Source organism: Carassius carassius, chromosome 38 (genome assembly GCF_963082965.1).
Source record: "Carassius carassius chromosome 38, fCarCar2.1, whole genome shotgun sequence".
Classification (NCBI taxonomy): Eukaryota; Metazoa; Chordata; class Actinopteri; order Cypriniformes; family Cyprinidae; genus Carassius; species Carassius carassius.
In genome coordinates this window covers 5,263,984-5,408,162 of record NC_081792.1, presented here as the reverse complement: position 1 = coordinate 5,408,162, position 144,179 = coordinate 5,263,984, and the positions used below count along the sequence as shown (strand labels likewise).

Sequence of the window (144,179 nt, the reverse complement as noted above, 5' to 3'; positions counted from 1 at the left end):
CTTTATTTGTGTAGCGCTTTATACAATACTGATTGTGTCAAAGCAGCTTTACAGAGTCATACAGGAAAAAAGTTCGTCAATAACCCAGAAAAACAATAACAGAGTCACTTTTCCAGATAAAGTCAGTTCATTGATGATTCAGTGATGTCATCATCCAGTTCAGCTCTCTTCCAATAGTGTCTGTGCAATCAGTCTTGTGTCACCATCTAAGCAAGCCAAAGGCGACAGTGACAAAACTCCATCGGTGACAGAAATTGAGATAAAACCTTGGGAGAAACCAGGCTCAGTCGGGGAGGCAGTTCTCCTTGGGCTAGACAAAACCAGCATTGCGTGGACATAAAAGCACTGATCACCCACTGATTTGCCCCCGATCACAGCCGGACCTGTCGAAACTCGTTGATTTATAAATCAGGCTTAAAATCCTGTAGTGTGAACTTGGCTAATGTTTCATGAACTGCGTAAATCCTAACTAATTCTGTTACATTATGTACATCTGTACATTATTCTTAAGTAAAGCACTAAAGCAAAAATCATGCACTGTGTCTTGAATCAGTGAAACCCTTGTGGGTGTATGAAGCTTAAAGGGTTAGTTCACCCAATAATCTAAATGATGTCATTAATAACTCACCCTCATGTTGTTCCAAACCAGTAAGACCTCTGTTCATCTTCAGAACACAGTTTAAGATATTTTAGATTTAGTCCGAGAGCTCTCAGTCCCTCCATTGAAGCTGTGTGTATGGTATACTGTCCATGTCCAGAAAGGTAAGAAACACATCATCAAAGTAGTCCATGTGACATCAGAGGGTCAGTTAGAATAATTTGAAGCATCGAAAATACATTTTGGTCCAAAAATAGCAAAAACTATGACTTTATTCAGCATTGTCTCCTCTTCTGTGTCTGTTGTGAGAGAGTTCAAAACAAAGCAGTTTGTGATATCCGGTTCACAAACAAAAGACTCGTTCTCGAGTCCAGAAGCGGTTTCATCTGTCATCATCAGATCACCAGTAGTTCTTTCGGACAGTTCGATTTAATAAACCGGTTGAAGAAAACGGTTCACCGGTTCTTTTGTGCTTGGCGTCATTGGCGATGATTGCCCTTGATTCAAGCCTTCGGTTTACCCGCGCTCATAACACTAGCACAGAATCAGTTCAGAATCAATCACTAAAAGATTCAGTTCAGTTCAGACGCTCTGTGTGTCGGTCTGCTTCACGCTGAATCACACATGCGCAGTATCATCAGCTCCTCGGTTCTTCTTATCTGGCTCGGCTCGGTGTTCATCTTCAGTTCTCTCTTCACAGCAGTTCAGTCAGTGTACTGTTTGAGTAAATTAATTACTCCGGGATATTGGTTTGTTTGAACTCAGAGGGAGTGTCAGCCACATTAAAAAAGTTAACAGCTTAAGTCATTTGTGGATTAATGCGTATTGGAGACGCGAACCATTTAAAACGATTCAGTTCGATTTGGTGAACTGGTTCAAAAGATCTGGTTACATCGAATGATTCGTTCACGAACCGGATATCACTAAACTGCTTTGTTTTGAACTCTCTCACAACAGACACGAAAGAGAAGACAATGATGAATAAAGTCGTAGTTTTTGCTATTTTTGGACCAAAATGTATTTTCAATGCTTCAAAATATTCTAACTCACCCTCTGATGTCACATGGACTACTTTGATGATGTTTTTCTTACCTTTCTGGACATGGACAGTATATCGTACACACAGCTTCAATGGAGGGACAGAGAGCGGAGGTCTTACTGGTTTGGAACGACATGAGGGTGAGTTATTAATTACCGTATTTTATAAGTCTTTTTTTCATAGTTTGGCTGGTCCTGCGACTTATAGTCAGGTGCGACTTATTTATCAAAATAAATTTGACTTGAACCAAGAGAAAACATTACCGTCTACAGCCGCGAGAGGGCACTCTATGCTGCTCAGTGCTCCTCTAGTCTACACTGAAAACATAGAGCGCCTCTCGCGGCTGTAGACGGTAATGTTTTGAGCAAGGTTTTGATTCTGTGTAGACGATCATTGAATTTGCCACTCTGTGCATTTAGGAGTGAAGCCGTTTGCTTGTTCAGTGTGTGACATGCGGTTTTTCCAACGCTACCACTTGGAGAGGCACAGCCTCACTCATACGGGTACGTGTCGTTACATTGGACAATCCTTCAGTATTTACTTTTTACACATTAGCACTCTTTAAAAATGTTAAAGCAAAGTTTTATGAAACCAGCATCATCTTTATTTACATGAACTATAATAGATATCAAAGTGTTGCACAATTTTTTCTTTTTTTTAGAGGTTGTTTTCGATATACATGACCCTGTCTGTGAAATCCAGACTAAAGTTTCAAAATCTATTTATGCGATAACAAGCATCAACGTTTGATTTCAAACAATAATTTCATTATGATTTCAATCTTGTGTTACAGATATAAAGTTTTATTTTTTATTTCTTTTTCACAGAAAGTTCTACATCTTTATGAAGGATGATTTTATGTAGAAGAAAAATGACTTTAGCTGGGTTTTAACAGGCAGGGTCACATATGGTAAAAAATAGTGTGCTCTCATTAGTCTTTTTAATTCTACAAACCCCAAAAATGGATACTCATAAACAGAGTTACAGATCATAGTGCGTCTACACAGAACAGAAACCTTTATTTTATTTGTTTTTTAAGGTCCCTTCACACCAATAAGAATGACACGAGTCTAAAATACCTGCTCTTTTGCACTAAAGAGCTATTCACTCCATGTTTTAAATGTCTCTCTCTTTTTTTTAAGCATTTGAGCAATTAGAAAGTTGACCCAGCCTCCAAAAAAAAAAAAAAAAATTGAAATCATGCTAAGAATACAGTACTTCTTCTAGGCTTTTAGACTCGTTTGAAATGTCAGAATAACTTTTAGATCAATATTAATATCCATTTAAACAGATGTATGCTAGCAGTACTAGTTAGTAGAAGTACTAGTTGGCACAATTGCTGTACTTTTGAGTAAGCTGTCATATGATGTGCAGAACTACAATTTGAAGAGTTTATTGATATTTTGTTCTGCATTTAGGGGTCAAACCATATGCTTGCACCATGTGTGACATGAGATTTTTCCAAAGATACCACCTTCAGCGACACAGCCTCATTCATACGGGTACAAGTCATCTCTACCCACTGCGCTGCTGCAACTTTCTGCATTGCTTTTGTTCGTTTGACTGACATTTTCGAACCATGCGGTGTTATGCTCACTCTGTAGCTTCTTTCTGCTTTTGCTGAGCATTCCTGCACGTTGTTATGCATATGAACCTTGTTGGCTTTTTAGCATGCTAGATGTATTCCTGGACCACAAAACCAGTCTTAAGTCTCTGGGGGGTATATTTGTAGCAATAGCCAAAAATCTTCCATGAAGATATTTTGTACAATATTAAAAAATTTTTGCACCCTCAGATTCCAGATTTTCAAATAGTTGTATCTCATGTATCTATCCTAATAAACCATACATCAATGGAACCTTATTTATTCATCTTTCAGGTTTTGTATGAATCAGTTTCGAACAATTGACTCTTATGACTGGTGTTGTGGTCCATGGTCATAGATATCGTCTGCATGACGTTTACTTTGTCTGTGAGGCAATCACAAGTCCCTGTTGAAGCTTCATATTTAATATTCAGAAAAAATGCTTTTCTCTTTCACCTCTATCTTTGAAAGGAGCCCTGCTTATCTTTGTTCTAACAGGAAATTTTATTGAAAAAAATATGTCATTGTGGTTGGCTTTTGAGGAGTACTGCAGATAATCTTAAATTCTGAAGGTGCCCGCAAAGTATGGCTCCCTTCATCATCTTAATGAAGAATGACAACTTCCTTAGTTTTCCTCCCAAAATTCCACTGATTATTTTACCATGCATTCAAAATCTCAGTCTCTAACCTGACAATCATGGTTCATGCAAAAATCCCATAAGCTCGTTTACAGATTTCATACCTTTACATTTTAAATGGTGCAAACAGTTTATCCTCTAGTTGTTAGTAAGTAATATTTTCTGGACCCCACTTTATTGACTAGCCAAATTAGGCCTTGCCAATATATTTATCCTTGTGACAACATTAAATGTAAACCCCAACAGATAGATGTATTTATTATTAATATTTTTTTTTGTGTGTGTATTCTAGAGCTGCATGATTAATCGTTACAAGATCGCAATCTCAGTTCAAACTCCCAGGCGATCTAATTTCACAATGACACAGAAAATTCACTATGTCTAAAATTCACTTTTCACAAAATCAAATCTGCATTCGAGCTGCTGCTGACAAAGAGAGAGCAGTTATCATGTTTAGGTATGAAACAGCTTCACAAACAATCTTGTATTATTTCTGGCTAACAGTCATCCATATTATCACTGAAGTAATGAAATAAAAGTATATAGTTAGGAGGATATAAATAGTGATGTCTATGGCATAGCGATCAAAACAGAGCAAATCACCTTTTGAAAGTAATTGGTGCTTGGTATTTGTATATGTATTTGTCATTGAGTCATTAATTCAAGAGATTCCTTCAAAACTGCTGATTCATCAGTAATGAAACAAGTTAAGTAAGTGTGAGTCATTGAATCTTTCATTATTATTATTATTATTATTATTTAAATAATTCAACATTTTAAATGTACTACAGATATTAATATTTTGTCACAGCCTCTAGTAAATTACACATTATTTAGTTTATTTCAGAATTATGGTAAAATCGTTATCTCTATTTGACAAAAAATAGTTATCCTGATTCCCAGATAATAATGTAGCTCTAGTGTATACTATGGTCTTCAAATATTTGTGGACGCGGTCCTACACCAGAGACACAGAAACAAGGAGGAAGAAGATAAACACAGAGATCCAGGAGGACTAAGGCTGAGTGCTATGACAAGAAGTGTTAGTCAATAGAGATTTTGCTGTATTGTTTATATTACGATAGGTAAAATTACCTGTGCAGTGCATATAGGACTTCTTAAAGTTGTTGACAAAGCATGTGTGCACACTCATCTCTCAGACAGCGTGCGAGTACTGAATTGAGTTAGCTTTCACAGCTTAGGTCAAATTCACACAAAATTGTCAATCAAAATGCCCATTTTGGCAAGTATAACTGAAAACGGGTGGAAAATTTAAAGAAGTAGTTCATGCTAAATTATCACTTTAAAGCACAGTTTGTGTCATTTGTATCTTCGATTTAGTGTATTAGACATATTGTTTGCAATGTTTAAAAGAATCTTTTACTTGTTGAATATCCTATTTCCCTTGGAAATATGTCAGATTTTGGAAGACGTTTCATGCTAACCTTTGGAATCGGTGTTAGTAGCTGCTAGCCATTATTAGCACAGTGCCCTATTAAGCTGTGCAGCCACCTTTCACATGCTTTTTATGTGCTTGCAAACATCTCTTGCACTCTGTTCTCGTGAAGCATGCCATTTTAGCAATATCTATCAACAATATGCTCATATACATGGTTTAAATCTTATGCATAATTTGCTTTGGTCATCTAGGGGTGAAGCCGTATGCTTGCTCCATGTGTGACAGGCGTTTTTTCCAACGTTACCACCTGCAGAGACACAGCCTCACACATACGGGTGAGCCGTCTCTCCTTACCCTTTACATTGCTCTACTTGACTACACCAATGCACAGATTAGCACTGTTGCCAACCTGTCAGTGTCTGTCACTATATTGTGTTCATTTATTTATTTATTTATTTTGGACCGTTACCTTGGCAATGAAGATGGGTTTTTAAAACCTACTTGAAACTTGGTTTCTACACTCACAAGATTATAAACGGGGAATTGCGAACATAGAGAAACCTTTAAATATTCCCTCAAATGTTTCTGGCTCAGTATTATTAAACAGTTGGCAGCAATGCTTTAATACCTAGTACACATAGCTTTTTGTAGTTCATGCCAACAAAGACAAGCAAGGAAAACCGTTTTCAAACATATGCTTGACTGCAACAAACTCGAGTTTGGGCATAGTTGCAGATAATGTAATGGGGTGTTAGACATACTGAAAGTTTTTATTCATCAAAATTAACATTTTAGTACTCTGTGTTTAGGAGTGAAGCCGTATGCTTGTTCCATGTGTGACATGAGGTTTTTTCAGCGTTACCACCTGCAGAGACACAGCCTCACCCATACGGGTATGAGTCCAAGGGGGCAATGCACATTTAAGCATATCAAACACTTAAGTTTGCAGCATTTATTATATGGCAGTCACACCTTCCATGAGTCGCCATGTGCATTTTGGCTTTTTTGTGTGACCAAAGGGGTAAACACAAATTATTCTTTCTCCTCTGAGTTGCACCCATTTTATTTAATTTTGTCAACAGTGTCATCTCCAATGACACAGTCTCAGCCACACGGGTGTGTGTGTCATGACTGGCCCATTCTCAGGGAACTGTGCCATATCCCAGCACAGAAATTCTCTTTTGGTTGTTTGTTTGTTTGTTCAAAGAGGTTACTGTTGAAAGTAACTGCATCCTAGAAATGATATTTTCCCACCTTAGCCCATAAGTGTAGGGCATTGAGGGACACCTTGGTAGGTACATCCCCACAATATTCAGTTTACTAGTCAACCAATGTGTGTTTTTTATTATTAGTTCTTAACTATGTGCTTACATTAATGTGGTAAGGTTAGGTTTAAAGGTGCATTAAGTGATTTCTGAGGTACTCTGTCGATATTTAAAGTCAACACCCAAACAAACACACCGCTAGCAAAAAGAAACACATCCCTGTCTTCATTGCTCCAACCCCAAATTCATGAAGATGCTTTGCTACACAAACAAACATAATTATTATTTTTCCCCAGAACGCACAGAGAAAAGACAACTAGCAAATATTTTAATTTTCAACATGGTTTCTCAGAAATCACTTACTGTACTTTTTTAAGTTTGGATAAAGGGGTATGGGTAGTGTCAGCAGCAGTGTTTTTTTTTTTTTTTTTTTTTTTGCAGTGATGGAAAAATCTATTGCAACATGTAACTTTAATTCCCACCCATGTCCAATTGGTGATGAGTGCACTATTATATAGTATTGTCAGTTCTCCAGCAGTTCAATTCCAGGCTGCAGTCAGATTGTGCAGAGGACGCATCCGTTTCCCTAGGTCTTGTCCCGGTGGCCATCTAGGAGACAAAGTCTTTACTGTGGATCTGTCCTGGGTCTCATCTAGTTGTCTTTCAGGGCTGTAGAGGTCCTTTCTAGGTGCTGATCCACCATCTGATCCGGATACAGATTGGATCTGGTGGCTATGGTGACCTCGGAATAAGAGAGAAACAGACTAATATTAGCGTAGATGCCATTCTTCTAACGATGTAGGAAGTACATCGGGTGTTATGTGAAGTGTTCCCGCTTCTGGTTGTCCTAATTAATGCAGCCTAAAAACCCTTTAACGGATTTGAGCCAGGTGAGACCCTTGGGCATGGCAATGAACCCCCAGCTACTTCTCAGCCACAGCAAAAATGGCTGGCAACTGCTCCAAGTGTGTGTTCACTACTCACTACTGTGTGTGTGTGTGTGTGTGTGTGCACTTGGATGGGTGAAATGCATAGCAGAAACTCCTAGTATGGGACACCATACTTGGCCTTACGTCATCACTTCATCAAGATGACTGTCAATAAGATCATCCAATGCAACCACTGATCAGCGGTGTAAGTACATAGTACTTTTTTTCAGTGGCTGATGCTTGAGCCATAACCAGAACCCCAATATTAAAAACACTGATCAGCCACAACATAAAAGCCGCCTGCCTACTCTCGTGTAGGTCCCCCTCATGCTGCTAAACAGCTCTGGTGCATCAAGACATTGACTTCATAAGACCTCTGAATGTATCCTGTGCTCTCTGGCACCCTAGACATTAGCAACAGATCCTTTAAGTCCTGCGAGTTTCAAGGATGGATTGGATTGATCCTCCAAGTCCTCCATGGATTGGATTTGTTCGTCCAGCACATCCCATAGATGCTTAATACGATTGAGATATGTGGAATTTGGAGGTCAAAGCAACACCTTGAACTCTTTATCATGTTCTTTAAATTATTCATGAACAATTTTGTGCAGTGTGCATTATTCTGTTGAAAGAGGACACTGCCATCAGCAAACAGCACAGCCATTACAGGCTCTTTGTAGTCTGCAGTAATCTTTAGGTAGGTGGTATGTGTCAAAGTAACATCCACATGAATTCCAGGACTGAAGCTTTCTGACAGAAAACTTCTTCCGTCATCGTGCCTTCTTCCCATAGTGCTGCTTCTCCTGCTGCCATCTCTTCCCCAGGTAATCAAAGCATAGACACTCTATGATCCAGTTCTGTTGCTCATCTGTCGTTTTAGGTGCTTTCTGCAGTTGAAAGCGTGGCCCGTTGACTGATCTGCAGCTATACTGTTCTGAGACCTTTGTATCATAAGCAGCATTACATTTTTCAGCAATTTGAGAGAGAGTAGCTCTGTGTAGTCGGACCAGACAGGCTAGCATTCACTTCCCGCACACATTAGTGAGCCTTGGGTGCCCATGACCCTAACTCCGGTTCACTGGTTGTTCATCCTTGCACCATTTTTGGTAGGTCCTGACCACTGCAAACCAGGCATTTCTTTTAGATTCTCTGAGCCAGTCTTCTCATCATCAGTCATGTCAGAGTTACTCAGATCATTTTGCTTGCCCATTTCTCCAGCTTGCAGCACATAAAATTCAAGAACTGTTCATTTGCTTCCTAATATACCCCACCCCTTGACACGAACCTTTGAAACAGTATATTATATCAATCAACCCTCTGTGGACACTAGGAGTATGCAGCAAAGCCAGTATTTGTATCTGTATCTGTAACAATCACAGAAGTATTCATATCTGTATTCGGATAAAAGCTGAAGTAGGCAGAGCTTGAACCAGAACTTTGTACAGTTATAGTTGCTAGTCCGTTATGGTTTTAGAGCCTTTGTTTTATTTTTCATAGTTATCACTTAACAAATATGTGGTGTTTAACCCTTTAACTGTCACCCCGTCCCGAATACAAGACGCCTACATTTACTTCACTATATTACAATCAAATCTAATCTAATCTTGACAGACTATATATCGTTGGAAAGGTCTAAGACTCCCAAACATATATTTTACCAATGTTTTTTGTTACAAATTATGTAGGAAAAATAAAAGATTAATTTGACAAGAGTGCACCCTCAAAAATCTACTTTATAACAGGAGTTTTGACCTTTGTTTAAGAGCCTTTTTCTCTGTCACATTTTATAAATCATCAGAAATTATATATCAACTTTAAAGGGTTAGTTCATCGAAAAATCTAAATTGTCATTAATAACTTACCCTCATGTTGTTCCAAACCCATCAGAGGGTCACAACGAGTCAGTCTATTGTTCGTTATCTGGCTCGGCTCGGTGTTAATCTTCAGTTCTCTCTTCACAGCAGTTCAGTCAGTGTACTGTTTGAGTAAATGAATTACTCCGGGATATTGGTTTGTTTGAACTCAGGTTCTGAACTGGTTCAAAAAGATCCGGTTACATCGAATGATTCGTTCGTGAACCGGATATCACAAACTGCTTTGTTTTGAACTCTCTCACAACAGACCCGGAAGAGAAGACATTGATGAATAACGTCGTAGTTTTTGCTATTTTTGGACCAAAATGTATTTTCGATGCTTCAAAAAATTCTAACTGACCCTCTGAGGTCACATGGACTACTTTGATGATGTTTTTCATACCTTTCTGGACATGGACAGTAGACCGTACACACAGCTTCAATGGAGGGACTGAGAGCTCTCTGACTAAATCTAAAATATCTTAAACTGTGTTCTGAAGATAAACGGAGGTCTTACGGGTTTGGAACGACATGAAGGGGATTTATAAATGACATAATTTTGATTTTTTTTTGATGAACTAACCCTTTAAAACCCATTTTAAAATCAGATATTGCATTACCATGTAAATGGTACATCAATATCATGTTACAAAATGTTTTCAGTCATGAATTATAAAAACGTAGGTTTGTATCATGCACATTCAAGTCGCATCTTCAAAAACGTGAGTGACAGTTAAAGGAGCATTTCACCCGTGGGAACATTGATCTTCATTGAAAGTGGGTCATATATGTAGTCGAGATCTATTAAAAATTTCGAATTTGGTGCCTTTTTGACCGAGTTATTACAGAAAGTAACTTTAGGGCTCATTTGTATGGAAAACCACAACTCCCACAATGCAACACATTTGCACAGCTCCACAAGCCACTCCCACTTCCAAAGTAACTTATTAACCGGGAATCATTTCGTGATAATAATGCTTGAAGAAATTGTGTACATTTCACGAAATGAATAATAAATAATATTGAAACACTTACTTTACAGTTAGACGTCCATTTGTCCCTGCAGGCTTCGGCTGGCGTTTCCAGTTTACCTTCGGAATTCTGAAATATGTCTCCAGGACGCCTCTGTCCATATGCGGGGCGAAACTAGGATGGTTCACAACGCAAACATCCGTGTCCTTGTCTGCCTCAGACATTTCTTCGAGTAGAAATTGGCATCTTTGAAATTCTTGGCAGCAGACGGACTCTAGCTCTGTGTCCGTAGGCGCACAACGAGAGCACAGGCACCACCAGTCCGCACCAGCTCGAGCACGCCCGGGCTCCTCGGACGCAACAGGCAGGTCTCCGGCCTCGGCTGCAGCCGCCGCCTCCTGTTCCTCCATCAGCCTCAGCTGCTCTGCGCTATATTGTGGCTCGTATAGATAGCCACGAACATCTGTTTCGAGCAACAGACTTTGAAAATCCTCTTCTTCCATATCATGAGTTGTTCCTCCAGCCATTCTCGTAAATCTGACTCCATAAGCGCTTGTTAGCTTAGCTACATAGCTTCCAAACAAGATGGCGGATTTTCATTTTCGTTTCTGTAAGTTTAGGCCCACCCACTGATCTGTAATAGGCCTGTAGGGTGAGTGGGTCCCACCGCCTGGAATAATAAGCTAGTGTCTGTAGTCTCTACACTTTTCAATGAATTTTGACTTCCTGCTTATTATGACGCAAAATTACGATTTTTACGTCATAATAAGCAGGAAGTAAAACACTTAAATCCTTATTTCTCCCATCTCAGGGAAAAATAAAGGAAAAATCCATGACCATTATAATATATGACTGGGTTTCTAACAATACAAAGCTAAATGCAAATGGGTGAAGTGTTCCTTTAAGGGGTTAACTAAATATTTACTTTACACAGTTGCTACTGCATTTTAATATTAGAGGTTTATGTAAATCAACCTGATTTCCTTTGGCTCACTGGTTCCTGCACAGTTGAAAAAAGTAGCTGTTTTCCTTAAGTAATTTTCAGGTCTAGAAAAGTATGGAAAAAAAATTAGAACAGAGTATGGAAAAACATTTGTGCTTCGACTATTTGCCCTATTCAGTGTTCTAAAGTATTAAATTGATTTCTAAAAATAAATTGATCATACAAATAGAGAGCTTTCATGACAAATGCTTAGTAATCATCTGAAAACTACTGAATTAATTCAAGGCACACTTTTTCATTACGAATCATTCATTCATTTAAAATCTTTATGCAGTCTTAAGTCTTTTTTGAACTTCACTAAACAAATGTGCTTGTGCCATGCAAACAAGCAAAAGATAAAGAAGCAAACATGTATGCCTAGTAGAAAATATATCTGTATCTATGCTGATTATTAGGCAACCCAGCTGTTTGATTGATGATCGCGCAGTGCTTATTCAATTCATTCATGTATCATTTCCTAGCCTATAAGGTTTAAATCATTGCCTTTTTAAATATACACAAATAGTACAACATGTATGATGTCTTATTTTAGTTGATATTACTCTTGCCAAGCTCTGATTTCTGAGAGATGCACAGAGAGGCAACATCAATGCTGTGTTTGATATGTGCTTTTTTCATTCGTTTATATTGATTCACTTCACACACTTATTATAGCGTGACTTTAGGAGGTTTGTGTAAAATATTGTGCTGATCCTCTGGCTCACCTATTACCTAGCAAACACCAGACTGTGCTGCAGCCTCAGCTGAATATTTGGGCAGAATTATTTGTTATCCGTTATTCGTTTTTGAATCCATTATCCGTGCCTTACCGAATAAGGTATTATTCCCCCTAATGGACACCTTGGCAATTAAAATGCCATTGGCTAGTAAATTTTAGAGTTCACTTGATATATATATATATATATATATATATATATATATATATATATATATATATACACTCTCACCTAAAGGATTATTAGAAACACCATACTAATACTGTGTTTGACCCCCTTTCACCTTCAGAACTGCCTTAATTCTACGTGGCATTGATTCAACAAGATGCTGAAAGTATTCTTTAGAGATGTTGGCCCATATTGATAGGATAGCATCTTGCAGTTGATGGAGATTTGTGGGATGCACATCCAGGGCACGAAGCTCCCGTTCCACCACATCCCAAAGATGCTCTATTGGGTTGAGATCTGGTGACTGTGGGGGCCATTTTAGTACAGTGAACTCATTGTCATGTTCAAGAAACCAGTTTGAAATGATTCGAGCTTTGTGACATCGTGCATTATCCTGCTGGAAGTAGCCATCAGAGGATGGGTACATGGTGGTCATAAAGGGATGGACATGGTCAGAAACAATGCTCAGGTAGGCCATGGCATTTAAACGATGCCCAATTTGGCACGAAGGGGCCTACAGTGTGCCAAGAAAACATCCCCCACACCATTACACCACCAGCCTGCACAGAGGTAACAAGGCATGATGGATCCATGTAGTCCTTCTGTTTACACCAAATTCTGACTCTACCTTCTGAATGTCTCAACAGAAATCGAGACTCATCAGACCAGGCAACATTTTTCCAGTCTTGCAACTGTCCAATTTTGGTGAGCTCGTGCAAATTGTAGCCTCTTTTTCCTATTTGTAGTAGAGATGAGTGGTACCCGGTGGGGTCTTTTGCTGTTGTAGCCCATCCACCTCAAGGTTGTGCGTGTTGTGGCTTCACAAATGCTTTGCTGCATACTAGGGTTGTGCCGATAGACGATAGTATCGTGTATCGACGATCGTCAGAGATATCGACATAAGCAGAATTCTCTGTCGATAATCAAGACGATATTAGGCTCATTTTCCTATTAATGTATTATATTATAATAATAATAACTATTTTTATTTTTATTAGGCTGCTTATTATAATTCGGCTTTTAAACTGCCCAGCTATTTCACTTAATTTCACTGCCCGCATTTCACACACACACCTCGCACGCGCAGGAGGATTAAAGCATGTAGTCAGTGAAGTTGTAACGCTTTGACTCAGATAATTTTAGTTTAGTTTAGTTTTATTGTCATTGCATATCTCTACACAACGAATTTAAGATGACATCAATCACTCAGTTAGCAGCTAAAAGGATAAAAAGTGACACTATCAACAACAGTCAATAAATAAGTATATATAAACATTTAAAAATACACAGTATAATTCAAGTCCAAATTTAATTAGTCTTCCATGCTTTCAACCTTTCAGCAGCTCATTTATGGCCTTTGGAAAAAAAAACTGTTCGTTAATTCGTTAAATCCATGAAATGAAAGAGATCGAAAACGACGAGTTGGTGTCCCGCACATTTAATGGCTGGTAAACGGCAACGCGCTCTTCTCATACATGACAGATTAACTCTTTCTTGGTGTCACAAATAAAGACAAAATAATTAACAAGGCGGCAGAGCGAATTGATCATCCATAGTGCATGGTTCTCACGTCGTCTTTTTCTTAAAGACTGATCACTTCTAAACAGCCTATATACTGTATGTGCAATATATTAAACGAGCCCTCACTGAGTTTAATGGCACAGTTATGTTAGATGCATCTCATTCCTGTTTCTGTGGCGGTGCATCGAGCTCGTCATGAGGCGCGGTCCGGAGCGCTGTATGACTGATTCATCAGTTCAATTCAACTTTACTACAAATATATCAACTTACCTGTTTTAAATACTTTATATTTAAATGTTCGTTTATGCCCAATATTAGTGTTTAATTGTTGGACTTTAAATGAAATCTGCTATTGATTTCCACCGTTGACTGATTTTGCAGAACATTTAGACTGATAACTTCCCTGCGCAGATGCGGACGTGCGATATGACAATTGCGTCCGACTATGTATGAACTAGCTGTTTTAAATAGTATTTTTATATTCAACGTTAGTTAAATCAGTCAGTATGTTTGAAAGTAATTTTTTTATTATTATTGGTGACTCCATAGGCTCTCTCACACGCACCTGAGCGGTTTAAAACACCAAATAGTTATGCTATGACAAGAACAAAGAGTCTCTCTCTTGCTCCACCCATGCTCGATAATATTGTGTATCGTCGATCTCACGGGCTGACGATATGACGATTTGAAAAATGACCATATCGCCCAACACTACTGCATACCTCGGTTGTAACGAGTGGTTATTTCAGTCAAAGTTGCTCTTCTATCAGCATAAATCAGTTAGCCCATTCTCCTCTGACCTCTAGCATCAACAAGGCATTTTTCGCCCACAGTACTGCCGCATACTGGATGTTTTTCCCTTTTCACACCAGTCTGGCACCAACAACAAAGTTAAAGTTTGACAGAATTTGTCAAGGTTAGCATAAATTAATCAAATCAAATCTCCATATGGACCAGTATCTGTAAATGTTAAGCCGCAAAAGTTGGTTGAAATATGAATCCTGCATGTTCTGCACGTCTCTGTGTGAATGAATGAATGGCAGAGACGTGCGGGTTTGTTTACTACATAGAATGAAGCGTGTGACGGTTGCAGTAATTTCAGTGTCTGCCATCTCAATGAGGATATAAATACATAAGTATAAAGAATGGCATTGGTTTTATTTTTAGTGAATTATTTTTTTATTTTATTTTTTAGCATATTTTTGTGTTTTGCTTTGGTACCGAAATTGGTACCGAGAACCGTGGATTTTCACTGGTATCTTGGTAAATTTTGGTACTGTGACAACACCAGTCGAGGGTTGTAATTGATGGTTGAGCAGTATTGATTGCCTCAGTATTCTGGGAAGTTTTGTGTGCATTGGGAATCATTTCTTTTTCAAATAAAGCCAAGGTAACACTCATTTTACACAGTAAAAATGACATGAATATCACAGTGGGCGAAAACATAAAGTGCAGCATAATTTGAAATCACGTTTAAAGTTTAAAGCATTCAATTGACACGGGTCGAGCGCCACACAGAGAACACATGATCGTGTTGGATAAAAATGATCACAAGATCTCACAGCTGGATTCGACTAAGTTTGCAAGGTTTGTGAAATTAAATATTCATTAGTCATTCAAAGATGTGTAATCACCATGGACTAATGGTAGTTTAAGGGCTTTTACCAGATGCAAATGTTCAGTAAAGCTGAAACAAAATTTGTTCTGACATGACTTTGTTCAAAATTACATCATACCAGTTTGTCTTCGATTGAACTTAAAGTATATCAGGGCATTTAGGGTTATCTATAACAAATGTCCTCCAAAATATTGGTCCATGCAGATGGTGTGTGTGCAACACACAGAGTCTACTAGTTGCTACTGCCCATGTGTTAAAGTTGTCCATCCATGCTCACCTGCGGTTGAATATAGTTTGAAAGCTGCAGGAACACAGTTGTGTGCAATATGGAGCGTAACGCAGAAAAAGAAAAAGCTGCGGCAGAAATCGGTCACGTGTCACACAAACAACCACACTGTGCCTCCATTCCAGAGACGAGATCATTGCACAAAGCCCATTATGTGTGTAAGTCAACACAGCCTACAGTACATGTCTGACCCATTAGAAATCTACACAGAATGCTTAATTTTAAAGCAGTTTCAAACATTGTAAATGATTAGATGGCCCCGGCATTATAAACAGCACTAACAAGAAGCAATAACACTGGTGCCATGCAGCAGCCTTAAAACTATACATCATCAGCGTTTACTTTTTATCATTGTTTTGCGTGGTAACAATTTCATATTAAATCTAAAAGGGGAGTCTGTTAAACTATTGTTTATTAGTTTTTGCAATATCTGTGTTTTTCCAACAATTTTTGTATTTCATTCATGGGGCACAAATGGCACCATTTCCTGAGAATGAGCCTATTGTGAACACGGTTTTCATTTTTGGTTATTATAATTATATTATTTTTAGGTTATTCATCTAAAATTATTTATTTATTTATTGTTTGTTGTAGGGCTGGGTAATATATCTACCGATATGATCATGCGCATCTAGTCAGTAAATCTGGTTCCGTGATTACGCAAGATCGCCCAGACCTAGCTTGTTGTTGTTGTTTTTGTGGCTATATTGAAGCTGATATCCGCAAGTCCATTCTAATACTAGTACTCTGCATTTAGGGGTGAAGCCATTTGCTTGCTCAATGTGTGACATGCGGTTTTTCCAACGCTACCATCTCCAGAGACACAGCATCACCCATACGGGTATGTGTCGTCTCTTTGTACCCCTCTCACACTGCTGGTTTACTTCAGCATGTAAAATAAATGAACATAATGTTCATAATTATGAGCTTTTACCATTAAATGTTTATCTTGTTCAGATTTGTTAAAAAGGTTTTCGGAAGAGGACCAGTGAAGTTTCCCTGAAGTACACTCACAGAGTGTCAGTCATAGTTATTCACTTTATGAAGGAATGACTAATATCCAGATCATAATTTACTGCAGTGGTTCATGTTTGACTCATAGTAGTTGATTCATTGATAGTTGGTTCATGAGCAGGATATATCATCTTTATTATTATTATTATTATTATTATTATTGTTGTTGTTATTTGGAAGACTTTGTGGAGAACAAAAATGTTTATTATAGGCAATATAATCACAGTACAATTACAGTCAGTTAATGAAGATAGAGATTTCTGTATTGGGCAATAATTATGACAATATGCTTTTCCAAAAACTCTTTGTCGGATTGTATATTTTGACTGTGAAGCTCGTGTTAGGAACTAACCATGATCTAGTCATACTAACATGACAGCTTAGGCTATTATCTTTTGATTCCCAATTAAAATCTGTTAGGTTGTATTATTAAGATGATGCGTATGGTTAATATTTTGCTTTGGTCATTTAGGGGTGAAGCCGTATGCTTGTTCCATGTGTGACATGCGTTTTTTCCACCGTTACCATCTTCAGAGACACAGCCTCACTCATACGGGTATGTGTCTTTCTGTCTTACCCCCCTTAGATCATATCTGAGCTCTGTCTTGATGATTTAACAGGAAACTGGAAGTATGCAATTTCAGTGTTAATTAGTTTAGTTCATTACTTTTAGACAGGAAAAATGGAGTGTGCCTACTTATATAAATATAAATTAAATGAATGTGCTCATGGGTTAAAGTGTATACTGTCAGCTATCCTTAATACTACAGATTTATACATATTATTTTTATAAGGAAATTACAATTTTGTCCACTTTCATAAACCATTTTACAGTCAATGCATAAATTCATACCAAAATGATCTTAATAATCTTCGGTCTTAATCAAAAAAAATGAAATAATAATTATTATTCTATAGTACTAGTGCCTAAAGTATCAAGAAAAAAAGAGAAATCACTACCCAAAAGGTAGAAATGCCTAAATCTATAAGCTCATAGTTACATTTTAACCCAAAGTTTTTCGCCAAAACTATTAGCATATTTCTAATGTGGCAGCATTGCATAGTATTTCATGTCTAGTAAATGCTCAGTTTGTGAACTGCTCTTAGCATTTTAGGCATAACTCCCCTTTCTTGACTAATGAGACTGTACTGAAAACTTCCTCCTTTTTTTTACGTTGTTCTGTGAGTTGAGCAGGATCCGTGAGTTCTTGGTTTAAGTTGACAGGTGGCAGTAAGGCTAATACAATACTACTTTGTGCATTTAGGGGTGAAGCCTTATGCTTGCACCATGTGCGACATGCGTTTTTTCCAGCGTTACCATCTACAGAGACACAGCCTCACCCATATGGGTAGGTGAAATCTCTGTATATTTATACATTATTATGAATTGCCTCTCAAAGCAGGGCTCGCAAAATCACTAGCCAGAGGCTATTTTATCTTCAAGTCGAGCTTCCAAAATGCATCACCTCCCTGCCCGACTGGCTGTCTTGAATAGCAATATGAAATTACTTCCTTGATTCACATTGTTCACTTGCTTGTAATGGTGAAACGGATCATAGATCATTCTGGCATATGAAGAGGCAAAAGAGAAATTTTCTTTTTTTACTCGCACACGGAGAGCAGCGTTTCAGACAGCACGCAAGCACAGAATTGATTCCTCTTTTGCGTATCCTTGAGCTTGAATGGGCACATACACACAAAATTATCTCAAAATAACACTCTCGGCAAGTATTCCCGTCAACACAGTAGGTTATGTCTCTCTAACAGTAGAGAAGAAATTGCACATGTATCATTATATTGGATACCTGCATTCATTCTTAAAGGGACAGCAGGCTATAAATAGCTGCTGCTGTCTGTGTCATTAATGTTATAGGGATAGTTCACCCAAAAATGTTGTCATTATTTACTCGCCCTCATGTCTTTCCATGTGTTTCTTTCTTATGTTGAACAAAAAAGATATTTTGAAGAATGCTGGTAATCAGTTGATGATCCCCATTGACTTCCATAGTATTTATTTCACTACTATTGAAGTCTTTAAAATTCTTAAAAATATCTTCTTTTGTGATCAACATTTCATATATATATAATTTTTTTGCTAATCCTAAAAATGATTAAATCTATGACTCCAAATCCGTAATATAATCCGAACCGTGATCCGTTGCACCCCTACTCTCTTGACTTGTTAATTGAAGGAAAAATACAGTCACAGAAGTTTGTGATGATGCTGATTTGTATGCAGTAAAGTTTAGCCCTGGATTTTATTTATTTATTTTAGTTTTTTATTCGAGCTAGTTAAATTCATTTTGGACTACCGAAATCTAAAGAATGTCAGCCTGAAAGGCTCCCAGGGATTTAGAAATTTTGCGAGCCCTAAGAAAGCTCTCTGTATGTTATGGAGAGAGACGCAATCTGTTTAAACTACAACAAACTCGAGTTTGCATTTTTCCTATTCAGCATGCATTAAAAAATATGCTGATGATGATAATGCCACCTCCTTTTTTCCAAAGCAGCATTATTTGTTTTACAGAATATTTGCTCATCTGATTACAGAGGAGGGGGATTATCAACACAACTAAATCTCTGTGGCACACACAAAACTGAAACTTTAAACTGAACAGAGATGACATCACTGAATTCAGTGATGAACTGCCTTTAACTGTCACTTTGCACTATTGTCACACTGTTTTCCTAATTAATGTTGTTCAGTTGCTTTGACACAATGAACTTTGTTTAAAACGCTATATAAATAAAGGGGACTTGACTTGACAAAATATCATGTTAAATTTAAAATGATTATAATGCACACACAATACTTTATCTAATTTCATGATGCTTTGTAATATAGTCCAAATTTTATTTGTAAGTTGTTGTTTTTTTTGGTTAATGCAGATGCATTTTATGGAGCCCCTTTGGTCTCACGTTATCAAAAAAAATTTTTTTATAACTATCTCGTGGCCTCAGGATAAGTAACTCGTGGCCTCAAGATACTAACTCGTGGCCTCAAGATAAGTAACTCGTGGCCTCTAGATAAGTAACTCGTGGCCTCTAGATAAGTAACTCGTGGCCTCTAGATAAGTAACTCGTGGCCTCAAGATAAGTAACTCGTGGCCTCAAGATAAGTAACTCGTGGCCTCAAGATAAGTAACTCGTGGCCTCAAGATAAGTAACTCGTGGCCTCAAGATAAGTAACTCGTGGCCTCAAGATAAGTAACTCGTGGCCTCAAGATAAGTAACTCGTGGCCTCAAGATAAGTAACTCGTGGCCTTAAGATAAGTAACTCGTGGCCTCAAGATAATGAATTGACACATGGACCCTTTGTTATTAAACTGGACCCTGTACTGTAGTTCAATGTAATACTTCACATTCTGTGCAATATTTTCTGTTTTAATATTCAGTGTAATATAGTTTGCTTCAGTTCTGCTTCTATTTATTTACTAGTACTTTTCATCACAATGAATTCAATTCTGTTAATACAGTAATGTAAATCTTGTAGGCTGCATATCCATAGTCCTTTATAATTCCTTTATTCTTCATATTTTATAGCATATATTTATATTTTTACATGTATATATGCTACTTGTTTATTTACCAACTTCTATTATTATTTATATTCCTTTAAATGTATTGATGTGCACATCAACTGTGACAAAATTGTCCCCCGGGTTATCAATATCAATAAAGTATTTCTGATTCTGATTTTAAGTTAGCCTATAGTAGTGTGCAGACTGGTTCATTAATTATTGAAGTGTTTCACATTTTGGAAAAGCATGTCCGTGTAGCCTACGATAAAACGTCAGCAGAGGGCGTTCTAGGCTTAGGTCACGGTACCTCCGTCTGGCTGTACGTATTTATGTGTATTTCCCGGTATTTCCTTGCCAGTACTTGTGACGTCACGTGCAAAGTATGAATTAATAAGATCTTGCCAGGACTTATAGTCAGTTTTAATATACAAAAGTTAGTGTTTTGAGGTGTAAACAATCGTCACCTGCATGCCAGATAGTTGTTGTACGATTGGATGCACACTTGGATGCATTTTGTCAGCGTTTGTTGCCCGCCAGGTATCCATTGTAGTCACGTGACTGCAAAGTATGAATTGCGTGTTTACGTTAATCACAACAACAAAGTTGTCCGGCATCTATGTCATCTGAAGAGATTTACGTTACAAAGATTTACTTATCTTGAGGCCACGAGTTACTTATTTTGAGGCCACGAGTTAGTATCTTGAGGCCACGGGTTACTTATTTTGAGGCCACGAGTTACTTATCTTGAGGCCACGAGTTAGTATCTTGAGGCCACGAGTTACTTATCTTGAGGCCACGAGTTACTTATCTTGAGGCCACGAGTTACTTATCTTGAGGCCACGAGTTACTTATCTTGAGGCCACGAGTTAGTATCTTGAGGCCACGAGTTAGTATCTTGAGGCCACGAGTTAGTATCTTGAGGCCACGAGTTACTTATCTTGAGGCCACGAGTTACTTATCTTGAGGCCACGAGTTAGTATCTTGAGGCCACGAGTTAGTTTCTTGAGGCCACGAGTTACTTATCTTGAGGCCACGAGTTAGTATCTTGAGGCCACGAGTTACTTATCTTGAGGCCACGAGTTAGTATCTTGAGGCCACGAGTTACTTATCTTGAGGCCACGAGTTACTTATCTTGAGGCCACGAGTTAGTATCTTGAGGCCATGAGTTAGTTTCTTGAGGCCACGAGTTACTTATCTTGAAGCCACGAGTTACTTATCTTGAGGCCACGAGTTAGTATCTTGAGGCCACGAGTTACTTATCTTGAGGCCACGAGTTACTTATCTTGAGGCCACGAGTTACTTATCTTGAGGCCACGAGTTACTTATTTTGAGGCCACGAGTTAGTATCTTGAGGCCACGAGTTACTTATCTTGAGGCCACGAGTTACTTATCTTGAGGCCACGAGTTACTTATCTTGAGGCCACGAGTTACTTATCTTGAGGCCACGAGTTACTTATCTTGAGGCCACGAGTTAGTATCTTGAGGCCACGAGTTACTTAGCTTGAGGCCACGAGTAACTTATCTTGAGGCCACGAGTAACTTATCTTGAGGCCACGAGTTACTTATCTTGAGGCCACGAGTTACTTATCTTGAGGCCACGAGTTACTTATCTTGAGGCCACGAGTTACTTATCTTGAGGCCACGAGTTAGTATCTTGAGGCCACGAGTTACTTATCTTGAGGCCACGAGTTAGTATCTTGAGGCCACGAGTTACTTATCTTGAGGCCACGAGTTACTTATCTTGAGGCCACGAGTTAGTATCTTGAGGCCACGAGTTAGTATCTTGAGGCCACGAGTTACTTACCTTGAGGCCACGAGTTACTTATCTTGAGGCCACGAGTTAGTATCTTGAGGCCACGAGTTAGTATCTTGAGGCCACGAGTTAGTATCTTGAGGCCACGAGTTAGTATCTTGAGGCCACGAGTTAGTATCTTGAGGCCACGAGTTACTTATCTTGATGCCACGAGTTACTTACCTTGAGGCCACGAGATAATTAACGAGAGGCCACGAGAGTTAATTTTTATTTTTTTGACAAAGTGGGACCAGAGGGGCTCCGTAGAAGTTAGTATGAGCAGGACTCAAAAGAAAAAAAAGGCTATATTAACAGAAACGCATACATGAACTGTTGGTGCTCTGTGCATTCAGGAGTGAAGCCGTATGCTTGCTCGATGTGTGACATGAGGTTTTTTCAGCGTTACCACCTGCAGAGACACAGCCTCACTCATACGGGTATGTGTCATCTCAAACCCCTGCCTTTTTGTAGTCAGTGTTCGTTTTTCTGCATGCTAAAACACACACACACACATAAAAACATTTTACTTTAACCACTTTTGCTTTGTTGTTTAGGGAAATTATTTCAATTTAAACCATTCAAACACACAAACTGCAGTAGACAAGGAATTTTTGATCTTATAATATGGCAAGAGATGTGATGACTATTTAAGATCAGCATGCAGAAAACAAATACAAAATCAGTAGCATGGTCTACATTTTTAAACAGCGTAGAAATTGTTTGTTGCTTTGAATGTTGTGTAAAGACATTCACTCACTAAAATTGACTCTACATTTAGGGGTGAAGCCGTATGCTTGCTCGATGTGCGACATGCGGTTTTTCCAACGTTACCACTTGGAAAGACACAGCCTCACTCATACTGGTATGTGTCCGCTCACTGTACCCCCGATTTGTACCCAGTATTCTTGATTGGATTTAAAGTTTGGATATGTTTTGTAGTTAAGATATTTACGGAGGGAAAAAAAAACAATGCGATAAGTGACTTAATAGCCAAAATAAGTGTAAGAACTGTTACTTTTGAAATATGTGTTAGCTATATCCTGCGTGATATAATATTTGTATCAAAGTCAAGACCTATAAAAATGTTTCTCCCCTTTAATTTTCTGCTCATTGGCACAAATTTCGCAAGATTCACGTCACACTTGCGTGTAGTATCAGGTTTCACAATATCTGTGTATGTGCTCCTGCCTCATGTTTCTAAAGGGGTGTGTTTTTGTGTTTATTAAGTTTATTTGCAAGTATTGAAGCATAATCGAGTCTCAAACTAGGTTTCTGATTTTACAAACCAAAACCCCAGTGTGTCACTTTACAGCCAAGCAGTTTTTTTTATTCCATATTAAACTCTACAAACTCGAGTTTGTATGGTGTCAAATACTTTATTACTAAGCATGCATATACGCTCTCATGTGGGAACCCATATGACAATCAGTCTTGATCTTAGCATGTCCATAAACAGTGTTTCCGACTCTTTGTAGATGTAGTATGTTTTGGCATGCTGTGAGAAGGAAGAGGTGGGGTGCTTTAATAAAGACCGTTTTTCTCTGTTAGGAGAGAAGCCGTTTGCTTGTGACATGTGTGACATGCGCTTCATTCAGAGGTACCATCTGGAGAGACACAAGCGTGTTCACAGTGGTGAAAAGCCTTACCAGTGTGAGCGCTGCCAACAGGTAAGAACACGTTTTATAACACTGCGGTTTTAAGGTATGGGGCAACACCCATGATCATTCATTCATTAGCCCCGTTCACACCGCAAGAAACTTTCAGCAACAAAGAGATCAGCATTTTCAATGAGAGCAGCCGACCTCCAGTGAACGAAACCATCGGTGACACAATGTTGGGCGTGTTCATTTGAGAAAGTTGAAATATTCAACTTAATGTGATTAGGCGTTGAATGAAGTCAGTGGAGCACAGGTCATCTTTGTCATGTCAAATGCTGTAGTGAAATGCTAGGAAGATGGAGAAGCTAATCCTATTAGACAGAGGTTTTAACATGAAATCAAGTCTGCTCACTGCAAAAATATCGCCAGATGTTCATCAGGCTTTCTCTTTTGTAATAAAAAAAAAGAGTCCTCTCATGCCTGAAGTACTGTTAGAAGCAGACGTATTGTAGCTGCAGGAAACACCTATAAGCGACCAAGTTTGCTTAAACTGGTGAGCCAAAGCAACAGAGTTGCTAGTAGTGTGAACATTGCTTTTGTCCTTACAGCTGTCTGGAATTGGTTTTATTACCAGATTGGGAAATAATGCATTACATTGAAATACAAAGGTTAAATGTCAACTGCTTAATGATACTGCTTGGTAGGTGTCTGAACAAGTTCAGTTGGTTTGCCCTTAAACACTTGTGAACCTTACATTCTGTCACCATTTACTCACACACATGTTGTTCTGAACCACAAGACTTGGGCCATTCTTTGAAACAAAAAGAGTGATATTTTTATTCAAACCTGCGTGGTTTCTGTCCCTCCATTTAAAGTCTAAGTAACCAAAACTTAAAGTGACGTGAGGATGAGGAAATTAATAAGAACTTTAGAGAACCTTAAGAATTGTATTATTATTATTATTATTATTATTATTATTTTGATCTTCTAAATAAGAACCTCATTTCAACCCAACAAACATTGTAGCCATGTGCAAATGGAACACACTTATAAAGGAATAAATATATAGTTTGTAATTTGGGATTTTCATTAAATAAACACAAGGAAAAAGAATCACTGAGGTGAAGTCAAAAGTGTAAATGGTTTAGTTGAACACTTCCACTAACTTCTCTGTTTTCCACCTTAAGAGCTTCTCGCGGACAGACCGACTGTTGAGACACCGGCGACTGTGTCAGGGTCGTGGAGTGGCTAAAGTGGAGGCCCAGCCGTGCTCTTTCACCCAGGATCCTCCCGCAGCCCCTCCTTCCACATGGAGTCCTCTCCATCCCGCCCCGGGACGCCTCGCTGTCTGACACCGTCCTCTTTAGACGACAGCACACCCAGACCTCTCTCAGATCCACTGGCACCGTGGCTCCACCTGCTGACAGAGAGATATGCTACAGACAGGAAGAGCGGAAATCCTCCTCTCTTGTTTCTTTGTTCAGAAACGAACAAGGTTGTTTGAACATTGAGGGTTGTTTTATACTTTTTGGTAATATATTGTGGTGTACTTTTAAGAGGTGAGGAACAAAAAAACACACCTAACATGAGAATTTCATGTTACTAACCAAAACAAAAAACATAAAAAAGGTACAACCCATCATCTATTGACTGACATACATTGATACTTACTATATGTAAGATGTAACAGCATTGTGTGATGTATAGGCCTGCTGTAAAGTGCTAAGGGACTACCATCCAGACATCTGTTTGTTACACTGCACCAATATGTAATCATATGGACATGCACAGTGTGGTTCTAGACATTAATTCATTAAGCATTCACAGGCTTATTCTCAATGATAAATGTTTGATCTAATATCGTAACTATGTATGAATTTGAAAGATGTGTATATTGCTCTGTGTAACAGCTGGTTTGTTCTCTGGTGGAAATGAAGCCGCCAGTTGAGTTCTGCTCACTGGAAGAGTCCCTTACTCTGCCTTCACTCACTTAATGACTGGTCAAATCTCACAAGAGCTGTCAAGGCCATGTTCTGCCCGTCACTGGTCCTCACAATCAGAAATTGTGCATCAAGAAAATGAGGTCTATTTTATGCCATTAAGTTTTTCATTGTTACATTATTTTTATGAACCTTTAGCCAATTTCACTGATGTTCTTAATACCATACAAAATTGTGTTTTTGGATGTACATTAAAATAATATATTTAATTTTGTTTTACTGGCTTTATTTGGGCAATGGGAATTCTTTTGGTTGAATTACGTAATGAGAACCAAAGGAGTAAAATGTGATAAAATAGTTTTAGGCTTCATTTTCTGTATGCTAAATGTGTTTTTCTTTTCTGATTTTGGAGTGATATATGGCTGAGATATGTTTTTGTGAGATTTATTCAAGTATTGGCTCCACTGTTAATGCATCTACGTGGTAAATGACACAATGAAAATGTCCAAAAGCCCCACAATTTCATGTACAGATTCATATGTGCAACATATAATAAGATCTTGTGGCTTTAGGATGGTCAAGGTTGTTTTTTTTTTTTTTTTTTTGCACAATAATAATTATATACATTTTATTTTATTGAAACGTTGACATGAGAACAGATAGTCTGCCTGTTTTCTCTCCAAAGTCATTTTTAACATTATATTGCATTATATTGTTCTATCACAGCTGTGTTAAAATCTCTATTGATATAGTTTTGTTGTAAGACTTTGTTGTTTTAAAGTGGAGGTTTCCAGTGTGATATAGCAGTGTTGGCTCATGCATAGGTTTGCTTTCATGTGAATCTGCATATGCAATGCCTTCAGGACACTAACGGATGACAAGGGCAGAGGTCTGATGTTATTGTGTCATCAAATGATATTGTCTTTTTCAGTTTATTAACTTCTCATTCTATCTTTAACATGATATCTACTGTTTGACGAGAGTATCGTCTGTATTTTTTAAGTGCTGTTGGACAGTTAGGGATTTAATTGGGCATTTCCTTGCATCAGAATGCTTTCTGGTGTTAGTATCTGGCAACTACAAAGAGAGTATATCTTTAGAGGGATGTCTGCTGTTTATTGACAAAGGATTGCTGCATTTCAATGTAATGACAATGTAATATTTTTCTTTGTAATGTTACATGTTTATATACTGTAACTGAATTGGTTTAAACTTTTAGTTCTATAGCAACAAGCTTTGTGTATTTTAAGTACCTTTCTATGCTAATATAATTCTAAAACACTGGAGAGAAATGTGTGGAATGATCATCTATATACACATACAGTTGAATTTGCATTGCGTGTATACACACACACACACACATTCTTGGTTTGTAATTATTAATCAAAACATCTCTCCGAAGTGTTGGGAACATTATTGCAGTTTGCACACTTGGATATACGAATTAAAAAGAAAGTAGCAATGGAAGATTGAAATGATTTTAGGTATTTACCCGGACAGACCGAGATCATCAGTAGTAGTTAACAAAGCATCACTTTTTTCGTGCATGATGTTGCAGTCACTGATGTAACAACTTCACTGAATTCCTTCTCTTCAGATGAAGGTGTTTTCCAAAAAAAAAAAAATACTTATGATAGTAAATGCAACACAAATTGTTAATTCTTCAGACTCTTCAGTCACATTTATTGTTTTTTTGTGAGGAGACGAGAGATGTTTCCTTTATGCATAAATAAAATACTAAATAAAATGTATACACAAGTATTCATTTTTAATTCAGGATTGTTTTTTTTTTTGCATAAATAACATTTGAATTAAATTTAAATCCAAAAAAAGGTAAAGCATTTTTCTCAGAATTGAGTATTGTACCGTTTTTCCTACAGTTTATTTTTTAACAGGGTAGGCATCACAATTAAGGGATTTAACTTATTTAGGTTTTACAAAATATAAAAAATATATGTGAGCTTTGCAAATAATGATAATAGTAATAATAATAAATGTTGCAATCAACTATTATTGGGGTCCAATCAACAATGACTCAAGGATGATCAGGTGATTCAGCTGAAGTGTATCTTTTTAAATGTAATGTGGTTCTCTTACGAGAGTTCTCTCGTACTGCGTCTTAGCTAAGACGCTACGGGAAAAGTCTCTTTTCACGAAATACTGAAGCAAAAAATTATCCTTAATTTTGAATTTTTGTAAAGCGCATTTGCAGCAGTACACAGCCATAGGCGAGACGGCTCGCTCGCTCATTGGCTGCTCTGCGGCAAATGCACAGCCTATCGAGCGCAGGGTGATGCAATATCAGACCAATAAGGGCTTCGCGCCCTTCATGCCACTTCCCGCCGAAACGGGTGTGGCCCAACCCTATAAAAGGAGCTCGAAAAGGCTGACTCACCTGATTTTTCATCTCTTCAGCGAAGCTCACGCATCGCTGGATCACGAAGGAAGCAAGCGCTGTCTGATAGGCATCTCAGCGGGTCGAGCCACTTCTGAAGCTGCTGGCCTTCGCCGCCTTCCACTGCCATTCCTGCTGCGCTCTCCGGCGCCTATATCCTTTTATATATCCTTGTGTGTGTTCGCCCTGCGACGCACACTCGTAAAAGAGCTGCGTCTTTTTAAAGATGCCCTCGTGCGGCTCATGCAGAGCCCCGCTCAGCGAAGGAGACCCTCACGTCATCTGTGTCTCCTGCCTGGGTGAGGACCATGCAGCGCTCGCGCTCGCTGACGGCGGCTGCCCTCACTACGAGCTAATGCCGATGGTGACTCTGAGGACTCGCCTGCCGTTCTTCTCCAAGCCTGCATCCTCTGCTGGATGTCGGACGAAGGCGACGTTGCCATCGAAAGCCTGCCGCATGACGTCATCGCTGCTCGCACGGATCTTCTCTGCTGCTGGGCAGGCTGCGTCTGCGCTACACACCATGGCCACGCTGCAGATTTTCCAGGGCGATCTCCTCCGCAAGCTGGATGAGATGGGACCTGAAGCGATCTGTCTCGCGGATCTGAGGAGTGCTTCGGATCTCTCCCTCCGCGCTACTAAGTCCGCTGCACAGGCCATGGGACGGGTTATGGCTTCCGCTACGGTGGCTGAGAGGCATTTGTGGCTAACGCTTTTCGACATCGCAGAGTCTGAGCGCGCTGCGTTCCTCGATGCGCCGCTGACTCCTGCTGGCCTCTTCGGATCGTCTGTCAACGAGTTTGTCGAGAGATTCGTCGAGGACCAGAAAGCGTCACTAGGCGTTCAAGCACTTCCTGCCAAAGCGCTCCGGTTCTGCAGCGAGCCGCGCTAGACCGGCCCCACAAAGCTCTCAGTCACGCCCACCGCCTCCAGCTGCGTCATCGCGACAGCGTCAGCAACGCAGCTCGGGACCCCGTTCTCGCTCTTCCAGCCGTTGCCCCACGCCGCGGGAGCCGCGGCAGAGGATTACGGTGAAGCCGGAAGCCCCGAAGTCATCCTAGCACTGCTAGGAAAGCGCCGGTGTACGAGTTCCGCTGCACCCGAGCTCTCACCCAAGCGCGCCGCTGTTGCAGTTCCAAGAATTGTGACTGTCTCAGCATCTTCTGCAACGCGCAAGCCTGCACGAGTGCCCGCTTGCCTGCACACAAAAGCCGTTATCACGGCTACCCAGATTTTTCCTTAAAAGAGTGTTATTTCTGGTGTTCCGGCCACGGCCGATGGTGCTATAAATGTAGTGATGATGCCCACTCCTCAGTGCCCATCTCCACATGTAAGCACAGCCCTGCACACAGGGCTCGCGCCTATAAGATCGACTCAATCGGTTAAGCGCCGGGACGGGGTCGAGGAGGAGCGATCTGCCCGCTGTGAAATGCCATAGGCGTAACGCCCATGGTGCAGCGCACCTAAGCGCCGCCGTTGCCCAGTCAACAGAGCGCGCTTCGCATCCAGCCCTTAGCCATTCATGCAGATGCATGGTCAGCGCTTCCAGGGGTTTCGGATTGGGTGCTAGGCATAATAAAAAGAGGCTACTCGCTACAGTTTTTTCGACGCCCTCCGCGCTTTTTAGCGCACGTCGAAACTACGGTCAAAACAGAAGTAGCACACATACTTCGGGCCGAAATATCAAAACTGTTGAGCAAAGGGGCTGTAGAGCCTGTGTCTCGAGCTCAAAGCGAGGGGGGGCTGTACAGCAGATACTTTCTAGTGCCCTAGAAAGACGGGGGTCTCAGGCCCATACTGGATGTAAGACAGCTGAACAAGGCATTGGTGAAACGCAGTTTCAGAATGCTTACGACCAGGAAGCTCCTCGCGCATATTCGCAGAGGAGACTGGTTCATGTCAATAGATCTGAAGGACGCGTATTTTCAAATACAGATCGTCAAATACGTCTCCCTCCTTCCGCAGGTGATAGAACGGGTGAGAGAAACGAGATGTTCAATACTGCTTGTAGCACCTTTTTGGAAGAACCATCCATGGTTCCCAGATTTGATGCAGTTAGCAGACATCGCCCCGTGGCCAGTGCCGTTGAGGAGGGACCTCCTCTCGCAGGCCAGGGGCTCGATTTGGCACCCTCAACCGGAGTTGTGGTCCCTCCATGTGTGGGCGCTCAACGGTTACCCGCTGATCTCTCAGTGGGAGTGCTAAATACCATCACTCAGGCTAGAGCTCCGTCAACACGACGGCTATATGCCTCGAAGTGGTCAGTGTTCTCCAGCTGGTGCACAGCTCGGGGATGTTCACCCCTTAGTTGTGAGGTGACGGAGGTTTTCTCCTTCCTACAGGAGCTGTTGGATAAGGGCAGAGCCCCATCCACACTCAACGTTTATGTGGCGGCCATCACAGCGTTTTCTGAAACAGCGCTCGGTCAGTCAATAGGAAGGAACGATTTGGTCATCCGCTTCCTTAGAGGAGCTAGGAGGCTGAATCCTCCCAGACCTCCGTCAGTCCCTATATGGGACCTCGCGGTGGTTTTGGAGGCCATGAAGGGTCCCCCTTTTGAGCCTATCCAATCGATTAGCCTCCAGCATCTGTCGTTCAAGACAGTATTCTTGTTGGCTCTCTCTTTACTGAAGCGTGTGGGTGACCTGCACGCGCTCTCGGTGAGCCAGTCGTGCTTGGAGTTTGGGCCTAATGACTCAAGGGTCATACTCAAACCTAGGCACGGTTATGTGCCAAAGTCCCTCAACATGCCGTTTCGGGCTCAGGTTATTGCCCTGTCTGCCCTGTCGGTGTCAGGAGAGGATGGAGACTCGAGTCTTCTTTGCCCTGTTAGGGTTTTAAGAGCTTATGTGTCTCGCTCCGCTGTCTTTCGACAGACTGAGCAGCTCTTTGTCTCGTTCAGTGGACGTTCCAAGGGAATGGCTGTTTCGAGACAGACTCTATCCAGATGGATAGTTGACGCCATAGCTTTAGCTTACGCTTCCAGGGGTCTTCAGTGCCCACTGGGCGTCAGAGCACACTCCACAAGGGGCGTCGCCTCATCGTGGGCGTGGTCTACTGGGATCTCCTTGCAGGATATATGTATGGCGGCAGGTTGGGCCTCGCCGTCTACATTTATCAGGTTCTATAACCTGGAGGTTCCCGACTTGCAAGCAAGGCTGCTGTCGGTATAACCGAATCAGGGCCCTGATGGGAATTCTGAGTTCGTGAGCGTTATGCGCTGCCGACTGTTATATGGGCAGTATTGCGTAAGACCCGCATTGCCACATTGGTCAGGCCTTGCCTCGACTGTGTGATGTTGTATTGCCGCATCTACGGGTGCTGCTAGATATGGGACGGAAGGTTCCCCCCCCTCTCCTGTCCTGGACTCTCTGTGAGTCCCTCAGGTGACTGTGCACTGTAAATCCTGGTAGTTGCTTCAGGTTATTGGTGTGTGATCCCTGTGCGCAGTACGAGAGAACTCTCGTAAGAGAACGTACTCGGTTACTAACGTAACCTCGGTTCTCTCTAGAAAAGGGAACAAGTACTGCGTTCTCTGCCGTGCGTACGATTCACTCTGGTTCGCTTCGGCGATGAAATAAATCAGGTGAGTCAGCCTTTTCGAGCTCCTTTTATAGGGTTGGGCCACACCCGTTTTGGCGGGAAGTGGCATGAAGCGCGAAGCGATATTGCATCAGCCTGCGCTCGATAGGCTGTGCACTTGCCGCAGAGCAGCCAATGAGCGAGCGAGCCGTCTCGCCTATGGCTGTGTACTGCTGCAAATGCGCTTTACAAAAATTCAAAATTAAGGATCATTTTTTGCTTCAGTATTTCGTGAAAAGAGACTTTTCCCGTAGCGTCTTAGCTAAGACGCAGTACTCGTTCCCTCTTCTAGAGAGAACCGAGGTTACGTTAGTAACCGAGTACGTTTTTACAGCAAAGTCCATCTCGGCTCTTCAATTAAAGTTAAGGCTGATGAACAATTTGCAGCAGCATATAGCTGCAACTGACTTCCAAAGGAAATGTACTCCCACTTACTGTTAGACTGAAACAATAATAATAATAATAATAAAGATTTACATGAATTACATATCAGGACTCCATGGGTGAATTTCAAATGACAGTTCAAAATTCTGAAGTATTTATCTTAGATCGCTGTTTTATATTTATTTATTTCTATATTAAATATGTGTGGCCTTCTAAAATTTAAAACTGTTATTTTTGTGTGAACTATTGTTTAGTAGAAACTACAAATAAACACTTTAATAAATATATTATCTGCTCAAACAGATTTTGTTTTTGTACATTGATAAAATATAAAACTGATTTCTGGTACACAAAAACAAACAAATGTTGAACTGAAATGCAAACATACTACACCGAACAAATTTCATATTACCGAAGACAACATGTCAGAACATATCTGTCTGTATGATGACTTAGTTTGTGTTAGTAGGCATACATGTCAGGTTTTCTAGGTGGACTAAAAAGCAGAAAGAGGCTTAATATGTGCTTTATTAATAAGCCAAATTCAAAAACTGTCAGTGAGGCACCAAGCTCAACCAGGGGCTGGTAAAAGGCGAGGAATAACAGGCAAAGGTCAAGGACAAAGCTGCTGTTAAAGGGTTAGTTAACCCAAAAACCCAGAGGCATCGTAGGTGTATATGACTTTCTTCTTTTAGACGAATCCAGTCGAAGTTGTCTAAAAAACTATCTTTGATCTGTCAAGCTCTATCATTGCAGTCAGCTGGTGTTGCATTGCTTCAGTTCCAAAGAAGTTAAATAAAAAGTGCCCATCCTTTAAAAAAAAGTGTCTCAGATGGCTCCGGGAATAATCAAAACAGAACCCACAGGGGAAAAAACCTATATAAACATAAATGTTTCAATATAGGTTTTGATATAGGTTTTTAATATATGTGACATATATAAAATTGGCCGTTTTCCTATATTATATGTACATATATATATATGTACATATATGCACACATATATTTACACATATATGTACATATATGTACACATATATACACATATATGTACACATATATATGTGCATACATATACCTATATAGGTACATATATGCACGTATATATGCACCTATATGTTCACCTATAATAGTAAAATTAAAATCCATAGCTGCTAGGCAACATAAATAAAAGTCCAAAATGTAGAAATGTACATTATGTATTTACAAGAACAATCAAATAGTACAAGAACAAAAATAAGACAAAAAACTAAACAGAAAAAAAAAATTATCTTTAATATTCTTTGAAGGTCTGTCATGACGCGCATCCTCCTCCTCCTCCTCTTCCTTCCTGCACTATACAATGACGTTTGATAGGGTGTCCGAGATTTTTTTTTGTTCCTTTTTTTTCGGAGCACAAATTTTTAGTGGATAGGCATTTTCGTCCACACGGATCTGGCGTTTTGGAAGAGTGAAACGTCTCCGGTTACTGTCATAACCTCGGTTCCCTGAGAGACGGGAACGAGACATGGCGTTAATGTCTTCGGGACTCCAAGGCGTTAACGCCATGTCGAGAGACCGTTCTCGAGAGGGTACGCCGCCTTTGCGTTTTGTCTTGATGGCGAATCCGTACATTTTCTGAAAATATAATGTCATCAGCCCACGTCTCGCCCCTAGTCAAACACCACTACATCACGTAACAGCAACAAAAACATGAACAAACACTGAACAATTTTATTTTTTATTAACTCGTATTAATAAATGTATTGTTCCATGTTCGTTTGTGTACCACGCGCAAGGTTCATCCATAGACAGTAAAATAAATGGACACAGCAACCCCATTGGAACTCAATTGAGACAAGTGAAGCCCAGTTTTACATTACATTTATTCATTTTAGCTGACGCTTTTATCCAAAGCGACTTACAATTGCTATATATGTCAGAGGTCGCACGCCTCTGGAGCAACTAGGGGTTAAGTGTCTTGCTCAGGGACACACTGGCGGTTCACAGTGGATTCGAACCCGGGTCTCCCACACCACAGGCATGCGTCTTATCCACTGCGCTAACACCACCCCTGGTTATGACGCAATCGTTAGACTATTTTTACAAAAACTGTTTCTACGGGGCCATAATGTAACATAGAAGATAATGGAGCCCTACATTGTTGTGTATCTTTAGAAATAAATAATGGACAAATGGAGTCTTTAAACGCCTCAGATGTAAAATTATTCGCTGTCAAAGTGACGCCAAAATGAATGGGAGTCAATGGGATGCTAACGCAAGTGAAGTTCTGCTACAAGATGGCGGCACGCGGCCGACTTCAACTTCCGGTCGACTTCCTTCCCGCCTGGGTTCATCAGCAAATCCATGTCTTCTTCTCTGTTTTAAGTGTATCTCTGTGGCAGAATTACAGCGCCACATGCTGGTCTGGCATGTATACTACATCGGTTTCGTGTGGACGCGGATATTTCTTGAGACGAGGGAAAAAAGATCAGGGGTCCGTCTCCGTGTGGACAGGGCCGAAGAAGTAACGGGTACTTACGGTTATGGATAGAAATGTAGCGGAGCGGAGTAAAGAGTACAATATTTGCCTCTCAAATGTACTTGAGTAAAGTCATGAGTACTCCCCAAAAATGATACTCGAGTAAAGTACAGTTCCCTTAAAATTGTACTTAAGTACTGTACTCAAGTAAATGTACTCCGTTACTGTCCGTGATACATGTGATACCAATTTCACATGTTCGCACATACATAAGTTCTTGCATAATTTTTTTCTTAGTTTTTCCCTTGATAATAGAAAATATGAGCTAGGCATCATGTATGACAGTCAAAAATCAGATATGAGCTACAAAATGACCAGATCCTGCCATTAGCTATATAGAAGACATATCTTGTATGTATAGGGCTTATATGTGGATATGAAGAAGCAATACAGGAGACCTATATTTCCTGTGAAGGAGTGGATGCCGAGTTGCCATATCCTTCATACTGATATTAATTATATTATTACATGATTTCTTGTTTGACTATTAATCAAGTTATGGCAAGAGTGTAATGTGTAACCTTATGTGCGCTTATGAGATATTAAAGAATCCTGTTCTACCCTGTATTTCTTTTCCTCAAGATTAATGGCCACATATTATGTGTGTGTATCCAACCGTAATGATAAGACACTCGCCAGTGCTAGAAAGCCTTGAGTTTTAGATAAGTTCTCTGTGTATGTGTGTTAGTATCTGTCTGTACAGGGAGAAGCTCAGACAGTCCCAGGACAAACGATCAACTGCCAGTGTCCAGCGGATCAGATATACGTCTTTGGAGAGTTTATCTAGGTTTTGGAACCAATCAGAATTTTGTTGACTTATGTATTGACGCAATTAGTATCCTCTGTCAGGGTATAACTGTGGTTGATTTTGAGTTGTACGGGGGCGGCCTACGAACTCTGTCGAGAGTATTGAAGCTGACTTCTGCTGATGAAACTGCAAACTATTTTCTTCAGTAAAATTATTATTATTAATTGAACTCATCTCTGACTCCTGGTCTTCATTGCCACATATCTGGTCATATTACCCCAACACCTGTATATGCACATATATGCACCTCAATTTTGCCTATATGTGGCATATATCCACACATAGGTTCTTTCCATGTGGGAATAATCACTTAAATGTAGCTTGCGCCAACAGTTGTACACAGAAGCAGTTCCAGGCTGATGATATATGAGGACAGCGTCTGCTGCGTTTCTGCGTGTGTCATTTCTGAGCTGAGCATGCGCAAAGCTGACCTCATACGTACTTTTTTTTATGGATGGGCACTTTTTCTTGAACTTCTTTTGGACTGAAGCAATGCAACACCCGATGACTGCATTATGCGCATACGCAATAAACCCTGGCAGGAAAATATGATGGGTAGGATAAAATGTCAGGACACTGGGTCAAAATTGGCTCCCAAATTTATTACATGACTGCCTACACCGTTATTTACAGAACCAATGGTTTTAGAGGGAATGTTGGCAAATGCAGGAGGACTAGAAAATCAACACATTGTTTGGGAATCATTTAACTTGAGAAAATGTTCCACCATCCAACATTTAACTTAAGCATTTAACATTAAACGATTGCAATTAAGCAATCAAACAATAAGATATTCATTTCTCATTCAAGAACCACTTTCAATGAAAAAACTTAAAACTTTCTTTTTTTATTATGTACAAATGTATTTATTTTTTAATTTACAGATGAACTAATATCTGACAATGATGGCACTATTTACTGCAAGCTATAATTGTAAAACTGAGTGAAAATAACTCAAAGACAGAAATATTCACTGGAACACACATTAGAATAAAATTAGGGAAGTCTCCGTCTCAGAGAGGAACAATGCATTTTAGTCATATGTTCTACACTGAATTTACTCTCTCCGCTCTCTGTCCCATTCTCTCTAAATCAAAGGAGTCTCATGCCTGCTGCATTGCTGCCGGGAATATGGGCTAACCATTCATAAAGGAGGTAAAACAGGCTCAGAAATGAGAGACATCCATTGCAGTTTGACAAGTTTTGAGGGTTTATGTTAGGTTATGCATTACAAGATATGAGATCCAGAGTGTTGCTAATAACAACAAGGTTAAGATAAGAAAACAACAGTCATAGATACAACAGATGCAAAGACAAAATCAGAAGTCTTTGGCCAAACAAATGGAATATTTCATGAATGCCACCAATTAGGATATATAGGCTTGATTATTACATTTGATTATTTATACAATTGCAAGAAAATAAAAAAGAATTACTGCAAGTTACTGTAGCTTGTCTAGGGTTGTCGACTTTCAGTTGAATTTGATATTTTTAAACCATCTATTTTTCATTTCAGTTTCTGTAGTTTTCAACCAAAGAAAGCTAAACATTTCCAGATGATTCTGTAAAAAGTATCAAATGTCAAAATAAATATTCTTCATTTGCAAAATGACCATTCAAAGCTGATATGAATGCCGCAGATGAATGTTTGGTTTAATCAATGTTTACGCTGCTGTAGTCTGTCCTGTAACTTTTTTCCCCATTAACAGAAGTTTATTTATGACATTGTTTTTGAAAGCATCCTCACTTTACAGCATTTTTACACTTGTGCCTAAAACCTTTCACAGTACTGGAGCTTTGCAGGTAGGTCTCTTGAAGCATCTTGGAGATATTGACAGTTCTTCAGGATTGAGTCTGTCTCAGTTTGTTCTGTTTCTTCATGTAATCTCAGTCAGACTGGATGAAGGTGAGATCAGATCTCTGTGTGCAGCACTGGCTGCTGTCAGACTCCTTGTGCAAACAAAAAATCTCACTGGATTATTACAATTAATGGCAAAAGAAATGTTTGCAAATGTAAGTGATATTTGAAAGACTTAAAGACACATGAAAGACTTAAAACCATGGCTTAAGAATTTTATACAGTGTATATTTGCAAAGGAAATGTAGAGCATGTATTAATAAATTGTATGAAATTTAGGGAAGAAAATAATTTCAAGCATATATTATCAAGACAGTATGGAAATTTGCAATTAAAGATATGTTAAAAATAAAAAAATAATAAACTGGATAAAAAATTGTCAAATAATTTTCAAATTCAAATATTTTTTTTTTTTTTTTTTGCAGGAAAAAAACATTTGTTTTTTACTGGCCTTTCGTTCATTTGTTGTTGGTCTTAAAATAATTTAAGAAGAGAAGAACAAAGCATTTTACACACTCCAACCCAATAGGTGGCAGTGTGCACCTTGAACGATAGTCTTTAACCCGTCACACCAACAGAAGAAGAAGAGGCTGCTGGCGCATGCGCAGTCGCTGCGAGATTCCGTGCGAGGACTGCTGTCAGTCACTGGGACACCGCCATGTCCAAAGAGGTAAAACAAACAAACAAAAGCCCCCAAAGATATATTGGTTGTACCATATAGATTGCATTTGAACTGTTACGTATATTATGATTGTTATGAAGTCAAGTGTAAAAGAGTGAGATTGTTTATTAAGAGAAATTGGCTGTTGGTAAAAGCGCCCGTTTCCTCTCGTTTTCGTCTCTTTTCTTTGTTCGCAGCAGAGGCTTGAATCGACACGAGCTCAAACGCAATTGCTTTGTTTGGAAATTTTTCAGCCCTTCATTTTGGGTTTATCTGGGCTTTCTTTGAGTAAATGTATTTTTCTGTCCTCTTTTTCTTTATTTATTTAATAAAAATGCATTTTATTTGTGGTGGCGCTGTAGGCCGCACTGTTGCAGACGCGCTTCTGCATCACAGATCGATCTGAGCGACACAGTATCGGCAGAGCTCGATAACATTGGCAGTTTTGATAGTGATGAATTAACGAAGTAGCTCAAAACTTGTTTTTCAGTGCTTTCTTAGTTTGTGTTATGCCATACTGATGCAGAGAACCCGCCTATAGATAATCAAATGTGCTTTTTCTGGTTGATTAGGTGCATGTATTTATTTTGAGCTGTATGTAAGGTTGGTATTTAGGATATTGATTTGAATGGTTTTGTTTCTCTCAGCAACAGACCCCCCGTGAGCCCGAGCAGCTCCGAAAACTGTTCATCGGGGGCCTCAGTTTCGAGACAACGGATGAGAGTCTAAGAGCCCACTTCGAGCAATGGGGGGCTCTTACAGACTGTGTGGTGAGTACAAAAGCATTCATTCACATGCTCTCGAAGCAGAGCGGGCTCTGAAACCAGCGGCTGACGTCTTTTCTGCTCCCAGGTGATGAGGGACCCCAACACCAAGAGGTCGAGGGGTTTCGGGTTTGTGACCTATAGTTCGGTGAATGAGGTGGATGCAGCGATGGACGCTCGTCCGCACAAAGTGGACGGAAGAGCTGTTGAACCCAAGAGGGCGGTGTCTAGAGAAGTAGGTGTTCATCAAACAGTGTTCCCTTTTTATCAAACCAAATTAACCTGTTAACTGTCACTGGCCCACCGGTGGGCCCACTTGCCATGACATGTTTTAAACATTAATATCTTATTCTGAACCTAAAGTGATCTTTACAAACTGTATATCATTGGAAAGCTTAAAGACTGTAGTTTTGATATTTGGTGACTGCTTATTTTATATTTAACAGAGCAACTACTTTATTAATATGCAAGAAGAGTACTCATCAGAGTCAGGGAGTGCGTTCTGACCTTGAAATAGTGATGCATAGATGAAGTCAAGAAAAATCTTTATTCATTTTCATGGAGAGTGTTTAAAAAGATAACATACATTGTATCTTTTGAGAAGAAAAGGGCTAAAAGTGTTTGGATATATAGAAAAAAAACAATAGATTATCCTTTTTTGATGTATTGTGAACTATAACGCAAGTCCAGGGTTCGCGTAGCATGACATTTCTGTGGTTGAATTGAAATCAAATACTGGCACACTGACCCTTAATACTTCTGATTGTGATGTCTACTTCATAAATTTTGAGAGAAGTATGGAAAAACATGTTTCAGGTCACTCAAACTATTTATGGAAATGAAGGCACCCTTAAATGGTCACTAATGGGGTTTGATGGTCATCTAGTGGAAACGCTTGGTACTACGCCCAAACTAAATCTCACTGAAAGCTCATTTTTTGAGAGATCAACCTCAAATTTGGAACATAACTTGTTCAGAATTTTGGTTTTGATTTTCTAGCAGATTTAGAGTAAAACCTGCTTTTGTAAAATATATATTTTATATGAAATATAAATATTTAAATTATTATATTTTATTAGGAATGGGCCTTTTCCGCAAATATCACATTTGAATATTTGAGCTCACAAAAAACGAATATTCGAATATCCGTTTATTTAAATTAAGTTTAATGAGACAGACGTTATTTTTCAGCAACATTTATTGTTTGTTTTAAATTCGAATATCATTTTTATTTATCGAATAATTAGAGCAGAACGAATATTCGAATGTCCGACTATCCGTACACACCCCTATATTTTATATTTTCATTTTTTCACTTCTACAATAGTCTGTTTTAAATAGAGACCAACCTTAAGTCCGTGGACCAAAGCATTCAAAATTTATAACAGTTTAAGTATGGAAATGTCATTTTCATGTCTATGCTCAAAAACAAGTTAACATGTTAAAATCTTTCTCCTATTTACCACTAGAGATTGTTGATATATTATCTTTTGATCGAGTGATATTTGCGAATGGATCATTATTATAATTTTTTTTGGATGTTGCAATAATTGCTCGTGCGCTGATTCCAGGACTCGTCCAGACCAGGCGCTCACTCCACTGTTAAAAAGATGTTTGTGGGCGGAATCAAAGAAGACACGGATGAGGAACATCTGCGCGAGTATTTCACCCAGTTTGGTAAAATAGAGGAGGTGAACATCATGACTGAGAAGAACAGTGATAAGAGGAGGGGCTTCGCCTTCATAACATTTGATGACCATGATGCTGTTGACAGGATTGTCAGTAAGTCACTGCCACTCATTTGTGTCCACTATCTATAGCAGTGTGTTTCTTTTAACATTGTTATCATGTTTTCTTCTTCATTTAACCCACAGTACAGAAATACCACACAGTGAATGGACACAACTGTGAAGTCAGGAAAGCTCTCTCCAGAGAGGAAATGAACAGGGTGTCGGTTAATCAACGAGGTAATTATCACACATTGAAAACGGAATGCATTAGTAGGACCCTATGATTTCCGCGATGTATGAAATGCGAAGGGAATCGCGGGATCCAGTCATAAACATGGAATTTACAGTTTAACGTGGAATGTCACGGAATTTGTCAAATTTTGAATGAATTAATCAAAAGTAGGTCATTACACTTTACATCAAATCGCGATATGGACTAATATCTGTAAATATTAAGCCAGAAAAGTCTTATTTAAATATGAATCCTGCATGTTCTGCGTGTCTGTGTTAATGAATGGAGCAGAAGCGCGGCTTCATTACACACACTGAAGCACGCGTGACGTTCGCGGTGATTTCATCGTCTGCCATCTCACTAAATAAGGATGTGAACACGTGAACAACATCTGCAGAACTGCTCTGACAGTCACTTCATGTGCATTTAACCGTTTGATTCGACTAAAACGTCACATCACACGTCATCACGTTCACGTTAAGCCGACAAAATAAAAGTCCGGTTTATTTGAAAGACAAGTATCTGCTAGAAATCTATTACTATTGTTCAGCAGAATGTAAATGGACTACTGCTACTAAAATGAAACAAACATTATTTTCTTAAGGAATAACCACACAACATTTTTTCCATATTTTATTTTTAATAGTAAATCATCTTTGTCGGAAAAAACTGAATTTTGGGGAAAATAAAACTGATTTCATAGGGCCCTACAATAGCCTAAAATGGATCACAGAATCATTTTTGTCCTTTGCATTTGTTGCATAGCTCTTTGAAGTTCTGAAGTGTAAAAATAACCTTTTCATATAACCCTTCTTATAGGTGGGCGAGGAGGAGGAGGTGGTGGAGGAGGAGGAGGAGGTAGCGGTGGCGGCGGTGGTGGAAACTTTGGCAGAGGTGGAGGTGGAGGCTATGGAGGTGCAGTTTTGCATATTATGTTTTTATTTTTGTTTTATAGTTTGTGGTGGTCTGTAACTTTTTTTTGTCCCCCAGTCCTTACCTTATTAAACACAACATTTTTAAGATTATCCAGACTTATGGACATCCTCAAATGTGAAGAATTGTATCCATACCCAAGTAGTTAAAGTAATCCTAAGGGCTGAGACTATAAATCGATGCAGAATCGATTCGTGGATCGATTCTTAGATTTTCCGAATGCATCGCGATTCCTCTGGAGTCGATTCTGAGCCTAGATTTTAACAGCAGATGGATCTAATCTAGTTTTTATCTGCACGCTTAAATGCTCATGAAGAAGAGTGCTAAAGAGTGCTTGTGTGTTTGGCTGAGTCATGTAATTTCACTTCATCTTAAAATGCTTTTATGATGCAAGATTAATGTAAACAGCCTACTGTGAACACCTTTGTAATTCGCTTCAACCTTTTTGAATTTTATGAATGATTATTTTAGGTTCAGGTGTCTGTAAGGATTTGGAAACGAGCAGAGTACAGGTGTTTCTAAAGCATGCAGTGCCATCTGCTGTTCAAAACTAAGCTCAGAATCGAGATGTATTCGGAAAATCTCAGAAACGATGCATCGATTTATTTTCCCAGACCTAATATTTCATGGAGTTATTGGAAATTATTATTTGGGTTGCAAGGACAAATTCAATGACACACTGACCCACCTTTTGGAGAACTACTGGTCAACGGTGTTCCTTATGAGTTTTTAACTTGGAACTGCGTTTCCTTTTGTAGGTGGATATGGAGGAGGAAGAGGTGGTTACGGTGGAGGTGATGGATATAATGGCTACGGAGGGAATGGTATATACTAAGGCCCAATCCCAATTCTATTTTATACCTCTTCCCCTACCCCTCCGCCTACAAATATTCCCCTAAGGATTGGGACACCACTACCATGACGTCACACGCCATCATTCGTCGTCTAGCTCTAACAATACACACATATACTGGTGTGCATTTGAGCCTTTAATTATCGTTCTGTATTAATGAGCTGCTTACTGACACACACACATACCGGAAATCGCGGAGCTCACACATCCAGGAGAAAATAAGCTTGTCAACGCTGCCCCACGACTTTTATTCAATAGTTTAAATACTGAATTGCTACATTATATGTTCCAGCGACGAGAGGATACAATCGCTGTTTTTACGTAAACTCACTCTAAAAAGATAAACGCACAGACGCGATTACACGCAACTTCCATTTCTTTCTCTCTCTCTCTTTCTCAGTATTTGAGAAAATGGTTTAGCGATTTTTAAATTATTGGGGGGATTAGCCCCCATCAATGTCTACAGCAGTTATCTCCCTGATCAGACATATGCTGTGGCACTATCGTGCAGTCTGTAATGATATGACGTTAGCAAATATTAGCGATTTTTTGCAAACATTTCTTTGAGTAACATGACGTTAATATGAACTCACAATTGAATGGAACATAAAACAAATGATTACTTTTCGTTAAAATCTTTATTTATGCCAAAAAAGCTTATATTTATGTGTCTTTTTGTTCGCTGTTGCAGCCCTGTGCCGAGATAATTCATACCCCTTCGTTTGAAGTGTGGTCCTGAAAAATCTTCGTTTGAAGGGCTACCCCTCCAACAAAAAGAGAATCGAGACACCCCTACCCCTCCGTTTCGCGCGTTCACGTGAAGGGGTAGGGGTGTCTCGAAGGGGAAGGGCTAAGGGGTAGAATTGGGATTGGGCCTAAGCCTTTAAGAATGTGATTCACATGACATTTGATCATTCAACAGTGTCTCCATGATGTTTATCTCCCATCTTTTTATCAGGTGGCTATGGTGGAGGTGGACCTAATTACGGAGGCAACCGTGGTTATGGTGGCGGCGGAGGTGGTGGTGGCTATGGAAACCAGGGTGGAGGCTACAGTGGCGGCGGTGGCTATGATAACTATAACAGTGGTGGTGGAGGCAACTTCGGAGGAGGTCAGTTACCTTGTGTTACAGTGCTCTTATTTTTGTTCTCCTAGGTTTAGAGTCATAGGATATGCAGGTGAAGTTCTCCAACCGTTGTGCTTCTGTAGCAAATAACGCTGAAGTTTTGCAGGCAACTTCGGAGGTGGCGGGGGCTACAACGACTTCGGCAGCTACAACAATCAATCTTCCTCTAACTACGGCCCGATGAAGGGAGGAAACTATGGAGGTGGTGGAAGGAGCGGTGGTGGTGGAGGCCCATACGGCGGTGAGTGAACATTGCAGTGTTGTATGTGGTATTAGATCATTATGAACAGTCTCCATTCCACTAAGGCTCTTTTGGACATTGAAAAGTTTGACTATGAAACGCGGCAGTTCAGGAACTATTTTAACTGAAATATGTAGTATATGAACTTTTGCAGATGCCACAGCTTTTGTGTCACATCTCAATCACGGTTCTTTTGTAGGTGGTTATGGAGGAGGCTCTGGTGGTGGTTATGGAGGAGGCTCTGGTGGTGGTTATGGAGGAGGCTCTGGTGGGCGAAGGTTTTAGATTCCAGGGTAAGAATTGCCCCACGTATGGAAGAGGGCTCTGAAGCTAGCCATTGGGTTGTTTTTAGCTCAACTCATAAGATCCGAAACCTATGCAAATGTTATTCCGTTGCTAATGTTACTCTTCAATTAGTCAGTAAATGAGTAAAACTATTGAGTTTTCAGTGCAGGGGATCCAGCAGCAAACCTTCAAATCTAATAAAGCTAAGATCCAGTATCAAAAGACGAATGTTGATTTTTGAGTTGCTCTCCAAAGCTTCTGGCTGCAGCACATGCAAGCTCATCCTCATTGTCCTAACCAAGCAGTCTTAGCTGACCTGAAGGTTTGCTTCTGTGCTACTACTACTCATTCCCCTCCAGTTCAGCTCTTGATAAAGACAAAGCAAGGTTGCAAAGTGTAACTGAATGTATGTTCCGTATTGTCCAACAGGCCACAGTACTTAGAGGAGAGCCAGAGAGAGATGACAGGGAAAGGAGAGAAGCAAGCAGGTTTACACCTAGATCTGCCCAGCCAAGCAGTGTGGTGGCAATATTAACGTCTGCCATGCGAAGAGAACGTGTTCAATAGGGGAGGAAAATCATGTGGGAATGAGGGTGGGGGGTGGTTGTTGTGTGAAGGTGTAAAAAAAAAAAAAAAAAAAAAACGTTTTAAAAATTTATTAGTTTGTAGTTTTCCCTTTTTTGTCTGTGAAGTGCAAAGCATTCCAATGAGATTTTATGCAGGGTTTAATTGTTGTGTTGGCTTTTCTCTTGAACCAGTAGGGTGTCTTTCTTTTTTCTTTTTTTTTTATGTGAACAGTCACCAATCAAGATTAAATAAACCGCTCCAGTTTTTTTATTTAATTGTTTTCGTCAGTGTTTTGATTTGGTAAATTCAATTGTGAGTACCTGCCCGGTTGCATGAATGACTGATGACAGACCCACAGCATGTTCTGATAGATTTGTAGATTTCAAGCTTTACCCTAAAGTCACTTTGACCTTTGGTTAAAGCATTAAAGAGGTACTCCACCCAAAAATTACAATTTTGTCATTATTCACTTACCGTTTCGAACCTGTAAAAGCTTCATTAATTTTCGGAAAACAACTTAAAATATTTGGGATGAATCCCGGGAGGCTTGTGACTGTCCCATAGACTGCCTAGTAACGTACACTCAAGTTCCAGAAAAGTATAAAAAGCATGGTCCGAATAGTCCATCTGCCATCAGTGGTTCAACCGTAACGTTATGAAGCGACGAGAGTACTTTCTGACACAGAAGAGCATAAGCTACCTGTGTTCAGCTCATTTTCTCCAAAACGGTGCTACAGTGATGTGGAGAGACACAGAGGAGACAAATAGTTGAATAAAGTTATTTTTGTTTTATTCGCATACCAAAAGTATTCTCGTCGATTCATAACGTTACGGTTCAACCACTGATGGATGACTGATGGACTTTTCTGACGATGTTTTTCATACTTTTCTGGACCTTGAGTGTTATTTACTTGGCAGTCTATTGGACAGTCACAAGTCTCCTGGTTTTCATCCAAAATATCGGCTGTAGCTTTTACAGGTTTGGAACGACATGGGGGTAAGTGATTAATGACATAATTTTCATTTTAGGGTGAAGTATCCATTTAACGAGCCTTGATTACTGGATAATTAATGTTACATTGGTTTGTATTTACTTACTAATGTAAATTGCCTGGAAAGAAATCCAAGATATATTAATATCAACAAAACTTTAATTAGCTTGTTCATTTATATTCACAATTGGGCCTAGCACTCATCCTGGTGTTTGTGTATTTTGCAACATATGGGTAGCACATAGTTCATCTTTTGGACAAGTGATGTTTCTTTGTTGGAGTTCCACTGAGGAATGGAATCCATAAGAGGATTTTTAGCAACTCTGAAGGCAATCTTGCACGTAAGCGGTCAGACTATCTGATGAAGTGCCAGCAAAGATTCTAGCCATCGGGAGGAGCCAGCTTAAAGGCTAGCCAAAGAGAAGAGACTGTTGAGAAGCGGTCCATCGAAGAAAGGCTAGCCATTGGGATGAGCCAGCTGAGAGGCTAGCTTATTGGAATCGCCAGCAGTCTTATTGAGAACAGATGATTGGTCTTGTGAGACTAGCGAGAAACAGCTACCAAAGTAAGGTATTTAACTTACCAGACTGGTAGGTAAGAGGAGAATTTTAGTTTTCTTTCATGTGAATTAAAGAGATTAAAGCAGTTTAAAGCTTTTGTTGCTTGGTTGTTTTCGTGGTTGTGGTGAAAACATGAGTGCCGAACTATCACAGTGAGCAAGTTTTCAACTGTGTTTTAAGTAAAGTTCGGTATCTAATTATATGTTGTAAAAGTAGTCTTTTGTGTCAGTGGTGCATGAGATACTTTCTGTGCTTGGCTACATGTCTATGTGTTTCTCTCATTATTTTGGTTTTAAGTCAATTCATTCTTTTTGTAGGAGTATAAACTGGTGGACAGTTTGACTGTGACAGTAACCGCCAATACAAATGGCTGGTGATCTCGAAGGTGAGATTTGATTTGGTTATTTTAAAATACTTTTTCCAAGTTGGTTCTTCAATTATTATTGTCTTTACTTCTCTTTAATTTTTAATTAATTTACCATTTTATCCACGTTGGCAGATGGTCAGAATATTTGAGTTGGTAAGATATGTTTTAAATTAATTGAAAGTGTCTGTTTTAAATGTCATTTTGCATTGGTAACCCTGTTAAAACAGTTTTTCTCTTGGTTTCCCCCACAGATTGTCAGAGCGGAGGATCAAACACCAAGCAATAGCTGCTGGACAGCATTAGAAATGTTTTACCTTTTTTTTTTTTTTTTTTTTAAGTCATTTTTACAATGTTTTAATAAAAAATATGACCAAGTATGGGATGAAATGCTTTATTTACCAATGCTGTGATTTTACAGCTTGTATTTCATGATTTCTCTTGTCAGCTTAGATTGAAAGCAATATAACAGGCCATAGAAAAATTGATCAATGTGGTTAAACCAATCAAGTGATAAAGGGTCTGTTCCTTATTTCAAAAGATCAGTCAAGGTGTCTGAGAAATGTGAACAATAAAATATATTTAGAATTGTTTAAATGAACATTTGGATGCAAAGCTCAGTATCACTAGATGAACAAAATAGATCAGATACTGTAGATGCGCATTGTGGATAAGCCTGGCAGACAATAGTGGACCGATTGAATGCGGAAGGAGTCCAAATAACCTGTGTCCCACTGAAGCCATCATTACAATTCAAGGAGTTTCTTGTCATTTCCACAAATTAACAGTTGGACACTGCCTTAAATGTGACCAGTGATGACCCAATTTTGGAAGCAACTACCTCATCAGTAGAACGCTGGACATTTTTACCCATCTCAATGATTGGCAGAATAAATATTCTAAAAATGAATATACTTCCAATTTTTCTCTATTTGTTTCAAAATATTCCCCTACCCCCTCACTCATCTTTGTTTACTAGAATCAAGAAATTGTTTACTAACTTTATTTGGCAAAATAAACGTCCCAGGCTACGTTTATCTTTATTATACCTACCATTTGATCGAGGAGGACTTAAATGTCCAAACATCCAGTGGTATTACTGGGCAGCCCAATTGCGTACAATCATGTTTATTTCTCATCTGAAAGCCCTCCTGCTTGGATGGATTTGGAATCATGCTCTATTACTCCAAGGTTACCGCTGCACTTATACTTGTATTCGGCAGATTACAAATACCTAAGAAAAAACACAGACAACCCTATTGTATTGAACAAGATTAATATCTGGTTCGATTCTTGTAAATATTTGAACATAAACCCCTTATGGTCACGTTTCAGTCCAATTTGGGGTAATGTTAATTTTAAACCAGGGAAATGTGATGCAGGGTTTCAGATATGGGCTGAAAAAGGGTTAAGGAAAGTGCAAGATTTGTACAATGAGGATGAAGTATTCATGTCCTATGCAGAATTATCAACCAAATATGGCCTAACAAAGACACATTTTTTCAAATATCTGCAAATTAGAAGCTTTGTATCCTCATCTCAAAATCATTCATTAGATATTCCTGTCATCTCCCCATTAGAAGCAGCAATTATAGGTCACTGCTATGACAAAGGTTCAATTTCCTCTTTGTATGAACTGTTTGTATCTGGGTCTAATAAATCCTCAGAATCTAAACTAAGTTTATGGAAAGAAGATATAAATGATGATATATCTCTAGAGGATTGGAATGAGGCATGAAGGAAGGCTCAGATACAGTCAACAGTAGCTTGAAACTCATACAATATAAATGGCTGATGCGAACATATATAACTCCGGCTATGTTGCACAAGTTTAATGATAATATTCCTGATACCTGTATAAAGTGTAATGTGGCAAAAGGTACACTGTACCACTGCATATGGGAATGCGAGAAAGTGAAGTCTTTTTGGCAAAGTATAATTGATTTGATTGACCAAATTCTGTCAAAGAAATTACCACTGGATCCTAAGCTTTTTATTTTGGGTATATATCCTGTAAGTCCTCTCTTACAAGGTAAAGAGGTCAGATTCATTGAAATGTGTATTTTACAAGCTAAACAAATAATTGCTCTTAATTGGAAAAATATTAATGAGCCGAGAATTGAAAAGTGGATCAAAGAAATGGCGTCAAACATGTCAATGGAAAAGATCACGTATATCGTCAAAAAGAAACAAAATGTTTTTGAAGATGCCTGGAGACCTTTTACTAATTTCTTGAGGCACAATGTTGATATCCTGCTACAAACTCTGAGGGAGTAGTGTATTATGATCTTTATAGACTTGGGAAACACTCTTTATTTGATTTAGGTATCTTTAAAATTTTAATTAATTTAATTTAATTTTTTTTTTTTTTTTTTTATTAATAATTCATTTTATTTTATTTTTTGTTTGGGGATGGGGGGATGGGTGGGAGAATAGGGTGTAAAATGTTTGCTGTATTTACATGATTGTTACTATATGTGTAATCTGCTGTATTGTGCAAACTGAAAAAGGAAATAAATATATTGTAAAAAAAAAAAAAAATGTGACCAGTGGACATTCATGTTACTCATGCAAACACATTTATGATTAACTGCAAACACATCCATTATGCGCATCTACAGTAGCCTATTTTATTTATTTTGTTCATCTATTTAATCCATCTCATCTATCTCTTTTATCTATTTTTATGTAGCTTTTTTTCTATCTAATTGATTTGATCTAATCTATAATCTGAAACAAAACTTTCTCTTTGTTTTGTTATAGCAGCTGTATTTGCCTTTTTACATATTATATGTTTCACCTCTTCATATGTTTCCATTAGAAACTGTTGCTCAGTTGGCAAGAATTATGGAGCACTGGTTTTATCCATTTTTGCATCATTGATACTGTGATCGATCCCGTGGTCTGTTTAAGAATGCTGTGAACGTGCACTTATCACAACTATCTACACCAGGCTTAAGATAGCTGCACATTCTCATCCTGGCTCAGCAAATGTAACAGACTAAGCCAGGCTGCGCTGATTAAACTAGGTCAAGCTGCACCTTTTCTGTGATCTTGAACTTCTTCTACTTTTGTGCAATGCCCCAGATATTAAGTAACTAATTTTACTTGCCATTATACAAATGAATATACATGTATCAAAAGTACTATTTTCCAGTCCTGTTCTATATTGAAGTAATTGCCATTAACTTTAATGCATGCAGTTATGAATGAATGCTGTTGTTCATTCCTCTCGGTTTTTCCATATGCTTGGTGTTTCTGTATGACCCTCCTCTTACAGGAGGCTGAAACCAGATTCCTCATCTGGGAAAGTTGCTAAAATAACAATCAACGCAGGCTTGTTGCCGTAAATGTTATTACGTGGCTATAGGCAAAAGGAACAAGTGTTTTACTATTCAACAAAATGACAAAATGACTTGTAATTATTTAGTAGTTTGTTATTTAGTTTTGATTTAACCTTTGCTTATTTTTGCCAAAACATCTTTGCTTGATATCTATAATTGGAATCTAATTTTTTGGAAATTTACATAGTTCTAAGCAAAGGTTAATCTGTGATTCTGTAATCTATGGGTTGTTTTTGACCTCTGTGTATTCTTTAAATGTCTAGTAAGTGATAGAAAATAATGTACATATAGCCTAATGTAACAGATTTCCACATCGACTCATATGTAATTTTTTCTTCTTTTTTTTTAGGACTGTAAATGAGTCGATGTGGAAATCTGTGCTGCATTACCTGAAAACACAATAAATAGTCTAATAAAAGTATCTTCTATGTGAAGTCTATAAATTATGTGGTATTAATGGTAAAACAATAAAATAAATGATTACCTTGATTATTACTGCTAATTCTCTAATGAGTGAATGAATGTGTTGCGTCCAGCATAAGGAGGGGAATGTGTTTTTGCACGAGTAAATGTACAGCAGATGTGTTGTCATACTGATGGAAAGCAGCCAGTTCATCTGTTTTCTGTTTGAAGTGGACAGAATCAGCAGGACACGGTGAGAGATGGGGAATGACCTTGTCACCACAGGCAGGGGTGCAACCATATAAAAAGAAAAGGAGCGACAATATTATATGTAGAAATGTGGCCACGACAATGAGGAAAAAGTTGGCAGAAACTGGGTAAAGGACCAAGAAGGTAAAGACTAAGATTTATATGTGACTTCAAAGAAAGAACATAATTTGGGCAGACAAAAAGATGATGTATTAATTGTTAATATGCATATATGATTTAGGTTATGCTGTGCTATTGTGATGGATACAAATGGACTGAATATTTATAGTATTAGTGATAATATGAATTGTTTTTTACATTATGAAATATTTTGATAAAAAAAACTTATGGAAAATAGAAAATATATAGAGACATACAAATACAGACAATAAGCACTTTTATGTTTTATGTAACACGCGTAATGAATAGGGTTTCATTTACAGTATTACCATGCGCGTAATTTGCACGGGGGTTACGGGGGTCATGACCCCCCCAAAAATCAGATCCAGCTAATATAACCCCCCCAATATCATCACATCATTCAGATTAAAATAGATATGAAATATTCAGAATGAATACTTTTGTTCATTTTCTTTATTAATTTCATTTGCCAGCAAGAAAGATAGTATCATATTTTAAATAATCTGTAATGTACCCCCCGCCCACCGCACCGATTTGGTATTACCAAAGTCTCTGGTATTACCCAACCCGCTTTCTGTACCAAGTTTGTTCACTATTTTGCGCAGTCGATGGGATGAATGGTTGGAGAAAGCTGACGGAAAGATGAAAAGGACACTGAAAGGCAGCCAGACAACGATTTTTCATTGTTTGTCAACACCAGCCAAAAAAAAAAGAAAAATATATATACATATACATATATCCTGCAAGGAGATCCCAGTAGACCACGCCCACGACGAGGCGATGCCTCTTGTGGAGTGTGCTCTGACGCCCAACGGGCACTGAAGGCCCCTGGAAGCGTAAGCTAACGCTATGGCGTCAACTATCCATCTGGATAGAGTCTGTCTCGAAACAGCCATTCCCTTGGAACGCCCACCGAACGAGACAAATAGCTGCTCTGTCTGCCGAAAGGCAGCAGAGCGAGACACATAAGCTCTTAAAACCCTGACAGGGCAAAGAAGACTCGAGTCTCCATCCTCCCCTGACACCGGCAGGGCAGTCAGGGCAATAACCTGAGCCCGAAACGGTGTGTTGAGGGATTTCGGCACATAACCGTGCCTAGGTTTGAGTATGACTCTTGAGTCATTGGGCCCAAACTCCAAGCACGACTGGCTCACCGAGAGCGCGTGCAAATCACCCACATGCTTCACAGAAGCGAGAGCCAACAAGAATACTGTCTTGAACGACAGATGCTGAAGGCTAATCGATTGGATAGGCTTGAAAGGGGGACCTTTCAAGGCCTCCAAAACCGCCGCGAGGTCCCACATAGGGACTGACGGAGGTCTGGGAGGATTCAGCCTCCTAGCTCCTCTGAGGAACCGGATGACTAAATCATTCCTTCCTATTGACTGACCGGACGCCGTTTCAGAAAACGCCGCGATGGCAGCCACATAAACTTTGAGCGTGGATGGGGCTCTGCCCTTATCCAACAGCTCCTGAAGGAAGGAGAGGACCTCCGTCACCTCACAACTAAGGGGTGAATAACCTCGAGCTGTGCACCAGCTGGAGAACACCGACCACTTCGAGGCATACAGACGTCGTGTCGACGGAGCTCTAGCCTGAGTGATGGTATTTAGCACTCCCACTGCGAGATCAGCGGGTAACCATTGAGTGCCCATACATAGAGGGACCACAACTCCGGTTGAGGGTGCCAAATCGAGCCCCTGGCCTGCGAGAGGAGGTCTCTCCTCAACGGTACCGGCCACGGGGCGACATCTGCTAACTGCATCAAATCTGGGAACCATGGTTGGTTCTTCCAAAGAGGTGCTACAAGCAGTATTGAACATCTCGTTTCTCTCACCCGTTCTATCACCTGCGGAAGGAGGGAGACGGGAGGGAACGCATAAAGCGGGCAGCACGGCCATCTCCGTGACAGCGCGCTTTCGTTCTTGGAAAAGAACGCGGGGCAGTGAGCGTTTTCGTGGGACACAAAGAGGTCCACCTCCGCCATGCCAAATCTCTCCCACAACAGCCGGACTGTTTGCGGGTGTAGAGACCATTCGCCCGTAGGAACATTGCCTCTGGACAGCCTGTCTGGACCCAGATTCTGCAGTCCAGGCACATGCACTGCTCTCAGCGAGCGCACGTTGCGCTGAGCCCAAATCAGGAGGCGTTCCGTCAGCCTGCACAGGTTTCGGGACCCGAGACCGACCTGGCGATTTATGTAGGACACCACGGACATGTTGTCCGAACGGACTATGACGTGGTGATCCTTGATATGGGGACAAAAGCGCGTCAGCGCGTTCTCCACTGCCAGCATTTCCAGGCAGTTGATATGATGGAGCTTTTCCCGTTCTGACCATAGGCCAAAGGACGGTCTGCCTTCGAGCAGCGCTCCCCATCCCGAAGTGGAGGCGTCCGTCGACACCATTTTCACACTCGGGGAAGTTCCCAGGCTTACACCTGATCGGTACCAGCCGTTCGCTGTCCAAGGTGCTAGAGCCGCAACACAGCTCTGATCGACCTTGAAATGCAGCCGGCCAGACGCCCACGCTCTGCGCGGCACCCGAGCCTTCAGCCAGAACTGCAGGGGGCGCATGCGGAGCAGGCCCAGCCGCAGAACCGGAGATGCTGAGGCCATGAAACCCAGCATCTTTTGACAGTGTTTGAGCGCCACAGTCGCGCCACAGCGGAAAGAACTCGCTGCACGCTGAATGCCCATCGCGCGCTGTGGTGACAGCCGCGCCGTCATGGAACACGAGTTCAGAACTATACCCAGAAACAGGATCGTCTGACTGGGGTTCAGCGAACTCTTCACCCAATTGACACTGAGGCCGAGCTTCTCGAGGTGATCGAGTAAAACGGCTCTGTGGTCCATGAGCTCCGCTCATGATCGGGCCAGAACCAGCCAGTCGTCCAAATAATTCAGCACTCGTGTGCCTCTGAGTCTAAGAGGAGCGAGCGCTGCATCCATGCACCTCGTAAACGTACGAGGAGCTACGGACAAGCCGAATGGCAGGACTGCAAACTGGTATGCCTGGCCCTCGAAGGCGAATCTCAAATATCGCCTGTGGTTTGACGCTATCTGTATTTGAAAATACGCGTCCTTCAGATCTATTGACATGAACCAGTCCCCTCTGCGAATCTGCGCGAGGAGCTTCCTGGTCGTGAGCATTTTGAAACTGCGTTTCATCAATGCCTGTTCAGCTGTCTTAGATCCAGTATGGGCCGGAGACCCCCGTCTCTCTTGGGCACCAGAAAGTATCTGCTGTACAGCCCCCCCTCGCTTTGAGACACAGGCTCTACAGCCCCTTTGCTCAACAGTTTTGATATTTCGGCCCGAAGTATGTGTGCTACTTCTGTTTTGACCGTAGTTTCGACGCGCGCTGAAAAGCACGGTGGGCGTCGAGAAAACTGTAGCGAGTAGCCTCTCTTTATAATGCCTAGCACCCAATCCGAAACCCCTGGAAGCACTGACCATGCATCTGCATGAATGGCTAAGGGCTGGATGCGAAACGCGCTCTGTTGACTGGGCAACGGCGGCGCTCGAGTGTGCTGCGCATCTGAGGCGGGGAGCGCGCTGATCACAGCGGGCAGATCGCTCTTCCTCGACCCCGTTCCGGCGCTTAACCGACTGGAGGGAGGCTGAGCGGGTCCCGTGGGACTCGATATATCTGCGAGTAACCGTGGGCTGCATGTGTGCACTTTTACCACTTTCAACTCGCTGTCTGCCTGTGCAGAATGTACGTGCACGGGCCTCGTTTTTACAGAAGCCCCGCGCCGTATGTGACATAGTGTATGTGGGCACTGGGAAGTGGGCACGTTTACTATGCGGCGCGCTCGACCGATCTGTGTCGATCTTATGTGCGCTAGCCCTGTGTGCAGGGCTGTGCTTACATGTGGAGATGGGCACTGGGTAGTGGGCATCGTCACTGCATTTATAGCACCATCGGCCGTGGCCGGACGAGCATGCACGGGTTTCGTTTTTACAGAAACCACATGACGCGTGTGACATAGTAATTGTGGGCACTGAGGGGTGGGCACGTTTACTATGCAGTGTGCGCGACCGACTTGAGTCGACATTATGGGCGCAGGCCCTGTGTGCAGGGCTGTGCTTACATGTGGAGATGGGCACTGAGGAGTGGGCATCGTCACTACATTTATAGCACCATCGGCCGTGGCCGGACGAACGTGCACGGGTTTCGTTTTTACAGAAACCACATGACGCGTGTGACATAGTGATTGTGGGCACTGAGGAGTGGGCACGTCTACTATGTAGTGCGCGTGATCGACTTGAGTCGCTTTTATAGGCGCGAGCCCTGTGTGAAGGGCTGTGCTTATATGCGGAGATGGGCACTGAGCAGTGGGCATCGTCACTACATTTATAGCACCTTCGGCCGTGGCCGGGACACCAGGAATTACACCTTTTTCGGGAAATATCTGGGTAGCCGTGATAACGGTTTTCGTGTGCAGGCAAGCGGGCAACCGTACAGGCTTGCGCATTGCAAACAACGCTGAAACAGTCACAATCTCTGGAAACTGAAACAGCGGCGCGCTTAGGTGAGAGCCCGGCCGCAGCGGAACTCGTACACCGGCGCTTCGATGAAGCAGCCATCGTGTGTAGTGCCGACGCAGCGTCATGCAGCATGCGTAGATGGCTTTCCCAGGATGGCTTCGGGGCTCCCGGCCTCACCGTAATCCTCTGCCGCGGTCCCCGCGGCGCGGGGCGACGGCCAGTAGAGCGAGAACGGGGGTCTCGAGCTGCGTTGCTGAAGCTGTTGTGATAACGGCTTTTGTGTGCAGGCAAGCGGGCAACTGTGCAGGCTTGCGCATTGCAGAAAACGCTGAGACAGTCACAATTCCTGGAACTGAAACAGCGGTGCGCTTGGGTGAGAGCTCGGCCACAGCGGAACTCGTACACCTGCGCTTCGATGAAGCAGCCATCGTTAGTAGTGCCGACGCAGCGTCACACAGGAGGCTTTAGATGGCAACACCGCTTTTGCCGCCGTCCAGCAGAGGGCGGACAAAGGTGCGTCGCTATCGCCTGTTCCACCGGCGGAAGTGAGTGGTAGTTCCTGTTTTTAGCATCATCAGTGTGGAGAATGCTAGTGAGACAGACGAACGAGTTTGTGCTGAATATGGAGCGTTCCAAGCCTTCGCCACCTCTTCGTGAAGCTCAGGAAGAAATGAGGCGGGCTTTGAGAAGTACGCTCATCCGAAAGGGAAATACCATCCAGCCGGGAACGAGAGGGGGGGGGGCGCTGGTGCAAACCACTCGCGGCCGAGACTCATCGCGGCCAACACGAGCCTTCGCCCCGGCTCCTTCTCGATGTCAGCTCGTCTGCTGGGCTTCTGAGCAGAAGGCGCGAGATCCTCGGAGCTCGCCCAGCCCTCACTGCCCGAAGCTAGCAGAGAGCGCGTGTCCTCTTCCCCCGACGCGGCCCTGAGATCGACTTCCTCGGACGACGCGCCGGCAAACAGCGGGCGCTGCCCACCGGGAAGCGATGCAGGGGGGGCCGGTGAAGCAGGGCGAACCGGCGAGCTCGGTTGAGCTGAAGACGGTTCCAGAATCCGCTGGAAGCGATGCTTTTACGGCGCCTCAGCGCAGCGGAGAATGCAGGCTCAGAGAAAAAGGCCAGGCGAGTCCTCAGAGTCACCATGGCAACAGCTCGCAGTGGGGGCATCCGCCGTCAGCGAGCGAGCGCTGCATGATCTTCACCCAGGCAGGAGACACAGATGACGTACCGGTCTCCCTCGCTGAGTGGGGTTCTGACGAGCCGCAGGAAGGCATCTTAAAAAAGACGCGAGCTCTTTTACGAGTGTGTGTCGCAGGGCGAACACACACACACACATAAAGAACAGCTTGTATATAACAGGATTGAAAGGATATAGGCGCCGGATAGCGCAGCAGGAACGGCAATGGAAGGCGGCGATGCCAGCAGCTTCAGAATGGCTCGTCCTGCTGATGTGCTTTCTCAGACGGCGCTTGCTTCCTCCGTGATCCAGCGATGCGTGAGCTTCGCTGAAGAGATGAAAAATCAGGTGAGTCAGCCTTTTCGAGCTCCTTTTATAGGTTGGGCCACACCCGTTTCGGCGGGAAGTGGCAAGAAGGGCGCGAAGCGCCCTTATTGGTCTGATGTTGCATCAGCCCGCGCTCGATAGGCTGTGCAGTTGCCGCAGAACAAGCCAATGAGCGAACGAGCCGTCTCGCCTATGGCTGTGTACTGCTGCAAATGCGCTTTACAAAAATACAAAATTAAGGATAATTTTTTGCTTCAGTATTTCGTGAAAAGAGACTTTTCCCGTAGCGTCTTAGCTAAGACGCAGTACGAGAGAGCTCTCGTAAGAGAACCTGATCAAACGGAGGTACCCTTAAGTTAGCTGTTAAGTTAGCTCAGCGTTTCTCAAAGTGTGGGGAATAGAAACATGACAAACAGGTTTTGTGCCCATCTTTTTAATTCCTTTATTTATTGACCATACACTCAAAACAAAGACACATTTAAATGTAAGCCTTGACGTTACTTAACCTCTTCACACGTAAGTTTAAAAGTATTTCAAGGCTACCGTTATTGATCGTAGTATCGCTTTATGGTTCCCATGGAGACGCGCCATTCATTGCTTGTCACACCGTAGCCACAATAGTGCTGAATGACTGATGATCTGCTTTTATTTCCTTTTTTATTCAAAATTTCACAAATGTGTTAGCTATAGCAGGATATATCTGATATTCCGATTGTCAAATATGTGCAAGTGGATGTGTTTTGTTGTTCAAACACCTTTATAACGATCGCATTACTTGAGCAGTATGCGCAACGTATTTTAGGTATCTATCTTATTAAAATACCTAAAAAAAAATACGTACATTATTAGGAATTTACCACCTCTGGTTCAATTTGAGATTATTTTTATTTTTGTTTGTTTGTTTGTTTTTTTGTTGTTCTTTTTGCATGGATTTTGCAAAGTGTCAAAATGAATCAAAGCACAACTAGGTTAATGTTAGTCCACACTTGTATTGATGTTATCAGAGGCTAAATGCAAACACAATTATTATTATTTATTATTATCTAATTTTGAGTCTTATTTCATGCAAAGTGATAATATAATTGCACTTTCATTTTCTTTATTTGAAAATTTTTAATGCTGTTATTTGATGTTAAGTTTTTAAAATGTGATGTTAATAAAATACATTTTAACAGTTAAACTTAAAGCCTAGTTTATTAACATTTTGTTGGGGTGATTGGGGACAGGTGGGGCTCGGAACCCTTTCCTACCTCTGAAGTGGGGAATGGCAGAAAAGTTTGAGAAACACTGAGTTAGCTGATGATTTGTTTTGTTGACTGGAGCTGGCTGGCTAGATGTTCGTTTGCCAGTGTCCTATGAGGTAAAGCCAGAGGGTGCCAGGGACTGTGTAGAACCAATGTCACTGAATTGTAACTGCTGTTTGCTCCAATACAGTCACCAGTTTTGGGGGGGATTGCATAATTAAATTATGCAAATTAGCATGTTACCTTTTACACAAGAAAATAATACAATAAATTAATAAATAAATAAATATGCCGCGAGTTTAACCCCCCCAATGGTAGACCCAAAGTTACGCCCTTGAGTATTACAAATGTACAATAATGTTTATTTATTTATTTTTTATTCAACAGAAGTCCCATATTTGATATGATAGAGTAGGCCTATATTGCTTTTTATGTAGTAACTTATTTTATTTACAGTTTTGTCGAAGGACTAAAGTCATGAAACAGCCTGTTTGACATCAAGTTCAGGTCAGAAACCCTGAACACTCACACATAAACCTTTCCAAAAGGCCAGATGGCTAAATAATACGTTCACAGTAATCACTGGAAATTTGTTTGTGTTTTGCATGTGTGTGTGTGTGTGTGTGTGTGTGCGCGTGTGCATGAATAAGTGCAGACACAATTATCCATTTTGATGGACTATTGCGTATGCAAAGAATAAAAAAAATCCTTATATTTAAAAACAAAAGCTTTGAAAGTTTACACATGCCCTTCTGTGACACCATAGATAGTCGCTTGCATTTATATGTGTTTTCATGTACATTAATCTAAATGTCCAGATATATTGCACTTGTAACAAATGGACTGGCGACAGAGGGTTAGTGATAGTGAAAGTTGTGACATTTGCCAAGTGGTATACTGGAATTTATTGAAACTGGTAAGTATAGACAGAGGGAGGGTTGCAGGTGGATAGAGGATGAGAGAACTTGAAATCTGTTCCCGGGATATGAATTGTGGTCCACGGTCCGAAATCTGTTGTGATGAGCCTGACCGACTTGTGACCGACAGTACCCCCTAATCTTCTTACGTCTCCTGCCATATTGGGCCACCAGAAGCGATCTTTTCGCAGCAAGAGAGTTTTGTCAGCACCTGCGTGGCCAGTGCCTAGGGAAGTATGAGTGGCATGAATAAGCGGGGTACGCTGTATCCGAGGAACATACCTGAGTCCGGGGGGAAAGCCCGGCAGAGCACGAGGAGGGACTTCGGCGGCGACTGGAGGAGAGGTCCACTGAATCAGGCTGGCTATGAGTTGGGTCGGGATTATAGTCTCTGGCTCGTCTGTACTTTGCTCAGATGTGTGAATTCGGGAGAGGGCATCAGCTTTTGTGTTGCGAGGGCCGGGTCTATAGGAGATAGTGAAGTGGAACCTGGTGAAGAATAAGGCCCATCGAGCTTGGCGAGGGTTTAGACATTTTGCATCTCAGAGGTATTGTAAGTTCTTGTGGTCAGTAAAAAAAGGGATGGACAGCTCCCTCGAGCCAGTGTTGCCATTCCTCCGAAGCTAATTTGATCGCTAGTAGCTCCTGGTTTCCAATATCATAGTTTTTCTCAGCCGGGCTGAGCTTCTGGGAGAAGAAGGCGCATTTGTTTCGGAGAAGGTCAGTGATGGGACTGGTGATTGAGCTGTTATTCTTAATGAAACAACGATAGAAATTAGCACAACCTAAGAAGCGTTGGAGTTCTTTTATGGTTGATGGGAGTGTCCAGGAGGTGGTATTAATGGATAAGATTTCTGAGGGTTTCATCAGCGGTGATGATCTGTGAGGGAAGCAGGATGGAAAACACTGGTCATCCCACTGGAGGATTTCCCCTGTTGACTATGAGATTACTGGGTTATGCTGAACCAGCCATGCACGACCGAGAATGATGTTTGCAGTTGATTCTTCTAGTACTAGGAAGTTTATGGATTCAACATGTAACGAGCCACCGGTTATTAGTACTGGACCCACACTGTACCGTATATGCCGGTGGTTAAGGGGTTTACCGGTGATGGTGATCACTTGGTAGGTGGTTTCGGTTGAGGTGGGATATAACCTGTGCTGGCGGCAGAGATCTCCCAAGATGAAGTTCCTGGCTGACCCAGAGTCGAGGAGGGCGGTAACTGGAAAAGTGACATTGTCATCAGTAAGTTGTACAGTGGTGGTGAGTGGGTTCATCTTAATAGGAGATGGTTTGATGTAACTCACCGCTGGACGTGGTGGGCGAAGGGGGCAAGCCAGGATGTGATGGGCCCCTGAGCCGCAGTAGAAACATAGTCCCTGGGTCAGCCGCCTCTGCCGCTCAGTCGGAGTGAGACGATGGCTATCGGTTTGAAGGGTTCAGGGTCAGATTCCAGAGGATTCTGGGGTTTGGTACGGCGGTACCGTGTGGGTGGTCGAGCTGGTGAGCATTCTTGGAAGCAGGATTGAAGACGATTGGAGCATCTTATAGCAAGCTTTATCTATAAATTCATATTGTACCCAGTTTTCTCCAGCTGCGGACAGAAATACACTTTGCATTTTAGTCATACATTTCTTATTTGTGAAACTGTGTGCAAGTCTCTGCATATTTGGTGATGTTATGTATCAAATACACTATTAATAGATCTTTTTGACTAGTGTATTTCACTTTTGTCCAATGCAATTATGGTGAGCCTAAAGAAGCAAGTCATTTGTAATTTTAACAAGTTCAGTTTCTGTGCTATGGTGGGACCTGAATGAAATTCTTCATACAGATCTTTTAATTTATTTTTTTGCAGGAAGGAACTCAACGTTTTCTAAAATGTTAGACATAAATGGAAGATTTGAAATGGGCCTATAATTTGCCAGTTCACTAGGATCTAGTTTTGGTTTCTTAATAGGAGGCCAGCTTGAATGGACGTGACCTAAAGATAACAACGAGTTAATGATATTGAGAAGCGATTCTCCGGCTACAGGTAACAACTCTTTCAGTAATTTAGTGTGTACATGATCTAATAAACATGTTGTTGGTTTAGATGCAGTGATAAGTTTATTTAGCTCTTCCTGTCCTATAGTTTTAAAGCACTGCAGTTTATCTTTGGGTGCGATGGATGAAACTGAAGTAGAATCTACATCTATTTTATCAGTGAAGAAATTCATGAAGTCATTACTATTAAACTGTTAATTGTTAATCTAGCCACTGTGCTAAATAAAAACCTTGGATTGTTTTGGTTATTTTCTACGAGTTTGTGGATATGCTCTGCCCTAGCAGTTTTTAGACTCTGTCTATAGCTGGACATACTGTTTTTCCATGCAATTCTAAAAATTCCAAGTTAGTTTTACTCCATCAAGACTACAAGTTTCTTTCTTGAGAGAGTGAGTGTTACTGTTATACCATGGCACAGTACGTTTTTCTCTAAACTTTTTTCAATTTGATGGGGGCAACAGCTTCTAATGTATTAGAGAAAATAGTGCCCATGTTGTCAGTCATTTTGTCTAATTCATGTGTATTTTTGGGTACAAATAGCAGTTGAGATAGATCAGGCAGGTTATTTGCGAATCTTTCTTTGGTGGCTGGAACAATAGTTCTGCCCAGACGGTAACGCTGAGACATATAGTTAATATCAGTGATATGCAGCATGCACGATACAAGGAAATGGTCTGTAACATCATCACTTTGAGGTACGATATCTATAGCAGTAAGATCGATTCCATGCGATATAATTAAATCTAGTGTATGATTAAAACGATGAGTGGGGCTGGTGACTCCAAAAGAGTTTATTAGGTCAGTAAATGCAAATCCCAATGCATCATTTGCATTATCAACGTGAATATTAAATCTCAGATGATTAGCGCTTTATCAACGGTAACCAAAAGGTCTGAGAGGAAATCTGCAAATTATTTTAGGAATTCTGTATATGTTCCTGGTGGTCTATACACAGTAGCTAGAGCAAGAGATACAATAAATTTCTTTTGCATGTCTGACAGTGTAACATTAAGCAGAAGTATTTTGAATTATTCTCAATGTTACCCAGAAAACAGGATACAGGTTTAAATATCACTATATATTGTTACAACACCTACGCAACGACCAGTCTGACGGGGCTCAAGCTTATAACAGTAGTTTGGTGGAGTAGACTCATTTAGACCAATATAATCATTTGGTTTAAGCCAGGTTTCAGTCAAGCAGAGTACATCAAAACTATTTTCTGTGATCATTTCATTTACAATAACTGCTTTGGGTGTGAGTGATTTAATATTTATGAGCCCAAACTTAAAAATAGTTTTTGTTAATTTATTTGAAATTTTTTCTGGTTTAATCACGATCAGAATTTTGTCTAGATCCTACATTAAATTTATATTTTGACCCCACTATTTGGGGAACAGACACAGTCTTAATATATTGTACAGCGCAAGTACTCTTATCATTTAAGCAGGCAGAACAAAAATCATCATAATAGTTACTTGAGAATTGGCTTACTAGTCATATGGAGCGAAGTGTTCTGGAGATGTTGTCAGAAAGAAATTCTGCTCCGACTCTGCTGGGGTGCAGGCCATCAGCCCGAAAAAGCCTTGGACGCTCCCAGAAAAGATTAAAATTATTGACATAACGCAGTTTCTGTTCTTTACACCATGACAATAACCATTCATTTGAAACAACAAGTCTACTGAACGTTTTGTGTCCTCGTTGATACGTGGTCCTGACACGATGATCGCCACCGTGGGCATTGTGCTGAGCACTGTTTCAATCAGGATCCTGAAGTCCCTCTTCAGTGTCTCCGTCTGCCTCAGCACGACCGCTCCGGGGCTCTCATCGGCCTTCAGGATCACGGGTATCTGCGCAGAAACATCAAGAACACAAGCACCAGGGAAACAGTGAGTGTGCACTTTACCTTCGGCTAGTGTAGTATGGACGTGTCGGATGATGGAGTCTCTGATGATCACAGCGTCACATTCCATCTTGCGGAGGGGACTGAAAGTGGTTTCAGGTGGAGATCTCGAAGACTGGAGGAGAAGAAGTCATCTAGCGGGGCCTGGCTTGTGTCCTCTGCTGTGGATGCACCCAGGGTCCATGGTGTCCCGGCTCCGGAGTGAAGGACATCTGGGAAGATTACGTCCTGTCTGAAACATGATTTATTTCTGCAATTCAAATTATTTTTGTGCAATTCTTCTCTATGCACACTAAACACTTTTCACACACACACACACACACAAACACACACACACACACACACACACACACACACACACACACACACACACACACACACACACACACTGCTGTATGTACATAATCCCACAAAAGATTCAGTAATATGTGTGCATGCATTACAAATCATCTTGCACTGTTCTCCAGCTATCTTCTTGACTTATGATGTTTCTCTTTGCACATGTACAGTACTATGTGAAGCATTCGTATAGTCTATATATTTTTATTTCTCGGTCTATGTATAGGTAAACATTTATAAATTGTTATTTCATATTCATATTCAAAATCTGTCAGTAGGTTAGTTATGTATAGGTACAGTGTTTATGTGTAGCATTTGTATAGTTTGTATTTTTTAGTTTATGTACAGGTAAACATTTATATATATATATATATATATATATATATATATATAAATATATTATATTTTAAGTCCAAATCTGTCAGTCGGTTAATTGTGTATAGGTATAGTATTATGTGAAGCATTCGTATAGTCATTTTCTTTTTTTTTCTTTTTTTTAGCTTATTCATAGGCAAACATTTATATATTGTATATTTATAGTCAAATCTGTCAGTAGGTTAGTTGTGTATAGGTTTATACTGTTTTACTTTATTGTTGAATGTCTGTATTTATGTAGCACCGTGGTCTTGTGAGGCATGACATTTCGTTCTATTGTATGTCCCCACATGTAGCGTAATGACAGTAAAGCTCAACTTGAACTTAAACTTGAACTTCTGTGTTAAGTCTAGTTATTTTTCAACAGAGGCATTCAGTTAGATTTTCATACTAACTGCCTATGTATCTTCTGTAAAACCTCACTGCTATGCGAGCTTTCAGTATCATATCCTCCAATAATAAATTATGGTAGTAGTGAACCCTTTTAGTGATATTTCTAATAACTGCCTATTCCTATAATCTGATCATGGTTGTATCTCTCTATTAGTGCTATTGGATCTTAGTCCTCCATTTGACACTATTGACCACAACATTCTCTTGAATAGACTTTTAAAACTTTGCTGGCATTAATGGAAGTTTATTAGCATGGTTAAAATTGTACTTATCTGACTGCCATCAATTCGTTGCAATGAACAAAGAGGTATCATATCGATCACAAGTGCAGTATGGAGTACCTCAAGGCTCAATACTAGGGCCGTTACTTTTCACGCTTTACATGTTACCCTTGGGAGATATCATCAGGAAGCACGGTGTTAGCTTTGCATGTAATAACCTAGAACACTGTCTAAGACTTGATGGCTGATCTGTCAATTCTTTGTCATCAGTTAGGAACCTAGGTGTACTATTTGATAGCAATTTTTCCTTTGAAAGCCACGTTTCTAGCATTTGTAAAACTGCATTTTTTCCATCTCAAAAATATATCTAAACTATGACCTATGCTCTCAATGTCAAATGCAGAGATGTTATTTCATGCCTTCATTACCTCAAGGTTAGGTTGTTGTAATGCTTTATTGGGTGGTTGTTCTGCACGCTTAATAAAAAATAAAAAAAATTCCAGCTAGTCTAATATGCAGCAGCTAGAGTTCTTACTAGAACCAGGAAGTATGACCATTTTAGCCTGGTTCTGTCAACACTGCACTGGCTCATTCTTGCTTATTACTTATAAAGCCCTGAATGGTTTAGCACCTCAGTTTTTGAGCGAGCTCTTATTGCACTATAGTTCTCCATGTCTGCTGTGTTTTCAAAACTCTGACAAGTTGATAAATACTTAGAATATCAAAAACAACTGCAGGTGGCAGATCCTTTTTCTATTTAGCACCTTAACTCTGAAATAAACATTGTTTGGGAGGCAGACACACTCCGTCAGTTTAAATCTAGATTAAAGACCCATCTCTTTAACCTGGCTTACACATAATAACATACTAATATGCTTTTAATATCCAAATCCGTTAAAGGATTTTTAGGCTGCATTAATTAGGTAAACCAGAACTGGGAACACTTCCCATAACACCCTATGTACTTGCTACATAAATTAGAAGAATGGCATCTACGCTAATATTAGTCTGTTTCTCTCTTATTCAGAGGTCACCGTAGCCACCAGATCCAGTCTGTGTCCAGATCAGAGGGTCACTGCAGTCACCCGGATCCAGTACGTATCCAGACCAGATGCTGGATCAGCACCTAGAAAGGACCTCTACATCCCTGAAAGACAGCGGAGACCAGGACAACTAGAGCCCCAGATACAGATCCCCTGTAAAGACCTTGCCTCAGAGGAGCACCAGGACAAGACCACAGGAAACAGATGATTCTTCTGCACAATCTGACTTTGCTGCAGCCTGGAATTGAACTACTGGTTTCGTCTGGTCAGAGGAGAACTGGCCCCCCAACTGAGCCTGGTTTCTCCCAAGGTTTTTTTCTCCATTTTGTCACCGATGGAGTTTCGGTTCCTTGCCGCTGTCACCTCTGGCTTGCTTAGTTGGGGACACTTCATCTACAGCGATATCGTCAACATGATTGCACACATACTATTTAAACTGAACTGAGCTGAATGATGACATCACTGAATTTAATGATGAACTGCCCTTTTGCATTACTGACACACTATCACTAACATTTTCTATAGTAAAAATAAAATTTTAATAATGAGATCCAAAAGCTTTAAATACCTTTAGCATGAAGGTGGATTGTATCAATACTGAGTTCTCCTGTTGCAATTCGTGCTTAATTTTCTCACAGTTTTCATATACTGCGCTGCACTGGAAGTTTGGCCAATGTGACTAAATGTGCAAAGCAACTTTCAAGGTTCCACCTTAAGATCACTTGCCATTAAGCGGAAGCTCAGACGATGAAGGACGTTCATTCTAAGCAGTTCCCCTATATTAAGTTCCCTGTACTTGTAACTACTCTGGTTATAATTTAGTAAAATAACCAAACCGTGTCCTTATCTATGACTGTTCAAGACTACTACTCATTTTGTATCCTGTATGTTTTACAGAGGGTGTTGAATTTGTATTATGGATTATTTAATTGTTGTAATTTTTACAAATTCTTATCTTCATTATCTGAATATTTCAGATTTATACTTTTTAAAGATGGCTAGACATTATGTGGATATATTTAAAAGACTAATACAACTTGTATCTCTGTTTTAGGGATTTTCATTTGCAGGCACAGTAAGATATTTGTAACAATTTCTATAAGTTGTGAAAGGCATTTGAAATGTTTCTTGCAAGGCACATAACCGAAAGAAATGTTAAAGACAAGAAAATACAAATTAAAATGGGAAGATGAGACATGGAGAAAAACAAATACAAACAAATGTAAAATGCTGTCCTATTTAAAATGATGCTAAAAGGGGTTCATTTTGCAAGAAAGAACACATACGCTGCTTTTGTAAAACCATAGATAAAGACTTAGAACAATTAGGACACAAAGTAGAAAAGACTAATAAACCAAAATCAACACAAATAATTTTGTAAAATTAAAAATGTGCATTAAAACACACACTTGTTGTTGTATTCCTCTTAGCAATTCTAAGCCTTAAATGTCTTAAAACCCAAAAGAGAGACAAAGTCACAAACAAAATTACAAATTTAGCAACAAATAATGCAACAAACCAAACAGATCATATACACATATTCCAAACCACCATTCTTCAGTAAGGACAAATTTTACCTCTACTGCACTAAATGACAAAATACAAGCACAAAAGATAAACACTATTTAAGAAAGAAAATAAAAAGCAGACATCTATGATATTAAATCTAAAATATTTATTGTTTAATTCACCACACAGACATTGAGTCTGGAGGAGGAGAAAAAAAGTATGACAAAAACATTTGCTCTGATATTTCACAAAAATATTAATAACCTGTGACCTTCTTGAATTACAGTTACATTTATATTTATAGATTTATCAACGTTGAACTGACCTGGAAGAGTTAATGCATTTCTAGGGACTTTTATCATATTTCCAGAGACATGGCTATGTTCCCTTGGTAATTACATTGTGAACATACGTACATATGCCGAAACTTAAACTGCAAATTTGTCTTTGGTCTGAAGATCCAAGTATGGAGTCTAGAAGAGATTAAATAAATCTAAGGAGTACCACTGTTTACTGCTGCCGCTGCAGGCCATATTTACCCTGTCACATATCCGGATCAGTGCATTAACACCAAGCTGCTAGACTTTATGATCACTGCAGATATATCCAGCGTACCCTGTGGTAATCATGCATTCATTCTGCTCTAAAATCTTTGGAAAGATCTCATTTTGTAGTCTAAGCATACCTAAATTTTGGCTGATCATTACATTTGTGGTACATACAGACATACTCCACCACACTGTGAGAGGATGTCAATAGAGATAGACAAGGAATTCTGGAAGCAAACACAGTTCATCATGTGCATCACTGACTACAGATACAACAAAAATCTAACAAGATGAGGATAAATAAGCAATAAATAATAATACAAATAAATGTGTAGCCTATGATGTGTTTGTTTATATTTGAAAATATTTTAAGATAACAGCATTACAAAAAAGGTTGAAAAGTCTGAGATGTCCTTCTGATGCATTCAAATAAAATGGTTTAAAAGTAAATAAAAAGTAGAAAGACGAAAGCGGAAAAAAAGAGATATCTTTACAGTTTTAACACATGCACGCAGCTTACAACCTTAAACCATATGGCTCTATCCCAAATATCTTACAGTACTGTGTCTATATATGCAGCAATCAGAAGCTTATGAGTTGTTTTGTAACACTGTTCTGTTTTGTGACGAGGTATAACGTTGTTATCAGTGATGTGCACACACCTCAGAGGGGCGGAAGGGCAAAAAAAAACTATAGCACTAATTTTGTTCACTTTTTCTTTCATTCTTATTAATTATTTTCTTAATAATCAAAAACACCCTACTCTAGGATTTTTTTCTCACCTATAAATAACTATTAAGATAGTAACATCATGTTTTTGGACATGTACCATGGTAATACCATTGCTTAAAGTTTTGAAGTACATTTGGTTTAACATGTAAATACAATGTGCTATTCATTCATTACAAGGACGTTACATTCAATATCATGGTATTTCCATGATAACACTACAGGTTTTGGTATTTTAATTCACTAACTGCTGGTTCAAGTCTGGCCTAAATATATTCAAATCACAATTTTTATAAAAGTTTACTGTATTCTGAAATTAATATTGTTACAGTGATGGCATTTGATGGTATCACCATGATACTGAATGATTGCCATATTAATATGGCATATGAATACATGGTGCTCCAACACACTTTAAAGAATGCTATTATAGAGTAGATTTTATCACTCTTATGAAACTTTGATACTCCTCCTCCTCCTTGTTCTTCTTCTTATACAGTTTGATGAACATCCATTAAAGCAATACACAGTTATTGTTTGAAGCAACTCTGATCTGCTGGAGCTGTATAATGTAACTCTTTTATCATACAGAGCCATAATTTGAATGCTTTTCTTCCGCTACCTACAAAGAAACGAATGTATTTATAATCAGTTATTACGAAACTGAAAGGAACAGCTTGTGCACACCACTGCTCATAGTTGCTGAGATGCTCGGCTCATATTTGACACTCTTTTTTTTGTTTGTGTAACATATCATCGTGTTATTGCTTTTAATACCTAATCATGCAACTCTTCTAGATCCCAGAGTAAAATGTTACATTTCAGCTTTTAATGTTACATTTTGCTTAACGATATAGCATAGCTGAAGATAAAATATATGTGAATAGTGCATGCACATTCTGATCTATGAGACTAGTAGATCACCGTTGGTCCTTGATTTGCCCTGAGTGAAATGTTTGATTTGTAATAATTTATTTTACTCTTTTATCAATCAAAAAATGTAATTTTACAGTCTTCTAATGCCCAACACCCTAATGCTGGTGTAAGTGTCAATTTCAGACGCAGAGCTGTATGGCTGTGAATTTGGAGTGTTTCAAAAAAGAAATGTTGTCTATAACACGTAAAACATACTGAAAGAAACACAGAGATGCTGAAAATATACAAAATGAAATATAACTGAGACAAGTTACAAGTTACATTATGCAGAAAAATGTATGTTTTGTAAAAGTTTTTAGACCACTGTGATTTATGTGGTTGTTTGCCTTTTTTTCATCATTGATCATTTCTGCAAATGCATCCATATATGCATCCATATATACAGTCATGAACAATATTTCCCTTACACAACACGGCCTTGGGATGCATTCTCAAATAGTTGGCATCTCCAAATGAAGTACAAAAAATGCTTACAACAGGTAACTTCCAGATATGGCACGATGGTTTATCATTCTCTGGTCTTGCACTCTTTCTTCCCTCTTTTCAGTTAGTTACACTGTCTGAAGTAACAGTGCTGGCATGTTCTTGAGGTTTTCTCTTTTTATGATGATTTTTTCTGCTTTTGGATAGTTGAGGGAAACTTTTGTTTTATTTTTTGTCATATGAAGGTTATATTTTTGAGTCATTATGGAGAAAGTAAATGTTGTTTGTTTGACTGAATGAATCCGTTTGTAGCAACTGATCAGGTGTCTGATATAAAATGTTTGTCGCTGTTGTCTGTATGTATCTATCAGACCCACATACATACTGTCCTCCAGCGGTCACTGTGCTCTTCCTGCCGCACTCTTTCTAGCTCCGCCCATGTCCACTTGCAGGAGTCCCCATTCCTCATCCTCACTGTCCCCTGCATGGTCCCGTCCCTCCTCCGCACACTCATCATCCTCATCTTCTTCATCCTCCAGAGCAGATTCTTCATCCCTCTCTTGTTTGATGGCGGGAGGTGGCAGGGGGGCAGAAACAGTGTCTTTAGAGTCCGATTTCTCTTCAAAGATCTCAGGGTTCTCCAGCATCTCTCTGATCAGAGGCGGCATGGGGCCTGGGATCTCCATCTTTAGCGTGATGGCTCGCTCTGCTCCTGAACAAACACACAAAGATAATCATCGTCATGTTTTGTGGTTTTAATCTCTTCATTTAGGTCCATATTTTACATATGTATCATTGGTGTGTAGTAGAGGTGTTCTCAGGTCTCAGGCCTGACCCAAATTGGCCCAAGTCACTTCTTGGACCCCACATGCATGAAATAATAAACAAATAATGGAAAGTTGGCATATTTTAAAAGATCTTGGGTCTTTTGGGGCCCATTTGGCAAAATTACCTGAGATTTAAGGCTACTAATGTCAATCCTGACCCGTGTCTGAGGCATTCCTCAGAATTTTGGACCTGAACCTTCTTGAGTCTTCGGTCGGACCTCGTATTTTCAGATCTAAGCGGATCCATGAAGACTTCTAGCGCAGGGGTGTCAAACTCAGTTCCTGGAGGGCCAGAGCCCTGCAGAGTTTTGTTCCAACCCTGCTTCAACACATATACCATGTAGCTTTCAAATAAGCCTGAACTACTTAATTAGTTGGATCAGGTGTGTTTGATTAAAGTTGAATCTAAACTGTGCAGGGCTCCGGCCCTCCAAGAATTGAGTTTGATCCCCCTGTTCTAGCGTGTAATAGAGTTTGCATCTAGTAGAAGTCAGATAGTACACCTAGGTGGTGCTATCAGCAGCTATCAACTAGGTGAGTGCACTTGAAACATATCACATTGTAAATTTCCAAGACTTTATCACATTTTTCATACTGTGTACCATAGAGACATAAATAATGCGTACCTTTAGTGCTGATGCCTCGGAGGTCAGTGACCTTCATCAACATTCGTGGGAACATGTGAGGTTTGTTGGGGCGTCGATGGCGAGCGTAGATCTTTAACGCCTCTAGCAGAGGCTCCTGGAGTTGGTCCACCCGATGAGGTTCCTCCAGGTCCATGCGGTCTACTCATTCAGAGACGCATGACATGTCAGTTAGAGTTCAATCACAGAAAGGCATGAGAGTCAAAATGTTTATGAAAGGAGCAGGACAACCAGAGCAGCTACAGCTGAAGGTGCAAAGATTAAAACATCACTCAGAGATAAGGTAAGCACACTATAGAACTTACTCACTCAAAAGATTTTAATTTTATCAGCTATTTATTGTTAACCCAAGTCATAATTTCCCATTGTAATTGAGTATTTAAGGAGTCGAAGAAATAAAGTACCACACTGAGAGACAGCAGTACCTCCGCAGATGAGGCAGATGGCGCTAAGGAGCCCTGTCTCTGTGTCGTCCATCTCCAGAGGCAGGAGCTGCCCGGCGAAAGCAAACACCAGGTCTGTGAGTGGACCAAAACCTGCGTTGTGCATCTGTGTTCTGTTGAGGGTCAGTCCATCCGAGAAGGTCATAGTGTCCTGTTCTGGTGTGTAGCGAGTACAAATCCGTAACATCTGTAAAGTTGAATTTCACAATTAAGAAAAATAAAAAAAAACTACCATGCACAGTCTCTCTTTTTTTTCTTCTCATAATCCCACATCATGTGAACTGAAATTTGAAAGGCCCATCCATGCTGCACAGACAGACGTAGACCTAAGCCAAAAGTCACCATATTACAGTATGTCACCTCTCACACATTCCAAGAACCAACAAACAATCGCAGACCAATGCCAGCAGACACTGAAAGGAGTAACATACTGATCCGATAAAAATCTGTCAAACGTGTCTGTTGCCACTTGTCTGCATCTGTCCATGCCGTATGAATCAGCCTTAAAGGGACAGTTCATGAAAAGAGAAAATTCTGCCATTATTTACTCACCCTCCACTTCTTTCTTTCTTCTGCTGGACACACACACACACACACACACACACACACACACACAAATGTTTTGAAGAATGTTATGGAAGTCAATGGCTACCGTCAACTGTAACCACATTCTTCAGAATTCAGCAGAAGAAAGAAACTCATTCAGGTTTGGAACAAGTGTAGAGAGAGAGAGAGAGAGAGAGAGAGCAAGTGAGCAAATGATGACAGAATTTTTATTTTTTTTTGTGAACTGTCCCTAAGATGTTGCATCTGTTGTAGTAAAATGTAAAACTTAGAACCTTACATTCTACCCACTTTCAATGTGCTGCTACATCTATTCTTTCAATGCAAGAATACAAAGCAACTTTGTTGTATATTCCAGGTTGTTGATGCGTGGGAACAGAGCGGTCTCGAGTCTGACGGAGGAGCTCCAGAAGGATAGAAGGAGCAGTGTCGACAGTGTTAGACGAGAGAGGACCAGGTCTGGACTTTATTTTGTGTTTTGGTTCTGTTTTGTGTTTATTTTATTGTTAAAGTTTTATTTAGATGTTCACTGGTTCCCGCCTCTTTCTTCCCATGACTATGAACTGTGTTACATTGATTATATGCATACAGTTTTTGTTGTATTTACCAGTATATCAAGGCAGGCAGATTTCAGTAAGGTGATCTGGTCTGCAATGGTGAGTGAAGTAAAACCTGGCAGACGTTTGGCAAACTCTACAATCTTTATAATGCACTTTGTGGAGAGCTCACTGAACTTATCCCACAGTCCAAGATCCAGCTGAACCCTATGATCCGCACTGGAATTCTGAAACAGAGAGTAAAACAGGAAAAGGTTTTAGTATTACTGGTTACATTTCAGTTTTGACTAGCCAGATGAAAATTGAGACTATTCACAATGCACATACTGTATCTGTAATGCAATTCTGACATTCACATGAATAATATCTACAATGCAGTCTTGACTAATGAAAATCCCAGGCTCATATATCCATTATTCACAAGTATAATTTAGATTTTATTTCAAACTAGTGATCATTTATTTTATCTGTCCATTTGCAACAAAGTTAGGCTTAATAGCATACAGATGGTGCTAAGATTATACTTTCATTTGGCACTGAAAGCACTCATGAAGCATTTATTGTATGTAACATGCATAACTTATTGTATGTCATGTACTGTGCTGTCAGTTTTATGTTGTGTACTCGCCATGTCATGCTTGTCCAAGATAAATTTCTCTAAAATGGGACAATAAAGTATTCATTCATACATTCGTTGCAGTGAATGTCCATATTTCATTTTACAGACAGAGAGAGATAGATAGATAGATAGATAGATAGATAGATAGATAGATAGATAGATAGATAGATAGATAGATAGATAGATAGATAGATAGATAGATAGATAGAAAAAAATTGGGACTAGTCACAGCATAAGATGTAACTAGTCCCACCCACCCCACCCCCCTCCTCCTCCCTTTGATTTTATCCTAAAATCTTGATGCAAGACAAAAAGTGGATTTGCTGTCCCAATTAATCCACTCTTAATGTGGTTCAATAGATGTGCAATGCTATATGCATGCTGTGTCCACACAGTCCTGCTCTTGCTAGTGATTATTTAGCTGACTGACAGAAGGAAGTACCGTATGTGTGAAGATGAGTGTGTGAGAGCTCAGGACTCACAGTTGTGTATTTCCCGAGCTGACAGAGTGAAGGGAAGGTTTCCCTGTGTGCTTTGCTGACTTTATTAACAAGTTCTTCCAGTTCTCCACTCAGCTCATAGCTTTCGGGAGGAACCACCTCTTCTTTTATGTCCTTCTTTTTCTTATTCCTGTCATTTCGGACCGCTTAAAAATAAAGACAAAATAAAATGAACCAACCATGCAGCATACATGGAAAACAACAAAAACAGTAAATGTTCCTCATGTAGTATAGCTACTTTTAGGTTTTGTTCATGCCAGGTACCTCAAAACAAGATATTTTTTGAGGCAATCATATGCCACTACTCTAAAATACAACTTGCATGTCTTTATTGTTTGTGTGAACAGTCTAGCTGGTGATAAGCCACTGCTTTGACTTTTACCTTCCTTAGACATGCCAACCTCAAAGCACTTCTGCAGCCGGCAGTACTGACAGCGATTCCGTGTCACCTTGTTGATCTGGCAGTTTTTGTCTCTGTGGCAGGTGTACACCATGTTCTTCTGGATACTGCGACGGAAAAACCCCTGATACGGAGATAAGAGAGAGAGACAGAAACACAAAAATATAAACTGGAAATAAAGGGAAGTTTAAATTCATGATTCATGTTTGGCTCTGTGATTTCATGAAGCTTAGATCATGAAAATTACTCAGAATGTTGTTTAACAGAGAACTAATTTTATTAACTTCAACAGAGCAATCAGCAGAGGGCACTAAAGAGTAGATGTTTGAATAAAAACAAAGGTCTTGATCTTGGCAGTAACACTAGAGGGCAGCACTTACATAATTGCATTTGCCTATTTTTATGCATGTGCTGTGATATAATGTAATTACATGTAATAGACATGTCTTGGTTGTCAAAATCTTTAGAGTAAGCTGAATTTGCCATAAACATATATTTTTTCCCACCATGGGGTTGAAACATGTTAATATTAGAGAATGCATGCTCAGGTTTTGTTTTGTGTATGTGAGTACTGTGCACTGATAAAAGTGAAACAACCACGTCATTGTTTTTAAAAGTGCATTTTACTTTTGGCCTTTTTGAAGTTTGTCAAAAAAAATTAAAAAAAATTTAGTATTATCTTAGGTGAAAATTCTACTTTCATATTATAGTTAATTTAGGTTTTATTCATGGCAAAATGAAGGCAAAAAAAACCTTACTATTATGTTGACCTACTGTCAACCTCTTCTGAAGAGAGGCACATGAAGACAAAAGTAATCCAAATGATATTTAACAGTAATCCAAGATGATGAAGATTCATACAAAACACAGGGTAACACAAGCAGCATACACAATTAAAGGTGCAATAGGTGATTGTTTTTCAGAATTTAGCGATCATTAAGTTAAGTTGTTTAAATGTATTTATTTGTATTTATATATTCTGTGGAAGGCGTAGGACCAAGAAATGTACGTCCAATCAAAACACTTCAGTCCGAGCATTTTAAATAGCTTTCCTACCTACCTGTCAACATACTGTATGTATCTGCATACCTCTGCGCACCCTGTTCACGCAGACAGAATGCGTCATTAGCGCATTCACGCACACTGTGCAGACAGAGCTAGAATGGCAGACAAACATCAACAACATCTTCCTTCCTGGTATTCTAGTATTTTTAAAGTTTTCTCGCTGACTAATGACACATGATGTAGTCCGGCGGTTCCCAATTCCAGTGCTTGCGCACTTATTTTGCATGTCTTGCTTAGTTAACACACCCGATTCAGATGACCAACTCGAGCTATGTGAATGAACCATGTTCCAATTGATATGATCCCTACACCGTGTCCATTGCTCCCTACTCCCTGAACAGGGGTTTATTTCACGTTAAATATGTTGTCTCTAGTATTCTGGTTTGTGCGTTCAGAGGGGCGTGGCTTTGGACAGCGATTGCAGGGAGGGTGGGATGTTCGCTTTCAGTGCTATCAGGCTAATGTTAGAATTTTCCAAGATCTCCTATTGCACCTTAAATAATTGGGTGCAAACTGACTGAAATGGGAACTTATGTAGGATGAGATAATGAGGGACAGAGAGATGAGGATGATAACTAATCAAACACAGGTGAACTGAATTAACTAATCAAAGGACGACAGAAACCAAATGAAAACACAAAGGAATTCCGGCCAGGCACGACTTTGTGCCATAACAAAAACAAAGGAGGGATGGAGGGGACTAAGGAGGAGGACAAAGGAGGTGGTTGACCAAGGTGGTGTTGACAGAGGGAGGAACCATGGCGGATCAGATGGAGTGAGGAGCCAGGATGGAGCCAGGGTGGATCAGACAGAGGGAGTAGACGGAGACAGGAGGAGCCAGACAGGACCCAGACTGCAACCAGCATGATGGCCCACTGTGGAGCCGATGGAGGGAGGAGCTATGGTGGAGGAATGGCTGATGACTCCAGGGAGCCGATCAACAGTGGCGGAGAAGGTGGGAGAGGAGCCCGGGCAGTGGGGAGGATCCAGAGGGCCCAGGTGAGCAGATGGCTCAGGCAACCAAGGCATATGGGGGGGGGTCCAGAAGCCTGCGGTGGAGCCGGAGCAACAGAGGACCAAGGTGAAGCTGGAGGGAGGGAAGAGCCCGAAGGAGCCGGTGGAACAGATCGACGAGGTGCAGCTGGAGGATTGGAGTCACGCTCTTGTGAAGGGAGGTGCATGAAGATGAAGATAATCCAAATAACTAGTGATGTGACATTTGAACCGAGGCGTCGGAGCTTGTGTCGAGAAAAAAGTTGCGTGCCAGATGAAGCCGCGATTCGAGGCTTGTGTTGTTAACATGGAAATCACGTGACTGATGACAAACGAGGCCTCGGTTTGTGTGGACACGTCATCGGTTCGGTCTGAGTGTCGTTTCCGGATAAAGGGGGTTCGAAACTGACGCCACCTTGTGGGTGTTGTCAGGATTAGATTAATCAGTTGTAATAGAGTCAGAGAGTCCGAGTTAAAGTTAGATAGTTGTGTCATCATCGTCATTGTGTCATATATGTGTTAGGGCTGTATATTATTAGATTATATCAGGTTAGATTAGTTATAGTATATTGTTATTATTAATTAAAGTAATTATATTATAGTATTGTTACATTAATTAGATAAGATTTTTTGGATTGCTTTGGTTTTTTGGATTTGGACTGGACTGCTTTTTGATTTGGATTGCCCTTTTGGATTTGTTTGCTTTTTGTGACCTCTTCCTTTTTCCTTGTAATGGAGCTAGCAAGAAAGAGGAAATCCTCCCCTGTCTGGGAGTTTTTTTAAATGGTTGGTCACAATAAGGTGTGTGCATTATTGTTTTACTGTCTTGATCTAATAATATAATACAGCCTTATAGTGAGTATTATTGTCTATTCGTTTATGTTTCTAGGTGAAATGCTTGCTGTGCCTAAAGGAGCTGACATACAACAATAACACCTCCTCCATGCTCAGGCATTATCGAGCACAGCACAAGCATATGCACAGACTACTAACAATCCTTATCAATCAAATCAAATCAATATTTATCCGAAGTGAATCGCACAAGATCTGAGGATCCACTAGTATATTGGGCTCAACATAAACATCTGTATCCTCATTTATACCAGTGACATTTATGGCAGTGACATTCCTCTGTTCCATGCGAAAGGATCTTTTCCGAGGCTGGAGAGGTTCTGTCCAAAAGGAGGAATCATCTAAGCTCCAACACACTTGAAAAAATTATGTTCCCTAATAAAAAAATGTGTGATCCTTCCTTCAATTACCTCAAACTGCAGTGTTGCAGTTTGTTCCTCTAAATCCATAGTCCCATAAGCACAACACTGCACTTAAACTAGTAACAGTTTAATGCCCAAAACACACCAGAAACAATCCTTAACCTTTCCCACCCCACACTTTTCTGTTGCAATTTGCGTTATTACACTCCCTCCACCAGAACTACACTCAACACAGTCTCACTTTTGTTGTCCCTACTGTCACTATCCAAACTATTTATGAATAATGAATGAACTGTGTTCTGTCTCTGCACCAGTAAATTCAGACAGAAAGAGAAACATATTTTATTTGATACCCAGGCAATGGACAAATGTCTGCTCAGGTCATTGATTCAGTATTTTTTTATTGGTCTGCTATTTCTTTGCACAGTAGCTAGGTGTCACTAATGAGCAATAATGAATGAAGCTTCGAGTAATGAACCTTTTGGTGAAGCAATGGGTCTCAGTGGTTCAGTTAGCCTCATTTTGCCATCACTACAAAATAACATTTAATATAATCCAAGATGATGAAGATTCATAAAAAACACAGGGTAACACAAGCAGCACACACTGCTAATAACTAGCTGCTAACTGAACTGAAAGAGGAACTTGTGAGATAACGAGCGACAGACAGGTGAGGATGATAACTAATCAAACACAGGTGAACTGAATTAACTAATCAAAGGACGACAGGAACTAAATGAACCAGGACTGTGACACCTACATTAAATAAAATTTTGGCTTAGTCCAAACAAAATATGCTGATTAAGTATGGTGTACAGTGTGATCTTATTAAAATAAAAAAATATTTGTTTGTTTATGCATTCTGTCTTTGGGCAAAAAAACAACAACAACAACAACAACAAATCCATACCTTGCAGCCTTCACAAGAGCTGACCCCATAATGGTAGCCAGAAGATTTGTCCTGGCACACAAAGCAGGGTTTATAGACACGAGGAGGAGGGGGTGGAGAAGGAGAACTGGGAACCATCTCCTCTGAGCTTATGCTCTGGGTCTCCACCGCTGTGGAAATCAAAAAGAAAAAGAACAGATAATTAGTGGTGATTGCTAAGGTAAGAATCTGGTTGGTTTTTCAAACCCTCTACCCCCACAGACAAATTATGCACTGAAAACATCACTCTTGAACATTTTTTAAAATCTATTTATACTTTAAACGACACCCCCCCCCCCACCCCTTTTCCCTTAATAACTGTTTAGAGTAAAAGCCTTTGCCTTGGCTAAGTTCATTATTTAGTAATGCTGCATCATCAAAGCCCATGAATAAATTGGAATGGGTTGCCATTTTAAAGAAAATTAAGAATGAAAGAGAGGAATACTGAATGGATGATGATTAAAGTTGTCAAATGCATTAGGAAGCATCTGCCCAGGGGTCTGAGCTCGAAGATAAATATTATGTGAGAACATTGAGGAGCAGAGGTGTTGAAAGGGAAGAGAGATGGAAAAAATGAACACCAGGACAGATGGATGAATTGATAATATGCTTTGACTGACACCTCAGCATATGTTCAACTTGCTGTCATGCACCCAAATGGTACAACAGTCAGATTCAGAAACATCCTGGACACCAGCCATACAGACACAGACATATAATCTAACACGGTTCCCCCAATTTAAACACCACCGTGTGGATTCAGTGTTATATATTTTGCATAAAGCGCACGCTGTCACTCGGTTCAACTTTCACCTCTAGAGACCCTCTCTCCCCTCATGCTCTTGTTTCCTGGTCCCTAAATTCCTCAGGCCTGGATGACTGGCTTTTTACTAGAGGTCCAGTCTCAAGATCGCCCGTAAATCCCATCTGTGGTCTGACCGAGGGCTGAGCGGCAGTTTATTGGCAGTGAGTCACCTTGGCCAGCCATTCACTCCAGCAGCAGCTGTCCCCTCACTCTCCATGAGAGAAAAACAGCTAAACAGGGTCTTCAGAACACCCCAAAGAGGCATCCCTTCCCCCTCCTCCTACTGAATGGAGCGGATCCCCTAAACATGCCTCTCATTCTCTCTTTCTCATCCTCCCCATATATTCACTGCACGTTTAACAAGAGCAAAATGAGAGAAGGTATAGAAGAGAAATCTCATAAAGAATCAGGGGGGCTGGGGGAGGAGAGCTGGGAGAGACAGATGAAGAATTTGTGAGAGAGGGTGAATTTCACTTTGACCTTGGCTTTGAAAGCAACTTTGGCTTCTCAAGACTTGAACGTGAACCGAGAGTCACATAAATACAGCCAATGATCTCATCACAACCTCAGCTGAGATCAAATTTGCAATATTGATGATGTGACATTTGGCAAACTATGAAAGGATGCTTCATTTCCAAACCCCACAGAAATCTGTGTTAGAGACATTCCAAAGTCACAACCCATTTATTTTTTTTATTTTTTTTATTTTATTTTTTTTCTTTTTGCTAACAGCAGATATTCAAACTTTAAAATATATGGACCTTATTCTGGGTAGATGGCGTAAATAATTTGACTGGAATTAGAACAAAGCCGTGAGAGGAAAAATTACAGACCCAAATCATAAAACCAAAGCAGAACACATTTCTGTGTAAATTGTTTATAAAGCTATTTTTGCATAGACTGATGCAATTAGTTAATATACCTGAATAAAAATACAAACACTACACTACACAAACATTGATTTAAAAAAAATTCAATTCAATGCAATCAATCAACTGATCATTCTATCAATCAATCGATCTTAAGCTACACAGCATTTTAGAATGATTTCTGGAAGATCATGTGACATTGAATAATGTAGTAATGATGAAAATTCAGCTTTTCATCACAGGAATAAATTACATTTTAAAATATATTCAAATAGAAAACAGTCATTTCAAATTGTAAAACATATTATACATTCTTGTGTTCACATACAGACATAAAGGAACAGAATCACAAGACACATTTTTACAAGTTGAACTAATTTTAACTTTAACAGCATCTTTAAAAAGCAATAATCATGGCACACTGGGCTGAAAATGACATCTCTCTGGTACATGTGTATATAGATTCACCAAAAAAATAAATACAATAAATAAAAATAAATAAAGAACGAATGCATAGTCCTTGTAACATTATGTTAGGCTAAAGATTATAGGTTATATGGTCAAGCACTGTTATTGTGGTGTGTGTGTGTGTGTGTGTGCATGTGTAGTTCTGCCATGCATATCAACACTTCTAGGTCTCTAAAATGCTGATAGACATAGTTCTTACACGTAATGTTCTGTGAAACACAGTGTTGGGGAGTAACTAGTTACATGTAACGGCGTTACGTAATTTAATTACAAAACAAATGTTACAGTAATCAGTTACAGTTACTAAGAAAAAATGAGTAATTAAATTACAGTTACTTATGAAAATTGTAACGATTACAAAGAGGATTACATTTGAATATTTACACACATCCACATACAGCTTATTTCTTTCCCAAATTGCACTAAGACATATGGCCCATAATCTCCGAGACGCGGAAAACACATTCGTAGAATCCAGTCATAAAAATGGAATTCAGCCTATAACGCGGACGCAATATGCCACATTTTGGACGAATAAATCAAAAGTAGGTCAGTACACTTGAATCAAACCCGATATGGACTGATGTCTGTGAATATTAAGCCGCAAAAAGACTGAATATGAATCCTGCACGTTCTGCGTGTCTGTGGAAATCAGGCACTGACTGGAAATCGGGAGAACCGGGACTATTCCCGGTGGCCTGGCAGACGATTTGGCCTTCTACTTTAATATTGTTATTGTATAATTGCAGGCCGAATATACTAAAGCGATTATTTCCGAATCAGCCATTCGATAATTAAATCTCTAATAAATCATGAATCGGTTAGTCGTGACTGGCAATGGTTGGGCTCGCGCGTTCTCTGCGCCTCCGCCGAACGGTTTGGATCAGACTCCGAGTAATCAATGCGAGAGAGAGAGACCGGAGTGAGATGTGTAAGCGCACAGCTGGAGCAGAGAAGCAACACTTCTGTTCAGGGTTTCAGGTGCAGGTCAGTTTCATCTGTAAATATGCTAATGTAGTTTTGTCTTTGTTTACTTAGTCAAGCAGCAGCAGCACATTGCTCGCAATCACTCAAAATACTGTATAAACTACGTCATTATTATCTATTGTAATGTTACAGTAGTAAGTTAGCAGACAAATCATCATATTTTATCATAGGTTTAGGGGGAGCTAGTGCATACAAAAACACAACGCTTAGGAAAATTAATGTAGCCTATGGTATGACACTAACCGTGGTTTAACTATGGAATTTGTAGTAAAAATAAATACAAGTGGTAATTAATTTGCCAAAAAAACAAAATTGCACTTACAAAACATGGTAAAAGTCAAATAAAAATCTTCAGTATTAAAGTCATGAGAGAGATGGATGGATAATGGAAGTGAAGGTGCAGTTCAGGAGAGAACTCTTAATTACGTTGCAAGTCCCCCAACCTAAGGATTCAAATCTTTTTCATGTCAGGTCCAAAAAAAAATAGGGTTGTCCATGTATCAGAATGGGTTGTGGGTGTATGAGTGTGAGATTTCCCAACCTATTTTTTTCCCCAGTCCGCCCCTCATGGAAATTAATCTCTAGAACAGTCACTTCATGAGCATTTTTTACTTATTTTGAGAAACTATCATCATATCATATACAAAGAGACAGCAGTGTTTCAAAAAAACACCAATGTTTCAGGAGTTTAGTACACAAAATAGGACACATGCTTATTAGATAACCGTGTTTGAGTTGATGTATATGCTTTTATTTTTTTATTAACTATTTTTCCCCAAACCATTGTTAGATGCAGTTAGATGCCTGTAGTTATGCAAAGATTTGGTTTCAAAAACAGTATCTATAAACTATTTCTTTTGATTTTAAATCTGCTTTGAACTTCAGATCAATCTCTAAGTAAAGTCTGATTGTGTGGTGGATGTGTTCAAATGTGATCATCTTAATTCAGGTGATGAAGAATGATGAAAGTCTGATAGTATTGAGCACTACTTTAAGGTTAAACCTGCATGGTGTAAAATGGTTGAAGATGATTAACAGTTGCAAATTAACATTCATTAGAAATTTATAAAAGTAATCAAAATGTACTCAAAAGTAATTAGTTACATTACTTTATTAAAGTAATTAAAAAAGTAACACTACTATTACATTTTAAATAGGGTAACTTGTAATCTGTAACCTATTACATTTCCAAAGTAACCTTCCCAACACTGGTGAAACACAAGGCAGAGGGTGAAGGGCGCGTGAGTGGGTGAGAATGCAACCTGATCACTGTGTTTATGTAGTAACTTAGGCTGAATTGGCTTTATGTGTTTATATGGCAGAAATGCTTGAGTGACATAGACCGGCTCTTAAAACATCCAGCTCCATTTGTGCTGAAGGAATGGAAACCTGGCGCCACCAGAGAAATGACTGACAGACATAAAGGGGAGAGAGAAGGAATGCTGTTCTGTTCCCATTCCATTTTCTTTCCTTGTTATGTTCGACATGCTAGCTTTGGTCGTAAAGTAAAGCAGGTGGAGTATTCAAAAGAAACATTTAAATGAACAAAATCATTATAGTCTAAACTGGCACTTGATTCCACAATAAATTCTGCTTAATCATTGTTTTGTAAATGGGATTTAATTATATTTATTAGAGTTAGACTTGCTTCCATTTAAAGGGGTCATATGAGGCGATTTTAACTTTTCCTTTCTCTTTGGAGTATTACAAGCTCTTGGTGCATAAAGAAAATTTGTAAAGTTGCAAAGACTAAAGTCTCAAATCCAAAGAGATATTATTTATAAAAAGTAAGACTCCAAAAGAGGACACGACTATAAATCATGTTTATATCACAAACATGATTATGTTTTTATGTTTATGTTTCATCTCTCCGGTCGGACAGGGCATTACATTATGTTAAAGGGGTCATATGATGCTTTTTTTAAAGATCATGATTTTGTGTATTTGGTGTAACAGAATATGTTGACATGCTTTAATGTTTAAAAAAACATAATTTTTCAAATAATGTACATTGTTGTAGGTCCTCTATGCCCCACCTCTCTCAAATGTATCGATTTCTACAAAGTCCCTTCAAAGTTAGTTTTATCATCAGTTCTAACCCGAAAGGGCAACAGAGTAGCATGACAGACACAGTGATGAAGCTCGTATGTGTTTGCAGTACACAAGCCACTGACGGTTAAGACAGCTGTCTCCACTGTGTGACCCTATCTCTCTCTATCTATCTCTCTCTCTCTCTCTCTCCCACACACACACACACACACACACACGACGCGCAAAACAACATATTTGAACATTCAATAGCAAATACTTAAACTGATAACAAAACATATTCCAGTAGCTGATTCAGAAGTGCCAGATTGTTGTAGCCAAGTCAGAATGACCTCCTCTCATAGGTTCACAAAACAGTCATCCATAAAATGTGTTGCTGTTCTGTTGTAAGTAACCTTAAAGATTCCTAAATGCATCTACTCTCAGAAGACCAAATAAATTACTTTTCTTGCTCCTAGATACACACACATCTCCCTGACATGACTGCTTCAACATTAAAAGTGTGACTGAAACCACGCCTTCTTTCTTTGCGTGAACATTTGGGTGGCATTACACAAATACTTCCACATAGTGATGTAGATGTGGGGGCGTGTTTGAATGAACCATTTTAGGGGTGTGTAGCAGTGAGGTTTAACTTTTATAAAGAATATCTCTTTGGATTTGAGACTTTACAGATCTTCTTTATGCACCAAGAGCCTGTAACATTTTCAATGCATCATATGATCCCTTTAAGAGGCGTAACATTCCAGTTACACGTTTGAGGTATTCGGCCAATCACAATGCACTGGATAGCTGGCCAATCAGACCACACCTCCCTTTTCAGACCGATGAGCCTTGAAAAAATCATCACGTTTCAGAAGGCGGAGCATAGAGGAGAAACAATAATGTACATTATGTGGAAAATAATGTTTTTTTTATTTTTTTACCTTAAACCGCATAAACACATTTACACAGAAAGAAACTGATTTACAGTAGGTGTATGTTCTCAGGCCATATTTCTGCAGATTACTGTATGTCCGCACTGTTTAGACAATAAACACAATGTAAGGTGATGCAGGTTTTATCAGTTAAGGATTTGAGGTCTTCATCTTGACAAGACAGGTTTTCTCTGCTGGCTCAGATTGTGTTGGGAGGGACATGGACTCGCTGACGGAAACACTTTAATTCATATCTTCCAGCAACCTCAGCAACACCAACAGGTGACCACAGTCTCTCTGACATCATCAGAAAGAAGCAAGTTGTCACTTCATAGAAAAACATCACGTAATGCATGATCATGTCTATCAAGTGCCTGATGTTGTTTTATTATTTATTTAATTAATTAGATGTAGATTTAGACATGACTACATTTTAATATATTTGTACAAGTTTTCAATGATTCCAGTCAGTACAAATACTTATACTGATATTTAACATCGTACATAAGCAATGTTAAGTTTTCAAAACATTTTCAATAAATGAATACTGTATGTGTACACTTTACATACAAGTTTAAATGGCCTAGTTTTCCCAGTAGGTAAATACAGGTCATAGAGTTTAAAAATGATCATGTCAAGCCACAATTCATGTCATGGCTGCACTTTATTTTACAGTACATTACACGCACTTAACGGTGTACTCACCCAAGAAATAAATATATGTAAATGTAAAAAATACTGAGATCACTGTCAAAATCACTCATGTGTTATATATGGCCAATATATTTCAACCCAATGGTGTTCATAAAGCTTAATGTTTTTTACTCCAATTTTGAGCAAAGGCAAATTATTCAATAGCAGTCATCAAACTTTAGTCCACATATAGAGCAAACACAAAGCATTTTATATAGGAGCGAAGAAGAAAACTTGGGGAAACTCTGTAATAGTTGTGTGGAGCTGTTTGAATAGCTTTTTTTGTCAAATGCTGACACAATATATTTTACTGGCTTTCTGCATGAATTTGTAACATGTGTAACATTTGCCGACATTTCTTATCATTAAATCCTCATTTATTTGCTTATTGTACTTTTGCATAACCTCTCACATGAAATGATGTTATGGTAAACTCATCAATGGAGTGCTATGATTTCTTATGGTGTGTAAAGATGGGTCGGAGCAGAACGATAATGAAAGTATTTATTCTTTTAATAATTAACCTGTATTTAAAGTACAAAGAATGTATAATGAAGAATATTTTGTCCATATAGTCCAAACTAGGTTTCTCACAACAGGCTGAGAGATGTAGTTCTTACATAAGTTTGTGAGACTGTTGACAGATGTTCACTGGAAAGATGCATCGTGTGACTATAGCTGGCTAACAATGCTTTTAATAAATGCACCCCAGGTTTATAATGAGATGGGGGTGAGTAAATGATTTCAAAAGGTTTTCTTTTCTGTGAACTTATCCTTAAATAACCAATTACTATTGTTCTTATATGTCATATATTTTCAGGACTGTAATATAATAGTTTAGTAGTTTAGCAATTTAACAAAACATATTTAAAACAGTACTTTCATCTTTCTTCTCTATCTGCAGCCAAGACATTTGACTCTCTCTGGGATTTCTGAAGGATGTTGGAGTCTATCCCAGCATGGCTGATTGCAGACAGGGAAACGCCTGGATGAATGGACTATCACAGGACTAACACACACACTGACATACACGCATTCACATCTACAATCACACCTACAGTACAGACAATTTAATATCTCCAATTTACCTATGCAGCATGTCTTTGTATTGTGTATTGTGTACAGACTTTTACCCGTCAATGGCATTTCACAGTTTTGAAAAAACCCTCCCAAATATTTCAGCTTTGAAAACATATAATGCTCGATCCTGTGGACTAAACCGATTCTTGTATTTTACATTCACAAGAGACACACATAACAAAAGCCACAGTCTTTGGCTAGACTAAAAGCTCATTTAATCGTCTAACAAACTGTGCTCAAGCCAAACCAGCACCTGTGTGAAACTACATACACTACGCCTTTGGCTGCTGTGACCCATTCTGCTGTCTGCACATGACCAGTCTGTGAGCATGAATACAGCTGGATAATAAAACTGTAGATGGAAATTGAGGTACAAATGAATAAGGGGTTGAAAAGAAAGCATAAAGTAGGTCAGACTTAAACTGACACTCATTCATTTAAATCTATTATTTAACCAATATACAGGTGCTTCTCAATAAATTAGAATGTCGTGGAAAAGTTCATTTATTTCTGTAATTCAACTCAAACTGTGAAACTCGTGTATTAAATAAATTCAATGCACACAGACTGAAGTAGTTTGAGTCTTTGGTACTTTTAATTGTGATGATTTTGGGTCACATTTGACAAAAACCCACCAATTCACATCATCTACTTTATAAGACCAAAAAAAAAAACAAAAAAACTTTTTAGTGATTTGTTGGTCTTCTGGAAAGTATGTTCATTTACTGTACATGTACTCAATACTTGGTAGGGGCTCCTTTTGCTTTAATTATTGCCTCAATTCGGTGTGGCATGGAGGGGATCAGTTTGTGGCACTGCTGAGGTGGTCTGGAAGCACAAGTTTCTTTGACAGTGGCCTTCAGCTCATCTGCATTGTTTGGTCTCTTGTTTCTCATCTTCCTCTTGACATTATCCCATAGATTCTTTGTGGGGATCAGGTCTGGTGAGTTTGCTGGACAGTCAAGCACACCAACACCATGGTCATTTAACGAGTCAGTTCCCAGGTGTGCATAGTTTTCCCTCCCCATGTGTCCCATGTACCCGTTAATTAAGTTATTCCATGCACCTGTCTGCCCTTCGTTATCCTGTCTTTAAATACCCATGTCTGTTCAGTCTGTGTTTGTCGGGTCTACAAACCACATACGTGTGTCTTCCTCAGTGTTCCATGTTGGATATACCCTGTGTTGGATTAAATAAAGTCTTATTTCTGTGTTCCTTCCGGGCAGCGTATCGTGACACAGATGACATTGCACCCCAAATCATCACAGACTTTGAAAACTTAACACTGGACTTCAAGCGACTTGGGCAATGAGCTTCTCCAGCCTTCCTCCAGACTCTAGGACCTTGATTTCCAAATTAAATACAAAACTTGCTCTCATCTGAAAAGACTTTTGACCACTGGACAACAGTCCAGTTCTTCTCCTTAGCCCAGGTAAGACACCTCTGACATTGTCTGTGGTTCAGTAAATCTCTTGACACATCTCTGTGTGGTGGCTCTTGATGCCTTGACCCCAGCCTCAGTCCATTCCTTGTGGAGTTCACTCAAATTCTTGATTTTTCTTGACAATCCTCATAAGGCTGCGGCACACTTTTTCCTTCCACTCAACTCTCTGTTAACATGCTTGGATACAGCACTCTGTGAACAGCCAGCTTCTTTGGCAATGAATGTTTGTAGCTTTTCCTCCTTGTGAAGGGTGTTGATGATTGTCTTCTGGACAGCTGTCAGATCAGCAGTCTTCCCCATGATTGTGGAGCCTAGTGAACCAAACTGACAGACCATTTTGAAGGCTCAGAAAACCTTTTCAGGTGTGTTGAGTTGATTAGCTGATTGGCATGTCACCATATTCTAATTTGTTGAGAGAGTGAATTGGTGTGTTTTTGTTAAATGTTAGCCAAAATCATCACAATTAAAAAAACCAAATACTTAAACTACTCCAGTCTGTGTGCTTTTAATTTATTTAATACACAAGTTTCACAATTTGAGTTGAATTCCTGAAATGAACTTTTCCACGACATTCTAATTTATTGAGAAGCACCTGTATAGTCATTACTGAGCATTATTCATTGGCTGACAAAATTTCTGCAAGACATTTCCATAGACATTTTAAGATCTTTAATTCAATTTTTGCAGTGTTTCTTTTGGATTACCATATAAACTAAAGGGTCCAATGGTCACTTAAGAAGTTTTTTTTTTAATGATTACATTAAAGTATTGTATTTTCCTTTTTCTTTTTTCATCTTTGTGTCATGGTGCGCAAAAAAAATTGGGTTGCAGACCGTCCTCCAACAAAAAACAACCCCATAGGTAGTTTGTGCAAGCACCTTATTACAACCTATATTTACGTTTTAAAGTTTAGTGCCCTCTAGCGGGTGTAAAATTAATGAAAGTGTTGTGTCTGTCGTCATGAAATGACGTACGACTGTCATTACCAATCAAAATGTGTATATTTAAATGCAATTTGTGGACTTTTTACATGGTCCAACCCAATCTCACAGCAATTTGTACATATTTTACTAGGTGGCTAATTCATATGGATTTGTGTAAATGACCACACCTAACCCGCCCCTAAACCTGCCCTCACAGAAATCATGCAAAATCATGATTTACAGTGCATATACATTTATGAGCATGTGCTTTGTCTGGGATCGAAGCCATGATCGCATATTGTCATATAATGTGATGCTCTACCAACTGAACTATATGAAATCTGAAATATTATGCAAACAAAAGAGCATCAAAGCATCAATATGAAAGGGCCCTGTTGCTGATAGTGGCGCAATTATAGTATAAGCTCTAATGTGTCGCATTTCAGGGTTTTTGACAAATGTCCTATGCTGGCATATTGGTTGGAGGACATGTTGTTTGGGTTATGTTTATTTAAATTGTATAACCATGCAGTAAAATCATCATGAAATTTTGGTCTTTTATTTGATTTATTTGACCAATTTGTTTAAAATACAATACATCTTTGCATTAAACAGTGAAAGAAACAAACAGAGTCAGGATAACACAATAAATCCCTAGGGCTTATTTCCATTGGGGTCCCGAGTAAAAATATTTTTTATAAAATGTGGTTAAGGATTGACTATAACAGTGGATGTAAACCATGGCTTTAGCTTACAGAAAAGTGTCAGTTTATGAAACATCAAGGAACAACTAAGCATAAACCTTAACTAACATCTCTCCCAGATCCTTTGCGGACATGGACCAACACATGTTCTGATCGGCTGGAGGCAGACTGGAAAAACAGGAGCTGTCTTTTTTAGAAGACTGCTGTTAAACTTGGATTGCCCCTTTCATTCAACAGTATGCATACAAAGCTTTCTTCTTTATAGTACCTCATAAACTGACCCTTTTTATTTTGTCTTTTCAGGGTGAAGCTGAGTCAACATTTGGCCACCTCCTCCTCAGCCTCAGTGAACATTGTTACACCAAACTGAACTTATTCCTGATTAATACCTCCGTGTCAGTCATCCCGTTCCTGACAAGAACTTAATCAAAGAACCCTTCACATCCTGACAAGAATTTGGCCAAAGAGTGATCCCATCCTGGTAAGAACCCAATGTGTAAAGCTGCAAATATGAACTCTAGCCTGCCAAAACATCACAGTTTGTTTAAAAATATACTGCATTTTGGTAAAAAAGTATGACAAAGATTCTCTGTCTACGTTTTATTTCAGCAGTGTTAGCAAACCCTAATTTGTTGAATTAGATTACTTTGAATTTAGTAACAAAGCTGAAAACAACTTGCTCAGGTGAAAGGTCAACAAAACGAAAGTACAGAGACACCGGATCTAAGAGTTACTAAACGCTTAAAATTGGAGTCAGCGCTGTCCACAACAACAGATTCTAAGGCTAATGAACTAGCTAAAGCTAACAAGTTCAAGTTTAGCTGGTGAGGTATGACTGTGAGACCTCAGCTGTTGCATCTGAGAGCGGTTCAAAATGGGTGAGCGAAGAGATCAGATTATTGTCAATGGATTCGTTGTGGGGTAGACCTTGTTGTGGGGTGTAATGCTTGTTCAACCAGCCTGGCTATAAAATGGCATTACAGCAGAGGGGCAAATTGCAGCACAATCTGCTCAGTCGCACATAGAATAGGACCCAGACACATTTGCATGGGCTTTCTCCAATGATTCATTTTTCTAAATATGGATCTTGTTTTCAGAATTTGCCTTTCTTTTTCTCTGTGTGTTTAAACATGATGATAAACATTGCAATTGAATTACTGTTTGCAACAGACTTTTGATTGGATAAAGAGCAAAGTAAAATGGATACAATGGGGAGGGTAGTTCATATTTTTCATGTACAAAAGAATAATTCAGGATAACCAGCAGAAGACTGAAGAACTCCGTTAACAAGTCAGAAGATCTTATGGGATTTTTGGTATAATTGGTGGCACTTGAATTATCTTAAAAAATTGATTCTCTGTGCCATTTAATTTCATTTATATAACATCCTATGTTTAATATCTTATCAATGTGCTAAATAACTTGGATCCCATTATGTAAGATTTAAATTTCATTACAAATACACAAAGCATTTCTATTTTGCCATAAATTTTCCTGTAATCATAAGGAAGAAAAATTTAAAGGGGTTATATGACGATGCTAAAAAGAACATTATGTTGTGTATTTGTTGTAATGCAAGGTGTTTATGTGGTTTAAGGTAAAAAAAAAAACACATTATTTTCCACATATTTTACATAATTGTTGCTCCTCTATGCTCCACTTTCTGAATCGCATTGATTTTTACAAAGCTCATCTTTCTGAAACACGAGGTGTACTCTGATTGGCCAGCTATCCAGTGCGTTGTGATTGGCTAAATGCCTCATGCATATGACACAAATGTTACGCCCCTTACCATCTGTGATGCCGTCTCCTGGCATGACGAGACAGATACCAATAAAACCCATTACAAAAGGGGCAATTTTGCATTCAGTGGGGACATAATTACTGATTATAATGACTTATACTGTCTTTTTAGGAGTTGCATTGCATATCGCGCCAACATAAAACCATTTCTGCATTTGGGATCTGAGAAAGGACAAACAACAAGTGCTACTCTAATCTGATCAAAACTTGTGTTTGAATAATCATTGGCAAATTCTTTAAATATGAAAACATACTTACAGTCTGTGAGTCAGAAGCGCCAGACTGTCCTTGCAAGGTTGGAACTGCCCCACTTTATAGAAACAGCCTTTGTGCACAGACAGCAAAGGCTATTCTCCCAGGAAACAGTCCTCCATAAATTGTGCTACACAAACCTGAATATTTGGGTTGAACTGTTCTGGAACAGTGTTGTAAATACAACCTTACCACTGATTTCTAGTTGTGTCCTCTTTTGAAAGACAAAAACAAAGTAGTTTCGCTTTCACAACGAATCACACAGCGTCTCCACGACATGACGGCGGCAGCATAAACAATACTACAGCAGAATCAAAGTTACACCTTTCTTTGTGAGAAAATTTGGGCAATGCAAATCGTCCAACACAGTGATGTAGACATGTTGGGGCGTGTTTAAACGAGGTGTTTTATGAGGGCAAGGACAACTCTTAACTTTTTTGAAGAATATATTTTTGGGTTTGAGACTTTAGTTTTTTGCACCTTTTAAGGATCTTATCTATTCACTAACAGCTTGTAACACTTCAAAGAGAAAGGAAAATTTGAAACTGCATCATATGACCCCTTTAAGAAGAAACCCCCTAATCATCCCTTCTCTTCTAAACTCTGTATGTCCATGTGGGCTCCATAATCCTTTAATTGAGTTCATTGTATTCATAATTGAATAATTAAGGACATTCATTAAGGTCAAACTGGAGTGACACAAGAGACTCCAAGCAGACTCACTCACACACATAAGAGATATTTATAAGCAGGGCCGGCCCGCAGTATAGGCGGTATAGGCAAATGCTAAGGGCGCCACTCATCCATAGGGGCGCCAGAATGAGTGAATTTTTTTTTTTTTTTACATATTTTTTTTTAATAATAGGCTACTATTTAAAAACCATTAATTCGAAATACTACAAAATAAAGCAAAAAAAAAAAAAAAAAAAGTCCGGCTCTTCAATCTTCCCCCACCCATCGAGTGCTTGAAGTGCGTCAGAAACAGAGCGCGCGCACGATCAGTTGTTGGTAATTTGTTGTGTAGCGTGCCCGACGCCGCATCCAATGTAGACAGCACTGCTTTTGTTAACACACAGCTCGTAGAAACGGGCCTGGCAGCTCGCGCCAGTTCTAGACACGGTGAAAGTTTCCTGATTGTGACGGAAGGCCGAATTTACATGACACATTATAAATGAGCATAGTCTGCGATAGATACAGTGCCAAAAAGAAGAGAAGAGGATAAAGACAGAGGTAAAGAGATGTAGTGAATGAACAATTTATTGCATAGGAGTAAGATACTATAATTTCATGGCAGTTATTTTTACCTTAAACTTAATGTTAGCAGTTGTTCTGAGTCTCCAGAATGTGATTTTGTACAATCATGTCACTTTTTTATTAATGTTTTACTCTACAGTTGTGCAGTTTTGGGGGGATATAGTACAGGCCAAAAGTTTGGAAACATTACTATTTTTAATGTTTTTGGAAGAAGTTTCTTCTGCTCATCAAGCCTGCATTTATTTGATCAAAAATACAGAAAAAAATGTAATATTGTGATATATTACAATTTAAAATAATTTGTTTTCAATTTATTATACTTTAAATTATCATTTATTTCTGTGATGCAAAGCTGAATTTTCAGCATCATTACTCCATTCTTCAGTGTCACATGTGACATCCGGTCTATCACATGATCCTTTAGAAATCATTCTAATATGATGATTTATTATGAGTGTTGGAAACAGTTCTGCTGTAATGTGTGTGTGTATGTTTGTGTGTGTGTGTGTGTATATATATATATATATATATATATGCTAAATCATGAACAGAATGACAGGGTGAAATGGGCTGTGATGCATGGGGCGCCAGGTAAAATCTTGCCTAGGGCAGCAAATTGGTCAGGGCCGGCCCTGTTTATAAGTATACCATAGATTATTGAAAATAGAGTTTGTGCATTATTTTATATTTGTATATTTTATTACCAACATTTACATAAATTTTAGATTTTCTTAGATATTCTTTACAATAATAGAGTATCTTAGAATAGTAGTATACTATACTAGTATTACAATAGTATGACCACATATTTCAGTGTTCAGTAAAGGATAGATAGATAGCAAATTTTCTGGCAGCTAGCCATTAGGAAGTTAACAAAAGTACCATTTTAGTCAGTTAGCACATGACATGATGCTGAGCACATACTACAGTCCCTTAGATTCCTTGAATTCTTTAACAGATGCTAAGAGTTAAAAGGACATGCAGTATCAGTGTGGCTGATAAGAACACAGTTGGAGTAAGTTTAGTGTAGATACAGATGCACATCACACTTACACTGCAGTCTAGTGTTGTTGGTCCATGAGAAAGGTTCTAGCCCAGGGAAGAAGGAGCTTGCTTTCCTGAGCATGCATGAACTCTGAGCGGATACATCAAAGAGGGGTCTTGCCCTTACCCCAAGAGCCTCCACACAGTCAAACATGATGTCCAGTCTTTGCCAAAAACTCAAACTCTGTTCCAGATGTTCTGTACTGTGCCTCAAGCAGCACTGTAGATGATGACCAACAACAAAAGTGTAAAGTATGGAGTTTTCCAGTCAATCCAGCACTCTTCCCAAAGCAATCATTCCCAACAAAAAGTCTCAAGGACTCCTGTTTAAGGTGTAGCTGTTGCTGTTACCAACTCTTAGTATCTCAAACTTTTCTGTAGCAGTTATTCGTTGATTCAAACAGCTCCTGTGCATCTCTAAGCTGACCATCACCCTGTGCCTCTTTTTCTCTGGTGTCTGCTGAGTTGTCAAGCTTTGTCAAACTCAGCCTGACTGTCAAGACTCTTAAGTGTAAGCTAGCATACTGTAACTCGACAACCTGTGCTGCTTCCCTCGCCACAGCTAGCTCAGCCCACAACAGAAGGAAAGAGGGAAAGGAATTACAAAGCGAGGGAGGGGAAGAGAGAGGGAGGGAATGAGGCGGGTGCTTTTGTGGTTGGCTGAAAGATGAAAACTTTCCCTTCCATTTTCTTCTGGAGCAATACTGTCAGCCTGCATCATATTTTATACCTTTCCAAATGAAAACAAACAACATGACCTCCTCTCACTTCCTCTATCTATCAATCTTTTTCTGCTCTTCCTATGAAATATATCGCCTTGCTTTTCTCTAGAGGCATCATGTAGTAACCCTCTTTATTCTAAAGTGTTGATATTCACAGAGAGTTGTGATGTCTAGATAAGATGAAGATTAAAGACCCATTTCTTTAAACTGACATACACCTAAAACACAATCACATTTCTATAATTCAAATCCATCAAAGAATTGTTAGGCTGCATTAATTAGGTAAACTGGAACCGGGAACACTTCCCATAACACCCTAAGTACTTGCTACATTGTAAGAAGAATGGCATCTACGCTAATATTAGCCTGTTTCTCTCTTATTCGAGATAACCTTAGCCACCAGATCCAGTCCAAATACAGACCAGATGGTTGACCAGCACCTAGAGACAACCTCTACAGCTCTGAATATCAGTGGAGACCATGTCAACTAGATGACCATAGGCACAAGACCACGGGTGCTGCATCTGTGTTACAGCCTGGAATTAAACCACGCCATACTGGTTTTGTCTGGCCAGAGGAGAACTGGCCCCTGACTGAGCCTGGTTTTTACAATGCTTTTTCTCTCCATTTCTGTCAGCGACAGAGTTTTGGTTCTTTGCCACTGCCGCCTTTGGCTTGCTTAGTTGGGGACACTTAACTGACTTCAAAAACACTATTGGAGGAGAGCAGAACTGGATGATGACATCACCGAATCATCAATGAACTGATTTTATCTAAAAAAATTACTTCTTGGGTTATTGAAAAACTATTTTCCCGTTTGACTCTGTAAAGCTGCTTTGACACAATCTGTTTTGTATTGTATCAAGTGCTACATAAATAAAGATGACTTGAGGCAAAATGGAGAAGAAATATGTGTGGTGTGGAATGTATGTATATTTGGGACATTTAATAATTCTGAAATTCAAAATGTAAATTAAAAAAAAGTATTTTTCTGTTCAGTTAAAAAAAAATCCTGAAGAAACGCGGAACATAAAAACAAATTAATTAATACAGTAACATAATTTTTTTTTATTTTCTTTTTTAAATGCCTTTTTCTTCTAATTTAGTGCACTCATATGCTGCAGTGCATATGAGGCTCACAATATTTACAAATCACACTCCTACCTCTTTTAATACTCACTTGCTCTCCTTTTACAATAAAAGTATATTAGCTAGTATGTTAGCAAGTGGCAATAAAAGGACACAAATGAAACAAAAAAGGTAAAGTTTCCATGCTATAGAGAAAAAATGTGTTTGACTGCAAATGTGAATTTATTTGAATCCTACTGCCACCTTTAGGCAATTCACAGCCTGGCAAAACCCCATTCAACATCTCTCTTTCTGTGATGTTTTCACCAGCAGTCCTATCATCGGCCCCAGCCCTCATCTCTCCTTGACAGTTTTACTTTTAAGATCTTATTTTTCTGTTCCCAACTTACATCTTTATTTTGCTCTCAGTTTGTCATTTCATCAATTGCACCACAACTTAATGCTGTCCAGATTTGTGGCAACTCTTCCAAACAGTTGCTACTGAAATATGCCAAAATCTACGTCAACTGTCCCTGTTGACTCTGTATTGCATTTATTTTGCAATGCCGTCCAAACTTATCTTGACTCCACAAAAGTCTGCATCTAATGTTCTTACTTTGAAATGTTTTTCATGGTTGCGTGCATTATTTAGAATGTGGTGCTGAAGACATGTTTGTCTCAGCATAATTACAAAGACTACTTTTAAATTGCATCAATGAGGAAACTTTGATTAAATGATGACAAACATGTTTTATATTTTTGCTCCAGACAGCAAAACATCATTTAATAGGTTTATATTATGACTTTTAAATTAATTTTATGAAAACATTTATCATGCAACATGCATGTTTGACACTCTTCTTTAGTTGATGCATTTCTGCAGTTTGTTCGTCATCATAGCACTCTGAATCAAATCACACCGGTGCATCTGCATGGCCGACTCATGAGTCTCATTATATTCACATTTCCTCTAGAAGAGTGTTAAAGAAACATTGTGGCATTAAATTTACACAAACCCACAGCCTATATGATCCACCTTGCCTCCATCTCTCTCTACTTTCCCCTTTCCTTCCCTCATTCAAGAGGACTGAACTCTAAACGCCAGGCCCAGTGGGGTGCTAACTTCCCCCCAAGCTTCTGCCCAAGCTCTCTCTCATTCACTCACTCTATCTGGCGCCTGATTCTCTAACCCTGCATCATTCTGCTCTCTGTCGTTTTTTTTTTGTATGTTCTCACCCCCAATTTTCCTAATATTCTATGTATTTTATATTAGTTTTACTGTATTATCAAGCACTTCTGCATGTAAGAAAATGTCTTTGAGTCTTTTTTTTTGGTTTACTAATAAGTCATTGCAAATGCATGAATAATACACTCCCATCTCTTCCTACCTAAGAAGAGGAATGAAAAATTAATACTGAAACTACCAGTGAAAAAAAAACACACTTTACAAATAAGGTCCCAATTAACATGATTAGTTAATGCTTTAACTAACATTAAAGAGCAGGTCATGTGGTATTTTAAAGTGTCCTAATATTGTGTTGGAGTCCCCTACAACAGCGGTTATCAGTTCCAGTCCAGACTTCGAGCCCGAGGATGATACAGATGCAGTCGCTTTACCCAAAACTCCATCGCAAGCATTACTTGATCAGGACGTTTCTCGGTGGTAAGTTTAAACTTTGTATGTGGTACTTTATGTGATGTGACAGAAGTTTTATTGCATTCATTATTATTATTTACTTTTTTGAGATGCACATGTGGGAACTGTGTTAGAATGCACAGTGAGGCTGAAAACAACATTTTCTCGACCTGATGTAAACACACTAGCTAGCAGAAGTGTTTGTGGGCAGGTCAGAAAGTTTGCATTTTGCAGGCAGGAAATTGTGCAAATGTGTAACCTTGTGACATATATAAGTAACAGGCAGAAGATTCCAAAATATGAAGAAAAACTAATGGATTGCATAGTCGAAATAAAAAACTGGATGACGAGTAATTTCTTATTGCTAAATTCTGAAAAGACATAGGTGTTAATTATAGGACCTAAAAACTCTGCATGAAATAACCTAGAACACTGTCTAAGACTTGATGGTTGCTCTGTCAATTCTTCGTCATCAGTTAGGAACCTAGGTGTACTATTTGATCGCAATCTTTCCTTAGAAAGCCACGTTTCTAGCATTTGTAAAACTGCATTTTTCCATCTCAAAAATATATCTAAATTACGGCCTATAATCTCAATGTCAAATGCAGAAATGTTAATCCATGCATTTATGACCTCAAGGTTAGATTATTGTAATGCTTTATTGGGTGGTTGTTCTGCACGCTTAGTAAACAAACTACAGCTAGTCCAAAATGCAGCAGCAAGAGTTCTTACTAGAACCAGGAAGTATGACCATATTAGCCCGGTCCTGTCAACACTGCACTGGCTCCCTATCAAGCATCGCATAGATTTTAAAATATTGCTTATTACTTATAAAGCCCTGAATGGTTTAGCACCTCAGTATTTGAATGAGCTCCTTTACATTATAATCCTCTACGTCCGCTACGTTCTCAAAACTCAGGCAATTTGATAATACCTAGAATATCAAAATCAACTGCGGGCGGCAGATCCTTTTCCTATTTGGCGCCCAAACTCTGGAATAACCTACCTAACATTGTTCGGGAGGCAGACACACTCTTGCAGTTTAAATCTAGATTAAAGACCCATCTCTTTAACCTGGCATACACATAACATACTAATATGCTTTTAATATCCAAATCCGTTAAAGGATTTTTAGGCTGGATTAATTAGGTAAACCGGAACCGGAAACACTTCCCATAACACCCTATGTACTTGCTACATCATTAGAAGAATGGCATCTACGCTAATATTAGTCTGTTTCTCTCTTATTCCGAGGTCACCGTAGCCACCAGATCCAGTCTGTGTCCAGCTCAGAGGGTCACTGCAGTCATCCGGATCCAGTACGTATCCAGACCAGATGCTGGATCAGCACCTAGAAAGGACCTCTACATCCCTGAAAGACAGCGGAGACCAGGACAACTAGAGCCCCAGATACAGATCCCCTGTAAAGACCTTGTCTCAGATGACCACCAGGACAAGACCACAGGAAACAGATGATTCTTCTGCACAATCTGACTTTGCTGCAGCCTGGAATTGAACTACTGGTTTCGTCTGGTCAGAGGAGAACTGGCCCCCCAACTGAGCCTGGTTTCTCCCAAGGTTTTTTTCTCCATTCTGTCACCGATGGAGTTTCGGTTCCTTGCCGCTGTCACCTCTGGCTTGCTTAGTTGGGGTCACTTCATCTACAGCGATATCGTTGACTTGATTGCAAATAAATGCACAGACCCTATTTAACTGAACAGAGATGACATAACTGAATCCAATGATGAACTGCCTTTAACTATCATTTTTGCATTATTGACACTGTTTTCCTAATGAATGTTGTTCAGTTGCTTTGACGCAATGTATTTTGTTTAAAGCGCTATATAAATAAAGGTGACTTGACTAAGGCAGTTCAGAGTTGACTCTTTCTTTTGAGAGACAAAATCTTGATTTATCATGCACTTTTTTATTTAACAAATTTGCAGACTGTTATTGAAGGATAGCTACACTATAAACTGAAAAAATATATATAATTTTCAAAAACCCATATGACCTGCGGTTTAGCTAACAATGAGCAATGCATTTTTTACAGTATTTACTAATATTTGGTTACACTGTTTTTCAGGTGTCATTGTTACAGTGTAGTTACACATTTATGTAATGAGAAATATGAATTAACAACATGTAATACTATAAGGTTAGGATTAGGGTTTGGTTACATGTAATCATCATTGACTATCACTGCTTTAGTAAGTACATGTAACGTGTAACAAGGTCTCTGCAAAATACAGTGTTACCAATCTTAGTTTTCATGTTAGTTATTACAATTGTTAGTTCATGTCAGCTCAGGTCCAATAAACAACAGATGCAACTTTTGATTGTAATAACATACTATTAAATGTGGAAATTAACAGTAACTACGATTATTAATTGTTTTAGTCATTGTTAGTTCATTTAACTATTGTAGTTAACTAATGTTAACAAATGGAAATACCTTTGCTTTTCTTCCAGCAGTTTTGAAAAACAACAACAATAAAAATGGGATTCATAGGTTACTAATCATTGTTGTTTTATATTTGAGAAATGCTGCATATATACACTACATTCTGTCTTGGAGAAGTAAAATAAATTTTATCAATCTTTCACAAAATGCATTTTCACTAAAATGGAATCAAATTTTTTTGCAAAGGCAATTTACAAAGTTGCTTTTCTTTCGCCTGCCTTCCCAATTTATAGACATCTGTTAATCTGTGCATACGTTACCCCCTATTTCACCCCATACCTTTGCTCTTTCTGCATCAACATTTTCACCTGTCTTTCAACACGACCTCCTCCCTCTCTTACTTTTTCCCATTCTGTTGTTCTCCATCTCACACACGGCACACACTCTGCAGTGACACACAGCAGGGAGCAGCACTGCACAATCTCAGCCATCTCTGTTCTCTCCACACCTTGAGGCAATTACACCCCGTTCAAACACACACACACACACACACACACACATGCAAGCTAAGGCCCGAGTACTGCAGAAAGTAAAGGGGGAATGCAGACTGGAAAAAGCACCTCATTCTTTCTCTTTCTCAGGCTCTCCTGCTTTTCATCTATCTGCCAATCATTCCTGTCCATCTGTGCCTTTGCTCCTTTTGTATCTTATATATATATATATATATATATATATATATATATATATATTGTCTCTGTCTTTCTCCATTGGTGTTGGTGGATCATCTGCAGGCTTTTGCAAAAATACTGCCGAGCACTGGCATCATGGGATGCCCAGAGAGACTGAACAAAACCTACTCTGTTCAAACAGCTCACTCTTCATCCAGCGAGGAACATATACCTGGCCCACATACTTTGTGGTTGGAGCTACACAGCATTTGGGTTTGGATTTTTCTGACTGCATGTGTGCTGGATTTGATTGCATTGGAATGTGTAGTTCCTTGGGGGTCTGTAGTGTGTGTGTGTGTGTGTGTGTGTGTGTGTTTGTGTGTGTGTGTGTGTGTGTGTGTGTGTGTGTGTGTGTGTGTGCTTGTCATGAATTGTAATCTGACCCCTCAACTGGGAAAACTGGGTTTCCTTTATTATGGGACACATATGTACACACATATGCATACAAATGTGTGCAAATTACTGTCCAAATAACTACATGTGCATTGGTAATAAATCTGCAAATGTTCATTTAAATAAATCCACCCAAAACATGAAAATTCACAAAGGTATCATATTATTCCACAAATCTTAGAATATAAGACACAATTCCTGATGTAGGACTGCTAGATTAATGTGATTAGGAGTTGCAGGATTTTATTTTTACGATAACAATAAATACAATAATATATATAGTATTATGTATATGTTACTGGTTGCTCAAATAAAAATGTTATATACAATCGAATTTCACAATTCTCAACACCAATTTCGATATCACAGCAGAATCTAATTCTAGACTTACTAATGTAAAGTAAAAAACAGTCCTTAAACAATTATAGAAGGTGAGTACACGGACACAGTAGAATGCAATACAATATTTGTTTTCGATTACAGTAAATGTACGATTTAGTGTGTGAGAACAGGCAGGATGACGAAGACGAATAATTCTAATAACTCTTTAATATTCCACAGTAGGTAATCCACAGAGAGAAGGCAGCACAACACGTAAACATTCATAATAACTGACAGACTAGAACACAAGAGACAGGAACTAATATAGGGCAGATTAAAGTGGCAGACAGGTGAGCACAATGAGGTGATTAACTAATAATGAGAACAGGAGCAACCAAATATGGACACAGAGGGAGAAACCACGATCAACAGTCCACACGGGTGTGACTCTATCACACGGGTGTGACTCTATCCAGGTCATTTTATTTCATATGATCAGGAAAAGAGCAGTGTGAACATTCTGCTAAACATCTCCTTTTGTTTTCCACTGAAGAACGCCAGTCCTAAAGAAAATCTAGAAATAATGTTCAGATTTTTAAAGATGGTTAAAAGTATGATTTTAATGATTTTAAAATAATGTTCCAAATTTCAATATTCATCTGAACAAACAGAAAGATTCAAGAACAGCTTTACAAATGCTATCAGTGTTCTGTAGATTTGTCCTAGGCTGTCAGATTTTCCTACCTCCCACTAAAACAGTGGGTAGTACAATTCGACAACGAAAAATGCTACTGTAAAGTTATGGTTTATTAACGTCTACACCTACCACAACCCTAAACCTACCCTTACAGTAATGCAGATACATTAAATATCGTTGTTAAGCATGAGAAAAAGGACGCGATATTGATGCATGCGCAGTAAACCCGGGTAGGAAAATTTGACGGGTAGGATAAAATGTCAGGACAACGGCATAAATGTAATTGACTCGCTCCTGTTTTAATGTCAGTAAGTCATGCCAGCTAACTAAGGGACAGTTTTCCTGCAGCATGTGCACAAGCTGGCTGATCTCTATCACCACCCACCCTGTGTCTGTCTTTCTTACATTCTTGCTTTACAGTTATATATAAAAGGTAATCATATTTTTGTAATATTTATTTTATCCAAATTAGCTTACTAGAATCCCCCATCATGCAGACACTCACTAATTTTAATCTTTCTCTCTCACACACACACACACACACACACACACACACACACACACACACACACACACACACACCACTTGTGGTTTAAAGAATTAGGCCAAACCCCAGAAATTCCACTCCAATTCTATATAAATAAATAAAGAGGCACAATGTGGAGTTTGTGCTTTCACAACCTCAGTCCTGCAGTAACCTCCGCATTTGGCCTTCCTCTGCCTTGCTCTTAAAAGAAGAAAAATGTGCCATTTGTTTCAACATTTTTTCATAGCACATTCAGTATTTCTGAGACCAGAAGTTCCACTAGATTCCCAACCTCATGTGCGGATGTGTGTGTTTGTGTTTGTGTGTGTGTGTGTGTGTGAGAGAGAGAGAGAGAGAGAGAGAGAGAGAGATAAAGGACTTTTTTTTTTGTATGACAGATTCAATCTATTTTGTGTGTCTTATTTTGTGTCAATCTTATTTTGAGTGTGAATGTGAGACTTAAATGTCATTGATAAGTTGTCCATACTTCCCACTGTATTCAATAATACCATGAGAGAGAGAGAGAGAGAGAGAGAGAGAGAGAGATTTTCCTGTCACACTTATTGAACTAATGATGACGTTAAACTAATATATCATATTTGTCCTTTGGGGGCAGTAGAGCTACAGAGGAAGTGTCTTATATTTTAAAGGAATAGTTGACCCAAAAATGAAATTTGCTGAATATTGGCTCACTGTGAGGCCACCAAAAATTTTAAAATGAGTTTATTTTCTCATCTTGAGAGATTTGGAGAAATTCTGCATTTTATCATTTGCTCAGCAATGGATCCTCTCCAGTGAATGGGTGTCGTCAGAATGAGAGTCCAAACAGCTGATCAAAACATTGTAATAATCCACAAGCAATCCACACACCACTCCAGTCCATCAGTTCAAAAGTGGAAAAACTTCATGCATGTAAGAAACAAATCCATCACTGAAAGGTAATAAAAACATCATCAGAACATCATCAAAGTAGTCCATGTGACATCAGAGGGTCAGTTAGAGTTTGTTGAAGCATCGAAAATACATTTTCACATCACTGCAGTGACGCTGCTGATCTGTTATCTTTGTTATTTGGAGCGCTAGAAAACATGTCAGCAGCGTCGTGAACGCGCTCACAACAGACCCAGAAGAGAAGACAATGCTGAATAAAGTCGTCGTTTTTGTTATTTTTGGACCAAAATGTATTTTCGATGCTTCAAAATATTCTAACTGACCCTCTGATGTCACATGGACTACTTTGATGATGTGTTTCTTACCTTTCTGGACATGGACAGTATACCGTACACACAGCTTTAATGGAGGGACTGAAAGCTCTCTGACTAAATCTAAAATATCTTAAACTGTGTTCTGAAGATGAATGGAGGTCTTACGGGTTTGGAAAGACATGAGGGTGAGTTATTAATGACATAATTTTCATTTTTGGGTGAATTAACCCTTCAACATTAAACCATTGCTTCTGAATAAAATAGAATAAAAGTGTGCAAAGTTTACTAGATTTTTCTCAGCATTAGTCTTACATTTCAGGAAAAAGTAAAGTGGTCTTTTATGTACAGTTAATAGAGTTGCTGTATAATATTTCATCACTGATGTCATGAGGTGGCAGATATAGTTGAGCATTTAAGGTGTCCTTAAGCAAAAACACTTCAGCGGCTTCCATACCTAAACTATTAAAAGAACAGCAAATATTTAACATCAAAAAATGAAATATTCTCAACCACTGATCTTAACACTTCAGAGTATCCACCATTAGATTCCAAATCATGAAATTAGTTTTGTTTGTACAAATGAATTTATTTAGATTGATTCAGTGATATTAAACTATTTTTATGTATAAAAACAGCTAATTTAGATGCTACTATTTTAAGATCCATGTTATGTATATCAGAACTGCATGCTTGCCATGAGTTTGATCATTATTCTCATCTGCATTGTATACTTTCATTGGCTTCTTGCTCTTATTTTAAGATTGACGACAGGTGAAGGCTTTAAAATACTCTCTTGTGTACGATTGACTGATCAGCTGTTTAAAGAAGCAGACCGTCCACCTGTCTCTCTTTCTGTGTTTCCACTCATAGAAGAAAGGATAGATTGAGGGACGGATAGATATTATCTTTTATTAAATGGAGCTAATGGAGCATCTGTGTATGAAGGCACCACATACAGACATAATCACACAGGGTAGTTTCAGCTCTGTTTACACAACTATTTTACTTTTGCTACTTTTTATCACTTTTTCCTTTCTTGTTGTGTGAGTGTGCGTGTATGCGTGCATGCGTGTGTGTGTGTGTGTGTGTGTGTGTGTGTGTGTGTGTGTGTGTGTACGCTTCGGATTATTCCAGGAGGTGGTGACTGACATGTGGTCTGTTTGATACAGGGGATGTGCATGTCTGAACATGGCCGGCATCAAGACCAAACCCTGAACCACACCAGTACACAAAACATGAACAAACTCAAAGTACACTTTACTGGTTAAATCTTATACTTTAGATTATTTTTTACTCTCCATTTACCAATACTGTATTTATATACTGTAAGTGTGTAGATATAGTGTATGTATGCATATATATATATACATACACACACACACAGTACCAGTCAAAAGTTTTGGAACAATTAAGTTCATTCCTCCAGTCTCCAGTGTCACATTATTCAGAAATCATTCTAATATGCTGATTTGCTGCTCAAGAAACATTTCTATTATCAATGCTGACAACAATTTTTGCTGACTTAAAGTAACAGTGAAGGCATTACTGAATGGTCATGTGACACTGACAACTGAAGTAGTGATGCTGAAAATTCAGATTTGCATCACAAGAATAAAGTACTTTATAAAATGTTAAAATATAAAACAGCTAACTTAGTTTGTAATACTATTTCAATTTATCTTCTTAATAACATTAATAATAAGTATTAATAATAATAATAATAATAATAATAAATTAAGAGTATCATAAGAAAAGAACAAATTCTATTAATTCCAGTTATGTTATTCATAAAATCAAGTAATTCTGAAATGTACTTACATAGAGCTGCCATCTCTTTGGGAAGGTCCGCCCCAAATCGTCCAAATAGGCTGCCATTGGTCAGAAGATTGAAGGGGGAGTGATTTCGCATTGAATTGAAGGCAAATTGGTAGAACCCTGTCATATGACTCACAGACCTCTCCCTATTGGTTGCCATTTTGATGAGGGCGGTCCTCCAGTGATCAAAGATTGTCCTATGTTCCTTTCGTTGAGACGGTGAATTACCACTTCTCTATCTATCTTCACTTCACACGTTTTATACAAATAATTATCTTACTAATCTCTTTGATATAATCGTAAATCCATCATAAACATTTGTTCGTTTTCATTGCACTGATCTGGAAGGAAGATGATCTCAGCAAGTGATCAGAATTGATGCTCAATAATCCAACATATGCCTGCAGAAAAACACAAGAGAGAGAGAGAAACAGCATTTAAAACATATACTGACCCCTATGCACTATTAACAACAGTTTAGCATGGGAGATCAGTGCAATGCTTTCTCATAAAATTAATCAGGATCCATTAGATTCTTCAGCAATGTCTGACAAAAGAATGTTATCAACATATAAACAAGAAGAATGCAGAATTTGATCGGTCTACATCTGACAGCTCTGAGGTCACTATATTCTAAGGCTCTCATGTGAGAGTGAATGGGTCACCATACTTGGCTTTACCCACATGGAAAGAACCGATATGAGGATATATGCAGTTTATATACACATATATGATAATATATATATGCTGCATATATGCGTATATATGCCACAAAATGGCATCAGTCAGAGCAAGAAGTAGCAGTCAGGTAAGAAAATCTAAAGTTTTCATTGTGTTAAGTCAAAGTCTTTAATTTCTCTTTGAGTTTCTGTTTTGGGGTGTTTTTGTTTTGCATTCTAGTAATGTGTAATCGGTTTATTGTGCCGTTAATAGATGATTTTGAGTGGTTGGGAGATGTGAAAGTGCATGAGTCTCTGTAACATATTGACTTTAGTATATATATATACTAGGGCTGAAACAATAAGTCGACAGTATCGACAATGTTGACGATAAAACAAATTGTCGGCAAATGTTTTTGAGTAGTGGTTTGATCTCGTATCTACCTAATGTAAGAGCCTGCAATAATGCGGTTTGACCAGTGTGGCGCTGTAGCGCAAGACTGTAACTCAGCTCTCCTGATTCAATTCAAAAGAAGAAGACCGTTATCCTGAGAACCTGAGGCTGCTTAGCGGCGTTTGGATGAATATGTAAATATATACTGCGCGCCTTACTCTCAATAACTACATAAACGCAACAAAAACTGACCGCGATGTAAAAGAAGCACTTAAGAACAGATTTGATTACGGCGATGTGGATGTTTGCACAAACTCTGAGGTTCGGCACTCCTGTAAAAAAAAGTCCACCCTCATGGAAATAACCTATATAAACATATATGTTTTAATATAGGCTTTTAATATATGTGATATATATAAAATTGGCCATTTGTGGACATAAATTAAAACATATATGTTTATATAGGTTATATCCATATGGGTATGTCACATCACTTTTTCACTTTCTTTAAATTGTACCTTGAAGACATCCAAAAGACAAAACATTATAATCAAACAGACATGACACCATTTGCTTTGGTGGGAACCACTGTGAAAGAAATTGAGAGCCAACAAACAGATGAAATGTGGGGGAGAAATAGAGTGAGTCTCTTGTTGGGGCATTCATTTGAATGGCCTCCAAGCCATGAAGCGATTCCAGGCGATGCCATATGATTTAAATCAGAGACACAGCTCAATAAAGCTGCCTCTGTTCTACTGCCACATGCCCAGGGTGGAGGGCACCCAGCGCTCGCTTACCCCCTCCTTCTGCCTCCATCAGGACTTGATGGAAAGTTCCAGAGTACAAACCCATAAATGGTGAAGCTGACTTTCCATATCTTAATACAGATTACCAATGCAAGTTTTCCTAACCACCACACGTGACTGCAATAGACTGCATTTTTTAAGAATCATGTTAACAGTCTCAGATCTAGTTGTTAATATTTTAAATGTATTGTAATCAGGAGTTTCCATTTTTTTTATGTTTTCATTTGGCAGGTCCAATACCTGGTACCTTTTTGCAATATATATTTGAATTAAGACATGATTTATTGTGTTCACTCCTTTTAACCTATACTTATAAGTAGACTATTCTCTCTTCTGTCTCTTTGTGCCTGTCTCTCTCTTTTAGTTGCAGTCTGTTGCTCTGTCTGTGTTCATTTCATTTGGAGCAGGGTTGCAGTAAACTGTTCCACATGTGAGGCCTGTGCAGAATGGCCATGTTCAGAGAGCATCGACACTTGATCCTGCTCTGATCAAACACACACAAACACAGAACTACATTCAAATATACCTCACCATCCCATGTACTCTACTGAATGACTTGTACATGACCCCCCCCCCTTTTTTTAATCTATGAAAGCCCCAACATTTCCCAAAACTGAATTCCTTATATTTTCTTCATCCCTCCCTCTTTGACTTGCTGTCCTTTGAAAAAACCTTTGACATGTTTTCGTCTTCAGCGGTTTCATTATCTCATTCAAGATGACAGTTTCCAAGATATTTTCAACAAAGTGATGAGAAGAACAATAATAAAAAAAGAACAGGATGAAAGAAAACTATAAGGATGTGTTTTGAGAATAGAAAAGAAGGTTATAAGACTTTGCATTAAAGAGTGTTGTATGTAAACTGTAAAAAGGATATAGAAAATCAAACAGAATCACAATTAGTAAAGTAAAAAAATTATCAAAACGAGAACAAAAGAGTAAACAAAAGAGGAAAAAGCAAAGGCAGGAATGAAACATTCCTCTCTTGTGCAGTAGTTGCTCATTAATTGGATACACATTGGGCATAAGGAGAAGTCTGGTGTGTGTGTGTGTGTGTGTGTTAGGGGTGAATGAGGCCTTGCAGCATATAAAATGCAATGGTTTTATTTCACCCAGTAAAATGGTGAAATAACAAGCTGCTATACAGGAGAACTGCCTTTACGAGTTAATGACTTGTGAGTAAAGTGTACCCAGCATTCCCCCAGAGTGTACCATATATTTCACGAGTTCACCCTTACATCTAATCTTAAAACGAATAGTAAGCATATTTTGGCGTGCTCTCCTGGGGGAGGGGTCCGGGCCCGGAGCATAGCCTGAACCCAAAGAACTCCCCCTATCCCTAATTTGGGATAAAAATAGATTAGAAGTGAGGAGTTGAGATGGAGGAGGGATGCCGAAAAACTGTCGTAGGACAGGAGGTAGGAAGGCTGCATATATATATATATATATATATACTTGTTGTGCTAGTTAAGATGGTTAGCTAAATGAGATGCACATGTGGCAAATTGGATGATTATCTGATCGTGCTCCTCCCGAACTTTGTTCATTTAAATTTATTTATTCAAGCAGCATTTCAATAAGACATTACTTTTATGACATGACATGACATGGCATTACATTTTATGCACAAACATGTTGGGACCAGAGGTGGGTAGAGTACCCAAAAACTGTACTCAAGTAAAAGTAAAAGTACTTCTTGAAATATTTACTCAAGTAAAAGTAAAAGTACTAGTCTTGAATAGTTACTTGAGTAAGAGTAAAAGAGTATCGGATAAAAAATCTACTCAAGTAGTTAGTTACTAGTTACTTTGGGTCATATATACTGAGCCTATTTTTTATTTAGATATATAGATAAAATGTATGTAACGTATGTGTGCGTGTATAAATGTATATATTTCATCAGCCTTTACTCCAATTTATGTAATTTATTATAAAACCCTGTCTGTTTACTTAAGTAACAGATATAGGTGTCATGCCATAACATATTTTTAATACGGCTGACTTTATATTAAATGTGAATTTAACATTGAAAGTTAATGTGATATAAATATTGCTACTAATCTTTCATTGTTCAGAAAGGGAGCAAATAACATTTACATTATTAAAGATAATTTTCACTGACAGTCTAGATTTCAATCACTCTCAGAAACTCCCATTAAAATCACTGAAACTGTTAACACTGTGAAATCAATATCTTAATTAAAGATTCGTACACACATCTGCACTTTGTTGTTTCTGACGAGAGAATTCGCCAGAGAGAGGTATTCAGTCAGCGAGCGAGTGAAGGAAGCACCGGCATTTTAGCGATGACTCATCTGAACGCCTCTGATTGGCCAATGCTTTAATAAGCTCAAAGGAATCATGTGTGATTGGTTATAATGCGTGTGATTGTATTAAAATTAATAAAATCTTAATCGGCTATTTTTTGTCTTTTGGAAGCTGCATTCAACTTGACTCCCCTCTGTTATAAGCCACACACGTACAACAAACTAATGTCACAGTGGTATCGTGTACTGTAATCGAATGTAGCCCAAGTTATTACCTCTTAAACAGTAGACAGCACACGCGGTGTTCATCTAATAAGGATCTCCAGCGCAAGCAAATAATAGCCTTTGCAGATTTCAATTCAGTGCAGTTCCAGCCACGTTTTCAACGCTGCTGATGTTAAACGTTACAACTCCGAATGAATCATTCGCGAATGGGCATCGCTCATTGCCCAGAGAAAAGTAGACGGCGCGTTTGGAATAAACTGAAGCATTATAACATTTATTGCATTAAGATAAAGTAACGAGAGGAGCGTCGCCCACAGTAACGAAGTAAAAGTACAGATTTTTCCCCAAAAATTTACTCAAGTAAGAGTAAAAAAAAGTACCCATCTTTAAATATACTCCGAAAAGTATTAGTTACCCCCAAAAATTACTCAAGTAAATGTAACGAAGTAAATGTAACTCGTTACTACCCACCTCTGGTTGGGACTTTTGTTGATTTTATATTAAACTAGTCACATTTGTTATATTTTAACTGTAGCCAACCTCTAAAATGAATTAGGTAAAAAAAAAAAAAACTTTTTAGCCCTTATATTAAGCCATTTTTCACACACAATCTGTCCAGTTGTAAGCTATTAAAGGAATAGTTCACTCACAACTGAAAATGTACTCACCCTCACTCTTGGAGCAGATTTGGAGAAATAAAGCATTCCATCACATTCTCACCATTGGATCCTCTGCAATGAATGGGTGCCGTCAGAATCCAAACAGCTGATAAAAACATTAGAATAATCCACAAGTAATCAAATTAATGCAATGAAAAATATGTCTAAAACAATCCATAATAACGCTTCCTCCAGTTAAAAAGTCCAGCCAGATATGTGCATATTTCTCTCCTAATTCAGATTAGATAAGATGAATTATTTTTATTATAAATTATGGACTCATCAAGTTAAAATGTCTTAATGATGGACTTGTCTCTTTTTTTCTTTTTCTTTTTTTCGTTTTTGATGCACTTTGGTGGACTGGAGGGATTTTGGATTACTTGTGGATTATTGTGGTGTTTTTATCATATATTTGGACATTAATTATGACAGCACCCATTAACTGCAGAGCATCCATTCGTGAGAAAGTGATGCAATGCTAAATTTCTCCAAATGAATACATCCATTACTCATGCTTGGCTTAGTTTCTATGTTTCTTCCATCTAACCCATGTCCCTACCCTCCAGATGGACACATGCTGCAGGGCTGTAGGGTCTTTTCCCTCCTGTAGCCCTCCGCAGGGTGCACACCTTTACACTGTCGACAAAAGCGCCTGTGTGTGCCCTGCCTCAATGTTGCCTTTACAGGAAGGGCCGCCTGGCAGGGTTTGCCTGGTCTGGGTCTGCTCTCATTTACCAGCGTGAACAAAGGGAGGGAGGGGGTACAAAGAAAGGAGGTAATGAGGTAATTCCCACAAAGTTTCTATGATGCATTATTGGGAAATATTTATCTCAGGTGGGTAACACAAAGACGGGATAAACACAGTCAATGCTAAAGGTCTGGACCACACTGAACATGTTTCTAAGTAATCAACAGATCTCATCAACATTTCCTGTCAGTTCATCCTTCACAAATTCAATAAATGTTCCTTAACATTAGGAATATAAGATGTCCACCTCAGTATTACAAATATAATTTCTTCAAAGGCCCCATGCAGCAACACAGAACTGTGAAACCTGATCTGTTGTAAATGTTGGCGTGAGAAATGCCTGTGATGTTCATTTAGATAAAAGATTCTTTGGATAGAAGTATATACTGTAGATGACCAACTGCAAGTGTGATTTCCAATGATCTCAACATGACTTTTTTATGACTATAATTTGTATTTATTTTATTTTTTGCAAATGCATGTGGTAAGTTCAGTGGCACAGAAATTACACATTTCAGATTTAAGTCTATTTTTTTTTTTTTTTGAATGAGAAGTCGAATGAGATTAAAATGCATTCATAACAGTGACATGCTCTTGGAATACAAACCAGAATCTATACACAATGCAGAACCAATTTTGCCAACTGTTAATTGCTCTAAATTGCTCATAGATCACCTTAATTTATGACTTAGAGTATCAACATCCAATTAGCAGTGAAAAAAAAGACATTTTGGCCACATTTAGTGTGTAATGAAAGAGTGGGGAGAAAATGTTAATAGTTTTCCTGGCCAAAAAAAACAAACAGTCTGCTATAGACTCATAAACCCACTTTTGTGGAATATTTTCAAAGAAAGGCAATATTATGACATTATAACACAATATATGTAACACCCTGGCACAGAATGGCAGGAATTCATCAAAGTAAACTTCTCAGTAAATTACCACATGGAAATATGTTCTGTATTCATGAAATGCTCTCTTTGTGCATTTGTGTGACACCATGTGTGACACAAGCTGACTTTGCTCCAGGTTCGAGAGAGCTTGTCTTTGATGCGTGCTTATAAATCGGGTTTGGCACCTTCAGCCAGAGCCCTGCAGTTCCCCAAAGAAACGAAAGGCTGCCACAAAGGCAAAACACGTCTGGAAAAACATGAACTAAGAGGGAATAATTACATTGCTGAAATATGAGCCATAAATCAAGGTGCCTTGAGGGAGGTTGTGGACTTCAAACCAAAGGAGGTGGTGTATTAAAACACAGACAAGTAAGGCAGGGATTTTCACATACAGCCTATGGGCTCGCCAAATACAGATGGCCATTATTGTACACAAGCGTGAATCAAAACTGAGACTCAGAGTCACATATTTCACAAAATCAGCATGTTTAAATGTCCATGCACACAGGTGTGAGACAGCTCATGAATGTTCACACAAGTGCATGCACATTTTCGGCTCTATTAACAGCATGTGTACGCTTTAAAGCTTTACATTATTCACTTACCGCTTCATAGCAAAAACATACAGATGCAGGTAATAGCTTAAATACCCATCCTCCAATAAATTGGAACGCAAATATCCCATCCCCCGAAATATTTTTATGAGTGTAGTCACTGTTACAATAACTTCAATTTATGAATGTCACTATGTCGTTGACTGTGTAGTAAAAAGTGGTCAGAATATGCATCAATTTTCTTAATGGCCTGAGTATTGTATACAGTTATTTGACACTTGTACAGAGCTCTTTTTATAATTCCTGGCACAGTGAACAGAGTCATCAAAATCAGTTCACCCAAATATTATGTCACTATTTACTCACCGTCATGTTGTTAAAATACTTTAAAAAGCATGTTTGCCTTTCCAGTGAAAGTTAATGGAGTCCAAATTAATGGGGATGGAATGGTATCTTTGTGTTAACAGAAGAAATAATATCATACAGGTTTGGAACATCATGATGGTGAGTAAATGGACCTGAATGCACTCTTCAAAAGTATGTAAATGCAAGTGCTTCTAGCTTTATCACAAGGGATGCTACAATAGGTGTCTTCTACATTCAGCTTATCATTGTAGAGCAACAGCTTGAAGAGAATCTCTCTGAGCAACTTAGATACATGGTTGATGTTTTATATAGCTAACTAGGCAGCACTTTATTTTACAGTGCTGTTCCATTTGTAAAATCTACGTACTTATTATAGTTATTACAATAACTACTAACCCTGAACCACATCTAAACCTAACAATAACCCATGTCTTTATCTTATATTACCCAGTATTTTCTTAGGTAGGCTAAGTACATTATGAGTTCATGTAAGTGCATGTAAGTGCATTCGGTTCTAATTTTTGTTTGCTTAAAAAAGATAAAAAGGCATCTATCACTTGACAGACATTAGAGAGTTAATTCTGTGTGCTGTGTGTGAAAGAAAATTCCCCTCCCCCCAACACACACACACACAATTCATCATCAGTCAACTAGACTTGATCATTCTAATTCTGCTATGTAATTCCTTAGTTGGGGACACCCCTAGATTTTTGTTACTATTTGTAAATGCACATAAAGGTACTCTGTACTTTTGCATCTGTTCTTTCATAAAAAGTCTCTGAGATGACACTGCAGCACAAACAATTCTGAGAATTGCTTTCTCAGTTTAGAGAAAAAAAAATGTTCTAAAGAATCTCCAATTCGAAAATGAGTGAAATTGCTTGTATCATACCAAGTTCTGACACAATGACAACTCCTTTAAATATGAAACACACAATGGTGCCGTTACATGGACCAGATTCTGTGGGTTGACCCCAGCAGTTGAAAGGTCACGGCTGTAGTCATCTTTTAGTGCCTGAAGCAATGAGTGTGGGTCAGAAGTCACATCTAATTGAGATTGTGGCCAGGTACTAACACACACTCAACACACAGTGAGCTAAATTACATCTTTGTCTACTTCTGTGGATCATGTTTTAGTTAGACGCATTAAGCTCCAGCTCTTATTAAAAGGTTTAATTGTTCTATAGAAAAAGAACCTTGAATTTTCAGTCCTGAGTATTCAGAGATATTTAAAATATACTCTATAAATCGAGAACATCCGGACTGTTTTTACCTCCTAAGCATGTCATCTGTTATGTCTCAACCCAACACATTTCTTTAATAAACCACATGTAAACTGTTTTTAAAATTTCAAATGGTTCGAGTCACTCCCTTTGTTCTTTTTGGCATCTCCACCAACTGTGAACCTTTCTTTATTTCTCACCATCTTTCTCACAAATAATCAATCTAAATGCACTGCGGATGTGGCAGCAGTAAAGTATTAACGTGGGCCCGCTACAGACTTCCAGCGCATGAACACTTCTGCACAACCTTTGCATGAATTATGTAGGTCCTCTCCGTGAATTATATCATCTGCAGTGAACTTCATTGTTGTTTTACTTGCTTAGTGTCAGGTGGTACAGAATTTGCTGTGTGAAACAAACTGGCTTCAGACGTTAACTCACTCTGAGAAAACATCATTATTAGTTACTTACTATTATTATTATTCTATAAAAGTGAAATGTGTTCTTTTTACTTTTTATGGGTTGGGGATATGTTAAGGTAGTATTTTTTTTTTAAATAAAACATTGGATGTCTATGCTGCTGATTTAGATAACTAATTAAATGTGTATCTTAGGTGACATGGACCGAACTAAAGAAAAGGGGTTGATGGAAGCAGCTCAGAGTTGACAGACAAGCAGAGAAAGTAAGAAGTCAAGAGACAGACAGCATTCTCTGCCTGAAGGTACTGTCATTCACAAAATTCTGAGAACAATAAGAACCGGAGGGAGGTGCAGTTAAAACTCTAAATAGAGTGCTCTCTCACTTTCTCTCTCTTTCAGGCACAAACGATACATGACACGGTGCAAATAGGAGCAATGTGTTTAAAGTAGAGCTAGACTAGACAAACAATGCCAGCCTGACAGGTGAGACGAGCACAGCTCAAGACATCGTGCTGACAGATTGCCTGATGAGCTGTAAATCACACATGCATGCTTGTGTACCTCATGAACACACTTAGTTTACAAACTAGTTTTGTCAGCATTTTTGTTAAATGCTGACAAAAACCCACGAAATCCAGCATAGTTTAAGCTACGGCAGCACACAGCGCAGCAGGCCGGGGCAAGAACAAGTCTGTGAGCTAAAACCTACTTCATGCTTTTAGAGATCATCAAATATGTGGGCGGCACATGAAATTACAGTGTTTATTCCACATTCTTAAAAATTAAATGTATTAGGATGTCCAGTTTTTCAGATCAGTGTTTGCTCTGTGTTCTTTACAGCAACAGTAAAGATGATGATCTAAAGAATAAGTGGAACATACAGTACAAAGTTCTCTGAAGTAAAACCTACCTGCAATTGGATCTACAGTAATTGCTATCTTAATTTTTAAGAGCCTAGAGGAAAACTTGAATGCTTAGAGGTTGCTTTTTCAAATCCTGGGAAACTAGAAAGATAGCAATTATGTATTGTCTCATATTCATTCAAATTCCTTAGAAAAAAATAAAAATAGATGCAAAAATCTGACACACAGACTCAAGATTCTCTGTGTGAACTTCATTTATCTCGCTGTATAGGAGAACCAATTAAAAATTATCTCAATTCTGGTCTTTCCATTGGGAGTTCATCTGAATAAATGGGTATGGAGTAGCCTCCTGGCCTCCCTGAACAAACACACAACATATATTTTCAGTAAGGAAGCAAGAACAATCTTGCTTCCTTACCAACACAAACATTTAATCACTCAAAATATTTAAAACAGCTGATTTTAATATGTCTATTGTATTTGGAATATTACCCTGTTTAAAATGTTTACATAACCTTCAAAAAGGCTATTGACCAGGTCTCACCTGTCCACTTGTGATATTAACATATCTAATCATCTAAATAAACAAATAAATAACAACCCTAATGAGTTTACTCATTTGCTGCTGTTGTGTTTGAAAAGGTCATCAAGCTAAGAAAGGAAAAAATGGAAAAGCATGTTTTCTAACTGCAACTACCCAGAAGGATTATGCATGAATCTGTCTGAGCATGTGAGAGTTTGTTTAGAAATATTGCATCATTTCGGCTACAGTCAAATCAAACACGACATTTATCAGAAGTCTATTGTTCTGTAGTGGATATAGTAAATGTTTGTGAAGGTTAAAGGTATAGTTCATACAAAAATAAAAAATTTATGTTTACTGCTAACCCCCAACAAGGCATCCAAGATGTAGGTGACTTTGTTTCTTCAGTAGAACACAAACAGAGATTTTTAACTCATACCGTTGCAGTCTGTCAGTCATATAATGGAAGTGGATGGGAATCACGGCTTTGAGAGTCAAAAAAACGTACAGAAACAAAACCAAATTAAACCCTGCGGCTCGTGATGATACATTGATGTGTAATGAAATGATCGGTCTGTGCAAGAAACTAAACAGTATTTATATAGTTTTTTAACTCTGATTAGGCGTGATGTCCAAACTGTCCTGAGCACGTTTTTCTTAACAGCAGGCACCTGAAGAGTCTTCTTCTTCTTCTTGCTTTATGTGGGATTGCACACTTATAAGTGAATTATCACCATCTATCTCTCAAATGACCATTGACACTCCTAATTGAGACTGTAGATAGAGTGTCAATCATCCATTTGAGAGGTAGGTGCCGAATATTGAGAAAAATGCACTCAGGGCGCCCTCAGGACAGTTCAGACATTGTGGTGAATCAGAGGTAAAAAAATCTCCATTTGGGTTCTACTGAAGAAACAAAGTCAACTACATCTTGGATGCCCTGGGGGTAAGCAGATAAAAATCACAATTACATTTTTGGGTAAACTATCTCTTTAAGAAGAGACAAACTCTTGATTTGATAAGGCTCAAATCACCAGATGACAGTTCTGACCAGATGAAACAAAGTATTTTAAACGAGCAACAAATCTCCATGTCTTCAGATTTATTTTCTGACCAGATCTTCTGAAATCCATCCTCAGAACTTGCTCAGTGATACACCATGCAAACAAGTCATATCATGACATGTCAAACACACTGTAGAAAGGGTATATATATATATATATATATATATATATATATATATATATATATATATATACCCAAATCAAACTACATAATATTCCTGTCATAAAATAATGCTTTCATAACGTCTAAATTGTTGCATTCTACAGAACGCTTTTGAGTAGCAAACCCAAATCGTTCTATCAGTGAAGTTCTGAGAACCTCAGCAGTCTGTCATTTCCTAGCAGCAGGTTGAAGCCGTTTCTGTTGATTTCATCAATGTCTGAACTTGATGATCTTGATAAGAAGTATTCTGCTGAAGGCCGCCAGCACACTTAACCGACATGTAACTGCCAATTTAACCACACTTAATGGCAGATATGTCTCAAACACATACACACTCATGCGCAGATGCACAATCCAGGCAAATTCATGCAAATGGTCACTGCTAAAAAAAAATTCATGACTCTTTCTCTTTCATTTCATTTCTACTCTAATCTTGTCTTAAATTCAAACTAATCAACAGAAAACTCCAGACTATTACACATACAAAACTATACGCAGGAATTTCCTGTACAACACACATTTATTCTGGCTCTAACATGTCTTTCTCGGTCTCTTTCATTTTTATGAGAAGGACTCTATACTGTTGGGGAAAAGCTATTAATGAAAATAAAACTCTTTTGAAACTTTCTAAACTTATTTCTTTGTCGTCTGTTAAAGCATGGTGGAGATCAGACTTACCTGATATGATGGATTCTGCTGAGGTCTGCCTTGAAGGCTTGAGCCGAGCATATGAGAGCAGGACAGTTGACTTGTATAAGTCAAATGTGTCTCTCTGTGTGAATAAAGAAGTCTGTTGGATTCCGCATTTTCTCTTTCAACCCCCCCCCCCCCCCCCCCCCCCACCACCACTCACTCCTCATTCGCTCTCTGGCATTTGTGCCCTCCTTCTTTCAATCAAACTTTCTCTGCCATGCATGTCTTCTTTACAGCTGTTGAGTGTACAGTAAAACACTCCCTGTATTTCTCTCAGAAATCACTGTACTCTTTGATTCATAAATACAGCGTTGGTCATGTGACGTGATAATTCAAATATACATGGCTTTTTTTAGAAACCACAGAATGCCTTTAGGGATGGAAAATCAGGGCCAGGAAGCTTAAGTTTCCCTCTTTCTGCCCCCTCCACTGGATCTGCTAAATGTTTTCTCGTATAGCATCTCTCCAGCCCCTCTAAGTTACCCCCCGCCTTCTTCTGGGTGTCAGTTTCTACGTCTTATTATCCTTCCATCTCCTTCCACGTTTCCTAGTCAAACTGCTTGCTCTAATTTTTTTTCTTTCACCCATAATTATTTTCCCTCTGTCTGTTCTCATGCCATTATGGTTCCTTTTGTCTATTGTCTTCCTTAAGGTCAGTTCTTGTATTCATTTCATGTTTACTACTAGATACTGTGGCTATTGTATCCACCAACCACCCCTACCCCCCCCCTCCAGTCTTAAAAATAAAGGCTCCAAATAAGGGGTTCTGCTGCAATGCCATAGAAGAACCTTTTTGGGTTCCCCAAATAACTTCTCAGTGAAACATGGTTTTCACAGTTCACACTTGCTAAATATTATTTTTCAAGATTTCAATGAATATGTACGGAGTCCCGCACATGACATGCAAAAAAAAAAAAAAAATTGTGCGCATGATTTACTAATTTGTTACCTCAATTTACTAAAACGTGCACACGATTACTATTGCGTTCCCTCAATTTATTATTGCATTCCCTCGATTTGCTAAATCGTGCGCACAATTTAGCAAATCGAGTAAACGCAATAGTAAATCAAGGGAACACAATTGAGGGAACGAATTAGTAAATCGTGCACATGATTTAGCCTTATATTTTTTCCTGCGTGTCATGTGCGGGGCTCCGTAAATATGCATACACACACACACAAAAAAAATAGTTTGAAGAACATTTTAATAAAATAACTTTTCTATGACTTCAGAGAACATCTCCTGGTTACACATGTAACCATGGTTTCCAGGGTAAAGAAATGCTGCGCCAAAACACTATGGGAACGCCATCCGCATGACCATGCTCTGAATCACGTGTGTAATCAGTCCAATGGATGGGCAAGATGCCACAGGTGGCTTGACGTAGTGACCAGGACGCTTAAAAGCACATGCGGTGGATTCAGCGGCAGCTTCTGGGAAATTAAGTAAGCACTCGCGATGATGTCAGAAGTATGGCACTGAGATGCAGCATCTCGTTCCCTCTGGGAACCATGATTATATGCGTACCATGGAGACGTTGCCTTCAGGAACTTGAGCTGCATCCAAACGTTATGGTAAAGAGTATGCCCACGCCGCTAGACTTACAAATCCCTGCCTAGTGTGGAAGAGCATAGCTAAGGCAAGAGAAAGGAGCCAGGAGTGGCGCAGAATGCAGGTAGGTACCTGACAAGTAGGCGGGGACATCCCTCACAAAGTCCAACTTCAGAAGGAATGAGCCTTGACCCCCAAATGAGAGGGGAGATCAGAGGACTTGAGGCAATATAATAGCATCCTGATCCACTGCTTAAAGTCAAAGTCAAAGTCACCTTTATTTATATAGCGCTTTAAACAAAATACATTGCGTCAAAGCAACTGAACAACATTCATTAGGAAAACAGTGTCAATAATGAAAAAATGATAGTTAAAGGCAGTTCATTATTGAATTCAGTTATGTCATCTCTGTTCAATTAAATAGTGTCTGTGCATTTATTTGAAATCAAGTCAACGATATCGCTGTAGATGAAGTGACTCCAACTAAGCAAGCCAGAGGCGACAGCGGCAAGGAACTGAAACTCCATCGGTGACAGAATGGAGAAAAAAACCTTGGGAGAAACCAGGCTCAGTTGGGGGGCCAGTTCTCCTCTGACCAGAAGAAACCAGTAGTTCAATTCCAGGCTGCAGCAAAGTCAGATTGTGCAGAAGAATCATCTGTTTCCTGTGGTCTTGTCCTGGTGCTCCTTTGAGACAAGGTCTTTACAGGGGATCTGTATCTGGGGCTCTAGTTGTCCTGGTCTCCGCTGTCTTTCAGGGATGTAGAGGTCCTTTCTAGGTGCTGATCCAGCATCTGGTCTGGATACATACTGGATCCGGGTGACTGCAGTGACCCTCTGATCTGGACACAGACTGGATCTGGTGGCCACGGTGACCTCGGAACAAAAGAGAAACAGACAAATATTAGCGTAGATGCCATTCTTCTAATGATGTAGCAAGTACATAGGGTGTTATGGGAAGTGTTTCCGGTTCCGGTTTACCTAATTAATGCAGCCTGTAAATCCTTTAACGGATTTGGATAATAAAAGCATATTAGTATGTTATGTGTATGCCAGGTTAAAGAGATGGGTCTTTAATCTAGATTTAAACTGCAAGAGTGTGTCTGCCTCCCGAACAATGTTAGGTAGGTTATTCCAGAGTTTAGGCGCCAAATAGGAAAAGGATCTGCCGCCCGCAGTTGATTTTGATATTCTAGGTATTATCAAATTGCCTGAGTTTTGAGAACGTAGCGGACGTAGAGGATTATAATGTAAAAGGAGCTCTTTCAAATACTGAGGTGCTAAACCATTCAGGGCTTTATAGGTAATAAGCAATATTTTAAAATCTATACGATGCTTGATAGGGAGCCAGTGCAGTGTTGACAGGACCGGGCTAATATGGTCATACTTCCTCGTTCTAGTAAGAACTCTTGCTGCTGCATTTTGGACTAGCTGTAGTTTGTTTACGAAGCGTGCAGAACAACCACCCAATAAAGCATTACAATAATCTAACCTTGAGGTCATAAATGCATGGATTAACATTTCTGCATTTGACATTGAGAGCATAGGCCGTAATTTAGATATATTTTTGAGATGGAAAAATGCAGTTTTACAAATGCTAGAAACGTGGCTTTCTAAGGAAAGATTGCGATCAAATAGTACACCTAGGTTCCTAACTGATGACGAAGAATTTACAGAGCAACCATCAAGTCTTAGACAGTGTTCTAGGTTATTACAAGCGGAGTTTTTAGGTCCTATAATTAACACCTCTGTTTTTTCAGAATTTAGCAGTAAGAAATTACTTGTCATCCAGTTTTTTTTATCGACTAAGCAATCCATTAGTTTTTCAAATTGGTGTGTTTCACCGGGCTGCGAAGAAATATAGAGTTGAGTATCATCAGCATAACAGTGAAAGCTAACACCATGTTTCCTGATGATATCTCCCAAGGGTAACATATAGAGCGTGAAGAGTAGCGGCCCTAGTACTGAGCCTTGAGGTACTCCATACTGCACTTGCGATCGATAGGATACATCTTCATTCACTGCTACGAACTGATGGCGGTCATATAAGTACGATTTAAACCATGCTAATGCACTTCCACTGATGCCAACAAAGTGTTCAAGTCTATGCAAAAGAATTTTGTGGTCAATTGTGTCAAACGCAGCACTAAGATCCAATAAAACTAATAGAGAGATACACCCACGATCAGATGATAAGAGCAGATCATTTAGCATAAGCTTCTCTGGCCAGACGCCTCAGCCTCAGTGCACCACAGAGGAAACGTGTAACCAGGGGGTGTCTGCCCACTGACTGGCCACAGAGAGGGGCGTGGTAGGCCGAAAAGTCTGCCATGTAAACTTTCAAGGTGGAGAGGATCATCCTGCAGAGAATCGGGCCTGCAGGAACTCCAGTACTGTGCCATCTGGGCAGTTAACTGGGTCAAGCTGGCAGTCTCCGCACCAAGAAGTGAAAGGTTCCACTTCAAGGCATACAGTTTTCTCGTACAGGGAGCTCTAGATTGGAGGATGGTCTCAGCAACCTTGGTTGAGAGACCGGAAGTTATGAGTTTGGTAAGAGTTGCGCCCCCTCAGAGGCCACACCCACAGCTTTGGGCGGGGGTGAAGGATTGTACCCTCTGCCTGTTAGAGGAGATCCCTCCAGACAGGAATCTCCCATGGAGAGCCATCAAGGAGAAAAATCAGGTCTGAGAACCATACTCTGCCCAGTAAGAATGGGGCTACTAGCAAGTAGACAGACCCCGTCTCAGTGTACTGTCTCCAGAACTCCCAGGAGCACAGAGACTGAAGGAAAGGTGATCCCGTGGAGCTGGATGAGTCACAGAGAGCCAGAGGGGACAGTGCGATGTCTCCTGAGTTGCAAACAGGCTTGGCCAAAAACTCTCCATATCTGCTTCATCACTTCGGAGTGAAGTCTCCATTCCCTGGGCCTCTGCCCATTTCTTGACAGGATATCTGCTCTCATATTGAGATGCCCATGGATATGAACTTCTCTCAGTGAGGGGAGTTTGCCCTGGGAACACACAAGGATCTGGGTCTGGGTCTGGGAGGAAGTGTTTCAATGCTAGAAACACGGCCAACATCTCCAGACAGTTAATGTGCCACGCGAGATGGCGACCAGTCCACAGACCATGGGCCGAGCAGCCACTCATGACCACTCCCCAACCAGTGAGCTACGCCTCCGTCACTAGCATTACACAGTGACAAGGAGCTCCCAGCACTGGGCCCTGAGACAACAACCGAGGTTTCCTCCACATGTTTAAGGCATGAAGGCAGTGACCTTGAGCATGCGGAACAGAGAACCCCTTGGTCTTGAGCCACCACTGTAGGGGTCTCATGTACAGCAGGCCAAAAGGTATTACCTTGGAGCTGCCATTAGCTGCCATTAGAACCAACAGTTTCTAAAACTGCTTGACAGTGAGTGACCAGCTTTCTTTCACTCTCGCAACTGCGGTGAGGATCGACTCGATCTGAGAAGGAGACAGACATGCTTGCATCATGGTCGAATACCACACCACACTCAGATAAGTGGTTCTTTTTACTGGAGAAAGCACACTTTTCTTGGCATCAAGTCTTAACCCCAGCTCTTTCATGTGAGTGAGAATGAAATCTTGATGCTGAACCGCCATCTGCTCAGATTGAGCTAATATCAACCATTCATCGAGGTGGTTGAGTATGTGGATGCTCTGGAGTCAGAGAGAAGCCATAGCAGCATCCACACACCACATGAAAGTGTGGGGTGATAGTGCAAGGCCGAAAAAAGCCACCAAAAGCAAACTTCAGAAACTTACATCCTTCTTTGAAATGATGAAATGAAGAACCTGGACTCTCTGTCAAGATGAGGGACCACCTCAATGGCCTCCTTACTCAAGAGAGTGTTTACTTCTAGTTCAATTACCAGAGCCTGCTCGGGCCCACCAGAGTGGAAATGACCCCGTTGAAATGAGGCAGAGGAGAACCAAACTGGAGTCGCTAGCCTCTTTCTACAGTGTGCAGGACCCATTGAGACACTTTTGACAGAAGTTTCCAAGCCGCTAAAAAAGTCTACTAAGGAATCTTGAGACTGACCTCTAAAATATTCAGAGCTGCTAGGTTTTTGCCCTGAATAGACCTCAGTCTTTCGAGACTGGCCTCTGATGCACTTAGAGTTGCTGGGTCAGTGCCCTGAAGTGGCAGCTCAACAGGGAACATCCATCTAGCTGCTCTAGAAACCTCCAGAGAGGTAGCGAGTCTCTATGTACCCTTACATTACCGGGCAATGATTTAGAGAAGCGCTTGCCGGAGACTGCTGCATCCTGAAGTCTCCAACCCGATCATGTGCGATCTTTGCGATCTCAATCGCCGTCCTGCCTCAGCTGGAGCAGGACCAAAACCACAAGATCACAGGCATGGACACACTCCTCGGAGCATGCCTGGCGAGAGCAGAGCATTTTGCAGCGGGAAAAGCCCCCTCGAGAGCTGACTGCGTGAGCTCCTCTCCCCAGAAATGATGCTCATTTTGATATTAGATATAATATGCTTGTGCAACTGGTGCTTGTGCAACTGGGGAGCTCATCAACGCCCTCCACATCAACCTCCTCAGAAGACCTCTCTTCGGGGGGAAGAACCGCATGCATGGGCATCTGATCCCAGAGATGCGGGCGCTGGAACTGGTGGGTGAGGAAGAAGATAGGGACTGACCTGTCTTCATTCCCTCCACCAGATCCATATGCGAACCCCACGTCGCTCCGCCTCGGCGAAAATGGGGTTGTCACCACGAGGAACACTCATGAAGGCTCCCTCCTCAAAGAGAGTCTTCTGAGAGTGAAACATACGCAGTAACAAATGCTCGCAATGCGGGCAGTCAGCTCTGCGTGCTTCGCTCCCAAGCAGACAACACTCAAACTATGTGTGTCCCCACCCTAAATATAGCACGGCAGAGAGGAACACACAGCCTTAACTCTGCCTGATCTCGCCCAAATGCTTCATTTTGGCTGAAGCTTGACATAATGGAGCTTATAAGTGGACAAACAACACTAAATAAGACTCAAAACAAATAGCGACTGACACACAGAGTGCTTGCTGAATGATAGACAGTTGCTGTTGTATCCACCGCCCTTGACATCTCGCAACATCCATTGGAGTGATTACACACGTGATTCAGAGAGTGGTCACGTTGAATGTGTTCCCATAGCGTTTCGCACAGCTCAAGTTCCTGAAAGGGATCTGGAATATAACACTGTTGTAAGGATATTTTTATAATACTTTTATGATGTTTTGCATCCTTTTTGAACTATATAGAAAATTTACGGAGAAGGTATACCAGAACAGTTCTTCAACAATTCTCCTTTAGTGTATTACAGTTTTTGTAATGAAGGTAAATAAAGGAATTTATTTTGGGCAGAACAATTTCTTTAATCCTTGCTCTTGCATTTCATTGATGTTTTATAAAAATTCTTGAGTCCTAAATCAGCAATGAGAGGTATTAAACATGCAATCACATGCACAAACGCACATAAATATTACCTTTATGTTATCACTCATTCACACAGGGAGGGTGCACTGTGGGAATATCTCAATCAATGCATAGTTTGTAAAGTGAATGTTTCCAGATTAAATATGATGTAGTCTTTGATTGTTAGTGGCCAGATTATATAGGGTAACTGTATTTATTTGTTTACAAATCGTTATTTGGCATATGATTATATTGCAAAAAAATGCATTTCAGATCTTCAAGAGCTCTTCAGGAGTGTCTTTACATTTTAGCTCTTCAGAAGGATGGCCCTTGGTGCCAGCCCTTCAGGGCACTATTTGACTTCATCTTTTGATTTTGGAAGACTAATCCTTAGAGGTGGAAAGTAACTAATTACAAATACTTTTGTTACAGTACTTGAGTACTTTTGTTTTTCTACTTTCTTTAGTACAATAAAATTGTGGTTCTTTTACTTAAGTAGAAAAAAACTAAGGTATTCAACTTCGCTACTTTTATTTTTCACCAAAAGTACAAAAATAAATAAATAAATGGACAAAGGCGCTGATGGAGAAACAGAGTACAGAAGGATAAATACAGTGTTGATAGCATAATCTGATAGGTAGCAATATTTGTCAGAACACTGGCATTTGATGGGGCCTTTTAAAAATTTCTGGGGCGGAGCCCTGCGCTTCAGCCAATAACAGACAGGTCTGACTCATTCAAATAAAATTTCCGGTTCAGCTGCTGGGGTAGTCCATTCAAACCGCACTTTGCTTTGACTGTCAATCACCTGCGTTGTCGTTTTGAATCAGCATCATTAGCGTTTCAGTATTTTATTGAATGTGAGCTATTTTCTGATTTTAAATGACAAATTTTGTCAGCTCCTGAAATGGGTCATACCATCGATATTACACAGCAGTATAAGTAAATAGAAACTCGTTTGATAGAAAGATGGCGTTATTGCATGGATGGAGCAAGAAAAATGTAAGTGTCTAAAATACACTCACATAGTTGAATGGTAAAGATCGCCCTTGCAGTTAAACTAAATGTACAAAGCTAAAATAAACTCAACATTATCAACAACATTGAAATAAGAGCACATGCATTGTATGTGCATCTGGCTGATAGATCAACTATGATTTATCTGTCAATTAGAGACATTGAAAATCCATTTAAAATTGTGTACTTTGGATGTGTGTGCAAATGAGTGAAGAATCTAGATAGTCTATGTATGACCGCATGATTTATTCATATCTAAAAGGAAACAATGTGAACATGCAGTGCATGTTTCATTCATACTCGAAGTTGGAAGTTGGAGGGTGCTCTCGTGCAGAAAGTACTGGACTAGAAGAAGTAATAATTTATGACCTGCAGGAAATCCCTAATATGGACAAAGGCATCCCGCTATTGCTGTAGCTAAAAAAAAAAAAAAAAAAAAAAAACCAAAAAACAATTACACGTTATTTCCATTTAATAAATAATAAAGTATTCCTGACCTTAAAAGCATACTATTCCACGATTGGAATAGATTTTGGATTCCCAACCAAATTTTTCTACCGAATGTATCTCTGCAGTCCACCTTTGTTATTAGTACAAACTACACTTTCAATGTAAATTTTAACCATTCAAGTCAAGAATTACTCACGGGCTGTTTTCACTGCTGCACACACATCCTTTTGTAAGTGTTCAGTAGCCTGTTGATTTTCATTCATAGTATTCAACTAACTATGAAATATTTTTTTCTGATAAATGTGAATGATATCGAAGATATTTTATTCTTTATTTATTTATTAACATTATTTGAATCGAAATTAGTAATTGACAAATCGTTTCAATTTCAATTCAAATTTTAAACCATTTCTTCTCTTTTAAACCCCCACTTAAACTTCTTTGCTCTTGCCCTTCTTAAAAACAAACAACCACATAATTTTATACATGAATGTAGTTGTAAAAAGGATAGGTAGTATGCTTGCTTAACATAGCGGGAAACATAACAGTTTATGAGACTAATATCAAGTTTTGTTCCAAAACCACTATATAACATCAGTCTTGTTAACAGTTAGCTTCTGTGGTTCCATGTTGCTACTTACTATAATCATATAGTGTGATACAAGCTGACAATTAGTGTTGCATTGCAGTTGTGTTTATTGTCTTCCATGTTTAATCAGTCAAAGCATCTCTACCTACATGTTATTCAGCTGTAGTGATATCTGATGCATTTGTCCAAAAGGGATTTTCTGGGTCTCACTTGTAAAACAGACATTAAAGTACATGTGTGTTAGGGTTAGGGTTAACCCTGCTCCATATGTCTCACATTGTCTCATTTTGGGTAAAAATATAGACTAGTACTTTGTAACGCAGTAATTTGAGAAGTTTTTCAGCAAACTATTTTTTTACTTTTACTTGAGTCATATTATTTTTCAGTAATTTTACTTGGACTCAGGTAAATTATTCCTTAAGTAGCAATACTTTTACTTTTGTCCAATTTCTTAGCACTCTTTCCACCACTGCTAATCCCAGAACTCTCTGGAAGATTAGCTCTTGATTTCTGATCATTAAGACATATAAATAGATACCAATAAATAATAAAAATATCAATGAGAAAATAAAATCATAAGAAACAAACTACCCCGTTTGTGTTGCAGGCAGCCATCTCCCCTGTGCTCTTCAGCACGCTAAAAGAGCTTTTTCCCTAAAAGAGCATTTGCGTCTTTTTAAAACATGATCATGTGTTCTCTGTGTGACGGTCGGCCCGTGTTAATTGAATGCTTTAAACTGTAAATGTGATTTCAAATTATGCTGCACTTTATGCATTCGCCCACGGCCATTTATGTCATTTTCACTGTGTGCTGTATGTAAAATGGGTGTTACCTTGGCTTTATTTGAAAAATATGATTCCCAATGCACACAAACTTCCCAGAATACTGAGTGCCCTGTTGGTTACAGTGGTTACTTCCTTTTTAATTATATTATTATTAAATATTTATTTATTTGTGAAAAATACTTTGTCATCTAAAGTATAAGTATATTTATTTTACACATTTTTAATCCATTGTCAAATTATTAAAACTTTCTTAAATATGAGTAAAACAATTAAATAAGAGTAAAACAATACACACATATTGGCTTTACATCGGCTATCGGCCCCCTGCTTTCCAAGATATCGCCACATACCTCGGCTGTCAAAAAAAACAATATAGATCAACCACTAATTTGAACCCTCGTTCCCTGAAGGAGGGAACAGAGACATCCTGTCCCGTCACCACAGCTTCTGTACACCATTGAGCAGCCGGGTCACCAGCTCTGCTCATCACCTGAATATGCACTGCACCTGCTGCCTACTTATACTCACGCTGTGATCATCGGCAGCTGGATGCAATAATCGTATGCCAATGTGCATTGGATCTTTTAGTTTATACTCAAAGTGGATTGGTCTCTCTAAGCGAGATACCAATCCGTCAGTCATCCGAAATGATGTCTCCGTTCCCTCCTTCATGGAAAAAGGGTTACAATACGTAACCGAGACGTTCTCTCCCCACTGCTCTTCTCCCTGTACACCAACAACTGCACCTCTATATCATAGGAGATGATAGTGGACTTCAGGAGAAACCCCCCCACTCTAAGCTCCTAAAAGAGGTGTTCCAGAAGACATAGATCCTCTTCTGACTATTATAAATTCCTCATTGTCATTAGGATATGTCCCCAAACCTTCAAACTGGCTGTTATTAAGCCTCTCATCAAAAAACCACAACTTGACCCCAAAGAACTAGTTCATTATAGACCAATCTCGAATCTCCCTTTTCTGTCCAAGATACTAGAAAAGGTGGTTTCCTCACAATTATATTCCTTCTTAGAGAAAAATGGTATATGTGAGGATTTCCAGTCAGGATTTAGACCGTATCATAGTACTGAGACTGCTCTCCTTAGAGTTGCAAATGATCTGCTCTTATCATCTGATCATGGGTGTATCTCTCTATTAGTTTTATTGGATCTTAGTGCTGCGTTTGACACAATTGACACAATTTGACACAAACATTCTTTTGCATAGACTTGAACACTTTGTTGGCATTAATGGAAGTGCATTAGCATGGTTTAAATCATACTTATATGACCGCCATCAGTTCGTAGCAGTGAATGAAGATGTATCCTATCGATCACAAGTGCAGTATGGAGTACCTCAAGGCTCAGTACTAGGGCCGCTACTCTTCACGCTTAATATGTTACCCTTGGGAGATATCATCAGGAAACATGGTGTTAGCTTTCACTGTTATGCTGATGATACTCAGCTCTATATTTCTTCGCAGCCCGGTGAAACACACCAATTTGAAAAACTAATGGATTGCATAGTAAATATAAAAAACTGGATGGCGAGTAATTTCTTACTGCTAAATTATGAAAAAACAGAGGTGTTAATTATAGGACCTAAAAACTCTGCTTGTAATAACCTTGAACACTGTCTAAGACTTGATGGTTGCTCTGTCAATTCTTCGTCATCAGTTAGGAACCTAGGTGTGCTATTTGATCGCAATCTTTCCTTAGAAAGCCACGTTTCTAGCATTTGTAAAACTGCATTTTTCCATCTCAAAAATATATCTAAATTACGGCCTATGCTCTCAATGTCAAATGCAGAAATGTTAATCCATGCATTTATGACCTCAAGGTTAGATTATTGTAATACTTTATTGGGTGGTTGTTCTGCACGCTTAGTAAACAAACTACAGCTAGTCCAAAATGCAGCAGCAAGAGTTCTTACTAGAACCAGGAAGTATGACAATATTAGCCCGGTCCTGTCAACACTGCACTGGCTCCCTATCAAGCATCGCATAGATTTTAAAATATTGCTTATTACTTATAAAGCCCTGAATGGTTTAGCACCTCAGTATTTGAATGAGCTCCTTTTACATTATAATCCTCTACGTCCGCTACGTTCTCAAAACTCAGGCAATTTGATAATACCTAGAATATCAAAATCAACTGCAGGCGGCAGATCCTTTTCCTATTTGGCGCCCAAACTCTGGAATAACCTACCTAACATTGTTCGGGAGGCAGACACACTCTTGCAGTTTAAATCTAGATTAAAGACCCATCTCTTTAACCTGGCATACACATAACACATAATAATGCTTTTATTTTCCAAATCCGTTAAAGGATTTTTAGGCTGCATTAATTAGGTAAACCGGAACCGGAAACACTTCCCATAACACCCTATGTACTTGCTACATCATTAGAAGAATGGCATCTACGCTAATATGTGTCTGTTTCTCTCTTGTTCCGAGGTCAACGTGGCCACCAGATCCAGTCTGTGTCCAGATCAGAGGGTCACTGCAGTCACCCGGATCCAGTACGTATCCAGACCAGATGCTGGATCAGCACCTAGAAAGGACCTCTATATCCCTGAAAGACAGTGGAGACCAGGACAACTAGAGCCCCAGATACAGATCCCCTGTAAAGACCTTGTCTCAGAGGAGCACCAGGACAAGACCACAGGAAACAGATGATTCTTCTGCACAATCTGACTTTGTTGCAGCCTGAAATTGAACTACTGGTTTTGTCTGGTCAGAGGAGAACTGGCCCCCCAACTGAGCCTGGTTTCTCCCAAGGTTTTTTTCTCCATTCTGTCACCGATGGAGTTTCGGTTCCTTGCCGCTGTCGCCTCTGGCTTGCTTAGTTGGGGACACTTCATCTACAGCGATATCGTTGACTTGATTGCAAATAAATGCACAGACACTATTTAACTGAACAGAGATGACATAACTGAATCCAATGATGAACTGCCTTTAACTATCATTTTTGCATTATTGACACTGTTTTCCTAATGAATGTTGTTCAGTTGCTTTGACGCAATGTATTTTGTTTAAAGCGCTATATAAATAAAGGTGACATTGACATTAAAGGTGACATGGTGGATCAGCACCTAGAAAGGACCTCTGCTGCCCTGAAAGACAGCGGAGACCAGGACAACTAGAGCCCCAGATACAGATCCCCTGTAAAGACCTTGTCTCAGAGGAGCCCCAGGACAAGACCACAGGAAACAGATGATTCTTCTGCACAAACTGACTTTGCTGCAGCCTGGAATTGAACTACTGATTTCGTCTGGTCAGAGGAGAACTGGCCCCCCAAATCATCCTGGTTTCTCCCAAGGTTTTTTTCTCCATTCTGTCACAGATGGAGTTTCGGTTCCTTGCCGCTGTCACCTCTGGCTTGCTTAGCTGGGGTCACTTCATCTACAGCGATATCGTTGACTTGATTGCAAATAAATGCACAGACACTATTTAACTGAACAGAGATGACATCACTGAATTCAGTGATGAACTGCCTTTAACTATCATTTTGCATTATTGACACACTGTTTTCCTAATGAATGTTGTTCAGTTGCTTTGACGCAATGTATTTTGTTTAAAGCGCTATATAAATAAAGGTCACTTGACTTGACTTGACTGGTTGGTGATGGAACCTGGCGTGTCTGTTACAGTTCTCACATCCCCACGGCCCGCTCCTGAGAGCAAAACCCGGGAGATAAACTGGGGGCCTCTGTCGGAGACGATGTCTTCGGGAATGCCAAAGTATTTGAAGACGTGGTTGAAAATTAACTCGCCCATTTCCATGGCCTTGGGTAGATCATTCAAGGGAAGAAGACGACATGATTTAGAGAACCGGTCAACTATAACAAGGATACATGTGTTGTTATCAGAGGGAGGCAGATCCGTGATGAAGTCCACACCTAGGTGTGACCACAGGCGGTTCGGGATGGGCAGAGGGAGGAGCTTGCCTGATGGTAGGTGGCGTGGACTCTTGGAGATGGCGCAGTCTTTACATCCGTACACGTACCTTCTGATGTCCGATGCCATATTGGGCCACCAGAAGCGTTTCCTCAGCAGCGAGAGGGTTTCATTGACCCCCGGGTGACCAGTGCCAAGAGAAGTATGTGCAGAGTGGATGAGTGTAGTGCGCCCCATCCTGGGGAGCAACCCGGCAAGTGTGTTGGTGGAGGGGTTGGAGGAGGGCAGGGTTTCGTTTGACCAGGTGATAGGACTGACGATTACCTTCTCAGGAAGTATTGTTTCGGTTTCTTCCAGGCTTTCCTCAGGGGCGTGACACGGGGACAGGGCGTCGGCCTTGATGTTTTTGGCCCCTGGGCGATACGAGATGGAGAAGTTGAAGCGGGTGAAGAAACATGTCACTTCACTTCTTAGTTTGTCCCTCTTAGGGGCCAGACATGGAGGTTCCAGAGCTCCGGAGATGCACAGTAGAGGCCAAGATTCTGGGAGAGCCGTCTTTGCCGTTCAGCAGCAGTGAGTCGGAATGAGTCGACGAGCATGGGCTCGCTAGCTGGTTCTGGGCAGCTGATGGTCTATGGACGGCAGAGTGGCGAGTTGGAATACGCTTGGCCCTGGTGATCTTCAAGGCATGACTGCATATGAGTGGCGAAGCGGATGGAGAGTTGAATGAAGCGTTCGAGCCCGATGGTGTCCACGTATGCAGCTAGATGCAACCGCACTCGAGGTTCCAATCCCTGATGGTAGGTGGTCAGCAAGGCTTGCTCATTCCATCCGCTAGTGGACGCAAGAGTCCTGAACTTAAGCGCATATTCATTGACAGACATTTTCCCTTGTTTTAAATTATAAAGCTTCTCACCAATAGGAGAATCCCAAAAACTTCTCGGAAATGGTCGATGAAGCTAGAATAAGACTGGATAACAGGATTATTTTGTGTCCAAATAGAATCGGCTCACTGAAGCGCTTTACCTTGGAGTTGAGATATAAGTGCGGTTGCATCTCCAGGACCAGCAAGCATTGGAGCAGGAATCCGCTGCAATCCTCCGCCGAACCAGAGAAGGGCGATGGCTTGGCCATGGGACTGGCATGCACAGCTGGTGAGGAGGTGGTGGTGCCGGTCTTGGTCCGGTCTTCTGTTATGGTAAACCAGGACAGCAGGCTGAAATAACAGTAAACACAGTTTATTGAGGCACAAGCAGAGGAGCAGGTAGTGCACTGTGAGGTAAGCGTGCTGGAGGTAGTGGTGATGATGGGATCCGTTGGTGGAGAACTCAAGTCGCTGGAGGTAGTGGACACACACACACACGTACACGATGGAGACTTGGAGACACTGGAGTTCGCTGGAGAGAGGTAAGTAGAGAGATAGTTTAGTCTTTAAAGTAAGCATGTAGGTTAGACCTTGTTGCAAACGAGACCGGACGCTGACTGGGTGCATGTGTGTGGTATTTATGTGAAGTGATGATTGCTGGTGGATGAGGAGCAGGTGGGAGTGATTAGTACTCAGGTGAGGGAGTGCGCTGTGACTGGTTGGTGACGGAACCTGGCGTGTCTGTTACAGTAATGCTATTAGCCTAATTTTTTCACACTAATTTTATGTCTCATGTGGGGCAAGAAGTTCTTGTATGCGTTTGTTTATCTGTTGTATTGGTTGTGAAGTCAAGTGTATTTGTGGTATATGTTTTTCTGGGGCCGAAGAAGAATTTCCACAAGTGTGGACAATAAAGAATGTGACAATAGTAAACACACACCCAGAGCTATGGGCAGCCATTTTTGCTGCAGCACCAGACGCCTTACTCAGTTATGGGTAATGAGTTTGGAAGAGAGAGTACTGTCCATTCACTCCACCCCACCTAAATCTCTTTCTGGTACTGAGACTTGAATCCAAGGCCTTCAGGTTATAAGTCCAATTCTCTAACAATTAGGCCACAACTGCCCTCCATATCAAAACAAGTCATGTTTGGAGCTTGATTAATAAATGCTTTGTTTATAATGAAGAAGAAGTTTTAAGCTATGAAATTCGCATGGTGTTTTAACGGAGCAATATGTTAAAAGATCAAGGCAAATTTGATTCCTCATGTCATGAACCCCCATGAACCATACGCTGAAAATGCGCATCTAGAGTTCTTAAGAGACCGTTTGATTCTTTTGGATTCTTCTTGAATCTTTATGGTTTAAAACATCCATTCAAGAAAAACCTGATTTAAACAGGTAGTGTTCTGTGTTCCTCAAATCGGTGACACTGTCACTACAAATTGGTAAATACATTAACATTAACCCTGAGTTTATTAATGTACAGTGTGAATCATAAGTGAATGAATACCCAGAATTAATATATTAATATATATATTAATTAAGGGTATTCATTCGCTGATGATTCACATTGTCAAATACTTGTTATTAGGTTACTACTATTTCTCCTTCATTTTACATTATAACTTTATAACTGTTTTGCAGTTTTGAATGAAAAATAAACGAATTCCCAGATTTCCAAAGTGGTCTCAAACTTTTGGACCCCACTAAATCATGACAGAAGCTTTCCTGTACACATCAGCATAATTAACCAGTATTCATGTGGTATAAATATGGAATATAAGAATATATCCAATGCATACAGATCAGTTAAATAAATATATGAGGGCATAAGAACAAAGTAAGGAAAAGAACAGAGTAAGGTTCAGTGAGTTTTTAGAGAACATAAAATGGGGCCCTGTTTGGAAGCAAGTGGAGGAGAAACCGCAGAATGGAGTGAGCCTCAGGCTGAAGGAAGAAAAGAGAAAAGAGAAGTGTGTGTGTGTGTGTGTGTGTGTGTGTGTGTGTGTGTGTGTGTGTGTGTGTGTGTGTGTGTGTGTGAGAGAGAGAGAGTAGGCTTTAATCAACACCAAGTTGTCGGCAATGATATCATGACACAGTCCACACAGATTGATGTCAGGTGAAGTTGTTTGTGTGCATGTCTGTCTGTCTCAATTTAGACATCAAAATCATTTTACACACACACACACACACACACATACCAACAACTCAAGCAGACACAAAGAAGTTAAGCAGAATGTAAACGCTTACGTGTCATACTCAAAAGTCCAAAAAACATCCACACTTGGGGGCAGACACACAAAGAACACACTGTACTGCATGTAAAGTGACCTGGCAAGAACAAGAGGAGAAAATGAGATAGAAATGGACAGAGAGAAAGAGAGAGAGTCTTTTGGGTTATAAAGTTAAGCTCACATCCTAACCAATGAAAGACTGCATTCATTTTGCAGACGCCCAAATGTGAAGTCATTTATACATTTCCACTGCCATGGAAACACACACAAACCATTTAATTACTTCATGCATGTTGACAAAAGGCCATGTGCTCACACACAGTGTGAGCAAATATATGCGTGAAATGAAGGCTTAGCCCACACATACTTTCACACACAAAAATTACCTAAAAACTCTGTGATAGTGATATCAAAGGTGATTTTCTCCTGTTAGATGAATGAAAGAATTTCATACGCACCTAGGCACAGAGTATTTTGAGTAGGGAATTTTTGTTTTATATTTATATATTTCTTTTATTTGTATTTTATTCATATTTTTATTTTGTTTTATTTTTTTATTTTTTTGCTCAGCAGCATCTGAAGTTATCACAGACTGTGATGAAACACTTCCACTGTTATTAACATAACAAATCTTTTGTAAAAAAATTTATTTTATTTTATTATTATTTTGCAGAAAACTAATTAACTGCTGTGTGAGTGTTGAAAAAAATCCTGGAAGGAGGTGAAAGGTTTTACAGATGGCAATTATATGAACTAAAATATGGATAAAATATATGCATGAATTTTGAAGGGAACAGACTGTCTTGAGAAAAAAATTGATGCCATTTTCTTTTCATCTTACCTCAGTATACTGCCTTTTAAAACAGTGTTTATAAGTGCAACACTGTTTACAGTGGTAACCGGGGAACTGTGGTTACTTGACTGTAACCCTGTTCCCTGAAAAAATGTGAACAAGATGCTGCCTTTCAATAACGCTTATGAGAATATTCTTTGTTCGACCGGTTGTGAAGCACATGTGTGAAACAAGGCAAGAATTGGCTTAAATATCCTCTGTGGATTTTGTGCACTTAAGGGGTTATAAATAGGTTATAAATAGACACACCTTCAGGTTATGCCTTTGCCTGAAGAGACATCCAGGCATGCCTACAGTGCTGCACTGAGGAACAGCATCTCATTCCTGCTTTTTGAGAGAACAGGGTTACAGTCAAGTAACCACAGATGTTCCCTATCAAGAGCTACTCTTGATGCTTCTTTTCAATAACGCATATGAGAACAAAAATATACCAGCCCCACCACACTGGAAGTGTCTGGACCCAACAAGGTTGCGTAGTGTATGCGCACAAACATTGAAGAGGTCTCAGACATAATTTTGGGATGTTGACTCAAGGACATGTGAGCCCGGAATAGCATGGACCTCCAAACTCTGGAGGGTATCTGGTGGAAATTGAATCGCTGCAAGGGGACTCCTCTTGCTAAAGCCATAGAGGATGAAACCCCCCTGATTAAATGGGCCCTAACTCCTATAGGCGAAACTTGACAGTATGCCTCATATGCTAGGGCAATAGCATCCCTCATCCAATGTGACATTGTTTGTCTAATGGCAGCTGCCCCCCGGTTGCAGCCTTCATAGCATATATAAAACTGCTCCCACTTACACCACTGGCTAGTGCAGTGGACGTAAATCTGAAAAGCATGTACTGGACACAGTGAGTGAAGTTTTTCTAGCTCGGTGTCTGGTGGGCAACCTCAACCGCATAGCTACACGAATGACTCTGAGATTACCTTAGGGTTTTTTTTTTTTTTTTTTTTGCAGGAACTCCAGTATTGAAACAATTTGGCAGTGAACTTTGAAAAATGCGCCATCTGAGGGCATAAGTTCTTCTTATTGAGGGATTTCTTTTTATTGTGGCCTAATGGTTAGAGAGTCAGACTTGTAACGCAAAGGTTGCGGGTTCGAGTCTCAGCTCCAGCAGGAATTGTTGGTGGAGGGAGTAAATGACCAGTGCTCTCGTCCACCCTTAATACCACGACTGGTAAGACCCTTGAGCAAGGCACCAAACCAACCAACTCCTCCACAGCAATATGGCTGCCCACTGCTCCATGTGTGTGTTCATTGTGTGTTTGTGTGTGTGTGTTCACTACTGTGTGTATGCACTTGGATTAGTTGAATGCAGAGCACAAATTGCAAAAATGGGTCACCATACTTCACAACATGTCACTTCACTTCTTAGTTGGTCCCTCTTAGGGGCCAGACATGGAGGTTCCAGAGCTCGGGCCGGGGATGAAATACTGTCCCCTGCACCTGAGATAGGAGATATTTCCTAGCCCGAATCACCCATGAGCCGTCATGGAGGGATATTAGATCTGAGAACCACACCCTGGTCGGCCAACAGTAAGAGGCCAGACCCTTGTTGATGGACCATGGCAAGGACTCCCAGGAGCAGAGCAATCAGGGGAAATGCATAAAGACACAGTCTGGGCCACAAATAGGCCATAATGTCCAGACCCAGGTGAGCTAGAGGAGTCTGAGAGAAGTAGTGGGGACATTGTGCTGTCCACCTCGGCTTCGTAAAATCTTTCCCATATTTGACTGATTACTTCGGGGGTGGAGTTTCCATTCCCTGTGTGTCAGAGATTGTCTGGACAGCAAGTCTGCTCTCACTTTCATATGCCCTGGAATGTAAATCGCCCTGAGGGACACAAGCACAGGCCGCCTTGGCGATTTATGTAAGAGACAACCACAGTGTTGTCCACTTCAAGACAATTGATGTGCCAGTTGAGAAGGTGACCTCTCCAGATCCCTTGGGCTGGATGGCCATCTAAGACCACACCCCAGCCAGTGAGGGAAGTGTCTGTCGTTAACATCTTGCGACTACAACACATGCTTGGAGTGGGACCCAAAATCAGAAACTGGGATCTGAAGCATACAAAAAGGGTAAAAAAGCCCCCGCTACAAAACCCTTATCTGTCTCTGGGGATTGGCCCTTGGATGAAATCCCTTGGCTCCGAGCTACAACTGAAACGGTCTTGTGTGCAGGAGGCCCAAATGTATCACTGTGGATGCAGCCGCCATGAGACCTAGAACCCTTTCAAAATAATGGACAGTAACTTTCTGGCCTAGCTTGCTATTCTTTAGGGCAGTGTTCAGCAACAGGGGGCATCAAAACTGTCCTGCTCCCGCAGCCAGATTATTTTGATAGCGGCTGATCTGTCTGTCGTGTCATAATAGATCTGTCATGAAAGCAAGCAACAGTTGTTCACAATCAGAGTGGTGTGATTATGACTAGAGTGAGGAGCTGATTTTTTTAAAGTCGGAGCATCATGGTTTTCAATCGCTCCAAGAGTGCTCCACCACTGCTGCATCACTAGTACAATTCATGCCAACAGCCCGTGATATAACTGCATATTTAGCAAGAATTCACATGTTAAACATATTTGATAGAGAAGGATCACTCAAATCAGAAAGAATATTAAGATATGATGATGTCAATGGACATGAGCGGGAAGTTATAGTTCTCAAGGAATTTGTTTGTTCCTTCTAGATACTGTATATTTTTAGCTGAAAGCATGATTTAAACAAGTAATACAACACTTATTCACAAGTAATGACCCTCTCAATAATGCATTAGTGCCACTTCATCTTTATCTGATTTCGAATGAGCAGAAATCTGTAAGAAATGAAAATTTTTTGGGCCCAATGCTAAACTTACTTGCCAACCCCTGCTTTAGGGTGTTCAGAGTGGATTTGACATGTACTGGAGACAGCTGTGCCAGAATTGTGACAGTATCTTATATAACCCCCAAATATGTTGTCCTCTGCACAGGAGAGAGAATGCTTTTCTTGGCGATGAGTCTCAACCCCAGAGATTCGAGATGAGCTTGGACGACATCCCAGTGTCAAAGCACAAGCTCTTAAAACTGGGCCAAAATGGGTGGTGTTAGTGCAGTGGATAAGACACATGCCTTTGGTGTGAGAGACCCGGGTTCGAATCCACTGTGAGACACCAATGTGTCCCTGAGCAAGACACTTAACCCCTAGTTGCTCCAGAGGCGTGCGACCTCTGACATATATAGCAATTGTAAGTTGCTTTGGATAAAAGCATCAGCTAAATGAATAAATGTAAATGTAAAATCAGCAAGTCATCCATGTCATTTCAAATGTGGATTCCCTGGAGTCCCAGAGGAGCCAGTGCTGCAAATATTTGTAGATATATGTACAGGTGCTGGTGGCACCAGGTGTCTTCAATATTGAACCTTTTCACAATATTCAAATTTTCTGAGATACTGAATTTGGGATTCTCCTTAGTTGTCAGTTATTATCATCAAAATTAAAAGAATTAAACATTTCAAATATATCAGTCTGTGTGTAATGAATGAATATAAAATACAAGTTTCACTTTTTGAATGGAATTAGTGAAATAAATCAACTTTTTGATGACATTCTAATTATATGACCAGCACCTGTATATACAAGGTCTTGACTGTGGATCTGTCTCTGATGCTCATTTAGTTGTCCTGGTCTCCGCTGACATTCAGGGCTGTAGAAGTTCTCTCTAGGTGCTGATCCACCATCTAGGCTGGATATGTACCGTATTTTCGGGCTAAAAGTCGCACCTGAGTATAAGTCGCATCAGTCCAAAAATACGTCATGAGGAAAAAAACATATATAAGTCGCACTGGACTATAAGTCACATTTATTTAGAACCAAGAGAAAACATTACAGTCTACAGCCGCGAGAGGGCGCTCTATGCTGCTCAGTGGTAGACTACAGGAGCTCTGAGCAGTATAGAGCGCCCTCTCGCGGCTGTAGACGGTAATGTTTTCTCTTGGTTCATGTCTCTTAGTTCATTTCTCTTGGTTCATGTCAAATTAATTTTAATAAATAAGTCGCACCTGACTATAAGTCGCAGGACCAGCCAAACTATGAAAAAAAGTGCGACTTATAGTCCGGAAAATACGGTACTGGATCCGGGTGACTGCAGTGACCACCTGATCTTGATAAAGACTGGATCTGGTGGCTATGGTGACCTCGGAATATGAGAGAAACAGACTAATATTAGCATAGATGTCATTCTTCTAACAATGTAGCAAGTGCATCATGTGTTATGGGAAGTGTTCCTGCTTCCGGTTTTCGAATTAATGCGGCCTAAAAATCCATTAACAGATTTGAATATTAGAAATGTGATAAGCCTCTTTCACACTGTGATTCATTCTGGAAAATACACGGGTAATGTGTCCCGTCAATTGTTCCTGGGTCACTAGATTTTGCTCCATTTACACTGCCAGTGATTTCCCGGAATATGTGCTTGTGTTCAAACACGACCCATTTTTTTTTACAGCACAAACAGTGAAACACTGAACACAAAACACACAATGCGGTCCCTGCTAGACCCCCATTTTTAACCCCTTAGATGCACATAATCCAATGATATCACCCACAAGGTTATTTAAGCCAGTTCTTGGCATGTTTGACACATGTGCTTCACAACCAATCAAACAAAGAATGTTCTCATATACATTACATAAATGCAGCGTCAAGAGTAGCTTTTGATAGGGAACAGCTCTATTTCTGCTGTCTGCCTCTTATTTTTTATAAATCAATGAAAAATCTGACTGAATTTTTATGCACAGTTGTAATTTTTAACTGGTTGATGGAAAATAAGATAATGTGTGTTCTGTTATATCTGTGATATGATACTGGAACACAACACAAGACGAGGTGTATATGTTACCTCACTTCAACTTTTACTTAACAGAATCACACATACTAAACAGGCATGAGCAAACAATCCTGCATGTGTTGAACAACAGATACACATAATAGAACAATGATGTGTCATGTTGATGACATAGTCAAGTCACCTTTATTTATCGCTTTAAACAAAATATATTGCGTCAAAGCAACTGACCAACATTCATTAGGAAAACAGTGTGTCATTAATGCAAAATAATAGTTAAAGACAGTTCATTATTGAATTCAGTGATGTCATCTCTGTTCAGTTAAATAGTGTCTGTGCATTTATTTGCAATCAAGTCAACGATATCGCTGTAGATGAAGTGACCCCAGCTAAGCAAATCAGAGGCGACAGCGGCAAGGAACCGAAACTCCATTGGTGACAGAATGGAGAAAAAAACCTTGGGAGAAACCAGGCTCAGTTGGGGGGCCAGTTCTCCTCTGACCAGATGAAACCAGTAGTTCAATTCCAGGCTGCAGCAAAGTCAGATTGTGCAGAAGAATCATCTGTTTCCTGTGGTCTTGTCCTGGTGGTCCTCTGAGACAAGGTCTTTACAGGGGATCTGTATCTGGGGCTCTGGTTGTCCTGGTCTCCGCTGTCTTTCAGGGCAGTAGAGGTCCTTTCTAGGTGCTGATCCACCATCTGGTCTAGATACGTACTGGATCCGGGTGACTGCAGTGACCCTCTGATCTAGATACAGACTGGATCTGGTGGCTAAGGTGACCTCGGAATAAGAGAGAAACAGACAAATATTAGCGTAGATGCCATTCTTCTAATGATGTAGCAAGTACATAGGGTGTTATGGAAAGTGTTCCCGGTTCCGGTTTACCTAATTAATGCAGCCTAAAAATCCTTTAACGGATTTGGATATTAAAAGCATATTAAACATTCAGTTTAAATCTAGATTAAAGACCCATCTCTTTAACCTGGCTTACACATAACATACTAAATGTTATGTGTAAGACAGGTTAAAGAGATGGGTCTTTAATCTAGATTTAAACTGCAAGAGTGTGTCTGCCTCCCAAACAATGTTAGGTGGGTTATTCCAGAGTTTAGGCGCCAAATAGGAAAAGGATCTGTCGCCCGCAGTTGGTTTTGATATTCTAGGTATTATCAAATTGCCTGAGTTTTGAGAACATACAACATTTCCTCCCCATCCTTAGAATTTGATAAAATGTAGCCCTTATTTCCTGTGAAGTCTTTGTGAACTCTATGTGTGAACTCCCACACAAAATACATCAATGGACTGTTGTTACCATGGCCTATTGTCACGGTTGGTAAACCGTGATCTCTGGGTTTTGCACTTTGTGGGTGAAGTCTGTGTGTTACGCGTCAGCACTGATTAGTTTGTGGGCGTCTCCATTAATTGTCATCAACAACAGCTGTCACTCATTACTCATCCCTATATATTGGCTTGTCTAGCGTCTTGTGTTCGTGAGAGCGTTGTTTCATGTTTGTGACCTATGCTTTGCTTTCTTGTGTGTTTCTGCGTTGGATGTCCGTGTCTTCCCGGAACCCCGTCCACTCTACGCAACCCACCACCAAGCAACACCACTTACCTTCGGCTCGCTTCCCCGCAGTTCCTGTGTCACCCTCTCCTGCTGCCAACTCACCTCCGCCTTCCGGATTCATCATTCATCACCACCGTCTTGGACTGTGCATTCCTCCCAGCGTTATTTGTGTCTCAGTATTGTATTGTTTCATTGTCTTCATTAAATCTCATTAATCTCGCACTTGCTTCCTGCCACTCCTTCCCCCAGTCGTTACACCTATGCCTAGCCTGACTACGTCAGACTTCGTACTTACGCTCAATTTCAGTTCGCTTCTGTACTCAGTCTGAGATTGCGAACTATCTCCCAGTTTTCCTCAGGCTCCAAAACAGCCGGCCAATCAACGAACAGATGGCAGGCTGACAGCCGTGATGTAGACGCTAAGAGCCGAATTTAGGATTGTAGTTTAGGTTAGGGAAATCGGACACGGAGACACAGGATGGTATTTGCTCTGTTGTGGAGAATATTTCCAACATTTGCCAACTGAAGCCAACTGAGTGTTTGTTTCAAATTTTGAATGGAGGTGAAGTTGTGGCCCTACAAGTTTTGGGAAAAGTTACATTTTAGATTAAAAGTTACATTCAACTGTTACCGATCATTAGCGAGAAACAGGGGAGGCCCAAGACTCTAAACAGTCTCTATCAGTCTCTGTGGTGGGTTATGGTGGTTTATGTACACATGTTGGATAGCCTCTTTCCTCACATGGCACCCTGTGTAGATGGTGGTGATACGGGACAGTGAGGACAATGACTCTGCCTATTTATGCTTGAAGGGAATGATGGTAGCTCTACTTGAGAGACAGAAGAAACAGCAGGCTGAATTGAGAGCTATTCTGCTCTTGTCAGTGTACTTTTCCTTAACTGGTCAACATGACGCCACCATAGCGTACCACCCGACGAAGTCAATGGTCCAGTTTGCTCCTTAACTGCAGCAATAACCCACTTGCAGTCACCCTGTAGCTTCTTGCAAGCACAGTCTCTCCAACTGCAAAGCTCCACGTGGCTCTGGCTCCACGAGCTCCTAAGGCTTTGATCCATTTGCCTATTTTGCACAGTTTGTTTGAGGTTCGGCTGTATCAGATCCAAACTAGAATGAAGTGGACACCCCATGAACAACATAACTTGAGTTTGGATTTTAGTTGCATGGGTGGCATTTCTGTATGTGGACAGAAAGTTGGACAGCTTTTAGCTGGAGTGTAAATTTATCATGTGCCATAGCTTTGAATACTCACTTAAGGCTTTGTACAAACTGCTCTGCTTGTCAATTAGTTGCTGGGGTGCCATGGGTGCAGACGTGACATGTCTGATGCCATTTCTGCAAAGGAATGTCTGAAAAATCAGAGGCAGTACATTGTGGCCCGTTGTCACTTACTAACTGATGAGGAACTCCAGTTCTGGCAAACAAATCCTTCAGTTCCTCAATGGTGCGTGCAGAAGTGGTGGTACTCATGATGAAAATCCTAGGCCATTTGGAACAGGCGTCAACTACCACCAGGAATGTCGGTCCCATAATTGGTCCTTCAAAATCGACATGTACCCGCTGCCATGGAGATGCTGGCTATTCCCAAGGGTGAAGTGGCACATGTTCTGGCTCATTCTGTGTCATTTGGCAGCCAGGGCACTGCAGTGTCAGCCCCTCTATCTCTTGATCCATCCCTGGCCACCTCACCCTGGCAAGTGCTTTCATCTTCACCACTCCTAAATGTCCTTTATGCAGCTCATCCAGGACACTAGATCTTAGTCTGGTGGGTATAATGGTTCACAGCCCCCACATCACACACCCAGCATTTAGAGAGAGATCATGACGTTTTGCATAGTATGCAGGCAGCAGCGATTTGTGATCAGTTGTCCAGCCTTTAAGTGTTGCCAAGTACACTTGTGACACAATCTTGTCACGTTTAGTTTCTGTTTTCACCACATCTGCTGTGACAGGCAGACCTTCGGTTTGGCTGAAGGAAAACATATCCAGGACTCCTTCCTCTCCATATTCATCTTTTGCCATTTCTGATGGCAAACGAGACAGTCATTCTTCCATCCATCTTTATTAGCATGACATGAAGTAAAGTATTTAATCTTATTCATAAAATGTGTTGTGTAATAACATATATTTTTTTAACAACATTTATTTGCTGTGTGCGCATAAACTTTTCTCAATGACATTTCCTTTCACTCGCGATGTGGAACAGACGAGGATGTCATTTATTTTCTATAAGGGAATTCTGAAAGTAAGTATTTTTATCTTATTTAAAATATGTGTTTAATATTATTAAATTGATTTATATTATATATAAATGTATATTATATATATTTATGTGCTGTTCTCTCCAAAAATTTTTCTCACGAGAGATATTTTCTTTCACTCACGATGGGGAGAAGACGGGGAGTTTGGTTTTATCAAAGGAAAACACCAAAAGTACGTGTTTTACCTCGTTTAACGTTATATTTAAATGCTGTGCTTGCCTAAACGAGCCTAACCGTTTCTCACAGCTTTGAATTGCTATGCAGTGCAGACCATGGTGCAGACGCGGGTTACTTAGAGAAGGGAGAGACCAGAAGTAAGCGCTTTACCTCATTTAAAATATGTATTTTATAACATCATATTGATTTATACTAACATTTATATGTTGTGCTCCTACACTTTCCTCAGAGATATTTTCTTTCACTCGTGATGCCAAGCAGACAGGGAAGTTGGTTTTAATAATATATAGTAATAATATATGTAATAATGATATTTGTATACTGTGTGTGCCTAGACGATCTGAAACATTTCGTCCGAAATCTAAAATAGCAATATCATTAACGTAATTGTTTCTTAAGTGTCTTGTGACCAAATTTTGTGATTAAATTAAGCATTCATTTTATACGTTTTCATAATGTTGATGTATATATTGGATTTGTGTGATTTTCACACACACACACACACAC

At 39.7% G+C, this 144,179-nt stretch overlaps 3 protein-coding genes across 42 annotated transcripts in view; 2 read left to right on the top strand and 1 right to left on the bottom strand.

Annotated features, from left to right (window-relative positions):
* Window positions 1–25,238, top strand: part of LOC132119176 (gastrula zinc finger protein XlCGF46.1-like) — a 30,906-nt gene extending 5,668 nt beyond the window's left edge. For 2 of the 26 annotated variants that reach the window (XM_059528960.1, XM_059528959.1), the window contains exons 7-17: window positions 2,057–2,140; window positions 3,056–3,139; window positions 5,511–5,594; window positions 6,069–6,152; window positions 16,348–16,431; window positions 17,077–17,160; window positions 17,870–17,953; window positions 22,271–22,354; window positions 22,696–22,779; window positions 23,466–23,584; window positions 24,703–25,238. In XM_059528960.1, coding sequence (XP_059384943.1) covers window positions 2,057–2,140; window positions 3,056–3,139; window positions 5,511–5,594; window positions 6,069–6,152; window positions 16,348–16,431; window positions 17,077–17,160; window positions 17,870–17,953; window positions 22,271–22,354; window positions 22,696–22,779; window positions 23,466–23,584; window positions 24,703–24,867 — 1,040 coding nt within the window. In that variant the 3' untranslated portion in view covers window positions 24,868–25,238. The remainder of the gene's footprint in view (window positions 1–2,056; window positions 2,141–3,055; window positions 3,140–5,510; window positions 5,595–6,068; window positions 6,153–16,347; window positions 16,432–17,076; window positions 17,161–17,869; window positions 17,954–22,270; window positions 22,355–22,695; window positions 22,780–23,465; window positions 23,585–24,702) is intronic. The other 24 variants (XR_009426135.1, XM_059528965.1, XM_059528964.1 and 21 more) reach the window with 24 other exon arrangements.
* Window positions 25,239–37,514: 12,276 nt separating this feature from the next.
* Window positions 37,515–46,397, top strand: LOC132119174 (heterogeneous nuclear ribonucleoprotein A1-like). 12 transcript variants are annotated; one of them, XM_059528955.1, is made up of 11 exons: window positions 37,515–37,672; window positions 38,311–38,433; window positions 38,516–38,662; window positions 39,999–40,209; window positions 40,302–40,394; window positions 41,209–41,304; window positions 42,081–42,146; window positions 43,134–43,286; window positions 43,408–43,518; window positions 43,742–43,835; window positions 46,264–46,397. In XM_059528955.1, the coding sequence occupies exons 1-10, from the start codon at window positions 37,661–37,663 to the stop codon at window positions 43,825–43,827; spliced, it is 1,098 nt and encodes a 365-aa protein (XP_059384938.1). In that variant the 5' UTR covers window positions 37,515–37,660; the 3' UTR covers window positions 43,828–43,835; window positions 46,264–46,397. The 12 variants fall into 12 exon arrangements, with proteins under 12 accessions (XP_059384938.1, XP_059384934.1, XP_059384931.1 ...); XM_059528951.1 differs by having other exon boundaries at window positions 43,408–43,521; XM_059528948.1 differs by having other exon boundaries at window positions 43,408–43,542.
* Window positions 46,398–69,465: 23,068 nt separating this feature from the next.
* On the bottom strand, window positions 69,466–117,250 carry LOC132119170 (retinoic acid receptor gamma-A-like). 4 transcript variants are annotated; one of them, XM_059528937.1, is made up of 11 exons: window positions 117,136–117,250; window positions 109,650–109,746; window positions 106,801–106,969; window positions 104,635–105,032; window positions 77,807–77,955; window positions 73,607–73,748; window positions 73,207–73,370; window positions 72,156–72,332; window positions 70,967–71,171; window positions 70,524–70,682; window positions 69,466–69,782 (listed from the first exon to the last, which is right to left on the bottom strand). In XM_059528937.1, the coding sequence occupies exons 4-11, from the start codon at window positions 104,789–104,791 to the stop codon at window positions 69,469–69,471; spliced, it is 1,467 nt and encodes a 488-aa protein (XP_059384920.1). In that variant the 5' UTR covers window positions 104,792–105,032; window positions 106,801–106,969; window positions 109,650–109,746; window positions 117,136–117,250; the 3' UTR covers window positions 69,466–69,468. The 4 variants fall into 4 exon arrangements, with proteins under 4 accessions (XP_059384920.1, XP_059384919.1, XP_059384921.1 ...); XM_059528936.1 differs by lacking the exon at window positions 106,801–106,969; XM_059528938.1 differs by lacking the exons at window positions 106,801–106,969; window positions 109,650–109,746.
* Between the last annotated feature and the right edge of the window lie 26,929 nt (window positions 117,251–144,179).

What these genes read in the sequence shown, in the direction of transcription:
- LOC132119174 (XM_059528948.1), top strand. An exon ending in TGCTGTTGACAGGATTGTCA is followed by an intron (nt 40,210 to 40,301) that starts GTAAGTCACTGC and finishes TTTAACCCACAG; the next exon opens with TACAGAAATACCACACAGTG. An exon ending in TGGTGGAGGCCCATACGGCG is followed by an intron (nt 43,543 to 43,741) that starts GTGAGTGAACAT and finishes GTTCTTTTGTAG; the next exon opens with GTGGTTATGGAGGAGGCTCT.
- LOC132119170 (XM_059528937.1), bottom strand. Translation starts at nt 104,791, where the DNA reads ATGGCAACCAATAGGGAGAGGTCTGTGAGTCATATGACAGGGTTCTAC. An exon ending in CAAAGAGATGGCAGCTCTAT is followed by an intron (nt 77,956 to 104,634) that starts GTAAGTACATTT and finishes TGATTTCCACAG; the next exon opens with CGGTGGAGACCCAGAGCATA. An exon ending in GGTTGGCATGTCTAAGGAAG is followed by an intron (nt 73,371 to 73,606) that starts GTAAAAGTCAAA and finishes TTTATTTTTAAG; the next exon opens with CGGTCCGAAATGACAGGAAT.